The 144,179-nt window shown below is 40.1% G+C and overlaps 2 protein-coding genes and 2 long non-coding RNA genes across 10 annotated transcripts; 3 read left to right on the top strand and 1 right to left on the bottom strand.

Annotated features, from left to right (window-relative positions):
* Positions 1-44,895: 44,895 nt before the first annotated feature.
* On the top strand, positions 44,896-78,669 carry LOC110837686 (uncharacterized). Of its 7 annotated transcripts, none has more exons than XM_087344814.1 (10): positions 44,904-44,966; positions 45,897-46,036; positions 46,129-46,238; positions 46,957-47,071; positions 47,548-47,639; positions 48,335-48,476; positions 48,863-48,978; positions 60,476-60,530; positions 75,502-75,641; positions 76,616-78,669. In XM_087344814.1, the coding sequence occupies exons 3-7, from the start codon at positions 46,200-46,202 to the stop codon at positions 48,949-48,951; spliced, it is 477 nt and encodes a 158-aa protein (XP_087200940.1). In that variant the 5' UTR covers positions 44,904-44,966; positions 45,897-46,036; positions 46,129-46,199; the 3' UTR covers positions 48,952-48,978; positions 60,476-60,530; positions 75,502-75,641; positions 76,616-78,669. The 7 variants fall into 7 exon arrangements, with proteins under 7 accessions (XP_087200937.1, XP_087200940.1, XP_087200939.1 ...); XM_087344813.1 differs by having other exon boundaries at positions 45,897-46,041; XM_087344811.1 differs by having other exon boundaries at positions 44,896-44,949; positions 45,897-46,238.
* Positions 76,405-77,830, bottom strand: LOC147874444 (uncharacterized). The gene is made up of 2 exons (XR_015534092.1): positions 77,729-77,830; positions 76,405-76,739 (listed from the first exon to the last, which is right to left on the bottom strand). It is a non-coding gene; the product is annotated as an uncharacterized LOC147874444 (long non-coding RNA).
* Positions 78,670-85,322: 6,653 nt separating the features above from the next.
* Positions 85,323-91,215, top strand: LOC147874443 (uncharacterized). The gene is made up of 4 exons (XR_015534238.1): positions 85,323-85,340; positions 90,115-90,193; positions 90,627-90,751; positions 91,156-91,215. It is a non-coding gene; the product is annotated as an uncharacterized LOC147874443 (long non-coding RNA).
* A 463-nt stretch (positions 91,216-91,678) lies between these two features.
* LOC147874442 (uncharacterized) lies at positions 91,679-96,162 on the top strand. The gene is made up of 7 exons (XM_087345357.1): positions 91,679-91,742; positions 92,155-92,233; positions 92,667-92,791; positions 93,178-93,256; positions 93,685-93,809; positions 94,232-94,310; positions 96,077-96,162. Exons 3-7 carry the CDS (start codon positions 92,750-92,752, stop codon positions 96,160-96,162), a joined length of 411 nt encoding a protein of 136 aa, XP_087201483.1. The 5' UTR covers positions 91,679-91,742; positions 92,155-92,233; positions 92,667-92,749.
* The last annotated feature ends 48,017 nt before the right edge of the window (positions 96,163-144,179 follow it).

The raw sequence follows: 144,179 nt of genomic DNA, 5'->3' as shown, positions 1-144,179 counted from the left end.
TTAGGTTAGGTTGGGTTAGGTTGGGTTAGGTTAGGTTGGGTTAGGTTGGGTTAGGTTAGGTTAGGTTGGGTTAGGTTAGGTTAGGTTAGGTTACGTTACGTTACGTTGTCTCTTGTGAGAACAGCAGTGAACTTTCAGGTTTCGTGGGGGATGCTGAATTTCTTGAACATCTGACCGACTGCTGTCTTTTCAAACAATGAGTTAGGCACTTGGTTTATAGTGTCCTGAGACGACGTGTTTTATATGTGGTAAAGAATCAGAAAGACGATGATGTGTTTAGCATTGTAAAGAATGCCTTGCAAAGTGTGCACTGTAGTAAACACCTAACGGAATGTTGTTTTTCTTCTGAAAGGCACAGGAGGCAATGGAAGTGGAGTGAGCCTGCAGTGATGGGTTCTGCCCCCAGGCTACTCAGTCTGCATATTTTAAAGTACCGCTTTTATAAAATAGCGTAAATGTAGCTTGAGTAGTAGTTACAAGTGTCTGGTGTTTAAGGCAATTCTACGCTTTCATACAAACACTTTTTATTACATAATTGATGCGATTTAATATTCCTAAGTGTTCATTGGGTAAATATACTTCAACCGGATGAGAACGTTCTGACAGCCGAAAGCTTAAACTGTATCATTAATCCATGCAATTTTTGAACATATAGTAATACAGTAGGGCTTAGACCAGACTAGCGGTTCTTAAACTGCGTCACTGATGTAAATTTCTTGTAATATTGTGCCCTCTATATCAGTGGTATTCAACCTTTTTTTTGTTCGCGTACCCCCAGATATAATTTCTCTTCAACTTTGTACCCCCAAAGTTGTTGGTGTATAATTCAAGTTATGCATAGTATATAATCTACATCTAAAATAAATTAAATAAATTACATTACTTATTATTCAGTGTTTATCATAAAATAATGTTTTTTTTTAAATTTCACGTACCCCCTAAGATGTCTTCGCGTACTCCCAGATATAATTTCTCTTCAACTTTGTACCCCCAAAGTTATTGGTGTATAATTCAAGTTATACATAGTATATAATCTACATCTAAAATAAATTAAATAAATTACATTACTGATTATTCAGTGTTTATCATAAAATAATGTTTTGTTTTTTTTAAATTTCACGTACCCCCCCTAAGATGTCTTCGCGTACCCCAGGTTAAATACCACTGCTCTATATGATAGAAAACGGTTGCATGGTACCAAAAAACGATTTGTTAATGTCGCCAATATTTGGAATTTTTAGCATATATTATTTCTAGTCACCTTTTTTTAAATATGTCTGTGTCCTGGGTTGTTGAGCCGTAGTCTTATAGAAGTTTACAGACGTTTCCGAGGTGCTTGGAGCCTCCATGATCAGGACGAAAATGGCTTCTTTGATTTTAATGCTTGAGATTGTATGTAGTATTTTCGTTGTGACCCACCAGTCCGTCGCGCTCAATTTTTGTCACATGATACTGAATTATTGTTTCATCGTACATATTTACAACATTGCAATTTTCGATCTATATTTATTGTTAGGTACAGTTGAGTAAACTCTGTCTATGTATGCCTCTTGAACATTTTAATTTTTTTTAGGAAAACGAAACAAGTTGTGTATTTAACATATGTGTCTCTTTAAGTTCCACCGAGTAAGTCTTAAAAACTTCATCACTTGGGCATTAATGTAATATATGTATAATTAATTATAAACTCGTTCTCTTCAGACTGCCTCGCCTCGCTGCTTAGAATAATTAATGTGACATTCTTTATACTTTGTTCTGAAGCAGAATCGACTATCGTCCTTAAATATGCAAGAGCAAAGTCGCAAATTATTAAGCATATAAAAATTCCGTAAACTTTACTCTGTATTCTTTCTCAGGTACAAAGATAAATTGTTTAATAACGTTACACCAGGAAAATGTTGCTATGTAAAGTGGTCGTTAAAACATTCCGATATAGACTAACATTTAATTGGCTGAAAAATTTAAAAAGAATTCCCCGGTATTAAATATTTTGAAATTTCCTTTTGGTATTATATTATTATTACGTGCGGACGGACAAGGATTTTAATAGACGCTCTCCTGGGATGCGATCATGCCTGAAATTTGTTAAAAAATTTTCCAGTCACCTTCATATGGGAGTAGAGCCAAATTCGGAAGCAAGGCTGTGTATATCAAATACACCTCAGTCAATGGACAATGTCCAGCATTGTATTCTTATAATGAATCAACCTTTAGAGAATAAGTAAGAATAAGAATAATAGCCTAATAATCCCATTTATTATCTAAATGTCAGAAGCATGGAACTCACTCAGTGTTCTCTCGGCGGTTATGAAGACTGTACGCGTTTCGAAATACAGCCTTGCTCTAAATATATTTTCGATTGCAATTTGTCTTGGTTGTTGGCGGTTTTTATTTTTAATTCTGCCGGAGAACCTTGAGGCAGTGCGTTAGAGAGGCTGTCCTGTTGGTACGAGTACCTGCAACACACATTCTCTACTTGAAGTAATGGAGAATTTATTTAAGTAGGAGAAGCAAGTATCCGATTATCTACTGAAACCGTGTTGTTTCCCCGGGGAAACATTGACTTATATCTGTTGGCGAGGTTAAGAATATGTGGAGTTTTTCCGTCACCCCCTAACGCGCATGCGCGGTGTGGTAGTCAAGTACCAGGAAGGATATATTCACTTCATATATTTTACAGATGGGCTTCTGTAAATCTTGTGTCCGCGAACAAGTATTTCGGAAAACGGAGCGAAACATCTGGAAACTTCAAGAATTATGTGTTCACCGGATTATATTAGAAAGTACGACGTATTTGGAACACGTCAGAGGGCTTACAGCTTCATCCAGTCTGCCCTGTGTAATCTAATCATTTGAAGAAAGCGTAGTTAAGTAAAGTAACACTCACTTCCTGTTGTATTTGTACTTATATAAGATACAAACCCACACACAGTGGATTATATAAGATGTGTAATATTGAAGTACGGATATATGCAACCCTTAATTGAGAGAGACATTTTCACATCTAAAACTAGTCATTAACAAATGGGCGTAGGAAAATTATTCATCCAGATATGCATCGATACTGACGTACATTTGTTTGTTCCAGTCTTAACGATCTATCGATTACGAAAATCATGATGCTCGCTCAGTTATTTGATCGTTCTGTTCGCAAAGACACAGGATGTCGGGCTCGCGGACAACCAACACGAAGATACAGGAGCTTTATAAGATTTCTAAACCATTACTTGTATTAATATAGTTTTATTGTCAATGTTAATGCTGAAAACACTTGTACCTTTCAGTTAGAGTCTTGAAAGCTTTGTTTGATGGGACAGTGAACTCGTTGATTATTATTTGAGATAAAACTTAGTGTCTATTCAACAGGTGAGGAACACGAGGCTTAGGGTGCACAGCGCCGAAGGCAAATGCCTTCCTTCTGTTGCCATCAGGCTACTTACTGAATCCACTGGTAGCAGCTAGCCCTGTCAGACAGCTTGATACTGGATAGACAGTGGTACTGACGTTGCCCTTTGTCTGATACACACGAGTTCTCTCGTCTCCAAGAGACGTCTTGTCATTAGGCCCGTACTGACAGCACATGTTCTCTTTCGTTTTTTTTTTTGTGGCGTTGGCGAAGATGGAATCCGAAACCATTTTAATTACTTGTTTAGCTAGACATGTAACCGTTAATACTGCTGAATTTGGATAAATTATATTTTATTTTTATTTCCCCACGTTCATGAGCGAACTCCAAGACTGTAAATTTCCCTCCTGTTGCAGATATTTTTTGGGTTCACTCAAAAAAATTAATTCTTCTAGTAAACGAGAAGTTCTCAACTAAATTTGGCATATATTCCTCGCTCTTGCATGCCTCTCAAACTTCAGTCTTTGGTTTCATCATTAGGTGAAGAATATAAATTATGAAGTACCCATAATGTGAAGATGGCTGGGCGATTAGTGACTCATTGCGCTGTTGATGGAGACAGCAAGGACATCTGAAACGTCGATAAATTTCTACAGCTCTGAACTGCGCTATAACCCAGAAGACTTCAAACCCTACTCAGGACAGATGGATACAAGGCAATGATTTTTATGTGAGGGCAATAGCCCATCTTTTGCGACCGATGTCATAGTCTTTTCATGATCCTTTCTCGTTATTTGAAACATGTGGGAGTACTGTAGGAAGAAACCATGCCAACTGGGGAACGGAAGGTCTCTGTAGTTGCTGACATAATGAGGATGCCTTTTACTTTCTTTGATCAGGCTAATTACGTCTCGCTGATGATTTCGTAATCTTCATGAGTACAGTTGTACTTATGGTAGGGAAGGTATAATTGGTGGGTGCGGGGTGGGGTGGGGTGGGTGGGGGGAATCCTTCGCGTAACCGAGGCCCGGTTTTAGACTTTATGTAACAGTCGGTGTTAATATGAACACATGTACCGATCATTGGTTTTCATCTGTGTTAAAAAGTTGTGTCAAGGAATACATTCGAATTTTTGTTCCATTATCTGATACATGTTCCCAAATGCTTACATACATGGCGGAATATATATTTTGTTTTTGTTTTGAATTAACGTTCGTGTTCAATTTCCTCTGAGTTTGTAGACCTAGTTAAAGCTAGTGTTTCATTTCTTTTTCTTAGCTTAGCAGTTACAAGTACAGGATGACTACGAATTATCGTCTCAAATACGCCATATTTGAGGTTTGAGGCTCGAGGCTCACATACCCCGACTGCGAAGTGCACATACTCTATATGGTCAGAAGAGAGTTTTTGATAAGATTATTATTTTATCAGTGAAGGTAAAAATTTGTAACCAGCTTCAAATAATAAATGATGAGCACGTATGGGAATGATTATAATTTAAACTACCATTTATTATTATTTAGTGTTCTGTCTGACGACAGGTCCATATGAACAGGATCCTTCCATCCTTTTCTCGGACTGGGACCTGTTCATATACGTTCTTGGCAGATGATCCAGAAGTGGTTTGCCATTGCCTTCTTCTGTGTGTGAATGGAGTAATTGTTGGGATGCCACGGAGGAAAACTCCGTGTTGCCTAGACCACGGCCTTGCCCAACACAAGTTATAAATTCGAACCCGAGACCCCAGGATTACAAGGCCAGCGTTCTAACCGCTAGACCACCGTGGCCATGTAAACTACCATTAAAGGTACATAAATATAAGTGAGAAGATAATATTAAAATAGATCTTAAAGAAATGTTTGGTGAGAGTATGTAGATTGGATTCATCTGGCTCACAGCTCAGTGAAGGGGTTATTGTGGACATCGTATTAAATGCTGATGTTTTATAAGAGGAGGGGGAATTTCGTGACCAGCTAAGCGACTGTCAGCTCTTTATAAAGACTCTGTTTCATGGAAATAATTACGTGTTATTGTTAGTATTGTCACTGCTTTGCTTAGACCTGTCCGCTGTTCGTATCCGTGTTTGAAACCCCTTGCAAGTTACGCGGTAAACGAATTTCTGTAGGCTATTTCATTAAAAATACAAAACGTGGAAGAATGTGATTAAAACATCGCTCGCCTGTTTCTTATGTAGAGGACGACAATTGTCGTTTTTGCTCTGATCTAATGAGGTTTTAAATTGTCGGTTCACAGTTATCGCTTGCTAATGTGAGAGGAGCGTTCGGAAATTCTGACAATTTTTACGCGGATAGCGCGTAAGATTTGACCTGACTCGATTTTATAACTTATGATGCATCCCACGGATGCAGGGATGCAGGTATTTGTGATGAATAATCTTTTTTTTTCATTGTGGATCCTGCCGTTTATGTTGATATTCGTTTTTAGTTCATGGAGCTATGAATTATAGACACACACACACAATTAATAAAGTGATGAATTATATTAACAGAACTAATCAACAGTTGAGGTATTATACTTCAGGGAGGTTATGTTTTCCCTTTATAGACCGTCAAATGAATACCACAAAATAAATTATTTATTATTATCTAAATGTGAGTCGTTTTAAGACATTTAGCAAAGTTCCATTTCACGAAGTTTATCAGTCTGGGGTCCGCAATTTGTGAGTGACTTGTCCGAAAGTAGAGTAGATTCCACTGTCTTATTCGTGAAAACATTAAACTTTATCACATTTTTGTTTTTCCATATTAGAGTAAAAGTTTGAAGTTAGTGTATTTTCCATTAAATCGAAATGATTTACATTATTTTTTTTTTTTTTGGAGGAGGTACGTTGTACCCCCGAGAGGTTGAAAAGCACTAAAGTTTGATTTGCAGTGGATCGAAACAAACAGAAATTAATCGAATGACGTATGTATTTTCCGTACGGATGATCACAGATCACAGAAAACCGCAACAAAGTTTAGAGTTTAATTACGACTCGACGAGACATCGTCGCCTCTGTCTCTCCATCAGTACCGTAATTCTTAGGCACCGTGTAGCCTGTGGGCCGTACACGACAAGTTGCGACCAAACACTCACGGTCCTTATTCACGAATTAATTACACAGATCTGCAATCCGTATTTTCCTTTCTTTGTCGAACCTTTCATGAAAGGCGTAGTTGTTAACCTTTTTCTACGTTAGGGTTTTGCCCGTATAAATTCGCCACTGTGATGATCTTGACGACGGCTAGATTAATCGATGTTTCATCTTCGTAATATTACTCACCAACCTTGACACAGTCATGTTATAGCGCAGTGTAGACCGGGTGACAGGTATTTGGATTGCTTTCTTGTAATACAACCGAGTGTTTGTTTCTCCAGCGTAAACTTCTCTGTGGTCTGTCAGCATCTTATTTTTCTCGAGGTCTCAGGCGATATTAGGGATTGAGTCATACCGCGTGCTGCATCGGTGCATTACCGCGATTTTTTCAGTTTATTGCTTGTCAAATTAAAATGATTGTTAATTCTTGAGAAACATTTATTTAATCTGTTCTTTTAGAAAATTTAATAAAGTAACCTCTTAACATGTAGTTAATGATTTTGAGAACGATTGTCTCTCAAAATATCGAATGAATTTATATGATATGTCTATTGCCAGTCTGTAGTTAAATTTTTTTATTTTCTGTCTTTTAAGTGAAGACACTGTTATAAGAACAATATTGGTTGGTGATGTAGAACGCACATACTAAAATCTCCATCTTCACATCAAAGTTTTTCAAGCTTAAGGTGAAGACGCTGTGCTCTGTAAAAAGACGGACGGACGTGCATTAAGTTCAGCATGTGGACAGTAGCCAGGGCTACCACACAGAGTGGAACCATTACCAGGGGTCTTCATAGCAAGTCACGACAAGAGAATGAAGAGGGAACCGCTAACAAATCAAAACCAAACAGCGATTAATAAAAATCTTTAATAATAGACTGAATAAGCCGACAAACAGTTAACCTGACAATGTGTACTATAGCAGTATCGCTGTGTCATGGTGCCATAATATTACAAACAGCAAACTGGCTATGTGCATCCTTTATGCGCTGAAATAAGGACGGGCCTGACATTTGTTAACAGACACAGAATTTGCGCGGACAAACTCTGACATCGAATTACAAACTTCGTGTAATTGTCGAACTCATGATTATTGTTGCTAGCATGTGCAGTATGGGTGAATCCATTGAACATGTTTTACATAATTAACGTGGAAATGGTACTTAAAGTATGTCTTGTCTAAAAAAGGAACTTAAGAAATCCAATTTAAATCTACTACTCTATGATTCGAACATGATGGCGTTTGACAGTTGACGTTGTAGGAAATATGTCGTCACGTGGTGAGAGTCAAACCACCAGCGTCGATCAGTCATCTGACTGACTGACTAACACTGACTGACTGTCTGGCTGGCTGACTGAAGCTATTATGTTAATGGTTTACATAGGACCTGGCGTCTGTCTACGTGTCTGTTGTTTAAAATTAGAAATGTGCAACAGCTGGTTAATTAATCGGTATGAAGTAGACTGAACGACATTGGTTTTTCATGACAGTAAACAAATGAAAACAAATTGCACTCAGATTTAAAAAGTACACAAAACAGATGTTGTTCTGAGGTCATGTGAAAACACTAATGACTGCCACAAGATGGTAAGAAACGTAGTGTTGAAACAAACACGAGTTTAAAGTCACGTAACAGCCCATCGTTGTAATCTGCGTTTTATTGTACCAGAACCTAATTATGGGCATTAAGGGTAAATAAAATTGATTGTAAAGACGCAACAGAAAAAAGGATAACAGGAGAAAGCTTGAAAATAATGTATAGGAAAGAATGAAGAGGCAACAGGAGACTATCGATATGTCACATAATACACTCGTTCCTGGAATCAAAGTTCAAGAAACTGCTGCCTTAAATTAAAGTTGAGGATGGCAATATTCTCCTGCGACACGATTTCTTTCCTGTAAACCAAATATTTAGCTTTCTGTGTCGTGACATCTATCTGCCTACTTTTTCTAATCTCCGTGATCACGAGCTATTGATGAACTTGCCCAGGAGGTCACAATTCAAAATACCAACACAGCTGGTGTGGGTAATGAAGGGGTTTTGTGCGAATACCAAGTATTTGGGGGGGGGGGGGTGGCAGTTAGGTCTCCATCGCTGCATGACTCGAAGTTTGCTGAAAGCCTAGCGTCTCTGGATTCTCCGGCCGAAATTGCTATGGCATGAGCTGAGGAATTTACGCCAGCACTTGCTTTAATGGTGCTTCATTTGTGTGACTGAAACATTTGTTCGTTATATGGATTTATCTCCAGTCAGTTCATCAAAGACGCTTGATGACACGCGAAATACAGACAGTTCGCAATCATCACACAAGTTCTTAACAAACCAGAACACGTTTTATGTTGATGTAATTTTTGAGGTTGAATATGCGGCCACACAGAGAAGTGTTTAGCTTAGTTTAATTTAGGGATAAATCACCGTGCAGAGTAAGGTACTGTATTTTATAGATCCCAAAGTCTTAATCTATGTTTATAAGAGCATGGCATTGGATACTAAAGCCACCTAAAGCCGAATCACAACCGTAGTTCCTATTCCTTTAAAGTACATTTTTATTATTATACTCCTATCTAAACGCCGGTTTCAGGTTTCTTGAATATAATTGTATTTTCGTTATAATATCACACCCAAATTTTACTACGTACTCACTGGTATTTCGTAATTGTAGGCTGTTGGACATGCGGAAGGAGTGGAAAGGGTCCGTGCCAGTGGACTGACTGGTCTCAACATAAAAAAAGCTGCTCCAAATTAATTTCTACAGCAAGTCTATTAATGATGCAAAAAAGTCCAACCAAACCTTGAACCACATTAAAGTAATTTTGTTCAGCTACTTTGTGGTAGCGATGTTATAACACTCGTGCGACGTGAGATTTACCGCCACTGCATCTGGAAGGAACATCAGGAAGTGGATTTTAATGGTAATCGTTCCTTTCGTATTGAAAGCAGCTTGTTGTGTTACGTTGTCTTATTTTCTTTTTCATTGGAAAATTCAAAGGAAGTTATTTAATGCTTGTGGCTTTATCTTTTTTTATCTACAGGTAGATATTTGCACTAGATACCAAAAACAAGCTTTTATATCGTCCTGAAACCACGCATTACGTAACTAATCAGTTTTGAGTCACTTAAGGCGAATATCCGCTTTTAATGATCCATTCTTGTATCGAAACACGGAGATATCAGATAAAAAATGAAATATCGCTGGATTTTTAATCGACAAATCGCGATTAGGAACCCGCCAGCTGGAAGTATTTGCACCAGTTCTGGTTAGGAAACACTTACTTTTCTCATGACAGATAAGATTATGAAATGTCATATAATTTGTATTTTTTAACTTATACGTTCCAATTCTTAAATTATACTCTGCCAACAATTTTTAGTATGTACTGGTCTGTTATTCATCTTCTCGGCCCTGCCAACGGCTATCCTAAGTTTTTCGTGGTATTCCTCAGTCCCTCCAGGAAAATTCCGGGACAGTATCATTCTTTAGGCAACGACCGCTTCCTTCCACATCCTTTCCAGTTCATTATTCACCGTCATCCTCTCATTCGACACTATATAGTCTGAGTTACTGAAACGTCGTTAAATAAACTATAAATAAATACGATAATGTGGACTAGACGTCTGGCGTCTGATATCTACCGACGTTTCGACCCAATGATACGTGGGCCGGGGATAAAGAAGCCGGAGCTTCAGTCTGACTGCAGTATCTTTCTCTGTGCTTACAGCTCTGAGGATGGAAGTAGTTTTTCTCCGGGACGTTGGTATCTACCTACAAATCCGTACGGCGTCTCTGCCTAGAATACTAAGTTTTATTAATTTTACAGGGAAAAAAGAAAGAAATTGCATTGGACAGGCAAAGTGAAACATATGAGTGTTATTAGTGATTTTATAAAAGGTGTTTGGGAGGCTTAACCATTATCGGGACAAGTTGGATTGATTCCATATTATAATTCTGTTTGTTACGTACTTGTTAATTAACTCCTCCCCCCCCCCCCGGCCGTCCAAACTAAATATAAATGTTGGCAACTGACTCTTAACTAGGTAATACGACCGCAGGGCGTTAGTTGCACATCACCTTGATGGTGGAGGCAGCAAGGACCTCTGAAGCGTTAGTAAATTTGTACCAGACTACACATCGCTTCAACTCTAAAGACAGCCATATTTGTACTTGCAGCCCTGAGAAACTCAGATCCTAAATTTTCTTTAAAATCCAAGAAGTTTTTATTATGAATTTATGAATACATTTTTTGACTAACTAACTAACTAGATGGCTTACCGAACCCGAAGGTTCATTACCGAATTAACCAAAGCCCTCCACCGGACCCTGTCCTGGATCAACAAAATCCAGTCTCCTTCAACTCCTATCTCCCATAGATCCCGCCTGAGATTATCCTCCCATCTACGTCTAGGTCTCCCCAGAGGGCTCTTCCCCCCAGGCTTCCCAAATAGTGGACCCAACCAACCAGATGGCTTAGGGAACCCGAAGGTTCATCACCGAATTAACCAAAGCCCTCCACCGGACCCTGTCCTGGGCCAACAAAATCCAATCTCCTTCGACTCTTATCTCCCATAGATCCCGCCTGAGATTATCCTCCCATCTACGTCTAGGTCTCCCCAGAGGTCTCTTCCCCTCAGGCTTCCCAAATAGTGGACCCAACCAACCAGATGGCTTACGGAACCCGAAGGTTCATCACCGAATTAACCAAAGCCTTCCACCGGACCCTGTCCTGGGCCAACAAAATCCAGTCTCCTTCAACTCCTATCTCCCATAGATCCCGCCTGAGATTATCCTCCCATCTACGTCTAGGTTCAAAAACATGACGGTTTCCACTCCCCTCCCCTCCCCTTAAAAACGCAAAAACTGGGCTGATACTAAATAAATGTTGGGGGAATTGAATTAGGTCTTTCCACCAGGAACCACATTGATTCAGGATAGGAAAGTCCATGAGGAGTATTTTATATCAAGACCAGAACCTGACAAGTCATCCACCGACCTGGAATCTCGTCTGGAAAAATTCCAGCTCGGTACTGCGAATTCGTGACGTATGCCTTAAAGCAGTTTTTCAAGATTAAATAAATACAAAAAAAAAAAATAATAATACGGAAGCCATGAATATTTAGTTAGACGAACGTGTTTACATGTTTCTTACTTTTAACCGCGTCGCCGGAATAATTAATGGCAGTCTACTCGCAGCCAGCGGAGTTTGGCTATTCGAATTTCTTTCATGTATTCCGGACCGATTGTGGCGTTCGTTGCTTGCTACTTCAACTCTCCTAAGCTCGTCTTATTATGGCTTTTACAAATATTGTGTGATGTATTTGTAATAGCAACATGAACATAATAGACCACTACCTACTGGCAAGTCATTGATTTAGATTAACATAATTTCTTACTGTATTTTTATTGCGTACATTTTCTTCTGAACACGCCTTTAGTGACGTGGAGTAAACGTATAAGAAATTGTATGGTTTAAGCGAAAAAATTATTGATTTTTGGTTTGGTTCCAAAATATGTGTACGTGGCCCTATTTTATAAAGAATTTATTATTTTAATTTCTTCACAGTACGTAGACAAGTTTTAGGGCGGTAATTATTTTGAGTTAAATAATGATTGTGTAATAAAATGGCACAGTTATGTTTATGAAACGCTGATTATTCAAAAAAGAAATTTCTAAATTAAATATAACGGCGTTCATATAAAATTAGCAGACAGTACATGAAAGATACGCACAGTATCCTCTTATAAGACATAACCTAAAAAAAAATTTAACACAAATAATAAAGAATAAATAAATAATAATAAAAGTCGAGTTATTCAGATTAATAATTCCAAGAATAATTATAAACTTGTGATCCAATAGGAAGAGACCTAGCCCTGAGATTTGCCGTACAGTCTTGTGGATATAAGTGGCACATAGAATAGTTGAATTAGCAAGCAGAATTCCATATACACGGTTACCTAAGTCACCCGTGATAGCGCGGATGAAATTGGCGTCCGATTTCGCGGTAATATTTAAGGTTTTCTGTTTCCTTAACATGCATATTAATGTTATTATTCCATCTGTGATGATTTCTAGCAAGTGGCCGTTTGAAATTTTCTGACTATATTTGGTTTGCCTGCGCATTTATCGCATTCTCGACGGCCCTCCAAACTTATTTATTGCGATCGTCGTAATAGTATTTTATGACGACGTATAAATTATGAAGCTCCTCACTAAGAAAGTGTATTCATCGCCACATTACTTCCTGGCATTTGGGTTCAAATATTCTCCACAGTGACTATTATACTGTAGATGTGTGATCCTTTAGAACGCTGTCAGCGCAGTTTAATCAGGGCACTTAGCATCCAGGACGTTGAACAGACAACCTCAGTAACAAGATGTTAATATATACTAAATAACCATGTTTACTGAATGAAAAATTACGTGTAATTTCTATGGAAGGAAATCTGCGCAACTTTTTTTTTTTTACACTCATTTAATTCTAGGGCGAGACCCTCTTTAAGAACGCATACCAACGCGTTAGGCTATCAAGTCCGAAGCATGGATTTTTCGATGTGTTTAGTAGCTGAAGCTCTCGCGTCAGTGAACGCTCAGTAATGACGCGTCCAGAACTAATTGGTAGGAACGGTTAACGTCTTGTGGCGTTATCACATATTTTTCATGTCTGTTCATATTACGGTCCAACTTGATGGCAGCTTAATACTTCGAGTGACCAACCTTGAACTGCCAACAGTGTTATTCTTTTCTCTTTAAGTTGGTATCACTGCAAGTTTGTCTCTATAGAATGCTACTCGTGTGTTTTACATTTAACGCAGCAGAAGGAAGCCGATGACAGTGATTTATTTAATAATAACGTGTAATTAGATGGTATAGAATGTGGGAATTTAAAACGTCTTTAAATAAACCACGAATAAAACCAAATTTGATGGTGAAGAACTTTCAGATTTCTTAACTAATGCCATATGTGTTCCTTGAAGTACTGCAACCTGTCGTGAGCCAAATTAATCCAGACCAATTTCTACCATCCTGTTTCTTTCACAAGAGTTTTAGTGTCACTCTTATCTACACTTAGGTCTCGCAAGTGGTCTCTTTCTTTTTTTTAAAAAAATACTAAAATGTTATAAACATTTATCTGTCTTGCTACATGCCCGGCCCATCTATCCATCCGACCCACCTCATACTCCCTGATTTCGTCACCGCAAAATAATATTTGCTGAATAGATCAGATTATGAAATTGCGAGGGTTACAGAAAAAACTCGGTTCGCGGGCCGGGGGTTGAGAAATCCTGGGTTAGAAAGTAAACATGCCTTCTCGTTTAACTTTGCGTGAATCCGTTTGCTAAAACAAATGAGGGGAACTGAGGCGACAGAAATGAATTTTTTTTTATAGACGTCGCGGGGTACAGAATGGCTTTTGTGAAGATAGTGAAGATTCTCGATAAGATCTCGGAATGATAATCAAAAGATGTACGAGGCGCGTCCTCAAAGTAAGTTTCCCTGGGGCCGTTTACAGAAACAAAACACAATTTCATGGAAATATTTATTGCAACAGATACAGCAAGTGTCCAGCTATTTTTCAACATATTCGCCACCGGAATTGAGACATTTGTCATACCGTGGGACCAACTTTTGAATACCTGTGTCGTAGAAGTCTGCCGCCTGGGATTGGAACCACTGTGTGACAACCATCTCCGCCTCTCTGTCATTCTCAAAACGCTGACGCTGACCGGACAGGAATTTCTTGAGGTGTAGGAAAAGATGGAAATCACTGGGAGCGAGGTCCGGGCTGTAGGGTGAATGATTAAACACCTCCCAGCTGAACTCCTGCAGGAGACTTGCTGTCCGTCGAGCCGTGTGCGGCCTAGCGTTATCACTGACCGCACTTCACAGTCGGCGGGAGCTGGAATAAGAACCTCCATCTTCAACAGCTGCAACGATGCTACTGTGAGAACGCGGGAGGTGCCGTTAGTGCATGCGCCATGCTACGTCATTGCTCTATCACGTACGCACAGTCGCTTCGCGCAATATAAGGTTTGCTAGCTGTGGGACGAGTGGGAAACTTACTTTGAGGACGCGCCTCGTATAATCAAGTGGTTGGCGCTAGGAATGTATGGTTAAAACCCAAATGTCGAAAGGATTACATCATTAGTTGAGAGACGGGACAATTTTGTTCTAAATAAGAAGGCGTTTGAAATTCGGGCATGGGCGATAATTTGGTTTTCACGTCTGCACGTATTTCGTGGGTGACAATAGTAAAGAAGACAAATGACGCTCTGACATTACGGACTCACTGCACTGCATTATTATTTAGTGCCAGCCACCAGCCGGCCTCCTCCCCGCACCGCCTGACGGGGCACACATAAAGGCGTCAGTAGCTTCTTTACTCGTTTTTAATTGATGGCTTTGTTTGTATTTCTTATCTCTCTTAATAAATATCCAGATACATTTGCATTTAATTTCATTACGATGGTCCCTGCCCTAGAGCGGGTTTTCCCCCCCCCCCCCCCCAACTTTTCTGGTACAGCGTAACACGTCCCGAAAATTTATCTCCTACATTTTGATCAAAGTATAGACCTCATAGGTAAAACGTGCCGGTCTCCAGCTCAAAAACTCTGTCCTCTAGCACAGTGGTATTGAACCTTTTTTTGTTCGCGTACCCCCAGATATAATATCTCTTAAACTTTGTACCCCCAAAGGTGTATAATTCAAATTATACATATTATATAACCTACATGTAAAATAAATTAAATAAATTACATTATTGATTATTCAGTATTTATCATAATTTTTTTTTTAAATTTCACGTACCCACTTAGAAGTCTTCGCGTACCCCTGGGGGGTACGCGTACCCCAGGTTGAATACCACTGCTCTAGCATCTACGGTCCTGCTAATAATCAGAGATATGAACACCGAGTAGCGTTGAACTTCTGTCTCCCATGACCATGGACGCAACAGGGACCTCTGAAACGTCGGTAAACTTGTAGCAGACTACACGGTGGCGCAACGATCCAGAAGACAGCCATCTTAGGCCCTCGTATCAATCCAAACGGTAGTGCTTGAGTAGAAATATGTAGTAGAGGTTACGATAGTGTTCTGTCATGTACCTTTTGTGGGGATGTTGGTAAGGAAGTTTTCGCAGGTAAGGTTAGAACTTTGACGGAAGAGGAGACGACGTAGTTCACCCTACATTTTCTCTCAGAAAATTTTCCTTTATTTTTAGGTTTATATTGTCACAGACTGTCCCTCATGCAAAGTGTAAAACCAATGGACGGGTTTTAACCAAACTAGGTCTTGTGACACCTGAGGAATTTTAATTCCCTATTAATAATAAAGAAACATTGTAGTCGTATGAAGCTGTGATGTGGGAATGAATTTATAACTCAGCGAAAGAAAGAATTTTGCACGAAGGGGGTCCGAAAATGTCCGAAATGACAAAGTAGTCTCAATAGGACTGTATGGCGCTGAGTTGTATTCAGGCCCTGCGCGTTTTTTACGTGTTGCTGTATCGAAAGAAACGTGACTGGCCCTGTTTGATGTAGGATGCAGATACACGTGATTGGAATCCGAAATGCAATTTGCTGGCGATCTTGTGTCTCGAATAAAGAACTTCAGCGCAGGGTTTCGGCTGGACGGGGGAACTTTTAATGAAGCGGCCATATAAGGTTATATATTTCCTAACTTAACTGCTGCCGGGACTGGCGACATCAGTCCAGGGTGACGACAGCACGTGTTGCGTAAGGTGGGTGAAATCTGCAGCAATACCAACATGACAGCACAAGTTATATTTGAGATAGGTTGGAGAGATGTGAACCCGTGGCAAAAGGAAGTCTGTTCTTCGATACATTGGTCCAGCTAAGATTCCGCCTTGTCCGACCTCCTCCTTTCTATTAACCTACTTTTTCAAGAGCTGTTAATCGCCCTGATGATGGAGGCAGTAAGCAGCTGTGTACTAGACGACAGGTTCATTGCGAATTTTGGCTTCCTTGAAACTGAAGCTAAAACTTGTGAAGAGATGAGGGAAATTATTGTATGTAATTTTTGGTTTTTTTGGTATCGCACGAAGTGCACATTCTCGCACGCCCGGTAGGACCACTTTTGGGTCCACACGAGCGTCGGGTAGCGGAAATGAGTAGTTCTGATTACCCGGGCACACGGCTTTTGGAACATGATTCTTCACCGAGCTTGGGGCTAGTGGATGACCGGACAGAGTGGAACGAATGCGCAGACGCGTGCAAAACCGGCTACAGGGCGAGTCATAAAAACCTTACCGAATTCTGTTCTCTAAGTTATATTGCGCGTGCTTGTTGCCCCTGTCATCAGGGAGAAGATGGAGGCAGCAGGATTCCCTGAAATGCCAGTAAATTTATTCCAGAACACACGGAAGAGTGTCGTCTTTATAGACTGGTGGGTTTTTCGACCTTATTCATCGTCTGATGTTATAAAAAACACAACGTTTCAAGGACTGGATCTGCCCTCGTCTTCAGGTGTTGTGAAGGGGGCACTTACTCCGTGGGGTCCATTAGAATGATCTTGAAACCTTGCTTATTTTATAACACTGGGCGAAAAGACAAGGTTCAAAAGCCCAGCTGTCAGGGCCCTTCAGAATTGAGTCATCGTCATAGTAACCCGAAATCTCTTCTTCGTGAGGTTAGATGTAAAGAAATGTTGAATCTCAATTCATTTTAAAATCGAGCCCTCCAAAGTGGGGCGTATCTTTAAAATCTTGTTTCACTGCATTCGTGCTCCTCTAGGACGCATTTTGTGTGGGTAGGCGTTCGGATTGTTGATTCTTTCTATATTTGCTGGCCCATCCTTGAATTCGTAAGGTCGTCCCTCGCGCTGTCTGTGTGTTACGCCAAGCTGAAGGAACCAGATACTTTGCAGAATATGAACCTGATAAACTACGTGTCTCGTGACATCATGATAGACTAGACTTTGCTGCCTTAGGCGATTTTTTTTAAAAAATCTGTGCTGTAATCACGAACGCCCAAATGAATGGTCGTTGATCTTAATATTTCTGCCTTTTTCTGGCACTTAGATGCGTCGAGGCAGGTTTCTGCTGAAGTGAGCAAATGTTTTTCTAGCAGCTTCATCTCGATAACCTTGGATTGGTACCTAAATTAGCACAACTGAAAGTTGTCAGTTACCTCTTCCATAGGTACGCAAACACGTAGTAGTGCTGTGTTCCAGCGTTGAAGTCTCCTGCTCAATATAGCACAGAGCCAGTGGTTAACATACGGGAATGTGGGTTCACGTAGTTCTCTTGTCACAGGGCGTCGGAGGAGCCCGGATATTATCAGTGTTACTAGCGGACCTCAAATCTAATGTCCTTAAACTGAGAATGACGCCAATTGAACCGCTGTTAATAAAAAAATTAAATATCTTTCTTAGTCTTCTCGAAACAATTTTTTTAACCGTTCAATTAATTTATAACGGCTCTTGGAAAGTGAGACTACGTTATTTTAACAGTAAATCGAATAAGGTCGCATTGAGGCCCCTGATTTTGTTGTAGAGACATCCCGCATGAATCTGTCCCCCACAGACATTTCAGTGTGTTTGAGCGTGCCGTGTCCCTTGTATTACGCGACATTAAATCACGGCACATATTTATATTGGAGTAAGCTGGCGGCATTTCTTTGTAACATAATGGTCAAAGCATCGTTACTTTATATTAATACTGAATGTGCGAGCTTCCGTGTACCTCGAAGTCAGCGGTTGCTATAGCGACTCTGAACTCTGAACAACATTCGTGTCTTCTGGCATTGTTCCTGATGAATGAGTGAAAGTAAAAACTTATGTCATCAAAGATTTGATGATGTCATTGGTAACTCTGGTGTTTAGGTCGCTTAGCTGCCAGAGAAGACAGCGTGGAAATGGAGACATTTCATGATTTTGGTAGTTTCTTTCGGATCGATTATAAAATAAAATGTGGCTGGATGTTTCCTTCAGTACCGCCATGTTGCTCCTTCTTGTACGGCAACTCTTTATTCGTTATTGTCCACCGGGTGGTGTGTATAGTAGGCTGCATTAAGGGGGTTGGTTGCTAAGATACTGAGTAGCAACAGTTGCTGTACAGATCGTAAATGATTCATCACTATTTCTTTCATAGTCAGTTCGTCGGCTGTCCATAAGATGGCATTTGCGATGCAATCGCGTGTTCGAAAGCTTCTGCTTTCTCTGATACGTATTTATGTTCTTCTTTTGTGCATTATCTTGAATTAGCGCTCATGTGTGGAATGAATATTCATGCATTCCGCTGTCTGGCGGCGTCTGCTCCGAGAACCAACAACTGTCAATTGATTGCACTGTCTAGCGATGCAAGGCGACTGATTGCAGTTCACAAATTAGTCGTTCAATTATGAATTTAAATACAGAGTCCTGCGGCACGCCCGATAGCTTCAAAAATTGATCGCTCGTGGCGTTACTTACTGCTATATCAATAATAATAATAATTATAATATTATTAATAGCGGCCTAATTTTATGACTGTTCAACTTCTTGCTAAATTCCATAGAAGTGGCGTTATAATTAAACTTACAGGCCTTTCGTTTTACGGTTAAATCTGAGGAAATAACAGTTTAATTACTATCAAGACAGTCGATGTTTAGACATTAGAAACGGTGTTATTAGAATATACTTAATGTAATTCGCCACTACCTGGATGTAGCCTAGTTATTTTATTTAGTGTTCTGTCTGAGGACAGGTCCATATGAACAGGATCCTTCCATCCTTTTCTCGGACTGGGACCTGTTCATATACGTTCTTGGCAGATGATCCAGAAGTGGTTTGCCATTGCCCTCTTCTGTGTGTGAATGGAGTAATTGTTGGGATGCCACGGAGGAAAACTCCGTGTTGCCTAGACCGCGGCCTTGCCCAACACAAGTTATAAATTCGGGCACAGCCGGGAATCGAACCCGAGACCCCCCAGGATTACAAGGCCAGCGTTCTAACCGCTAGACCACCTCATCTTATTATTATTTAGTGTTCTGTCTGACGACAGGTCCATATGAACAGGATCCTTCCATCCTTTTCTCGGACTGGGACCTGTTCATATACGTTCTTGGCAGATGATCCAGAAGTGGTTTGCCATTGCCTTCTTCTGTGTGTGAATGGAGTAATTGTTGGGATGCCACGGAGGAAAACTCCGTGTTGCCTAGACCACGGCCTTGCCCGACACAAGTTATAAATTCGGGCACCGCCGGGAATCGAACCCGAGACCCCAGGCTTACAAGGCCAGCGTTCTAACCTCTAGATCACCGTGGCGGCAATGTTAGCCTAGTATTAATAGTTTTTAGAAACGATATTAACAATAATGACAACATCACATTATGATTTTCGTATGACATTTGAAGATCTGACAGCGATGAATGCGCCGATGTTGGTCTTCTGGGTATTAGCACTGTGTGTGGATTTTTACGCTGACGTTGGAGGCAGTATGTTCCTCAGAAAGGTTGGCATCCACCTACAAATCTACACGGTGTTAGATCCCAGATGAACAACGGAGAACACAGGTTTATTATTTATAATGTCTAGAAATACTAAGTGAACACTAAAAATTATGTAGCTTCTCGTTATTAACTTTTATAGGTCAACGTCTGTGTGTCACTTCTAACCTCTCACCATATTCTACTCTCAAACATAGACCTAGAATAGGGCCATGTATTTTTTTATTTTCGAAATTTCATACGAAGGCCTAATGTGCTTCATATTTATACGTAATGTTTGATAATTAGGGAATGTGATATGTACCACATGACATTCAAACAAATAAATAATACCTAAAGTTTGAGAAACTGAATTCTCATTCAGGACAGCAGTTCGCCACTGATGTGCCTTGTGTGTAACTTGAGAACAGTCCGTCACTGCGATGCATTGTATATGTACAGCCGACTCACCTCAGAATTAGAAAACTCTTGTCCTTTTAGGGAAGAAGTTTACCTACTTCAGCAGCCAGTTGAGAGATAAATGCTTTCAAAAAAGAAACAGCATCGATACGTTGCTTAACCCTTGATTTATTACGAAATTTTTGGTTTTCTGAATATACCTTTGTCATACTACACGTTCAGAATTCCATCGAGTGCGCAAGAGTGGCGTATGTTAATTTGATCTTTCAAAGGTTATGCCTCGTTAGCGAACGGAGACGATAGTCTATTAAGTGTTTTTGTACTCACTTGACGTTAATTTATTATACGAATTACGCTCCGTTAAGAATAATGCAGACGTATATTTTAAATGCCACCAAATTTGTTGATGTAGAAGGAAACGCGGATAAAGTGAAAAGCTTTGATAACGATATGATTGATTTGTATTTAAATCAACGAACACGTTACAAATCGTTTTAAAACGTTTCAATATTTAAATATCTCGTAACAACAATAAATAACACTTCATGGAATAGAGAAGTTGAAATACGACCAGCTTTTCAAGAACTTTCCGCCGTTTATCGAACCAGAATTTTATTTCTGTGTTCAGAGGACGTATTTATTGAATATCCGTGTTAAACCCCATCGACGCCTCGGTGTTCCGAGTGATCGATGCCCCGAAATTGTCCAAATTCTTGCTACTTTCAATGGAGTAGGTACCGACGAGACTTCAGATTAAGGATGGCGACATCACAAATTTGTTTTCTCGAGGACGCCGCCAGTTTTCGTCGGCATATTTGGTTTTATAAATGAAACTCCTGCTTAGGATTGTAGAATGTGAATTAACAGTAAATAGGCAGTGTGCTGTTTGGTGCTGCCATCTTTGAGGCAGCCGTCGGAGTTACTACTCTTGAACTCTGCTGGCATTTATAGTCTGGTACGCCGATCTCATGTGGGGGAATCGCTCGTTATAAGTTAACTGTGTAGACTTATATTAGGTACGAACTGTTCAATTTCCGGATTTGAATCATAATGCGTCATTTGTTCAAACAAAGGTTGATTGTTTAGACGGAGCGTATGGTTTCTAACAGTTTTATCGAAACATTGATTTCTTTTGGGTTATAGCTAAGCGTAATTTTGTAGAAATTTACGAACGTTTCGGAAGTACTTGTTGCCTCAATCATCAGGGCGTCGCTACGACCCAGAAGACAGTCATCTTCATGCGATGCCCATGTTCGCTGAGTGGTATAGTTGAATGTTCAAACTAAGTGGAGCGCCTTCTCCGGAAATGGGATTTTAATCAATTACAGCCCTGCACTTTGCAAGTTCATGCACCAGATGTCACAGGTGTGGGAACCACTCAGCACACATGCAGATTCCCACTGTTAATATCCCGTTGTTTTGAGATCCCTAGAAGTGCATTTTATCTGTGAAACAAAAACGCAGACAGGCCTTCATCCTCAGGAACAGGTGGTGTTGTGGTCATCGTCTGTGGGAGTGTTCGGAAGAGCTCGATTCTGGGAACGGGGTTACGGTCTACGCGGGCGGATCAACCGTGAGAATAAGGATGCCGCTTATCCGTTTCTGTGTGAGAAGTAGGATTCCTTCTGGCGCCTGTTCAAGAAGTTTTATGAACAACCTCTTTGTCGAAGAGAGATGGATGATGTATAGCGGTGCCCTTGAAATTTCCTGGCAAGATTTCATTATCTTTATCTGCGCGCGCGTTGTGCGAAGATAGACGACGCTGACCTCCATCTCGGGAACCGGTCAGTGAGATATTTGCTGCACAGTTCCGGTCCGTGGGAAAACTGTAAGGTGTGGGTGTGGTGTTGAGGTCTCTCCTCTCGACCTACTTATAGGTCCCTGGTCATGGCGCAGCAGGTACTCCTCAGGTGCAAAGAGGCGCTGATTGTCGGCAGGGCTTCGAATTATTCTTTACAGTAGCGAGGAACGTCTGATGAGCAGGTTATGTCTTTCCGCGTATTCAGTTCTGTGGTCCTCTAGCTTGGGGCTAATAGTTCTTCGATCATCTTTTGTACTGCATCACAGTGCCTTGTATCCGGGCAGAACTGGACCAGGACTCTTTTTTTTTTGTAAGGACGATGGATGATTTGACATGATAACGGGAAATCTCTTATTCGTTTGAACAGCAACTTGTTCGTTCAACGCTATGAAGCTTCTTTGAATATCATTTAAGAATTCAGTCCGTACCGCGAAGAAAACACTACATTTCACCATTACAAAGATCAACTGGTTAACGCTGTTTAAGGAAATAATACGACTAAAACGCTAATTAACCTTTGGAGCCGAAGCTCTTTCAAATGAAACTTAAGAATTCAGTCCGTACCGCGAAGAAAACACTACATTTCACCATTACAAAGATCAACTGGTTAACGCTGTTTAAGGAAATAATACGACTAAAACGCTAATTAACCTTTGGAGCCGAAGCTCTTTCAAATGAAACTTAAGAATTCAGTCCGTACCGCGAAGAAAACACTACATTTCACCATTACAAAGATCAACTGGTTAACGCTGTTTAAGGAAATAATACGACTAAAACGCTAATTAACCTTTGGAGCCGAAGCTCTTTCAAATGAAACTTAAGAATTCAGTCCGTACCGCGAAGAAAACACTACATTTCACCATTACAAAGATTAACTGGTTAACGCTGTTTAAGGAAATAATACGACTAAAACGCTAATTAACCTTTGGAGCCGAAGCTCTTTCAAATGAAACTTAAGAATTCAGTCCGTACCGCGAAGAAAACACTACACTTCACCATTACAAAGATCAACTGGTTAACGCTGTTTAAGGAAATAATCCCTGTTCATTGTGAGATCTATCAAAACAAATGAATACAAAATGAAGAGTTGCTGACTGTCTAAGAAGGTGGTACGTATCGTTACCACTGGGTTTTAGAGGTTTCAGGAAGGTACTTCGGTTGAATGTGGAGTTATCTGAGATTTGACAAGCGTAATTCCATCACGAATATGATTCCTGTGTCTTGCCGCTGCCTAAGCGGAACCAAGCACGTTTTGTAGTTATGTGTCTGTCTGTCTGTCGCCTGTGTGTGTGAGTCGTGGGAAATGCCAGCGCTGGCTCTCTCGTCCCCGTTCTGACAGTTGCCCTGTCTTGTCATTATATCTAATACCGTAAGTCGACTGATTGCCGTCATTGCCCCACGTTGAAAGTTCCGCTACTGCGGGTCAGCTGGCCGGTCAGTTGACACGTAGGACTGACCGACTTCGACGTGCGCGAAACTCACAAAATGTTCAGTCTTAAAATTTTTGATGTCTGTCACACGGAATATCGACGAAATTGTTATCGATGGGAAATGCGGAGGAACGTCGGTAAACTTCTGCGACGCGATGTCCCAAAAGGCTGTGGACAGTGGCGAGAGAGGCGCTGGATCTATGGGAGAAAGAAAGTTTGCGAAGGTTGGGTATGCAGCACGCACAGAGAAGACGATGTGGCGTTGATAAGAAGATAATATTAAAATTGTAGAATTAATTTCCGTGGCTTTCATAGCTACTGAAGCTTGTGAACACCGACTGTAATCAAATTTGAAGTTTTCATGGCAGTGAAGTCTTTAGTTTTAAAACTTTCGGCGAGTTTCTCTGCCTCCTTCAACAGGGATTGTTGCTTAGAATTCTTAATCGCTCCGCCCTTGATGTTCGGAGAGAGAGCGAGCCATCAGACACTGCGGCAAAACAAGTAATTGAGCGATTCAAAGAGTTCTCGTTCTGCTGTTGACTGTAATATTAAGTCTGGTCTCATTTGCTCCACTTTCAACTCAACGCATCGCCTGTCTTCACGAGATCATTGCGCTGGCCACTAAATAAACCCTGTCTTCGAATCCCGATTGTGGCATAGATGTTCCTACACATTTTTGTTTGCAGTCGATGTTTTGGTATTCTAGGTTGTAAAGCCGTGTGAACTTGTTTCGGAGGAACGTACTGCCTCCACATTCAGAGCTGAAGATTGAGTCACTATGCTCCTGCAAAACTATGGTATACACCCGCAAGTCCACAAGGTGTTACAACCCAGAAGCCCAACACCTTCTTCACCATGAGAATCCCAAATTTAATATTTTTCTCTCTTGTATATTCTTATACTGACAGGGGCCGCGCGGTGGGCTGATCCCCATATAAGGAGGTGTATCGGGTACCAAAATGCTTAGTTGTCTGAGTAAGCCTATTTATTTTAAATAATCTTAGACCAGGTGATCAAAGATTAATAGATTCTTGTACTTGACGAAGTTGTATCAACTGATTCGGTCTAAAACCATCGAGTACTATGGGGAATTCAAGATGGCCGATGGCGCAGCCAGGATTGTAACCAAGTACGCCTTAAATGTTTGCCCAGGACGTTGCTTCTGAAGCATCCTGCTACTTTAGGCAGAAGGAGAGCATCATCAGCTGTTTAACCAACTGTAGCCATGGCAACGTGTTATCATTTCATCATAATGTGTACTGTAGGAGGCAAGAACTCCCTCAGACTCGTCGTGTTTCAACACCGCAACACCTAATATTATCTGCTCATATTTAACAGTGCTGAGGTAGCATTTATGTGAGATAACATCCAATTATTCATTTAAGAGCCCAGTGTTTAATTGCGCGGAAAGTGCGTTCGCGTCATGACTTGTCGGAAGAATGGTATGTTTCCGAAGAAAAGGGCAGTCATCTGTAAAGCAAACACAGGAGTTTCAAGTGGTCATTATTCCAGCCTTTAAGAGATCCCATCTTCACAGCGCCACACTTCTTCCAATGCGAGATATAGTTTCAGGTGGTGAATGATTTTAATAGAGATCACGTGACGGCTATTACTGACAAAATTACTGGCCCAAGGATCTACGCAACATTTCATAAAACGTTAGATTCGTAAGGTAAGGAGTTGATGTCCTCCTCGCCCAACCCCAAAGTTCATTGAATAAAGGAAGCGGCTTTCTTGATCATCTTAGCAAACATTAGTTTCTAAATAAGGACTCTCTCTGCTCCGTGCTTGTTTAGCGAGCTGCCGAGGTATTCAGCATTGTCCGACGCACTGTTATGCGATTGATCGACCGTCCACATGAGAAGACTTACTAAACGTCAATCGGATTAAATTAAGTATCAACTAGGATGCGATGATATGAATATGAAAAACGTAATATTTTATGTGAGTTTTTGTGTGATAAGTTTTTCCTACACCACTCGAATACACTGATATTTAATGTAAGCAATACGTGTTGGTTTAGGATTTCCATGTTGCTTGTTAAAAATCTTAATATCTTTGCGCTGAGACAGAGCTTGAGGTCACTGAGGTCCAAATGTGGCCAATGCTGTGACAGTTTCTTGGCTGCTCGGTTCTCTTACACACCTCGGAGGTCGTCGGTCATAGATGAGTGTAGATCACCTATCGAATTATGATTGGTAGGGGACGATTCTATCCCAGTGACACTTTGTTTACCACAAAAACAGCGTAGACTTTTCAGGCATCGAACCTGTGTGCTTGTCGTAAGAAGCCAGCGTCTCATATCCTGTATTTCTGAAATGTGAAACAATTTTAGTTAAATCATGTGCTTCAGTGGCGCGTTGACCAGGAGATCAAAACATGTTACTGAAATTATTTACAAATGTAAGTAAACTATTTCCTTCGCGTGCCACGTATTTGTGATAAAAATGTTTTGTTTTTTTAAATTTATAAAGACAGCCCTGGTACTACTGTAGCTATAAACAGGGCCACATCTTGTAAACTTGTCTTATACTCTTTCAGCCATGATAATAATAGTAGCAACCTGTATTCAAATTATGAGTTCGCGCTGTTAATAAAGAATAATATAATGGACGTGCGCATTCTTCTGCGAGGTCATGTATCTGCAGCGTCAGCAGCTGTGTCAGGAGCTCACTGACGCAGAACAGAGCAGATTCACTGCTAGTACATCTTCAGGATTACAAGCTCATGGGTTATTGAAAAAAAATTAAAAGATTTGTACGAGACGAAGTACTGTGATTACTGAGAAGTATTTTATATAGATGTCGTGACCTATTTTAGTGATGGTTTTTAACCGACCAGACTGGCGTATCCTAAGCGTTGAATGACGTTTTCCTTCTAACAGCTTTTACACAGACTATAACCGCCACTGTACTAACTTTTTAATATCATACTAATTTCTTTTTCCTGATTTGTATAACGTCTTGAGATAGAATTAATTGTATTGGTTAATTTTTTTTGATTAGTGGATTATTGAGTGACTATCGTAGTATCACCCGTCACATTTGACGGGAATGAACATTGTTTGTGCCGAGCGGTAACATAATTTTATTCTGGGATTGTTTTCGTGAATCTCGTTGAAAGTATCTTCACGGCGACCGTAGGCACATTACTGCCAAATGACAAAAGACGGGGAGGCCTTTTGAATTAAAGGAGCACCTGAGAAAGAAAACGAAATGAGGGGTCGGAAGTGATAAAGAGATGAAAGATTAAGAAAGAACATATTGCCCATTAAAATTTGACTTGCCTTTTCTGCTAATTTCTGTAAATTATTATTTATTGTCCGTCATTTATAATGTACGTTGATATAAATGTTTATTTAATATTAAGTAGTTGCTTTATGTTGCTGTCAGTGTTTTTGTTAATCTGTTGAGCCTTATAATTAATGGCTTTCCGAACGTGATTTTATTTACAATGGCTTATTCCAATTCGATGTAAAATCCGTCGTTATAAATCGTGTGTTAATAAAAAGAGTCTCTCCTCCGGTTAGTAAGGAGGGTCGTGCCTGAGATGTGGTAGAATCGACCGGGTCCATTTGCATGTGATTACAGCACGACGCACTGTGTCTCAAAAGCGCGCCATTGTATCGGTGGGTTCGTTCCCCTATCAAGAAGGTAATGAACTGTCCAATCAGATTCCAGCAGTCTCATTTGTTTTGAATGGCGTTTCTTGATTCGTTGAATTTCGTCGTAGAAATCTGTTAACGGTGTCGTGGAACTGAGTCTTAAGCCACCCGGCAGCGTCCAGATTATGTCGGCCGAACCGCTGTCTAAATTGAGATAATTTCATTCTTTGTTACATAAGCTACAGATTTCAGGTTCTCACGCGATTATGAAGATGACCGTCTTCTGGGATGCTGCGCCATGTACTCTGGCAGCAGGGACCTCTGAAACGTCGATACAACAACCCAGAAGACATCCATCTTCAAATATAGACATTACATTGTCATGTTAAGTAACAAATTCTTGTATATATATATTAAATCTTGTCCGTCTAATCACAATAAATTCTTATTAATATTAAAATATTACAATAATTGACATTTAAAATATTTAAAATATCAAATTATGTTCTTTATCGAAATATTCGATGGTCTAATGTAAATCGAATATTTCGATAAAGAACATCATTTGATATTTTAAATCACAATAAATTCTTATTAATATTAAAATATTACAATAATTGACATTTAAAATATTTAAAATATCAAATGATGTTCTTTATCGAAATATTCGATTTACATTAGACCATCGAATATTTCGATAAAGAACATCATTTGATATTTTAAATATTTTAAATGTCAATTATTGTAATATTTTAATATTTAATAAGAATTTATTGTGATTAGACGGACAAGATTTAATATATATTTATTATATCACAATATGACGCAACTTTACCATCTAACAAATTCTTGGTTATGCCAGGGCGTTAATCTCGATATGTCAAAATCACGTATAATCCGGACGTGCTATGGCGCTCAGGAGACAGAACCAGTCCTAACGTCGTATTATGTGCTGACATTGGTTAATGTGTGTCATTATTCGGTGTAGACAGATATTTGGCACCGTGACCGGGGGTCGCCATCACGCCACCAAAGTTACTGTCCAACAATTAAAATGTCGCCTGTGTTATTTTGTATTTAAATTTATCGTTAGAGATTAACTGCTGGTGCTATGAGCGTGTTAACTCGTATGGGTCACTGGACATTCCGAAACCCGATCTTAGAAGGTGACGTGAGTTATGTTGGCAGTTATAATTTAACATTTATTAAATGTTACAGAAGTTTTATTTAGAATGATTTGTTAATGTAAATAGTAAATCATTGCTGGTAGAAGGCCCCCAGATTCACTTGGGTGGCCAGTTCTCAGCTTAAGTCCGAAAGATCCAACTGTACATTCTCTGTAATGCAATAGGGGTTGAGGAGGGGGGGGGGATTTCTTGTTGAAAGCGTATGATTAACATTGGTACCACGTTTACTACAGTGACGTTTGAATACTGGTATAAATCAATATAGAAGCAGAACATAGGGTGGGTAGACCAGAGTAGAGCAATGCGTGTTTGAGGATTCCTTAAGAGAACACGCTGTTAGACAGTGTGAACTTACTTCGGAACGCCATGATTAGTTGGTTCGTGTGCGAACGATAGATAACTCATCTAAATATCTATTCGTGAGTCTTGCCTGTCTATTATTTAATTATTAAATTATTTAGGGCTTCAAACCATAATTTAACACGTCACACGTCTCTTAAATGTGTTTTGCAAAGGACGTGGAAAATTGGCGAAAAAATTACGATTGATAATAAGATTCAGCTCTTATTAAATGCGAAATTATAGTGTTTATGCGGACGGAACAGCTCACCGTAAAACCAGGTGTCTTGAAATAACTTGCATTTGTAAATCAACTCAAATCAGATAAATTTAGAGGGACCACTTCGGTGTCGTAAGCGCGGATAAGGTAATAATATTAAAATGTGTCATATTTTGTCAAGGTATGTCGGAGGTTAGGATCGCTGGAATCAACATGTGAATCATGTGGATTCGTACCGCGAAACACTTCCTCGTGCATACCCCCCCAAGACTTGTAACTTCCATTAGTCTACTGTTTTGAATGATATTAATAATTTTGGGAATAATTAATATTTTACCCTTTAAAGCCCAGTGGTATGTAGCAATCAATTACTCGTATGACTCTCACTGTAAACAGCGATCATTTCCTTAAAGAGCATTAATCAGTTTTCTCTTCTAAATGGTAAAGTGTCTTGTTTACTTTGCGGTACGGGCTGGATTCTTAAATATTTTTTATATGAGTTTCGGCTTGAGATGGTTGAGCGCAAAATTATACAGGAATGACGTTGACTTATTCCCCTCTTGCACTGCTGTTATCACGTGACCATCACCGTGTTGTGTGGCTCGCAAGTCAGCAGCGATTTGATGAAGGGTCTTGTTTGCAGACACAGGGATTTGTGAGAAAGAAACCATCCAAAGCATCCAACATCACAGACTTCATATGTCTTTTGAAGTACTATTAAAAAGAAATCAATAATATATATTTATATAATGAAGGTTCTCGAGTTATAGTCGATAATGCATTACTGGGACTGGTACGCGGTTTAACATTCGAGCACTCTCGATTTTATCGGCCCCCGTGGTCTTACCTTTTTCCTTCTACCTTTCTGTCTCAATTACTGTTTCTGGTCTGTCGGACAAGCGATTGGCATGTGGCGTCTTCCTCCTTTACGCCGCTCCTAGTACCACTTCAGATGAACAGAATTCAATGTAAAAATGACATATCCGACCGGACTCTCCAACTTTCTTAGGGCACCTTCCGAAAATAGTTTTAAAAATCCCTGCTTCCACTGTGTGTTACTTTGTAGCTGAAATTTATTAAAACTTCTTTCCAGTGTTTCGTATTGTCATTGAAACGTTAATTCCTGTCTATAAGAACAGATGAGGGAAAAGCATGATCATACGGAATTTGTGATATTTGAGGTTCTGATCGCGTTCAAAATATTGGTCTTCTGTGTCGCAATGCCGTGTGAACTTTTAGGTGGATAGCAAATGTATGAAGGAACGTTCTCCTTCCAAGTCTGGAGTCCTGAAGATGGAGGCATTTGGGACTCCGAAACGCTTGAGAACAACTGATACATAATCTTTGTCTGATGTTTTGCTGATAATCGAAGAAGGGAGGCTGCGATTAATACGTGGATTCGGCGAAAGAAGGAATGGACACAAAATTTTGGTCGGGAATTCCGTTGGAAAATGACAATCTTAAAGACCCAGAAAAATATGATATTGTAAAGGCAATTTTTTAGTATGCTAACTGGGTTAAACAGAATCAAAAGGTTATTAATTGAAATAGTATCCATTTTTAAAACTCTGTGCCCTCGATAGTCGCAGAAGCTTCAGGGCAATGGTGTGTTAAAACTTTAAAATAATTGCAGCTGCGGTGGTAATTTCAGTCTGCCTTGTGTTCTGCTTACAACGCCCGGATTATCGCCATGGAAACGGATGTGCTAGATATTACAAGGGGAACAGATGTGTTTTTATCCTCACTGGTGACATACTTCGTTAACAGTGTTTCGTAATCGTACGATATAACTCTCACATTGGTTGCATGTTCAGCTGTTGACCTAAAATGGTGGGTAATTAAACAGGGATTAAGTTTAGGAAGGAGAGTGATATAATTAACCAGTTTGGTGTCTCCCCTGCATTAGAAGAATCTCTTTTGCCTTTCTTTTAATTTTTAACAGTGATTATGTTTCTGTTTTATTTATTTATTTAGATATTTCGTAAGAATTTTTAATGATAAACCACTCCTTTCGTTTTTAGGGCTCTAGAATTTACTGCAGGGTGACTGACAAGTATTCAGCGTTGAGAATGGAGGCGGTATGTTCCTTCATGTCTCTACCCATATATAAGTCCACGCAACGCTACAGTCTAGAAAACGTCATGTGCATTCCTTTGCATCACATTTATCTAAGTAGAATTTTCTAAGATAATGTGAAAACGCGTAATGTTTTGAAATATTTAAGTTCGCATGTTTGTGGTTTTATGTACGCATATATTCGTGCAGGTATATTTTTTGGCCGTATGTGTGTTTGAGATAGCAGATAAGCCTGTGTGTATGTGGGGGGTTCTTTGTTACGATGCTCAATAACGAAGGTTTAAGTGAAAAGTATTGTCAGTTTACGCCAATAGATACAGACCAAGAAAGGTTTATATATCGCTAACTTCCTTTGAAGTACGAAGTCTGAGTGATGGGACGAAACTAAGTTAGATAACGTTTGGTTACTTGGATGCTGCCTAGAAGTAAAAACACAGCAGAATCGATACAAATTTTGATATAATAATTACATTAAAAAAATGTATTTATTCCGGGAACCTTTTAACTAATTAGTTTCTACATAATTATGCATAATTATGCGCGTAAAATCAGTGCGGTGTACATAATTTATCAATTATGAATGACTTACAGACGGATTTAAGGTATTATTATGAATATTTTTATACAAGAAAATAAATTCATTTCTTACTCACGTTTTTAATAACTCTACCATTAAATAAATTTAGCCTTAAAACACAGTTTGTGTGGTATAAAAAAGATAAAGTTTCTTACTATAAATTCGCTGGCCAACTCGTTCACACCAAAGGTCGTTACATTCAACTTCCTGATTATGTAAAAATGGGCATTATAAATTTGCCAGGTTTATAAACAAAAAAAGTGATGCGTAAATAGATGTCTTTACGGCTTGTTGTTCAAACATTTTTTTTTTTGCAAGTGGCTTACAGGCCTGTTGTGTAAACATTCGGGATGGGCAAGTTTATAAGGTGATAATTTATTACCACAGCATGTCGCTGGAAATGTCTGCTTCGAAGAAATGACAAATAATGCTGAAAAATACAAGATACCTGTTGTGAAACTCTTTGAAATTCGCAACTCTCTCTGATGAATTAACTGTCCATTGAAAAGTTTTTATCACACACGCAAAGGTTCGCAAATTGAGGCACGGAAATGCCTATTGACCCCTTTGAAGCTGAATCTCGTGTAAATGATATTTAAGAATTCAGTCCGTACCGCAAAGAAAACACCACACTTCACCATTGCAAAGATCAATTGGTTAACGATGTTTAAAATGCACTAAGAACACGTGTACCCCGATTTACGCGAGATTTTGCACTGCTGGGACGCCCTGTAATATGAAAATTATGGAGCTGCGCAATGATTTAGCTTATAATAGGCCACGGTCGTTTCCTACTCGACGCCACGGTGGGCTAGCGGTTAGAACGCTGGCCTTGTAATCCTGGGGGGGGGGGGGGGGTCTCGGGTTCGATTGCCGGCGGTGCCCGAATTTATAACTTGTGTTGGGCAAGGCCGTGGTCTAGGCAACACGGAGTTTTCCTCCGTGGCATCCCAACAATTACTCCATTTACAGTCACACAGAAGAAGGCAATGGCAAACCACTTCTGGATCATCTGCCAAGAACGTATATGAACAGGTCCCAGTCCGAGAAAAGGATGGAAGGATCCTGTTCATATGGACCTGTCGTCAGACAGAACACTAAATAATAATAAGATGAGGTGGTCTAGCGGTTAGAACGCTGGCCTTGTAATCCTGGGGTCTCGGTTTCGATTCCCGGCGGTGCCCGAATTTATAACTTGTGTTGGGCAAGGCCGTGGTCTAGGCAACACGGAGTTTTCCTCCGTGGCATCCCAACAATTACTCCATTCACACACACAGAAGAAGGCAATGGCAAACCACTTCTGGATCATCTGCCAAGAACGTATATGAACAGGTCCCAGTCCGAGAAAAGGATGGAAGGATCCTGTTCATATGGACCTGTCGTCAGACAGAACACTAAATAATAATAAGATGAGGTGGTCTAGCGGTTAGAACGCTGGCCTTGTAATCCTGGGGTCTCGGTTTCGATTCCCGGCGGTGCCCGAATTTATAACTTGTGTTGGGCAAGGCCGTGGTCTAGGCAACACGGAGTTTTCCTCCGTGGCATCCCAACAATTACTCCATTCACACACACAGAAGAAGGCAATGGCAAACCACTTCTGGATCATCTGCCAAGAACGTATATGAACAGGTCCCAGTCCGAGAAAAGGATGGAAGGATCCTGTTCATATGGACCTGTCGTCAGACAGAACACTAAATAATAATAAGATGAGGTGGTCTAGCGGTTAGAACGCTGGCCTTGTAATCCTGGGATCTCGGGTTCGATTCCCGGCGGTGCCCGAATTTATAACTTGTGTTGGGCAAGGCCGTGGTCTAGGCAACACGGAGTTTTCCTCCGTGGCATCCCAACAATTACTCCATTCACACACACAGAAGAAGGCAATGGCAAACCACTTCTGGATCATCTGCCAAGAACGTATATGAACAGGTCCCAGTCCGAGAAAAGGATGGAAGGATCCTGTTCATATGGACCTGTCGTCAGACAGAACACTAAATAATAATAAGATGAGGTGGTCTAGCGGTTAGAACGCTGGCCTTGTAATCCTGGGGTCTCGGTTTCGATTCCCGGCGGTGCCCGAATTTATAACTTGTGTTGGGCAAGGCCGTGGTCTAGGCAACACGGAGTTTTCCTCCGTGGCATCCCAACAATTACTCCATTCACACACACAGAAGAAGGCAATGGCAAACCACTTCTGGATCATCTGCCAAGAACGTATATGAACAGGTCCCAGTCCGAGAAAAGGATGGAAGGATCCTGTTCATATGGACCTGTCGTCAGACAGAACACTAAATAATAATAAGATGAGGTGGTCTAGCGGTTAGAACGCTGGCCTTGTAATCCTGGGATCTCGGGTTCGATTCCCGGCGGTGCCCGAATTTATAACTTGTGTTGGGCAAGGCCGTGGTCTAGGCAACACGGAGTTTTCCTCCGTGGCATCCCAACAATTACTCCATTCACACACACAGAAGAAGGCAATGGCAAACCACTTCTGGATCATCTGCCAAGAACGTATATGAACAGGTCCCAGTCCGAGAAAAGGATGGAAGGATCCTGTTCATATGGACCTGTCGTCAGACAGAACACTAAATAATAATAAATAAAAAGATCGCCTGGGAGCCGATGCCAGTGGCCTAATTTGAGTTTCTTCTTAGTTTCTCCATCACGTCGAGGCCCATCGTCACTAAAGAATCGCTGGCAAATATTTGCTTGCAAGGGTTTCTATTAAAACCTTTGTTTTTATTGATTGTTTTTTAGACACTAAACATTTTATCAAAGCAGTTGCCTCGTACAACACGAAGAGAGGGAGCGAGGCTTTCAAATTAGTTATACGCTGTATGTGGGTTGAAAGGTCACGCGTCTGAAATCACAGCTACCTGTGGTAATCAAGGAACTACGCCCCTTTTTTGGCTAATCCTGACCCCGTGGTACCGTCCACAGTCGACCCTGTTCATCGCCCCGATGCATGATACAGACCCTGAAACAATGTCGGGCAGTCCCCGGGGTCATCAACCAGAGACGTCCGTCTCACTTAACAATGGGCACTGTGTGAAGGAATGTTTTTAATCCTGAAAACAAACAACTGGCGACCAGCCACGAAGTGCCAGATTACATCAAAGACATGGGAGTAGCGAATCACTAAGTTGAATAGTTTTCAAACTGTGATTCGCTTACATGTATCGCCCGTGACACATCCTCATGCAATCCACGGTGCTTTTGGGGATTCTCTGCAATTTTACAGCGAATCAGGAGTTTGTGTTATCTGTTTTACTCAATGCGTTTCCTTTCGGGACCCTACCCCTTCTTCTTTCACGTTTCTTAGTTCTTAGTCTTCAGATTTGTCGATAGTTTATCACGTTCCTTGAGACTTGCTTCCGACTTCCACAATTCAATTAATTTTTTGACGATTTCCGATTTCTCGGCTGATGTTAGGTCCTTGATTTCCTGTGTAAAGTATATAGCTAACGTTCTAGAGGTCCTTAGCCGCCTGTCTTTACCTTCGTGGTAACGTTATCAGCTCAGCTCAGCTTGGAGAATTATTTTAAGAAACGTAAGGGCGTTCTTCAATTTTTCAACCAAACGGCTGCTAGTTCGAAGATGATCGTATTCTCAGATTTTGAGCTCCGTGGTTTTACTCAGTGTACTTATGACGGATATTAACTTGTTTGTTCCTCACCGAAAATTAAAATGCCTAGTCGTTTCGCAATCCGATCTTCAAAAGTGAAATATCCTGCGAATGTAAGGTCCTATGCGTGTTATAAGAAATGTCGTGACTGACGTGTGGCGAAATGTATAACTTGAAGGGACAGAGCAGGGATATTTGTGTTGTACGAAGCAGACAAGACAGAAATAAAACTGACGCAAAGTAGTTTGAAGCCCAACAACATTCCCCGTCGTCGGTTCCTCCGACCGGGTCGTTGGTCCGCGCTGTTTCTCCGTCTTGTGTCCCTTCTACAGATTCTCCTCAGTTTCAAGCTCGGGGTTCCTGGAAATCCCGTGGCGCAGGCGACTCAGATGTTTGACGACGTCCGTTACACTGCGTTACCGCTTAAGAACGAAACAAAGTGTGTCACATCTGAAGTCGCTTCACAGACATCCTTCCCCCCTAGGCCAGTAGTAGGATAGTATTTTTATTTTGCAGTCAGATGGTGTTATTTTGAAGTGTCTCCAGGTCTGATAACCTGGACGTAAAAATTATGTACTTAAAAAAGGTTTTTAAATAGCTCTTAACTTCGGGGGAATTTCTTGAACGTCTGAATGGTCATCAGATTGTCACGCAAGGCTGTGTTTAGTCGAGTTAGCGTAGACAGTTCCTTAAGGTATATTTATACCACTGTATCTTGCTATCGTTAGTGGCTGTTCTATTACCGCTGAAGTGAGTGGAAAGTCACGGCGATACCGTGTCTGTGCATTGGCTCACAGACCAAAGACATCAGATCTGCAAGAAGAATTTTCTCTGTGCGGATGATTAAAAAAAAATCACACTTGCTGTTAAGAAGTATCGCTTGTGCCAGAGAAGAGCCAAGTCCTTCTTCTCGCTAAGATTTTATCCAAATTTGTAATAGCTCAGACAAGTCATTTTTTTTGTAAAGTTTAAATAAACATAACAGGATTCTAACCTTACCTTACCTGTATTTATGACCGCCTCGGCAATGTCTCCTTCCTCCTTCTTCTTAAAATATAGCAGCGTGGATGTCTCATTATTTTCAATTTTATCATAATGATCCTGTATTATACAGCCATCTGAGTACACACACTCTCTCTCTGTCTGAAGGGCAGATAAAGAATGGACACCCCCCCCCCCCTCCCGGGGTCAAGCTTGAAAGTATCTTCACTTGCTAAGAAAATCAAGGTCGGTAGGAAAGTGCGAGGATATAATGGCAATATTTTAAGCAGATTTTTTTGTATAAACCTCAGTTACGTTATTGTATGAATTTATTTGCATTCTGCTTGGCATTAGTCGGTCTGAATGGGTTTTGCCACGCTGTTCGGACATCTTTCCTAGAAAGCCGGTAGTCCGAACAGGGTTTTAGAGACGCCCTGCGGTGCGCCGCGTAAGACATGGCCGCAGTGACGATGTCTATTAAGTTATAGTACAAGAAATTCCAGTCACAACTTCGTCTCCTTGCCAACTCTATACGTAGACCACTGTCCTTCTTCTTGAGAAGTTAATAATAGTCTCTTAGGTAATACAAGAAATTCTCAGCATTTTATTTTAACTGTGTTCACAACAGCGTCTTCTTGTCGCTATACTGAGCCAGATGAATCCAATCTGCAGTATCGAACAATTTATTATTAATTTTAATAGTGATCTAGCGGTTAGAACGCTGGCCTTGTAATCCTGGGGTCTCGGGTTCGATTCCCGGCGGTGCCCGAATTTATAACTTGTGTTGGGCAAGGCCGTGGTCTAGGCAACACGGAGTTTTCCTCCGTGGCATCCCAACAATTACTCCATTCACACACAGAAGAAGGCAATGGCAAACCACTTCTGGATCATCTGCCAAGAACGTATATGAACAGGTCCCAGTCCGAGAAAAGGATGGAAGGATCCTGTTCATATGGACCTGTCGTCAGACAGAACACTAAATAATAATAAGATGAGGTGGTCTAGCGGTTAGAACGCTGGCCTTGTAATCCTGGGGTCTCGGGTTCGATTCCCGGCGGTGCCCGAATTTATAACTTGTGTTGGGCAAGGCCGTGGTCTCTTCAACACGGAGTTTTCCTCCGTGGCATCCCAACAATTACTCCATTCACACACAGAAGGAGGCAATGGCAAACCACTTCTGGATCATCTGCCAAGAACGTATATGAACAGGTCCCAGTCCGAGAAAAGGATGGAAGGATCCTGTTCATATGGACCTGTCGTCAGACAGAACACTAAATAATAATAAGATGAGGTGGTCTGGCGGTTAGAACGCTGGCCTTGTAATCCTGGGGTCTCGGGTTCGATTCCCGGCGGTGCCCGAATTTATAACTTGTGTTGGGCAAGGCCGTGGTCTCTTCAACACGGAGTTTTCCTCCGTGGCATCCCAACAATTACTCCATTCACACACAGAAGGAGGCAATGGCAAACCACTTCTGGATCATCTGCCAAGAACGTATATGAACAGGTCCCAGTCCGAGAAAAGGATGGAAGGATCCTGTTCATATGGACCTGTCGTCAGACAGAACACTAAATAAAGAATAAGTGTCCAATATCCGCGTAGGTGTACCATCTGGTCTCTTCCTTCATGTTTTAAAGCGAGTGATGCTGATTTCGAAACAGTGTTGGTAGGCGACGTATCTCCTAACTGCAAGTTAGAGATGAAAGTTCTTAAAGAAGAACGTTGTTCGTATTGGTGTCAGGGTTTTAAAATTTGCAGAAAAAGATCGAGAAATGATTCTGACTGCGGATTCATGTTCGTCGTGATGTCTAGAAAAGTAATGAAGTGAGGTTAAGAAGACAAGGCTTTAGAGTAGGACGTCCGAAGTGATCAGTTTGCTTAAGAGAACGTCATAGTTGCGTTCAAAGTCATTGTTTAATTTAAGAGTCTTCAGAAGTTAGAGTATCTTATCTTTTAAAAATCAATGGTAACTATATATTCCACCTACCTCAATACTCAATAGCTGTTCATCTTGAATGTATGTTTGTCACTGTAAACAGCGATTATATACTTAAACAACGTTAACCATTTGTAACGGAGAAGTGTTGTGCTTTCTTTGTGGTACGGAGTAAATATTTAAGTAATTATTTACACACGTTTTAATTATTTAATCCACGTAGAAAATTACTGGAAGTGTCTTTATTATTAATAGGTCTACATATGTAAAGTTAAACCGATTTGTTTTTAAAGCACCGAATGTTGTACCCCACTTTGGAGATCACGTAATTTCTAAATACTTTCTCTGATTATTCTGCAAAGTTTGACGACAATTGTAGATTTATTTAATGAATATTATCCTTTATATTTTTGTGTAGTCCCATCTAATTGTGAAGATCTGTCATTATAACTCAAACTAGTACCTGAAGATGGCAGTAGAATGAGTTCCCGAAACGTCGTATGGCTGTATCAGTATACCGGTGCCTCAGACAATGGACGGTATTCAACATTTTTTGTGGAAGGCTTTCTTTTGTATTTTATAACTGTACGTGGTATTCAGTGTGTCTTGTTTGCATCTACCTCCCTTGTCGGGTTTACCTCGATGACTGGGAGTTCGTTTCTCAGGAAACACAATAGGCAACAGATAGACCCAGTCATTACGTGTGCCGCCCCAGGAGGTCAACAAATGTTAAATTATGGGAGGGAGGTGAATGTGTGACCGCTCGGCCATTGTGGCGTGTGATGTATGTGTGGTAGCGAGGGTCGAGCTGCCTACCTTAATTGACTGAAGTGTTCTTAGTGCAGACTGGCAACATCTCATACACTAGCGTCTAAATAATATTTAAGAATTCAGTCCGTACCGCGAAGAAAACACGACACTTCACCATTAAAAAAATTAGCTGGTTAACTCTTTGAAGCCGAAGAGAGAGAGAGAGAGAGAGAGAGAGAAAGAGGAAATTGGTGAGGGAGAAGTGAGAGGCACTTCGATATGTGGGGGGGAGAAAGAGCATCTTATAGCTAGAAGGTCCCCAGGCAATGCCCGCTCGTCCTTCTGTTAAGGATAAAGTAAGAGTGAAGGCGTTAGTGTGATAATTGGCATAAAAGACGGAATTTTGAAATTTTGTATTAGCGAAAGCTGAGGCTATTAATTTGGAGGTTTAGTACATAATTTAGAAGTTCCTACTGAGGGGGGTTGGGGGTAAATTTTGACGGCTTTAAGGGGTGGTAAATTTTGATTAATATAAATCGGGAGGGCTGCATGAGAAGCTTGCAGTGGCGACTTGGAGCTTCGGAACCATCTCAGCATTTGCTTTCGTCTAAATAATATTTAAAGAATTCAGTCCGTACCGCGAAGAAAACACGACACTTCACCATTACAAAGATGAAAGGTTTATTGTTTTTTCAGGAAATAATCGTATTTTGTTATCAGAAATCATGCGGAACTCTTGAATACGTTCGGGAGCAAGACGCAGAGTTATTAAATTGTTAAAGCAGGTTATATACATTAGTTTTGACTGTGTTCTGAAAGATTAATATGTGCATCCACCGTGAAATACAACTTCTTTATTTGATGTCCTGAAACCTGACTTCGTCATCTCATAGCTTTCTTACCTGAACGTTTTTTTTTAAAAAAAAAAGCCACTCTGCTCGATAGTTATTGGTGTCATAATCTCGAAGAGACGATAATTATGATCTATATTTAAATATACATTTAAAGTTGAACGCTATACAATTTTTTTCTCTCACTGACTAAACCATTTGACTTTTTCCAATTCAAAATTCCTTTTGAGACAGCGAATATTTTAGACTTTGGACGGGAAATCATTACGTCGCATGACAAGCATTCGTGGTGAGGAATGGATTTGAACCCGCAACCCCTTACTTTGGGCCAATGTGACCCTGCAGCCTTTCTCCTGGTCACAGAGAACACCCTGTTGTTACCTCGTTGTGGGTGCATTCACACATACGCCGAGGTGGATCTTCAGGTGTCGCATTGGAGGTCAAGACGCGGGTGGCCCAGTCCGCGCTAACAAGCTGATTATCTCAGCTCGCTTTGTGGCCTTTCAACAACGCGACGTGGGACCCTGTATCAGGCAACACGACTGATCTTTACAAGCCCCCATGTTGATGGTCATCGTACTTTCGTGCGGAAGTTTGATTAAGTGTGACGCTAATTTTATTTGCACTGTGCTGGACCTGACTGCCAACCCAAATTATTTTACTTACGACTTGTACCTTTATCTGTCTGTTCATGGATAGCTGAGTTCCGTGAATGTAATTTGCATGCTGTTAACTAACTAGCAACATGTAGTTTATAGTTTGAATTTCACTAGAATGTCTTGAACCGGTTGATTACAGATTGTATCAAGTTTACGTAGATCCCTGTTAATACTATCCTGTTACATACGCTTCAATGCCCCGGTGGTCTGTTACCACCTGGTACATCGGTAAAGTATGGCTCGGATTTATAATCCTCGCCTTGTCTGTCTCATATCACCCTCTTGCTAAGATGAAGCCTTGGTTTGTGAAGTATACAAATTATGAATCCAAAATTTTTTACATTAAATACGTAGACATAAACAGCTGATGTCAAATTTTTCGAAACAAAGCGGAATTGTTCGGTATAAAGTACAACTTACGAAGCTCCTTGTTAAAATTCTTTTTCGTCTAATGTCCAACCATTTTTCACAGTTTCTGCCATTACGCTGAAGATGAAAGTACTATGTTACACCTTTATGTAAGAAAGTAGGTAAAATTATTTTTGTATGTTTTAATAATTATTATTGATATTCTGTTAAGAGATTTTTGCATATTATTATGTATAGAAACTGCGCGACATGGAAGTAGGTAACACGAGACTTTACAGTGTCGCTTGATGAGCGATCATCAGCTTCTTCACCGCACTGGGTGGCGTTGGGTTCAACGTTACGACGGGCAAGTCTCGGGGTCATTATAAAGCGATCCAATTACTGTCGTGTACGTCAGCACCTCGTGTGTTAAATACCACAGGGAATTTTATTCTAACGACGAATCTAGCAGTTAGCAATTCGTTCTGTGATTACACAAGCACTTCTCTTTCTAAATTAACAACCCATTTCATAAAATTTCGTATAATACACGTGGAAAGATATTTCTCAGATAAAATTGAACTCAGTTAGACATGCATTTTCTATCACGTACTGTTATCTGCGTGCCTGTGGAGGTTCGTAGTTCGAAGTTACGTTAGTTCAAAGTAAGGTTTCGCTGGACCGATTTGGACCAGAATAAAACATTTTATATAATAGAACTATATATTCCGGAAAGAAATAATGACATCTACCTTCCTTCACATGTTTAAATGTAAATAATGAAGCTAGCAGGGATAAGTTATTAATAAGGATAAAACTTTAATTATTTGAAGCATTTGTGAACATCGGAACTAAGTTATAAATTCTTCGCTAGACTTATGACGTTCAATAGATTTTATATATCGGAATTTAGAATATGTGGCGCGTGCTTGGACTTTTAAAACGTGGATATTATCATCTGACGAGACTGGAAGGCTCACCGACTCTTTAACCACATGGATTCTTGCGACAGTGTAATAGACATCACAATATTATCTCTGACAATCGCGTCTGTCTCTGATACGTAGCCTATTATTGAATCTATCCGGTCTTTGTCGCCTGTGACAACGCGGTCTTTTGAAATTCAGCCGCCATAATACAGACGGGCCGTGGAAAATTTCACAGGATAGATTACAGTTTACTTCGTAATGCTTTATAAAACAGCAGAGCTGTTAAGAAGGCTGCCATTATAGTAACGTTCGACAATCGTTGCTAAGACAAAGTCGTGTAATGTTACATAATTGCTTGGAAGACAAAAGAAGTTCCTTTTTCGACCACGGGCTGGCGAGGTTTTCCGCGCCTCTTGCATCCTACTCTGAAGTTTGCGTTGTGTAAAGATTATAATTTCGTTTCGTAAAATGACGGGGTACCGTCGTCTACTGTCAACCATTGCTTTGTTCAGGGGAGATGACGGAAGAAATTATATGCGGCACAGCTGTAAAGCAGTAACTCCTCAAGGAATTATCTCCTCTGTTTGTGGATGGGGAATTAGTAAAGGGCGCATTCCTTCTCGACGAAGAATTTTCTTCGGGAGTGGCTGACGTGTTTGTGCCAAGTTTTTGACACGAGAATCAAACCCAAGGGATTTAACTCAAGACTCTTTGAGTTGGTTGTGAAATCGTCACAGAGGTTGAGGTTTTGCTAGATGCTTGACGTCCACACACGAACAAAAAGTGAGGCTTATCTTTAGAAACTTGTTCAGAAACCTCGTATGTAGGCAGACAGGTCACTCGAGAGGCGAACTGGACAGATCTTAAGGAGTTGTATTTTGAATGTATGGTCTGACTCGGGATAAGATGCGGTCTTTTTGACCGTGGTGAATTTTCGTGAGTCTTGTGTTCATCTTTGGTCCGAACGTCAGCAGCCACGGATAGTCATTTATTCATTCGGCCAGTCACTGGTGCAAGGAAGTCATCCAGTCACTGACACCACCCAGTCATCGCTCTAAGTGCTAATTCACTCCGAAGTTGCTTATCGTAAGAGCGTCACAAGTCCGTAATTGTGCCTGCATACATTTTGTACTTGGCTGGTTACTTCTTTGAGGCACTAGATTACCCAGTCGCTTGTCGAGGAGCAAAACAATCCGCTATTGTCTTCGTTTTCCCACTGAGCAGGCCGATAGCAATGGCATACGCCCGTCTCGGAAGTATCACATTATAAGTCCATTATTTTTATTATTAAAGAAGGGCCCCAATGCGGCATGGGTGGTCTCTGGGGCCCATCCATCACCACTTTGTCCATCATTGTGCAGTAATTTGATAATGAGTCAGTCACATACAGATAATACGCGCAGGTTTAGTTACGGGTTGCATAACTGTCACTGAAGAGTTTTGCCTTCGGTTAGCAGCGAGGCCTCCGATTGAAATTTACGATCCCATGGCAAAATTACAAGTCTCGGACTGCGTTCACTGTTCTGTAAACGAGTTGTGTTGGCCGTATTTAATTTATGGTACACATGTGTAACGAATATGTATGGTCCGTCTAATATTTTATAAAATTATTTGTTGCTGATGGCAAATTTTCACGGATTATATCCCCTCTCTAACATGTTGAGTTTTAGAATTAATTTTGAAAGACAGAGTAATTTATGTGTTTGTACATCGGCAACGCATTAGAGTAAAGCATTAATTAGATTACGGTTTATTCAACAAAACACGAATAAATAGTCGGTATAAAGACGTACATATTAAATGTGACCGGCGAAGTTGCACAACTTGGACTGTTTTTAATAATCGAACAACAAAAATTAAATATAGTATTTTTCATTTCAAAATTTAAACGATTATAAAAGGCGGAGAAATGCGTACCTAATGAGCAACTATCAGATTCTCAAGAAGGACTGTCCTCCTCCATGGTATTAGTTACAACATTGAATTGGAATAGGATTCGGCAGGTTATCTGTGCGATCCAGGAATTTAATGGAGACCCTGAGGAAAAATTTGTGAGTTTCAAGAATCGATGCCCCCTCCAGGAATACGCCGCTGGAATGCTGACCACTCCATAAGAGGCACGTCCGACGTTGTGCTGTTTTTAAAGGCCGGGTCTTCTTACCTTGTTCGTCATTTATAACGGCAATTAACGACGCCTTAAAGCAACGCATCGTTAAGAGGAGTGACTGCAGCTCGTGCTGACGTCCGTCCGTACGTCCTCCTGGATGTCGCTTTGCTCTTCTCGCAGCGGGGCGCTTGATTTATCGGCTACTGTTTCCTGGAACAGACACGGACCGCCTTTTCGCATTCACCGCGCAGACGAGACCTGTCTCCGATAACACTCCTGATAGAACTGCCACAACATTTTCCGTCGAGCGATTTCTTTTCGAACCTTCTTGGTTCTGTCAGGGGCACCCAAGAGTCCTGAGTTAGGTTTATGGTTACGCGATAAAACGACAAATTGCTAGAACACGATTAACTGTAAATGGAACTGTTGTCTCGGAACATGTATCTGCGTTGTGAGGACGTCGCCGATAGGCCGGTATCGGAAGTCCTATGCCTTATTTCAGTCCTGACCAACAAGGTTATAAAGACGTTGACTTACACGGACCGTTTGCAGCCATGGACCATTTGAAACACGGACAAACGAGAGACAAATTGACGCAGTACATTGTGACAGGACTGCGTTGCTCAACATTTGGTCCGCAGGCCGCATCCTGCACAGTGTTCTGCCTCAGAGAACTTACGGAGCAACAGAATGGCACTTCAGCGTAGCCGGTACAAAATGCCGTGTAGTCTGATAGAAGTTTACTGACGTTTCTGAGGTCCTTGCTGCCTAAATCATTAGCCCTGAAGATGGACGCAGCACTGATGTCTTAAGCGGCGATAAACTTCTACCACACTACACGGCGCTGTACACCAGAGGACGGTCAATTCCGTATTTGTCGTCGTGGAAACTCAGATCGTATTTAAGAATTCGGTCCGTACCGCGAAGAAAACACTTCACTTCACCATTACGAAGATCGAATGGTTAACGCTGTTTAAGGAAATAATCGCTGTTTGAACTGAGAATCATACGAAACGCACGAAAGACGTTGTGTGAGTTAAATGGAAAGTTATTCATTATTAAAGAACGTGGTACATATAGTTACCACTGGCCCCGTAATGGTGTGGGAATTGGTGCTCCATAAATTTCTACTGTGTTTGATAGTCTAGTATCAGCAGAGATAACTGTGTCATGTTTGATTAGTGTTATCAGTTGTGTGCTGAGCCCTCTCTGGCTTGCCTCTGGCACAAATCGAACTGTCAGCTAAAGGTAAGGACGAATTGAAGGTAAGTCCTGGACCAATGTGTGAGGTTGTGTAATTTTATCGGAACGATTTGATGCTCATAAAGATGAGAGCGCTCTGGGCTCGTCTGTCCTTAGCCGTGTGTTACTACTCGTATGTTGTGGGGGTGAATTTTGTGACGGGTTTGTACGTTACTCTTTTAAAATCGGTAAACGTATTTTCACGAAATTTTATAATAGGAATTTACCCTGAATATCTGGAAATTGAATGCCAATTTGAAGGTACAACACAAATCATAAGTGTCTGAAAAGAATCTGTTCAAGACATTGGCTTGTTTTTGAACGTGAGATGGCTGAATTCAATGCATATTTTGGGATAATTTCAACGTCGAAGCCCATTGACTCTACAGGCCGGCCAGGTATTGTTAGGGAGCTGAGCTGAAAGAGGATGTGATGGGAGACAGGAAATGCAGGCAAAATTTTGGAATACGGGGTAAGATATTGGAGGGTAAGATTAATATGGATGCTTAGGGAGGAAAGATTATGAGGGCCGGCGGAAGTCGTAAGTGGTTCAGTGTATTGTCCAGCGGCAGTCTCGTCTTTCTGTTAGCGACGTCCAGATTTCTGCTTCAGATGCATCTCCGGGCACAGTAGAGAATCTAGTAGGATTAGTGGTAACGATGTAAGAGCTACATCCGTGAGACGTCGCCCGTATTCTGGTTCGGGTTTCTGACATTTTCAAGTGGGACTGAACCGAGCTTTCTATCTATTCGTCAACACTTTTCTGTCTCAGTTAAATGTTATGTAAACTTCTTTAGTTGGTAGAGCTTCGCTAAATAAGTAAGGAATTAGTCGATTAACCGCCGGGAAATATTTTCTAATAACCATTTGATACGAGACAGCGTTGGTCACAGAACGATTATCGATATGAAGTTGAGGAAGGATGTTGTCAATTGTGGTATTCTGACTCACAGCGCTGTGTCGCCACCGTCAACCCAGAAGCGGTACGTTCCTGAAGAAAACCTTTTGTAACTACCTACAACAAGTACAAGGCGTCACAACCCAAAAGGCCACTCTGACATTTCATCGCCGTGAGATTCTGACGTCTGATGAGGTTAGGTTCGTATTTTGACGTCGAAACCCTCGGAAGCTGGTTACAATATTGATGTTATAGATTTCAAATGTCTTCCGCTCGGCTCTTGGTAGATTTGGAGTGCGCTGATGGTTGTGTGCCAGTCTCAGGATGGTCGAAGGCCCTGGAAGGTCCAAAAGGGACAATGCTTTGGCTCGCCTTCAATCTCGGGGTGGTGTCGGCGGTGAGTACCTGCCTTTTGAATGAACCTCGACAGAAATTAGTAACTTGATATGACTACGCCGTAGTGCGTCATGTTTCGTTATGTTCAGAGTAATTAACTTTCTTTCGATTATTTTATCATAATTAAATGTGCAAGTTAGCTGATTAGTTTTCAATAGATATTTACTGAAAATAAAAACCGTTTGTGATAATGAACTGTCAATTAAACTCCATACTGTGCGTAGCAAGATGACGGGAAATTTAATCTTTAAGTGTGAGATAATTTACACTTAAAGATTGCCTTTTGAGCTGAAGGAGTAGTAGTTTGGATGAGGACAAAGTCGTACAACATTTTGCCATTCGGAGGACCGAGAAGTAATGGGATAATATTAAAATGTTTTTGAGGGAAATAGTGCTTTGTAAGTATATCCGAATTAAAGTGGTTCGTTACGAATTCCAATAGCGGGATTCAGTTATATCTAATTTATTCCTAGTTTATTTATTTAACGTTGGGTTATAGGATAATAATTTAGTTAAAGAGTACGTAAAGAACCTGTCATTGATTTATGTGTTGTCTGGCATTTGCCTGTAGACTTTGAGGATAATGACTGAAATCCTCAGTCAGGATAGCTGATTGTGGGTTAGCTGCCGAAAGCGGGTGTTGAATCTCGCGTTCTGTTTAAGGAGATGTGTGTGCGATGTATCAGCAGGGAAATTCATTTTGACGTTTCGTCACCCAGGTATTGGCGCTCCTCGACATGTCTCTCTGCTCCTTCTACTTACTAAGCTTTGAAGATTTTAATAAGCAGACTTTTCGATTACAGACACAAGTTTCCTATTCGGTCTTGAACGAAGGTGAGTCGTATATGAAGGAAAGGTGAAAGTTCTTTGAATTATTCTTAGTTACATAAAAAACTTACGCGAAATTAAAATGCTTTTTAAATCTTATCAGGAAAAGTGATTCGATTCTCCAAAAGCATGTAAACAAATGATTTTACCCATGTGGACACAGTCTTCTACGTAGAGAACTCAGGTTAATGGTCACAATGAGTCGAAACTCATCACTTACAATCTATGGCGTATTTGGAAAGACTAAACGCGTTGTTTACAATTTCTGCTCGATGTGATTTTCCGAACAATCCTCTTTAAGTATTTTACAAGAGCTTTGAATCACCCTGTATATACTTGGACTTAAAACGTAAAATCTTACAGAGATGCGAAGTCACAAATAACGATGAGGAAGTTCCGTGTTGTTATAGAAATATAGGAAGTTATAAATTGTTGTTAGATCGTAGGAAACTCTTAGCGGAAGTACCTTTCCATGTTTACAGCGGTACATCTGCTGTACGTTTCTCAGGGGATTGTGGGCTGCGTGCAGTCCGCGGTGTGCGCTCTGCTGTTCTACAAATCCGCTCGTACCTCGGTAAGTGTCCGCTGCACGAATTACGTCTAAGATCTTGTGCCGGGGCGTCCATTTCGGGGACGACAAGATTTCTCACGCAGCAGCCAACCTGGAATGGACCGTCTGATTAATTTTAATGTACCCCATTCAAACCTCCTCTTCGCGAGGGCCCACGCTTCAATCTCTACCGGAATATTGGACGTTTCGGTGGTTTTACTCAATCTTTCACATGATTGCTGGGTTACCTGCTTGTAATAGGCCACGACTGCTTCCCTTCACGTCATAAATTTGATTACTGTATGGTGTTTGAAGTCACATAACCTACACGTTTGAAAAATGCGTACACTCTTTTGGACGATTCCTCTTCGGAGACGCAGATGTGAATGAGAGGATAGTACTGACTTTGTCTCTGAAACGTCGGCAGACTTCTGCCAGTGCTCCTTCTCCCATCGGGCCTGTAGAATGATAACGAAGAAGTGGAATCCGAACCACGGTGAGATAAAAAAAATACATTCACAAAATTATTGCTTTGTGATACTCGAGGAAAGGTCGAAATTGAACGCTGGATCAGGTTGGTCTCGAAGACGAGGTTTTCTGGGAAAGGAAGGCAAATTTTTTTTTTTTTAAAATTATGAGAATTAAATTTTTCAAAATGTGTTCCGTTCTTAATGAAGAGAGAGTGGAGTCAGGGCTGAGGTGCGTGTTTGTGGTGGCAGGCGGACATTCGGTGGTTTGCGGCGTGGCTGTTTCTCTTCACTGTCGTCATCGTCTCGTATCTGCGAGTGCTGAACGCGGCCTCACTCTTCCAGGAACCCGTTCCAGTCGTTAATGTCCTGGCCAAGGGACTGCTCTCCAGTGGTAATTTTTTTTTTTTTTACATTACATTACAATCCTTCCAACTTCTCGTTTGCGAAACTCTGAGTGAGATTTCAGGTTCTCAGTATCAAGATGACTATCCTCTGGGTTGTTACGTCTGTGTAGTCTGGTGAAAGTCTACCGACGTTTCAGAGATGGTTACGTTCTGCCTCCATCATCATTACTAATGGCCTTTATGAAGGCAGCAAGCACCTCTGAAACGTCGGTCTCGCCGCCGACGTGAAAACCTCAAATCCTGCAAAGAATACATGGAGCTATACCTCCACTTCCCCATACGCCCCTGTAGGAGACTTCGCATTTATTTTGGTCCTCGTTGGCAAATGAAATTAGCAAGCCGTCATAATGGCGTTTGGTGTGTTGTGTTTCAGTTCTGAACGTGTATTTCTTGTTGGCGTCTCTGTGTATGTACCATCAACATAGCCACCAGGATATACAGCCAATTGGAATCATGTTGTGATACAGAGTCTTCCTCGTGCACTCTCCTGTGAGTTCTTGTGAGCAGATTCTTAATGCATTTGAATCGTCATTGAATAAATATGGCAAGACGTATTACTGTGGTGTTGGTAAGAAAATCTGTATGCAGGTAACTGGTTGCTTTACGAATTGTAAATATCTAACGCTTGAAGTATGGAGAAATAACTTAAAACAGAATAAAACTAGTCTGGAATTCATGACATATTTGTTGTTAACTCTGCTTTTATAAGCTGTTGATTGTCTTGGCTATGCAGTTTGTTGAGAGACAGCTGAGATAAATCGGGCAAGAAATACTTAGTGTTGTAAGAATTCAGCTGAATAACTGTACTTTCAATGTTATGATGTACTTGCTAACAGCTTGAAGTTACCAGTTCTTTCAAACCAAGTTACTGGCTTCTGGAACTCATTACGGGATTGCTTAATTGGATATGTTATAAACTAACGTAAAAAGCTTTGTCAATCCGTTTCTTTCTGCCTCAATCCCTAGTCGTTATTCGTTTCTACCCTAATTCTCATGATATTTCATTCCTCATACATCTCCATTCCTCTTGGCCTCACTAAGTCTTTGTTTCTAATGTAGCCCTTAAAAAAATTTAAATATTCTCTCCGTCTTAACGCTCACGGTTTTCGCATTTGAAAATTTCTGAACTCGGGGTAGATCTTTAATAATCGATACCGAAAAATTATGTTGTGTGGATAATGCTCAGTGAAAATCTTCATGTGTGTCGCATTAGTCGTGGAGCAGTAAACCAAAATATACCAAAAAATTTTTATGTCTGTTTTATATTTCTTTTGTAATGTACGCATTCTTTCGCTGGAAAAACTTTTACTAAATCAAGGTTCCGTCTTACAGTCTTTAGCGTCTTAAAATCGAGGAAATACTGCAATATTAATTAGCCTACTTTGCAATAAAAATCCAAATGGTTGATATGCAAATTGAATAGCTCTCATGAGATGCAATGAAAATTCTTTGTGTTGCTGTAACGTTTTTCCAGATGCTCCGCGTCTATTTGAATATTTAATCTATGAGCGCAAGCAAACACTAACAAACTGACACTCTTACAGATTCCTTCGTAACTTTTTTTGCAGGAAGGGACCAGAAGGGACGAAATTATAATTCTTGAGGGCAAATACTAGGCCTTGCAGTGTCTCTCCAATTTGAGTCACTTAGCAACGTCACGTTTTACAATTAGGTACAGATGTTTTTATCGTAGAATTATAGTTCCTGATAGTAAATCTTGTCTCTGGAGAATTAATGAGCGTTCGCTGGAGAATGTCAGCTATTTGCCTTTAGCAGTTCCGCATGTCGTATTTTGACGTAATCTGTCATATGACTGAAAACTTGAAGACAGCTTTGTGTCGGACGCTGTTAGTTCTCTTCACTTGGCTCACACTTCGCAGTCTGTGAAGATAGCAGATAACTGCAAATAAGTAATTCATCAAAAGAGCTCTTTACATTTCGCTGTTGGACTTGAGCGGAGTACAGATGCTGTTTTAGGGGACGAGCCACGTCGAAAGTTGAAAGTTATCCAACGTTTCGGTAAAACTTAAGAGCAAATTACTTTGTTTAAGACTATATTTGTTTAAATCTTGTCAGTCTAATCACAATAAAATTCCTATTAAATATTAAAATATTACTATAATTAACATTTAAATATTTAAAATATATTAAATGTTAATTATAGTAATATTTTAATATTTAATAGGAATTTTATTGTGATTAGACTGACAAGATTTAAACAAATATATATTTATCACAATATGACGCAACTTTATCATCTCTTTGTTTAAGACGTCAAGGCGTAGGAAAATAAATAATGAATTGAATTTTAAGGTCTGAATTAACTGTGATGTATAAAAAAGGGATATTTCAGAAATTATTTAGGTTTTTATCAAGGTCACTACAGATTAACGAGAACATGTCTCGTTATGTCGTATATAATATGTATTTGTGTTGAATGCGAGATTTTTCTCAAGGCATGTTAAGAAAGCAACACTTGCAGTGAATGACGGATGTCACACTACGTAAAAGTAGTTACCGTCTCGGGACTGGAGTGGAACTTGGGGGGAAAAAATACGTCACGCTCCTTTGATTTCGTTTCAATTAGTTTGAGCTGATGAACAAGCTGTTAATCCTACGGGCCGTGCTCAACAGCGCGGAAACTACAACCCACGTGCTGGTATCTCACCACGGCTTGCTGGATGTCTGACTTCGCTCGTGCTTTGCCTCCGCCCCTAGACATGCGTGTTATGTTCCTTTCGCTACTGTGCCTCATTAGGATCACTGAGGCGTGATACTGAGATTGCTCTATGCCACACATCGCGTTATCCGCTCTTTTTTATTTCTTTCTGAGTCAATAAAAAAAATCTTTAATTTATTAATTTATTTATCATATGGCTTTTTAACGACGCTGTCTTAGTGTCGAGTGATACGATGATTAACTAAAAATGATGATGGCTGTCTTAAGGGTTATAGCGCCTTGCAGTCTGGTATAAGTTTATCGACGTTTCGGGGCTACTTGCTGCTTCCATTATCAGGACGATTATGGAGGCAGATTACAAGCCGCTATAGCCCAGAAGACATCGCCGTGAAAATATAAAATCTTACGACAAGTAATGAATTTTAAAGGACGTAGAATGATGTGTTTATGGTCTGATTAAGGTATAATTTACCGTGTTTCGGGAGGGATTGAGGAAAATCACGATGTGTGTGTGTGTGTGGGGGGGGCCGAGACTTGATTCTGGGACTCCGTAGGATCTAATTACTGGCACGCAGATGCGTTCGGTCTGCCCTCTAATTAGAGTACGCAAGGACTTTCAAAATGATACTGTGGTCCGTGTTGAAAACGCGGTGATCATTGGTGTGACACAGTTAGCACATGTGAACCTAACCTTCGGTCTTCCCAGCAAGAGACATGAGGCATTTATAAGGACGTTTCGGTCTCAAGTAAAGTGTTATTGTTTGTAAAAAAGACATGTAATAACTAGTCAAGTCGTAACTCACACAGCTGAGAAGTACGGTACATAACAAGTGTCAGAAGTTTCTGTACCGAGTCTGTTCTGGAATTACAGACGCCGGTGTTCAGGCGCGTCGGGACGCGGGTTATAGAGTGCAAGACGCCTGTCTAAAGTTTAAAACGCGCTCGTATGTGTTGGCTCCTTTAAATTAGAACAGGAGTCTTCTTTATTTCTCAAAGTGCTAACGATGACATTTCCAATCAAGGCGGAAGTAAGAGGATGGATAAAATTACATACGAGTATCTGAATGTTTAACCAAATATTAATATGAACACGGAAAGTTCGATGGGTTTACCGCGATATCTAGCGCGTATAAAACTTAATTGAAATTATACGAAAGGATAACTTGGTAGACGTAGGCATGGATGACAGGTGATTTAAGAATCTTGATTGCTCTGGATTGGGTCCATCTTGAACACAACAGCGCTGAATCGGATTCATTGAAAGACTGTGGATATATTTTGACCAGGTCAACAACTGTCAGCTTTTTTTTTAGGTTTTATTATACGCAGTGAAGATAAACGGCTATTTGCCGTGGTTTAGTTAGCGATGTGGTTTGGAATGTGCACCTAGCGAAGGTTTATGTGCACAACGTCACTGCCCTCGTGTTCGTGCCTTCATAATCAGAAAGTGATTCGGATAACCGCGGTAGAATTCTTCATTTTATGTCCTGTGGAAGCAGAGTTTTACGTACATTTTGGGGCGCATTCATTTGTGTGTGTAAGAGACTTAAGCAGAAATCTTTTTCGATGTAACTTTGGCCAAATCCCGTTCCTTCTCCATCTGTCTGTAGTGTTTCAATTCGCGGCACTATTACGTCACGCGTTGTGATCAACATTTGACAAACACCCCCCCCCCCTCCGCGCTTGGGGCCTGCGTTTCGTCAGACAGTGCCTCCGGCCGTCTAGTACCAAACGTCGTGGCCTAATTTTGACTTGTGAACAAGTTTCTGTTCGTAAATTAAGAAAGTTGCAGACTGCTGCCGGTTATTGGAGTCATTAAAATGCTCTGATAAACTCAATACTTGTCGACTGAAATCACTCTGATGCATTTACCACGTGGTCCTTCAACTCCTCGGTTTGGCGCAAAAGTGACCTCCCTACTCTTTCATAACAACGTGTTCATATACTTCGTTCGGGTCAGCTGGCGTTCGGCCACTCATCTATAAAATAAAATCCTTTGCCCAAGATACATTCCTCGTCTTCTGGTTTGCAGAAAATGATAAGCGTTTCGGAGGGACATACTTCTTACATCTTCAGGACTGAAACAATAAAAAATTAAAGGAAGAAGAAAGGAAAGAACACAAAGAAGCTGTTGAAGTGAATGATGTGGAAAAGACAAACATGAGGAACATAAGAATGTAAGAAGGAACGATTAAGAAAAGGAAGGAGAAGAAGACAAAACAGGGGAAAGAAAAGATCCGCCACTGCAGTCTGTCATTCTGGAACGAGAGTTCAGTGCGAGTTGTTTTATTGTAATGGCTTTGGCTTCTCGCCATTTAACACAGCGTACTTTTTCTTACTGCAGAGATGGACATCTACATTGTTTATAAGTAAGCCCGGAGCACCGCGAATATTAAAAAAAATATTCCGGGCAGGATATCTTGAAGGGACGCCGTTCTTATTGGCCGCGAGATTCCCTCGTGTTGGGACTTCCATCAAAGTGTTAACTGAGTATTTATGATTTAGTGGTCCTCGTGGGTCTGTGGCCTCTGTCAGCCCGCCCTTGAACTAAATTCGCGTTAAATCTCGCAAATTTCTATGGATCCTTTACCCTTCTTTGATTAAATGTAATATCCGCACGGTTCTGGAACATGTTAGCAAAAAATTTCCTAATTATTCCGGAAAGTACGATCTGATTCTCACATCAGAGACTATGGAAGTGGTTGGATGTCTTCTGCGTTGTAGTTTTCGGACGTTTCAGAAGTACTTGCTGCTTCAATTATCAGGACGATGTCTCACGTGACTCATCGCGTAACAACACGGGCGCCAGTGTACTTGTTACACTAACAAGTGTTTGAGCGAAGAATATGGACATATATTTATGAAATCACCACAAGAAATGTCACATATTTAATTTCCGTGATTTGTCGGTTTCCGTCATCGGAGTCTAAACGGTGTTTACCCCACAGAAGAATATGCAAATGTTAATAAAGTTTTGTTTTAAAGATCTTTAATCACGTTATGTTACAAGAAAGGTTCAGTGGCAGTAATTTCACTGTTACCTCTAAAATTTGGACCAGTGTAATTGTTGGTATTACTGATATTTATTGATTGTAATAAGTGAAATTTACATAGGTGGGATATTCTTTAGGTTGCACACCAAGTTTCATGAAAATCCGTCGCATGCTCGTATTTTGTGGGTGATTCCATTAGTGCAGTACCTCAGACCCACAACTTGAAATTCTGTTGAGTGAAGAGGAAACTTGACATGATAATTGGTGCTCTCAAGTTGGGCTAACCATATTCCATATTTCACACGTGAGTTTGGGCGTTGATTGTTTCAGAACTGCTTATTTTATCTTTAAGTTTTCATATCAAATTCTTGAGTGTCAGTCGTACTGAACAGGAGGTTTGACGTCTCGTCGTGAGAGGTGTTGTTAATCTGTTCTTCACGCCCCCCCCCCTCCTCCTCAGAATTTTCGAACTACGTACAGTCCTCCTAGCTCATGATTCCCTCTGGCCATAGTGTGAGGTTCGCAAACATCGACCTGTGTATGCACGTAGCTCGATGTTTTCAGACGAGGTTGTATGTACCTTATCTGAAAAAGCAGAAATTGTCAGTCAGGCTCTGAAAAAAATGCGCTTTTCATCGTAAAAGCTGTGTTACAATTGCTGTTCTAAGCAGAAGATTAAATTTAAGAACTTTGAAATGCTAAATAACGCTGTTTGGAGACGGTATTCCAAAATGGCGTTCAAATCTCCACGGTGACTTATTTGTAGTAACGAAACTTGGGGATCGTAATTTATTTGCGGGACGAAATTGAGGTTGGGAAAGAGTCTTGCTGGCTCAGACTGTCTGTTGGTAATGCCACGTGATACGTTTAGATGCCCGCCAGGCGCCGTGTCCCAGTTTCCTTATTTGTCAATGCCCAGACCTCAGCGTCCTTCACAAGGCAAGCCAGGGTACAGGATACTACACCCCTTCACTTCGGGGGGGACATGTGTCGTTAGTACGACCACAGCAATTACTGACGTCGCTTTCAAAATGCACGTGACTGCTTGGTTTTTGAGTCCATGTGGGACAAACCGACTGCTTTGAGTCCAATGAGTGGCTCTAAGCCGGAATAAGATTTTCTTATGCAAACCTGTGCAGTGTTACCACTAGCCAACTAAAGATAACGGATTCACGTGGATCACGAATGTGTTTTAATTATCGGAACTTCGACTTGTATTTTCTTGTCACAGGGACGAGGTATGCGATTCTTATGGTAAGAATTTGCGGTGTATCTTGAAGAAATAAGGTGTAAGGATGGGGATTGGATTTATCTGGCTGAAAACAGTAACCAGTAGTTACAATTTGGGTAAAATATTATATATTGTTCATATAAACGTCATTCTTTGATTTCATCATGGTGTATCAGCTTCTGAACGACTCGGTTCCATGGATTAAAAAATTAAGATTTATCTCGAATTTATAAAAAGGGGAAGACAGATCGACTTCAGTTTTCGTTTTGCAATGAAATTAGCATTATCTTGGTTTCTAAAGCAGTTTGTATTAGAAGCAGGACGTGCTGGACTTAACAATTGTCACGCGAAAGTCGAGCGCCTGATGGTATCAAACATGTGGTGGTAAGTCCTTGAGATTGTAATAGTCGTTCACGTAGTAAAAACTTCCCCGTCTTCCAAGGAACTTCTAGGTACATTTCTGTGTTTAGAAGATCCAGCCATCGGTCCACGTCCTCAACCGGATGAATTCACAGCCCATTTCTTTAAATCACCCATTTTAATATTATTTCTAGTCTACTCCTGAGTATTCCGAGTCGATGCTATTAAGTTTGACCACTGATTTCACGAAATGCATGACGCACTGTGGCATTTTGTATATTTTATGGGACTGGATACCTTGTACAGCAATGAATGAAGTGTAATGTCATCAGATACCCTCGTGTTTCACAAGACTTGTCTTGTAAGACGATTCTCTAAGTCGTGACTGGGCTGATGAGATCGCTAATGGGTCACTCCTCCAATAGGATAAAGTGTGTGTATAATTCGTTATGGTGGCATTAGCTAAATGGTAGGTACCACGACTACGCCACATGGGAACAGCGTCTGTAAATGCGGAACCCAGTCTGAGCAGTGATTGTAGCTGATAACATTCAGTCTCTCGGATAAGGAGCGCCTGGGTACAACGAGAAATAGTCAACTTGCATCATCCTTCATCTTCCACATCTGAATGTTTTCCTGCGCGCTTTGAAAATTCTCTTTTGTACGTCACCTCACGACTTACAATCACCGTTTCTTGTACATGTCCGTACAGTCGGCACCAAAACCCGAATACCTCTGTTTACATATTGCATTGAAGAAAATATAATTTTTGTAAATCCGGAAGTTTATATCCGTCTGTAGACGCTGACAAAGTGTCACCCTAATTAATATTATCCTCTCATCTATCTCTAGGTCGACCAAGTAGTCTTCTTCCTCCAGATTTTCCAACAAAATCTGTAGACCTATCCATATATCTTATATCCCTTGCGTGTTACATGCTCCACCCATCTCACAATGCTTTATTCCTACGTTATAATTATTACTGTGGTCCTGAGTTCCAGCCCCTCCCCCCCCCAGTTGCACGTGTGGCGTCTCCACTGTCAGATGGAAGGAAATCTGTTACGGACAGACATTAAGGTCTTGAGTTGACCCGGTGGAGGAGTGTCCATGAAGAAGCCACCGCCCTCATGTGCATCGCGTAGCTTACTTTGTTGCTGAAGGAGATTCAAAACAAGGAGAGAAGTTTCGTTGTAACATTCCTGTGACACTGGCCCCGCGCTAACCTAATTCCGGGCACAGTTGCAAAAGTCTTTCCGGAGGACCAGAAATCGGGGCCCACTCTTATTATTATTTTGCATTTCGTAAATGACGACGAAGCAATTGCATTACCAGGAGACAGATTTTTTTTAAAAAAATGCACTGTTTGCCATGTTACAGCATGTTGCTTTTAAAACCAGTCCTTATACATCACGTATGTGTGTGTGTGTGTGTCATTATCAGCGAAAAGAATCCTGTCCTGCCATCTCTTTTGACACTCTAATCTAACAATCTGCAGCATCCCGCAAACTGAAATACGAAACAAAACAAAATGCTCTTCTAAAACTTCCGACACGGAACAGATTAATAAGATTTGACCGGAGACGCCACCCGGTGTTTCCGCGTGTGTTCACTGTGCCTTGGTTTTCTGAATGCCCCCCCCCCCCCCCCTGCTGTGTGAATCGTGTACGTATCGAGATGGCGTTCCACTAAAAGATTTAAAAGATTCTGAAGACTCTCAGTCATTGCTCTGTTAAAACCTTCCCTAAATTAAATTTTGTGCACAATTTTAGGTAAAAATGCAGTTTTGTATCAAGTGCTGGAAATGTCAAATGATCTAAAATTTGAAGGCAAACTTTTACATCTTCTGCACAAGACCGGTTGTATTCACTTATATTACGCCTACGCTGTAGAGAGTTAAGTGCCCAGTATGAGACGTATTGGTGCTCATTCATTTTGTAACACTTGAAGGTTTCGTCACGTGACTTAAGAGCAGTGATATACGAATGAATATGCCCTGCCTTGACACGTGACAGTTTAAAACTTTAAGATTCAAGAGGATGTAAAACGAACGTAAGGTCCAGAATGTGAGTTCACACGAGTCTCTGAGATTTCACGTATCGTTCGGATACCGAAATTGAGGACGTGCGTTTTGCTAGGATACGAGTGTGTAATCTGTATAATTTTGTCCGAAAACTTCTTGGGACATTCCCACTTGGAAGACAAAGGAGAAATACGAGGGTAACATTAAGTTGGATGTCAGTAGTTTGTGAGGTTATGTTCGTGTGTGTGTGTCGTATCTGATGGCCGGACTTGGTTCCAACGCTGAGTCTTCAGGTTGTTAAAGTACAGCCCAAACAGTAATTATTGTCATTTGGATTTCGGGGGATGAGTCTAGTCGATTGTGCAGAATTATCAAACGTTTCGACAAACATTGCAGTTGCTATCTTCAGGGTGAGTGGGTACTGGTTGGGCGTATTTGAAGGTTTTATACAGACACAGGTAGTAGGTGGCGGGTTTGACTTTCAGTGGTGTGTTATGGTTATGGTAAAAATGATTTCGTTCAGAGGAACACTTTCCGTTTAGGACGGGTTTCGGACGCCGTAATAGTACGTGGTGGTCGGTAACTCGTGTGAAGCCGCCTCGGGAGTCCTTCAGCGTCAGAGCAGAGGCGTGAGTTGACAGTTCAGGAGCTCTGGCGCTATGACAAGGGCTTTAGAAAAACCAAAGTAACAAGAGAGAGAGACAGTCCGAGAAATGGGCAACTTCTCGCGTCTCAGTAGGAGAAGAAATACTGAAATAGGAATTAAAGCATCAACTGTACTTTTTGAGTGACGCAAACCATAAAATAGGGGAGATCCTGAGGTTTGTCCGGTAGCCATCGTCTTGTTGAGAGTCGGAGTTATGTGTAATGGTGACTTGAATGCACGGTTTTACAGGAAACAGCTCGGATTGTAAAACGTTTTTGTCTATGAATCAACGAATCAGTGTCAAAGTCTGGCAGAGTTTTGTGTAATCGCCCTCAGAGGCATCTGTCGCGCACCCCAGTCGGTTCTGCCATCTCCTTTTTCCCTTCATCTTCTTCTGTGCACTGTTGCATTCGTTAGCTTTCATCTTGTCTCCTCGTTTTTGTTCGTCATGTCTTTTTATGTATCACCAATTCTCGCGGGAGTTTATAACTGCCTCTTTGTAGCTCGAACTTTTTTAAAAGGTGTAGCGCCTGCCACATATAAAGATTGCAAACTTTTGCAGAATACTAATTTGAAAGAGCTTTGTTCTTAAAAGGTTATTACACCGCGTGACTTGAGAGAGACGCTGAGCTAACGAGCGATTCTGCAGACAATCTCACTAAATACTGTCTTAAGACTTTCCCATTGCGAACGATTGATTCCATTCGTTATTTTTATTACTGATTCAGTTCATGGGTACAAATTTTTCTAGTTTCCTTACGACGATTAAAATAGACAAAATGCTCATGCCATTTATGGATCTGAAAACACGTTGCGAAGAAAGGAAAGAAAGAAAGAAGGAAAGAAAGATGGATGAAAAAGCGCTTGGAGAGAGGAGATACAGGGTGATCACAAATGATGTGAGGATCTGAAAATATTTAAGAAAATCTAAACGATATACAGAAATGATATTAACAGAATTGAAAGGAAAATTAATTTTTTTTATTTGTAGTGTGCAGGAGAATTGATGTAACTCCATCCATGACCACTAGGAGCGAAGCTGTTGATGACAGTAAAATGGTAACTTATCCCCAGAAAATGTATTTGACTTAATATAGACGAATTTTATTCAACTCCAGGCATAAATCCCATTAAACAGTGGTTACTCCGGAACACAAAGAGCTATCTCGGATTGAGTTGCCATTTTATTGTCATGTTAACATTTTCGCCCCTAGAGGTCACCGTTGGAGCAAGGTAACTTTTCCCGTAAGCTACAGAATTTCTTTAAAGTTCTTAATATTGTTCAAGTTTCTTTATCTGTTTGCCCCTAAGTTTTTGTTACATAAATATTTTATATCGGTCGTATAGTGAGAACGTATAAACGCATTACGTTACTTAGAACGGTCCAAAACATTAATTAAGACACGATTTGAAGTTCTTAAGATCTCAGATGTGACTTACACAGCTCCTCAATCCTTAATACGTAAATTAACTTGTCTGTCACATGGTAGGCTCGTCTGCAAAGAGTACATTACATTCTGAAAAGTCGAAGTTTGAATTAACGGCGAGATACGAAGCTTGTGAACCACCCTATAACGCCTTCTTCCTACCAGCTTCTCGTTGCATTTCCAAGACTTAATATCGAATGAGGGGAAACGTTCTTTTTTATCGACCATCCATCATTATGTCAGTAGGTTAATTCTGTGCGTCTAATATTGCTTGATTTTATATTACATAGTCGGCCTGAACATAGCAAAAACGTAGCTCGAATATAAATTACGCAAGACAATGTCAATATGGATAGAACTGAGAGACGTAATTAAACTTACAGAGATTCTCTATTGTCTTTCCTCCGGAATTGTTATTCTATTTTTTTATTTTGTGATAGTACGCACTAGCAGTGGCGGAACAAGGGTAAAATATAATTTTGACTGCAATAAATAGCTTCTTACAGACGATTGTACTGCAATGTCTTCAGTGTTCGTATCTTATAGATTCGTCACTTTGTAGTGTTCAGTCGAAGGATCTGTTTTACCGTGAAATAAAAATGTGGCTTACCGAATAATCTATGTTTCAGAAATTCTACGTATGACGAACTCCCCAATGTATCCACTTCACCGGAAATCAGTAAGGTATTTGGCTTTCAATATTTCATAATTTATATGTTTTGTAGCTTAATAAGTTAATCAGAATCATCATAAACGGTGGATCAAACTTCATCTTCAGGTGTTATTTGGGGTTGGAGGCAACTCTACCGTTGCATTCTATGGAGTGAGCCACCCTCGGTCTGTGGTCCACAGATGTGTCTCGTGCGCTTTGAAAGGTATATGCGGTCCACTGAACATAAAGTTATAATTGTGATTCTGTCAGATTATAATGCATATCATTTCTTAGTCTCAGAATTTAGAGTCTCAGAGGAAACATGTTCTCTACTGTTGCGGATATGATACTTTTAATCGAATTTCAACCTTATGTCCGTGAGGTGACGTATTATGTTCATATATTACCTGGTAGCTGTATTATTAGCATTAGAATTTAGAAAATCGAAATCTGTGGGTTCGTAAAATACACCTATGCAACTACTGGGCTTGTAAGCGTAACTTTGGTTGAGAGTTGTCGTTTATTAAGCGACCTCTTCGTCGTACAATGCTAATAGCAAGTCACTGCCAAATAACGTCTTCATTCTACCTCACATAATGTACTCTTCGTATGAAGTACAGTGCCATTCAGACACAACCTGAATGCGTCTTCTAATTCCTCGGCGGTCTACTAATCCCACAGGTAATTTAACGTGGTCTGAAGCAACAGGTGATTGCCAGAAGTTTCTAGACGAGACACACGCAGACAGATTTAAGGAGTTGTTTCCAACTGAAAAGTGCTTTTTGTATTCAGGAAAATAGGATGGTAAATTCACTAGTGACAGGAGATTTGCTTTACTGACGTGTTCCTACCATTCGTCGGAAACGACTGAGACAAACCGCGAAAAATCCAAGATGTCTGATTCTCAGACCTTGATCTCAAACATATTGCTTCTGAATGCAAAGATTTTATGATTGTAATTGAAGGTAATCCCTTGAAGGCGAAGATCGTCTGAATAATATTTAAGAATTCAGTCCTTACCGCAAAGAAAACACTACACTCCACCATTACAAAGATTAAATGGTTAACGCTGTTTAAGGAAAAACAATCCTTGCTTATTATGAGAATAAAAGTGAATTTTAAAATAGGCTCAGGAAAATTAACCGTACGTCTGGAAGTAGATAACGCGAAAGTTGGTGCGTATTTAAATCTTGCATCAAAGTTGACAAATGCGTGTACTTTGAAAGGATGATACGCCACTGTAAGGCAAGAATACAAACAAAAAAGAGCAGAAACTGATGATCTATTGGAAAACAAAGAAACGATTAAGTGGGTTTGTGAATGTTGGCATAGCAGCGTCTTGATTTGTTTGTTGGCGTGGCGACGGGAGGCGAGCAGCGTGGAATCGACCGATGGGCTTGTCAAACAAAGGCTCTTCATCATTATCACGTCAAAGTCAAAGAGCTCATGTGCTGCTGATAGCTCCCCAAGTGTTTCGCGTCATAATAAAACACGCAATTACAAGATGTGATAAAACATCGTCAGATGTCAAGGAACGAGTTGTGATGGGAGACCATCAAGAACGCTGCTTCAAGTATATTCAGAGACAAGGGCGAAAATTTTTACAAGCCAGACAGGTGGTTGCAAGGGTAAACGGTAGATTATAAGTGCTAAAATTTTGCGAAAACGAAATACGATTTTCGAAAATATCTCACAAATTTCATTACAAGAGATTGAACACGGTTTTATGAAAGCTGAATTTTTTTTTCTGTATCAAACGAGATTTAATTTTGGATATTAGTTTATCACGTGTCTTAGTTAGTATCTTTGTATGGAGGTTAAACAAACGGAGAATCAAAGTTGAAAGAATGAGACACGTTGAAATGCCTAGAAAAAGATGGTTAAGCCACGACCTTCCGCGCATTCGCGTCGCAAACCTAACCTAACCTAACCTAACCTAATCTAACATAACCTAACCTAACCTAACCTAGCCTAATCTAACCTAACCTAACCTAACCTAGCCTAACCTAACCTAACCTAGCCTAACCTAACCTAGCCTAACCTAGCCTAATCTAACCTAGCCTAATCTAATCTAACCTAACCTAGCCTAATCTAATCTAACCTAACCTAGCCTAATCTAACCTAACCTAACCTAACCTAATCTAACTTAACCTAACCTAGCCTAATCTAATCTAACCTAACCTAACCTAGCCTAACCTAACCTAGCCTAACCTAACCTAACCTAGCCTAACCTAACCTAACCTAGCCTAGCCTAATCTAACCTAGCCTAATCTAACCTAACCTAACCTAGCCTAATCTAACCTAGCCTAATCTAACCTACCCTAATCTAACCTAACCTAACCTAATCTAACCTAACCTAACCTAACCTAATCTAACCTAACCTAACCTAACCTAACCTAACCTAACGTATCCTATCCACAAACTTATGAAAGAGTGAACTACAGCCATCTTGTAGCAGCTTTAAAACCACACTACTCAGATCTTTTACAATTCTCGTCTTTTTAAATTTGTCACTTTGCTTAAGCACGACGTCGTGAAGACGTGTGAGGGTAGTCGAAATGAAACTCCACACATTTTTGAGCCCGACAGTAGATTTAGTTAAAGCTCCTGCCTCCGCCTCGATTTGAAGCCCGGCTTCCAGAAACAATTCGGAGTTTCTTAATAAGATGGCCGACTTTAATTTTCAAGAAGGATTTGTTTGCAAATGCTGCAGTCATGTTATAACCAGGCATTAGCTCAGACTATCTTGCGTTTGTCGTCAGAAAACGAAACACGTCAGTCTTTCTGCACCTCTTAGCTTAGCCTTTTCGACCATTACAAACAAATCAGACAGCTTTCTCCGTGGGTGGCGATGGTTGGAAAATATTTCAGTTTAAAGAGTCTGGCTTTAATCTTTCGACTCCGGGCCCCGCTGGTCAGTTCTGTGTATGTAATCATGAATGTTTCATTTTGAGAGGCCTGGCATTATTTCAGCTGACGGGCGACAAATGAGCACCGTGGTGTCGTGCGTTAGAATACTCGAAGGCGCATGCATAATGCTGAAGTGTCCCTGGGGGATCTCTTCAGGATTTCACTGGAGCCAAACTCTTATGCTCAGTGTTTGGGATACAAAAGAAACTGGCAGGTATAACTCGTTTGTTGGCTTCTTCAATGTCTATTTATACAACTCCATGCAGTAGATTCCTTGTTGATAAGCTGGTAGTCGCTCAGCTAGTCAATACATTTATCGCATATAATGGAATCTGAAATTTAATGATTTTCGCTTGGTGCCTGTAGTAAGCCACATGAATCCAATCCACACCCTCAACCCAATTATATTACGATTAATTTTAGTATTATCATCAGCGTATACCCAGGGTCTAGGGGATGGCTCTTGTGAATGCGGTTCTGAAACTTTTGGCTTTAAATAAAGCGGAGAATTTCTTAGCTTCTCAAGAACATCGAGTTAGTTAACTCAGACAAAACAAAAATGTAATTGTACCGAGTAATAAATGCAGTAGCTTACGTTATAGATTTCAATTGTCTTGAGATTTTTCTTTAAAATCACATCGGAAACAATTTTTTACAGATGAAAAATTCATCTCTTAATGCGTTTGAGTATTATGACTGTAGAATTCTGCGTTCAAGAAGTACCGATGATAATCATTGAAGCAAAGTGTGCAAACCAGTTCCCAATTAGCTGGAAACACGAAGGCTACATCTTATGTGACCCCACCTTCAGAGCCTATCAAGATACATAATATCATTACCATTAACGTCATAGTCTGCCTTCTAGGTTTGTTTCTTGTTACTTTTGTGGTTTGAAACATTTCAATTCGTTTTTCCGATGAGAATGGCGCGTCCAGAGAATAAGGAGTAAACACGTCTGTATATCCTGGTCACGGGTTCGAACCGAGCGGAGTTGACGGGGAACAAGATGTATTAGAGCGGGTTTCATCAACTTCCACTGCCCTTTTAAGTCTGATTCGATTATTTTATAAGAAAATATTGGATTACAGTATATTAATGAGTTTACATCGACGGGTCTCCACAAGAATAACTTTCAATTAACAGACGGATTATAACCAAACCTGATACTATCATGAAACCAACTTATTATTTTCTCGCAGTTCAGAATGCCAAAATGGTGGTCCGTGCGAACGTCTGAAGTGAGAACTCGATTGATTCCAGTTGATATGGGATCATGAAACGTGTGTGGTAATAAAAACAGAGTTCTCCTGCCTGTCACCATGGACACCCTCCCCCCATCTCAGGAGCCAGGCGGTCTTTTTAGTGTTATTAAACTGTCGGAGACAGGAGATGAGAGCCCAAAAGTGAACCATCTTCAAGGTGACACGATGATTCCATCCAATGTAGAGAATTGGAATCCATGAATGTATACCTTCACATTCGTGAAGCTTCGGCACGGGGAAGTGTAGTTATTATATGTAGCTTATTAAGGTCCAGGTACCTTGACTTGGTTATGAGGGAGGTGTGACTCCACGCAGACTTCATCTTGGCAGCTACGTAGTCTAGCCGCCTTTACTCCAGTGAATTTTGGACAGCAGGTTGTGAGGCCGTCATCTCCACTTTGAGCATGAAGACGAACATTTCTGAACGCCCCACCCTGAACTGACCCCCGCCCCTACATCTGCTGGACGGTTGGCTGGGTGGGCCTCAGTGCCAAGTCCTGACGGAATCAGGAAGAGATAAATCGCTGTCCAGGCCGGTACTCAAAATTTGACCCCTATCATTGTACTGGCCGATGCATCTCGGGTGTTTCCTGTCCAGATGTTAAAAGGATGTGAGTAGGCAGATGACGATGATAATATCGTGTGGGCATCCAGTACCAACATTTTAAACTCTCGATAATTTACGCGACAACGCAATTTGCCCTGCAGATGTTTCGGCCGCGGTGATACCACGATGGAACAAGACACGAACATTCTGCTTCTTCATGATAATGTGCCCTGGCGTATGACGTAGTGACTTATTTATGAGTTTCTGAGCGTAGGGGGAATATGAGAATCTGACTACATTCACACACCAGATTTGAAACCTCGCTGTTAATACTTTCTCTGGACGTTAAAGGAATTTCAAGGTCAAAGTATTTTCATAGACGGGCGAGGCTGAGGTTGTGGGGGCGGATTTACAGCTGACTGGAAACGGTCTTTACCACGTGCTCCAGTCATGGACCAAGTGAAGGAATTGAATATAGGCCAATTACTCTATAAAGCGGATGCTTTGTAAACGAACGTGTTGAATATAGGCAAGTATATCATAGTGCTTTACGTACGGTTGTGTCATTTCTTTTAGAACTGCCTCCTAATGTGGGATTGTCGTACTTACAAGAATTCACGTGCACAATTTATGCATTCGCACGTCTCGAAACTGACGTCGCCGTGTTACAGAGGCTGCGGTAGACACGTGGGAAAACAAGACCCAGTTAATTTTCAGTTCGTCTTATAAAGATGTACGTGATTCTACTACAGAAGTAGCAGGCGGTTTGTCTCGATTCTAAACGTGAACGAGACCCGTCATTCTCTCGAGGAATTCTTAGAATATTGAGTTCATACATCTTTAAAGTCTGTGTGGGAAAACTCCGTTTAGATGGAACCACGAGCATTCCGTGTCATCTGTAGTTCAAAAACGTATACACTCTAACAACGTGACTGCGACTTATCGGAGGAAAAAAAAAGACTTTCTGCTAATCGATATTTTTAATGAGTAGGCTTAGACGTTTATCCGAGCTCATTTGCCAAGCTTAGGGGAAATGAGGGTAATAGAAGCACTGTTTCTATGTAACATAGTATTCACAAAGAACTCAGTTTGAACTATTTCAGTTTGCATACGTTAGTTACTGCCCTGTTGACACCTCTGAAAAGTCGGTCGATTTCTACCATATTTTATTTATTTATTTAGTGTTCTGTCTGACGACAGGTCCATATGAACAGGATCCTTCGATCCTTTTCTCGGACTGGGACCTGTTCATATACGTTCTTGGCAGATGATCCAGAAGTGGTTTGCCATTGCCTTCTTCTGTGTGTGAATGGAGTAATTGTTGGGATGCCACGGAGGAAAACTCCGTGTTGCCTAGACCACGGCCTTGCCCAACACAAGTTATAAATTCGGGCACCGCCGGGAATCGAACCCGCTGTAATTTTCGTGACCGTGAGAACCTGAAATATCACCGTAACTTGTGTCGTTCACGTTCTTCCCTGTCACGTGTTCCAACGACGGGTAGAGAACTCGGATAATTCTCTTAGGTTCTACGTAATTTTTTTTCGTGGGTGTGGGTTGCCGAAAGGGTGTACAGTCGAGCTGTTGTAAGCACGGAAATGAACCTGTGGACTCTGGACTCCATCATTCAGAATACCGCTTCTTTCAGACAAAGTAAGTTACATCCATAGATCATAATCAACCCTCCATCTCGAAATCGTAATTGTGACCTGTGTGATTGATAGAGCGGCATATGAAGGTGATATACTTGGCCACAGTAAGGTTAATTTGTCAAAAAAGTGTAACAAAATGGCGTGTTGTCTTGCGAATGAGCGTGTTTGGAGTGGCGTGTTGCCACGGTCGAGTGGTGACTCACAGTGGCCACTATTAGAGGGCGCGCGTGCGTGACGATCCGTCATGCGCGCGCCGTCACGCAGGTGCTGCCACCTATTAGAGTTATACACAAGTGTTCGAGAGACAATTAACGTGAATGGAACTACGTATTCCATTTCTGGACATTTTTTTTATGAGCAGGGCGGGAAGAGGGCCTGTGTTAGGAAAGTGATAGTTTCTGAGCTGGTGAAGAAGATCCCTGTCTTTGTGCAAACCGAACATTTGGAACATGTGCACGTGATTTCGCCACGTGTACCTATCGTGCTTGTCAGAATATCCAATCTCGTCCACGCGTGCTACATACATCATCTGTTCCACCCTTATTTGTTTGATAACCGTAGTTGATTTTATGAATAGTACAACTTACGAAGCACCCCATTATATATTTCTCTTAATCTTTCTGTTACCTATTCCCTCCAGATCCCAATTATCATTCTCAGAACGCTTCATTATCATTATTAACGTCATGAACTTTCCTAAAACGTGTTCTTATTAAAGATTTAGCAAAGCAATAATGCAGAATTCTTTTGAATATACGAAAGGCCATATTAAAGACTCACATGTGTTATTTTTTTAGTATTTGTCGTGAATACTTATGTAGGACTGAATAAAGACATAAAGTATTTTTATTTAAATACACAGTCTAGACATATATAAGATTATTTATAAAATTTAATGTTTACTGTAATATAACTTCTCTGATGCAGTGTTCAAATTCGAAATAAAATAAGTAATAATTCCGGAAAAGTTTCTGACTTATATCCAAAACATTCTGTAATTATTTCTAGAAGTTGTTTAAGTATATCGTTGCAACTAGGACTATTCAGAGTTAATAACGGCTTCAGTACGGCCGAGATTCAATGAGGTTATTATCGCATGAAGCAGGACTCGGTTACAAAGTAGTAAAACGTTTTTATTTTTTGTTGGTTAGTTTAGAAAACGTCTGTGGGAAAGATCTGACAAGTGATGCTCGTCTACGTGGGAACGAGTAATTATTATACTCCATCAGCAATGCCGTTTCAATCAAATGTACGCAAATCAACGCGTTATTCTGATTAAGGGCATTAATTACCTAATAACCTGGCACCCCATCGAACTATCACATTTGTGAACCTAAAAGCTACGAGAACTGTAAACATTAATTAAGACGAAGTTAATAATTTGTTTAATTTTCCTGACAAAGTAAACTAGCCAAATACTTAGGGCAGAATGATTTTCTTGGGAAAGTTTCGTATTGGCTTTTGAGGAACTGATTCTACAATATATATAGGCGTAGATGGGAGGATAATATTAAAATGGATATAACGACAATAGGGTTTGGGTGAGGATTGGATTAATCTGACTGAGGATAGGGGGATTTGTGGTGTGTTGTTGAGAGCACGGTAGTGAACATAAAGTTCCATAAGAGGCGATATATCTTTTAAATTAGTCTCTTAGACATACAGGTGTACGTCGTTATTACAGAAACCTTCGTACATGAGAACAGGAAATTAACGATGGAATATAGCTCATAGGTAAAGAAACTATTAAGATGGAATCTGTAACCTCGAGACTATTCCGGTAGCAGATAGATGTCACTGCTGTCTCACAGAACGAGATCTCGGTTTTCCCAGGCACGTTAATAACGTTAATAAAAAAGAGGACCCAAATCGTGTGGGAGTCTCAACGAGACGGCAGCTCTGCCTTCCTGATCCGCAGACAAGTTTTTAGCCGCCTACTCCAGTTTAAATCACATCTGAGTCAGTCGCTTGTCTGTGTACTCAGGTGTGTAATTCAGTAATTGTATGGCGGAGTTTGGAAGCTGATATTTGATTTATTTGTAGCCCACGGGGGTTTTGCGGATTATGGTGGGAACTTCGTCACCGAAGCGACCCAAAATAGTCCACAGCGGAAGACGTTCACAAACCAGAAGGCCGTGTTCTCGATTTGTTGAACGATGAAAGTAGTTCACACTGCGCATTCCGATGTGTAGTATGTAGTAGTCTACACAGCAGAGGGTGTAGCGTTGCCTTCTGAGCGCTACTCGAAAGTTGCGTCAACCACAGATTACACACGCACGCACAAATTATGTTGACTTATCCTGTGATTTATCTTTTACTTTTCTGTTGGCTACGAGAATTTCAATCTTGCTCCTGGTTTGTGGTGGAAAAAATATTTTAAAAAGGAGATTATTTCTACTGATTCTATCATTACTATTAATATTAGGTATGTGTTAGAATGGACGCGTGGTCGTACAGCGTTTATGAGGTATGTAACATGAACTTGGAGAGTTTCTTAGTGTGTCAGGGAATTACGAATAACCCTGTATAATATTAATAATAATTAGAAACTAAGAAACTCGCTCCATAGACGTATGTCCTTTGTCAAAAGCTGATAGTTGCTTAACAGGTCTACAAGTTTTGCGTCGTTTATGGTACTAAAATGTTCATTATCGTGTTCACAAGAGCCCGCCACCAGTTTCTCTTATAGACGAGATGAGTCGAGATCGCATCGTCATATTTCTTTAATTCTCACTTTTGTATTCTTCGCTCGAGTGGAGTATACACATTAGGTATTTTGTAATAAAATATTTTTGTTTAGGAGACATTTTGAGAAATGATTTATTACGTCAGGCCAAGTAGAATACGGGTATTTATGAGACCGCTCAGCTGTGCCTGCGTTGTAGTTGCCAGAATTAGTCTCCGGTGCGGAGAGAACGCGGATGCCCTTAAGAGCCGAAGAATTTCAAAAAAAAAAAAAAAAAAAAGTAAAAGTAAAAGAACTCGTCCTTTGTTTTGTGGTTTATTTTAAGAGCAGGATAATTTTCTTCGAATCAGGCTGTGAACAAGATCCGCTCCTGCACACTTGCCAGGTTTTCACATATCGCGACGTGCGAACTGTTACCGGACTGAAGCCAATTACCATCATAACCATGCTCAATTCGAATAAAGGTTTCCTACATCAGCGGTACCCAGCTCCGTCTTGATTACTCGTTTTGTAAGCAAAATTATTTTTTTTAGAAACACTACGTTCATCTGAACAGCATTTAAGAAGCCGGTCCGTACCGCAAAGAAAACATAACACTTTACCATTACAAAGATCAATTGGTTGACGCTGGTTACATGGAAAAAAAACATTCGAAAATCATTTATTCCTGGGATAAAATGCAGAGAGTTATTAAATGGGTTAATACAGTACTACAGAATGCAATGTATGCCTGTGTCTAAGCCCCACTCAATGGAAACTTGTGCAAATATGGAAGGAAAGTTCGTCTTATTTGTTACCTCCATTCTAGACGGAGGTAAGAGATGTTAATAATGATTCGCTCTTCTAGAGAAATAAAGAAAGAAAATCTCGGTAAGGTTACGTAGAGTAATGGCCACGCTTATGATTTAAATACGGGCCGAAACAATGAAGTTCCTGTTGATATTACCTCAGGGTCGTCTTTGCTGCCTTGCAATGGGACCAGACAGCCTTTGTCCATCTTCAGATGACCACTCCGTCTGTAATTGCAACCTGTTGGACGAGGATTACTTTTCTTTTGACGTGGGCAGTGGCGGGATATTACGAGCGTGGTAATAAACCTTAGGATTTTCATAAAATGAGAGATATTTCTATGATGAAATGAGCGACTGTTAGCTTCTCAATATGAAATCCGAAAGTCAATCATTGCGTTGGTTTATTTCCTGGGCCGTGCTGAGCTAACCCACTCCCCACATACAATATTTCCATGTGGTATGTACACACATCGCCAAAAGTGACCCTTCAGATGTTTCGATTCAAAATGTTGTAAACATTTATTATGTCAGCCTTTGAACATGTCTCGTTCTTTGGTCACGGAGTATATGTGGGTCCTGTCGGCGTTCATGAAAATATTTGTCTCGAAGATAAGTCATAAAATTCATAATAGAGCACGTGTTTGACACAATTAATCTACAGAGAACGTTTAGCTTTAATGGTATAATTACTTTTAGAGAGAAAGGACGATCCAGACACAGATTATGACGTATTATGTTTGCTTTATGTTAATATTTTTATTTTTTTTATTTTAACATTTTAATATTTTCCGTCAAATCACAATTTTAATAAGATAATAAAATATGAAATATCATTTCACGTTCCGCATCGAATGATATTTTAAATATTTTATATTTTATTATCTTATTAAAATTGTGATTTGACGGAAAATATTAAAATATTAACCTAATTCACAATATGACGTAAATATACTACCTTTGCTTTATGTGTTTTTGCGAGCGGTAGGACATGTCATTCTTCAAGAGGACGGTCTCCGTTGCAGGAGGAAACATTTTGTGTCGGGCTTCGTGAAGCATCTAGCACGTAACGGAGTGATTGTCAAGAACCTATATTTATAGATGGTATTGTAAAACGATATTGAGTGAAAATAATTGAAAAATAAAGAAATAAGTCCAGAGGGCCATTAAATTAGCTGGAAAATACATTGATATCAAGATAGAATAAGTGAGTAGGTTGCTGGCCAGAGAGAAAGAATGTTATTATTACCGGCAGTGTTGTAAGGTTCTGCACAGGAATTACTTTCGAATCGTTTTCGTCGGTACCTGATTATACCTGTTGCACTGAATTGAAAGCATCAATCCGGTGTTGCACACGAAGCTGGTAGTTCACTACTCCAGGGTTTTTATATTTGATTTGTTCCACCGCGAACGTAATTTGAAGAATAGTCATCAGTGCGGATTGAAATATTCACCGTTGGTTAGCTTTCTGTAAGCAGCTACGTAGTGGTCGATCAGAAGACCGCATTATATCTTGCTGTTCGTGCAGATACTTCACAGAAACCTCGTAGTCTTGTAATTAGAAGCTACTTTAAGCCGGTCAAATACAGTGTCTTATGTTCTTTTTAATATTATCTTCTCATCAATGTGTAACTTTTCCAAGTGGTTTTATCCGCAATAGTGTTTGAAGCAAAATTTACCGAATGTCGCGGTAGAACGATTGGTACCACTGTGTATTTTCAGCCAACACCCGAATTTGAGACCCGGTCAGACGCAAATTATCCTGATTGGCATTTCCCGTGATTTTTCTCAGTCAGACGAGGGATGTTGTTGGATAGTATTTATGTAGCACTACTAATATTAATAATAATATATGCGTCTCTTTAGTTACGTTCAAAATAAAATATTTTTTGGTCGTATTCTCAGTTTATCAAAAGTATGTGGTTTTGACTATGTAGAACTCAGTAATGAAGTCATAAAAGCAGAGTGCGTCATTATATTGGAGCAGACTTATTCAACAAAATTATGTAAATCCAGGAACAGAGCTAGCCTCAGTGAGAGGTTAAAATGTCTAATAAATATAGATAATATCTTTTTAATTATACAGGCATTCTTAAGCAGGTATAGGTACCCGTGTTGCTTATGAGAGTTTATATACTTAATCCGGTTATACGTCTGTGATATCAGAATATTTTTCTTTCTGTTTAAACACAGAACAAAAGTGGCGAAAATACAAGGTGTGTCTGAAACTTTGTGTTTTTTCCTTCTGGCAAACTTAATCTGTATATAAATCAGCGTTTTAGGAAAATATTGTTTCTTTCAAGAGAGCAAGAAGCAATCTTTAGATACTCTCGCAAAGACCATTTTACCACCAGGATGGTTCACGAGTGCTGTAACGGATGTGTACGAAACTTGGTCTCTAGGAAATTTACTAAAATTTATTAATACATTCCAATTTCGGCAAAGATCACGCAACAATAAAAGCTGGATAAGACATTATTTCTGCCATATCTTAAATACCCGATTGACCATACTCGTGTCAAAATGAGGTCACGTATGGGTTAACGTCTTGTGGAAGTCACGACAAAATCGGTCCACTAGTTTCCCAGAAAGAGGTCTTTAAAATTTTCAAGGTCATATTTCTCACGATTACGTTAATTTGGGTTAGATTATGTTAGGTTAGGTTGAATTAGGTAAAGTTAGGCTGTGTTATGTTAGGTTAGATTAGTTTAGGTTGAGTCTAACTAGGTTATGTTGCTTTGGGATAATTAAGGTTAGTTTAGGGCAGGTGTAGGATTAGGTTAGATTACGTGATACCAGTTTCGCTGAAATTTCGAAATTATATTTTATACATCAGTGGTCCCAACCTTTTTGTGCCTGTAGGCACCCCCCCCCCCGGCCTAGGGTGCCAACCGTAGGCACCCTACCCTCCCGCCCCGGGGTGCCTACCGTAGGCACCCTACCCTACCCTACCCTCCCGGGGTGCCTACCGTAGGCACCATACCCTCCCGCCCCGGGTGCCTACCGTAGGCACCATACCCTCCCGCCCCGGGTGCCTACCGTAGGCACCATACCCTCCCGCCCCGGGTGCCTACCGTAGGCACCATACCCTCCCGCCCCGGGTGCCTACCGTAGGCACCATACCCTCCCGCCCCGGGTGCCTACCGTAGGCACCATACCCTCCCGCCCCGGGTGCCTACCGTAGGCACCATACCCTCCCGCCCCGGGTGCCTACCGTAGGCACCATACCCTCCCGCCCCGGGTGCCTACCGTAGGCACCATACCCTCCCGCCCCGGGTGCCTACCGTAGGCACCATACCCTCCCGCCCCGGGTGCCTACCGTAGGCACCATACCCTCCCGCCCCGGGTGCCTACCGTAGGCACCATACCCTCCCGCCCCGGGTGCCTACCGTAGGCACCATACCCTCCCGCCCCGGGTGCCTACCGTAGGCACCATACCCTCCCGCCCCGGGTGCCTACCGTAGGCACCATACCCTCCCGCCCCGGGTGCCTACCGTAGGCACCATACCCTCCCGCCCCGGGTGCCTACCGTAGGCACCATACCCTCCCGCCCCGGGTGCCTACCGTAGGCACCATACCCTCCCGCCCCGGGTGCCTACCGTAGGCACCATACCCTCCCGCCCCGGGTGCCTACCGTAGGCACCATACCCTCCCGCCCCGGGTGCCTACCGTAGGCACCATACCCTCCCGCCCCGGGTGCCTACCGTAGGCACCATACCCTCCCGCCCCGGGTGCCAACCGTAGGCACCCCCAGGGGCACCCTTAATAGGGCACCCCAAAAAAACCCTCCCCTCGAAGGGAGGTGGAGGCCCAGGCCGTTCCTTGAGCGAGCAGAGGCGCGGACCCGGCTCCGGACAATGGCCCAGGCGCCGGGCGCCTGATGGCGGGTTCCAACGAACCGCCCGAGTCCTGCTCGTTGGCTTTGCACTTGCACGCTACGGAAAACAGGCCCTTGTAGGCGAGACTAGTTGTCCAACTCTTTCGACTAACCGACCTGGCAACAGATCTTGTCTGCAGGATATAGCAAGAGCTTAATAAGAGTAGGTATGATAAAAGGACCATCAAAATTCGAAAATAGTACCAGCAACGGAAGCACGGTCATTGATATCGAATAATTCCGAAGGGGGGCTCAACCCCAGCGGCCGAGTGGTCTTAGGAAATTAAAACAAATCTCTTAAAACAGATAATAACCTCTTGCGCCCTCTTTGCGGGATGGCGCTTGTTGTGGGTTCCTTTGTTCTCGCACAGAGGACGCTGCTATTCATTGTATGTTTTTGAGCTTTTTTTAATTCTCCGTCCCTTAGTTATCTCTGCCGACAAGCGTTTCACGAGTTTTTCATCTTTGGTTTTCCCTGCGTGCTCCGCGAAACTTGTCAGGTCACCGGATCCGAGGTTTCTTCCGGACCAGTCGACTTTCCCTTTGCGGTTGTATGTCTCCTGCCCCGGTACAGCGCGTATGTGTTCAGTCTTTACGTAAGTCGGCCATTTTGTTAATTACGTCTCAGCTTGTGTTTGTGTGGTCGATGGTAATTTGAATTCGCGTAAAGAATCAGCCGTTTGGTGGTTTTTGTAAAAATTTGGCTGCGAATATTTTTATGGCATTTTCTGGTCGACCAGTAATCGCGGCGTTAAAAGCAATTGTCCAGTTTCTGATTTTTATTCTGACAGTTTGCACGTTTAATTAAGTACTCAGTGCTCTTTTGACCCAGTCTGAGGTTGATACGAGGGCTTCAGATGTGTTCAATTGGGCTTGTTATGGGGACGGTTTGATATTACGCGTGAGTTAGTGCTGTTTTGGTGGATGTTAATTTGAACTCTCGTAAAGAATCAGCCGTTTGGTGTATTTGTTAAAATTTGGTAGTTTTGTTGGCTTTGGGGTTTAGGACGGTGGCTGTAATGCAAATGTTCCATAATTCTGTAGATCGTCATTTTCACTGTCTGTTTCTGCGTTAATGTACGGTTGATATCGAGGCTTCAGATGTGTTCAATTGGGCTTGTTATGGGACGGTTTGATACTACGCGTCAGTGTTTGTTAGTGTCGAAGGTAATTAGAACGCTGGTTAAGTGAGGCTTTTAGGATTTCTCCATATGCTAAATATTTTATTGCAAATTAATGATGTTGTTATATGGAAACTGTTTGTTAGTTGTTTTTTTTAAGAGTTTCCGACATCCGGACCATCACCACAACCCCCCGAACCTGTGGGGCGGAGTTACCTAATCTCGTCTTAATTGGCGAGATTTGTTGTAAAGTTTCAGTGTTGTGAGGTGGTTGTGAAATCGGTACCTTGGTCTGGAACAGTGAGTAAACAAAATTATTTTGCAAATATGAAATTTATTTATTCTTTAAATAAACTGTAAATATGACAAAGTAAGATATGCAGGAAGTATTGTATTATGAAATAAGTTCTTAATTGGACTGCGTCTGTTACATTTTAACTTGTTTTAAAATTACTACGTCTGGGAAGTTTTTCTGTACGGTAGTATGAAGATGATATCTCAACCCACAGACCCTGTGCCACGTGTGGCCCACATACATGTTTTAATACTTTTCATTCTGTTTTTGATGAAAATTGTTAGCAGCGATCAGAAAACAAGATTTGTGATTTTTGTCAGTATTTGACAGTAACTGTTACTGTAAACAAGACATCTACGCATTAGGCTTTGCAGTTTTGTTCTCTGCGTGAGTCTTACGTAATTTTCCATCTTCCTCCAGGGGCATTGATTTATGGATATCACCGATGCAGGGACTTGTATTAAAAACCTTTTATTATGTTAAATGATTGCATCGCCATTTACCAAGACACACGGTGTTTCTCATTACTTGTGCAGTTTTGCTGAAACATGCAGACAGAAACCATTGTCTTTACATAGATTTCAGATAGATACCTGCTGTTAACACATGCAGTTTCATGTTACATGTCTTCAGAGAACCGAAATTAATTTCAAGTTTATCATTTTCTACTCAAATGTGCAATTTCTTGCTTGAGGTAAGTCGCATACCTAACACGTGTGTTATGTATACAGGGTGTTTAAAAAAATAGATATATAATGCATCCAGATAAACGCGTAAGTGTATTTTTATTTCGAGGTTCATTCGCTGTCAGTACATTGAAATAAATTATATGTGTATTCAGTACTTTGATGACATGTTTGTGATATGAGCACTGTTTTATATTTTATCTTTGTTTCTATGTTATCCAATTTTATATGAAATGATCCAAATAATATTAGTATATGATACACATTGCAATTAGATCTTATCGACATTTCAGAGGTGCTTTCTACCATCACGTGAAGACGCAGGCAGTAAGATTCAATGGAATATCATCAGATTGCACGGTACAACATCCCAGAAGACAGCCATCTTCGGATTTGTGTGTGGTACTCATGTTCATACTTAAAAAAAATTATATCATATGAAATTCATATCTCATGTTTGAAAAAAATTTCAGTCTGTAGTGCACATTAGTCCATCCTTACTCCATCTGACTTTGTTGTTATTATAAATACGTCTCCTAACATTTGGTCTCTCATTTGCTTCTTCAGGAGATTTTATAATGAATTCGTAAGACTTGGCTCCTGTTTATCGATGTACTATTTAGCAAATGCCAGATTTAGTGAGTTTGTCTCAATGGGATTGACGTAAATTGAAATTTGATTTTTAAGTTAGGTGTTTGTTTCAGATACGAAATAGGATACAACACATAATCACGTAGACATTTGTGAATTGAAGATATGTTAATGTCTGAATGTTTTATTATTTTACTTGGATTGTTTTGTGTTCAGTTAAAGAAAGGAGAGTGTCCTCATTTCTACGAGCATTACTGTAATTTTATTTTATTCTTAATAACTGATGTGGTTATTTAGTGATGCTCTCTGAACTGGAGTTGTTGCGTGACTGATTGTCAAGAGAAGATGACCATAAGTTGTGAGGAGGTAATCATAACCTGTGTGAAATGAATATGTGAGAAATGCCTTGAAAGCAGAGGAAAACTTTGACATTGTTTGGTATTCTAGCCAAGCTTAGAAACTCCTGACCACTTGTCGGTCATCTTGGAATGAGTGTTACAGAGCAACTAGTACCTAGAATAAACTATTTGTCATCTAGATTAATATTGTAGAACACATTTCTACTAGATGGAGCACTGTTGTAAATCGATGAACTTGTATACTTTGGACTGAAACAGAAATTATTTTTGAGTCTTCTTAATTTCGATTGTAAAATTTTCAAGTATGTGTGAAGTATTTAAATGATTTTAAGTATTATACAAGGACAATTGAAGTTTCATAGTCTCAAGTTCCGTGAAAAGGTGGAACATCATTACAGATGGTATTTTTTTGAACGGGGTAGCTGAGTAAAATATATGACCTTTTGAAATATGTACCTCCATGTAAGTTGAGTTTATATATTGAAGTTAAATATAAATATTACGCCGTGAAGTCAAAGTCGGACTTGTTTCTTAGCGTCAGATGACCATCGAGTCTCCAGTACCTAACAGCTATTGAAGTAGAAACGTAAAAGTCTTTTCTCTTCGTCGTGTTGCAGAAAAAGAAGTGTGAGATCAGACGAACCGAATTCTTGCAGTCAATTTAGCACCTCGTTTTGTTATGGGAAACAGATCTGAGTACGTGGTAGGCCAGCGTCTGTCTGTACGGCATACGTCAAGCAAATTGCATTTGGAACGCGTGGGGTCAGCGAGGGTCGCCATTGTTCTCCACCTGGTTTACGTGATAATCACATTACCACACAGGAGTGACGACGAGGCACTCGGTTCTGTTCTTTTACGATGACCTGTCGGCGGTAAACATAAAAAGTGATGAGTTGCGATATTAAGTTACTCTATTTTCAAGCAGCTGGGTTAGACTTATTTAATGACCGTTCACCTACTACAGAAGCTGATGGTAGGAGGAGAAAACTGCGAAAAAGTGTAACAAGTGTACCTGGGGAACGTCGTGTTTACTCGGCATTGTTGTTACCTAGGGAACGTCGTGTTTACTCGGCATTGTTGTTACCTAGGGAACGTCGTGTATACTCGGCATTGTTGTTACCTAGGGAACGTCGTGTATACTCGGCATTGTTGTTACCTAGGGAACGTCGTGTATACTCGGCATTGTTGTTACCTAGGGAACGTCGTGTATACTCGGCATTGTTGTTACCTAGGGAACGTTACATTACATTACCTTACCTTACATTACATTCATCTACCACAGGCCCATCTTAAGCGTAAGTAATTCAAGTTGATTAAGCAAAGTCTTAATCAAACTTATCTCAATTGTAAAGCATGTATAAAGGAAATATTTAGAATAAAGCCAATATATAAACTTCCTTTCCTTATAGACGTATTTACGTCTAATTCTCCGGAACCGTGGTTCCACTGACAACTTTTTGAAGAATGTATCCCTGAATTAAAATGAAGAAATAAAAATGAATATAATGACTATGCTGGCTTAGGTCTTTGTCCTACAGAGAGAAAAATGTAAAGCTCCAGACTCTGGTCTACTTTACCCCCTAATAAGGGCTGTGTTGGCGTGTGATTACGTTTGGACTCTGAAATGTTTTGAGCGGTTTGTACTCATTCTGGGTCGTAGGATTAAAAACATAGCCGTGGGTTTTAAAGTACGACAAAGTTATCACTGGCCACAAAAAAATACACTTTAACTTCGTATAATATAGGGTTACCATTTAAGACGTAATAATTTTGTGATTCAGTGGTACTCCATTTTGTGTCCGTTATTTGTGAAATTAGCCACAGAGGCGTACCTTAAGCCGAGTATGTAGTTGTTCTCGGTGGCTCACTTAAGACACGATATACGCTTAGACTTGCGATCTGATGACTTTACAGAGTAAGATGTTATCCAGACCTTGAGTGCTTATACGCTATTTGTTTAAATTTCTAATGTATTTGTTTGGCAAACCGCTGTATTACATATGTAGTGTGACAATATACTCGTCACCATGAGAACGTGAAATGTAACTTTATCTGTGATCCATAGCGTGGGTAGTTGTCTGATAAAAAGTATCTGTGCTTAATATTTATCTTTGCCTTTCCCATAATGCACCTCGAAACTTGACAAGTTGGCAGATCAGAGGTTTCCTTCGAGAAGTTTATATTCACCAAGGGAGTTTCATTGTACCTCTGGTTGAGGACGGACTTCCGGAATCCTGAGGTAAGTCGGGCACATTTTGTGCCCTTTCGTTATTGCATATTGGTTACTATTGTGGTTGGTTGTGGTTATTTCAAAGCCTTGAAGCTTTGTTTATCTGTTTTTAGGCTTTTAGGCCTAATTTCAAACAAGTCGCCATTTAATTTGGCCAATGCTTTGCGTCAGTTCGTCCATCTGCTTCAGTTACTGTTGAAGATTTAATATTTTTTTTTGAATACTTCGTAGTAATATGGTGGCCTTTATGCGATTTTCCACCATTTTTGATGGTCGAACAAAATACACGGTGCCTTACCATCCGCCTCCGACTTCAGAAACGTTTATTATTGTTGACTTTGTTGAATTATTATTTTTAAAATTTCTGCGTTAATGAATTTATATTCTTTAGTTGTCGGTGGTATTTATATTTTACCATTACTTGAGGTACACAATTTATTAATAGTAAAGGCTGATTTAAAGACTACGATATGTATTTTCTGAAGCTTTAACTACGACTGAGTTAAATTTTATCCTACTAGGGCTACTAGTCGTGTTTTGTGGTTTAATGAACATTTAGCTATATGATACGGCACATAACCCAATAACAAATCATTTGATTTGAGTTTGTCATATTGGGTATCTAATGGGTCTCCTTTATTTTGCGTGTTATGTTTTTTTAAATTTTTATCTGTCGTTGATTTTATGAATGTTGGTTTTCTCTTAAAGTCCCCATTAAGTATAATTTATGATTTGAAATGCAATGGAATTTGAATTTTATAGAGCGGTGAAAATCTGGATCATGATTTTGTAGGATGACTTCTTGTGGTCATTTTTGGGAGAAAACTATGGCTTCTATCTGCGTGGTAGAGAATGTCGTATGTGTAAAATATGTTTGACTTTCACGTAAATACAGTTATAATTTGACCGGTATGAAATTACGTAAAATTTTGTTTATACGCAAGTGGACCTTCGGGTTACGAACAGTTGTGTTCATTCATAGACAGGGTGGTCAAATAGTTGCTTATGAAAAACGGGTTTACTAAATTTAAAAAAAAATAATAACTTTTCTATGGTAATTACATGAGTTTGGAATTTTGTCAGAAGTTTATTTCTCCAGATTGTAGATTATGAATTTTAAGTTAACTCGGTGTGGGGGAGGGGATACAGGGTATCCCAAAGTGCCTGCATTTAATGCTCATTACATTGTTCTGAAAAATTTCTCATGACTTTGGAATCTTGGCCATTGGTCACGAACATAGATGCGTGATTCAAGAGCATCACACGATCTGCATAAATACAGATCCGTTGAGCAAGGCGATTTGTTTTAATAAGCTGAGGCAAATCTCCCCATCCAAACAGCTCACGGGAATGTAGAATGTCCACAGGGGGTTACTGAGTTCGGAACACTGCACTACTGTGCAATTGGACTGACGAGCCGGATACTGGTCCATGCAGCATACTTGGTATACAAATTATGGAAATAAATGTGGAGTATTCTGTTTCACACAGCGCTGGCTGACCGGAGATCACAAGGGTCATGGGGGTCGAAATTAGAAATGCACACAGAATTTGGTGAATAATTGGTCTGAAGACGCCAGACATTATAGCAGATTGTTACCACTATTTTCCTCGTTTTTGCCGAGTCCCGTGTTCGTTTCTTGGCCCGAAAATTGTCTGTGTTAAAGTAATCTCGAGGTAAATGCTGCAGAAATTGTCTGGAAGTATGCGATAGAATTTTGAATTTAAATTTTTTTGTTGGCATCATCTGTTTTACAGAGTGTTAAGCAACGTACATGGTTTAAAGAAAGCTATTTAAATTAAAATTAAGAACAACGAAATCTTGTTTCGAGAGATGAAACAATAACAAGGATCGATGTCAAAGTAAACCTGTCAAATGCTGGCCAAAATTTGTTTGTAAATATCAGTTGATTTATGTACAATTTTTACGTAATTTCATTTTGTAACTGCTTTGCAAATTATATCCGTGCTCTGATAATAAGTTGAGATTGAAAATTAAGAGTGAAGGACAGTTTTACAGTTCCTGTGTGAAATGAAGTAATTAGTGAGGAAATTAACTAGACTTCGGAGCTGCTATGGAGATGATAATTAAGTCTCGGTTCATATTTACACACACACATACACACGCGTGTAAACAAAAGATTTCTTCCGCTGCATTGTAAACGTGTGAAAGGCGTGTTTATATTATGTTCATCACGTATAGTCACTCATTCAATGTTTTTATGCCTAAATTCCTCGTTCTTTATTACTGTTAATGAAGTCCTAACAATCGAGGCATCAAATTAATAGCTCGTCAATATTGTGCGAGACGTCCGGGCATGTCGTTAGTGTTGTAACGATCTCAATCCTGAAGTTGATGTTCGCTAATTTACACTTAAAAAAAGGAAAGAGGACTTTGTTGTGATGTTCAATGGTCTGAGCGAGTGTTAACGAATTTTATTACATAAATACTCAGAATTAAGTCTCACCGACATGATTACACAGCACACAAGAATAATTTTACTAATTTTTGTCTTATTGACACAATTTATTTTGAGATTTGTATCAAAGTAGGCACAGTTTGATATTATTGTTGTAATTTATAAATATGCAAAGTAGATCGTAAGTATTTGAATTTACAGAATTATTTATTTACTATTAAATTATTAAGTTAGACTCGAATTTTGAATTTAATTAACATTTTCTTCTTATGATAACTATCTTTTGTCACACTTCAGTTTCGACGTTTACTAAGATTTAGAACGATCACAAGACTAAAACATATTTTTGTGTAGACGGAACAGTATTTAATATAATTATGACATTGAGCAAGGGGGTTAGGCTAGTATGATGTATTGTGAAAGGATTAAGGAGTTACGTAAAAGGTACTGATGGTCCGTGTTCCTTTATGACGCCTCCTAGGTGCGGTGATTTGCGTATTCATACGTAGTAAATAATGAAGTGTCATGAACTGTACAATTCACGTACGATTTATAGCGTAGAGAATGTGTGAAGTCGTAATATTACGTCGTTGCTTAAGAGTTTTATGTGAAGCTTAACCGTTGTTTTGTAGGAAAGGTTTATTTGAAAATTGATCACGTTTTGTCACTTATGGGACCGGATGTTAAATCTTTATTGGTCGCGAAGTACGTGGTAGTGGCTGTTAGTTTAAAAGATTACAATTGTTTATTTGTATGTGTGAGGGTTACGATCGATAAAAGGGGCTGCTTCAGTGGGAATATCATATTCAGAAATTGTTTCGAATATAAAAGTTTGAAACAATATCGAATGTCTGAGGGGGACAGATTAATTCAAGGTAGACTACTTTTTCGATGATGTTTTTTTTTTAATAAACTTTTACTGAAAACTTTTCGTCGAACATTGCTTGAATCTAAGAAAAGGTTCTGATTTTACGTACGTAAATTTGGGGTGTTTTGTCAACATTTGCAGCCAAAATTTTAGCATATGACGCGAACTTTTTTGCAGTTGGATAAACTACCGGAATATTGAAATACATAATTGTCGATGTTTAGTCCTGGTTTCAAGATAAAATTCTGTTGAATTTTTTTTTTTCGCTGCTGTTGTGGTCGGAAAGACTTAGGACTAATTAAATTTTACCCATGAAGGTAGAAATGCATGAAACAGCTTATCTTAGGACTCGCAATAGAAATCCTCACTCTTTGTTTTAAATGCCTGTCCCCTGCGTTTTACGTTGTTAGGCAACCATAGGTTTTTTTATTGGGTAAGTCGATCGGTTTTACCATATGCCGTTCGACGAGTATAAATAATATTTTCTTTAATAGATCTTCGTTTTAATAAAGATAGAAATAATTCACTTTGTTTCGGAGTCTGACTGATTCTCCCAACATTCTGCACTTTACCAACGTAACAAATTCAAATTAGCTTAGCAGACGTGACTTTTATCTGATTTGTATTAAGAAAGGCATCCTTTGGGCTGTTGGGGGTTCATTTTATAGAAATATTGGCACCAAATGTAATTACTTTTCACCAGCCAAGGCGCAACGAGATAGCGGCCCACCGTTATCTGCACAGTAATTGCTTTGTTCATGACGTCATCATATGCCTGCAGATCTCGTACTCTTGATAGTGAGTAATTGGTCACGAAACGAGGAAGAAGGCGAAACAATGCGCTGTTTCACTGCACCAAGATGCTCCTTGCAGACGATCTGGCGAGGACGTCCTAGAGAGTTAAGCCAATTTAGGAGTTAACCAAATCTGACTGTAGACTGCAGTTTATTAAACAATTATCGCTTTGTTCATGACGTCTTTTAACTCCAGTGTTTTGTTAAAATTGTCAAAATTGATTCCTTTGTGGACACTGATCACTTCTCGTTGGGTGTAACAGAGATTTTGGTATGCAGTTGGTACATTGCCTTGATGAGGTTCGAACACTGGATCGTCTATCGTGACAAAAGTATTTCGTGATTTTCCTCAGCGTCCTTTGTTTTACATGCAATTTGAAATTATCGCTGCAGTAAAGGCGTTGGTGGCGATATTCCGAGTGGTAACGGAGATTGGACGTTTAGGTAGACACCAACATTGCAATGCTTACATTTTCAGTTGCGTGAGGTAGTATCCGTTTCGTGAGAGCTTCAAATGTTCTAATGTGATAAGGCAATCTTGTATCGTGTGTAGGGGTGTGTGCGATATAACTGGACGTATGAATCTTTGAAACAAGTTGAAAGAAATGACAGGTTCTCTTTCGAAACGTCAGCTGGGATGATTGATGGTAAAGTGTTAGCATGTAAGTGAAGACGTCTGCCCCGCTCTGAGTCCTGTCCCAAGAAATGGCTCTAGTTCAAAAGGTTTACTTAATTTACATTACAAACCAATACGTTTTCGAAACCGGGATTCTGCAAATAACCGACTTGTTTTGTTGCATTCAATCACTACTTGAAATGCTTTCGAAGAATCAAGGTGTGGGAGGTGATGTATCGCCTATTACGTAATGGTGCAGGACACAGTGTTAAGTTTCTGCGTACGAAATGTGTAGCATCTCCATTCGGAATTTCGAGATTAGAATCGGAGATGGGGTACTTAACTTTGGGATTAAGTGCGTGGAGCTGATTGTGCTGCACGTAGCAATTAGACGTCATCACGCGAGAATCGAAGAATCATCGCCACGAAATTCAGTTCAACGAAACGTTTATATTACAATTAAGCTCATGAATGGTTTGGATTGCATTCGTCAATATGTATGTAGTAATTTTATACCGAATGCAAGATTGTGAATATTTTGACGTTAGAGAGAGGAAAAAAAATTGAGGGTGACAGTCTGGGTCGTATTTATGTTCGATCTGACGTCATTGTAGACAATGCATCTACTCTTTGGTCTAACGAGGTATCTTCCTGCTTCTGAACTTTGAGACGAGATAGAATAATGAAACTGACATCTCCACATACAAATTGGTCTATTTTTAAATATATTTTGTTCTCAAAATTGTTGTTTCATTAAGTGTGGCGTCATATTTGAAAGTTTAAACAGAACTAATAAGGTTTACTCGAAAAGACGTCATAGTATATTTGGGTTGAATGTTGATATTTTATTGTTTTTTGGAACTTAACAACTGTACGAGATGTTTATCGAAAATGCCAAGTAATTGAACATGTTTTACTGTTCCACATTACGATGTTGATCTCTACCTGTTATTTTTTCCAAACGTATAAAACTGATTTTATTTGGTCCTGTCACGGAATTGAGGTTTCCAACGCGGTGAACGTGTCAGCGTTGAGTATATTTAAAACGGATGCAAACCGATTTATACTCGCTGCTAAATAAATTTTTCCGTAGAAGGTCAAGGGAGATTTTAATGTTGAACGATGGAGAAGCTAATTTCTGTGAGTAGAGGAGGGGGTCTCATACAGCATCCCGTCTTCTGGAACAAGAACTGTTATGCCCGAGGTTAGATGGTTATTAATTGAGGGCTCAGATATAAGATACACAAAGGGAGCCGCGTATGGTGAATTTAATTAGCCTACTCGTCATTGTGTTGGATGTATAAAAATAGGAATATGTTTTGCCTCCTTTTCGCTTCCAGATCTGTGTAGGCGGTTGAGGGACTTTGTTCCAGTGGCTACCGTCCACTTTAGGTTTTATCCACGATTCGTTGTGGGTTTTAGTATACAATTAAATTGTGCAGTTAACGTCCATGGCTTACTTAAACCATTCATAGTCGTTGCCTGTTCTGAGTATAATTTTCTATGGAGGACTTAATTTAGGAAAGGAGTAATATTATCGTGAATGAGTTTCTTCTTGGTTTTCTTCAGTTTTTCCTAGGCAAATTTTATGGTACTGCCTTTATTCGGGCCACCACGTCTACTGGTATTGTAACAAAATAATATAAATAAGGAAAAGTTGGAACACGAAAGAAGCCAATCTGTTCCTCTGTCTTACTGTCCGTTGTGTGTTCTCATAACACGACGTTTCGGGAGTAGATCTGTCACCGTCATCAGGTACAATAAGAGGGACATTTAGAAGGAGATAGGTTCCGTTATTGGACGATAGACGATGGAATTCTTTGTCAAATCTATTACGATACGCACTGGTTTAAATAATGTTAGTACGATGCATTCGATGAAAAGTAGCTTAAAATTGTAGACTTGTGTGATCCTAAACTGTGAATAAAGTAACACAGCAGGTCTATAAATGTGTATAATGAGAGGATATTGTTTAATTTGATTAAACTTAAAATCCATAATAATTATGTCGTGATGCAAAGTATACTTGGGAAATATTTACAATGGATTTGCGATTGTTTTGAAGTTCGGACAGAAAAATAGTTTCACGGCAAAGGTCACAACACGAGGGTGACAAAATATAGTCTGATTTGAGTATTAACCTTTATCTAAAGTACTTGGAAAACTTATGTGAAGCAGGTTATTGGTCCCATAAGAAACTTGCTTGAAGAATTGGGTTTTCATTAAAAATTGTTACAATGAGGGTGAAATTGATTAATTTGAAAATATGCGTTACACAAATATTTTGTGATTAGTAAAAATTTTACTACGCAAATTAAATTTCGTGTTACTGTTCAGATGTTGTGTTATATAAACCAAAATAACAGATTAAAAATATAAAATGCAACTTTGAATTGTCTTTCTAGATTCTAAGAACAGATAAACATACGGTCTTCAAGGATCATTTGTAGTACATGTAATATCAATAATGTGGAGTAAATGACGTACTCTCAATGATCTAACTTATCAGAGCTAATAATATTTCCTGACGACTATTGTAAAATTTTGCATAATTTTTAATGCTTTAAATGTTGATTTCCTTATTTATTATTTGGTATGTTGTATTTTAAATTATTATGAAAAATACGATGAAGTTAATTGGAACTGTCTCTTTGTTTGCTTTCCAGGATTTCCAACAAATGGATAGCCACAAACACAGAAACTAGGAGTGGGGGTGGGGCGTGGAGTAAGATCATCTAGTCTTAACAGTGAGAATCAACTTCAAATTATGACGAAAACTGCAATGAAGATTTTATTAATTGGGACTCGCTCTCTACTTTCAGCATTCTTAAAAGGTGACCACCACTTCCACCGAAATCGCTGTACCAAGAGGACTTGGTGTCGGAGATAAATCATCTTATCTTACTTAATAGGTGAGAATCAACTTCAAATTATGACGAAAACTGCAGTGAAGTTTTTATTAATTGGGACTCGCTTTCTCCTTTCAGCAATCTTCCAAGGTGACCACCAGTACCACCGAAATTGCTGTACCAAATGGACTTGGGGTCGGAGATGAATCATCTTATGTTACTTAATAGGTGAGAATCAACTTCAAATTATCACGAAAACTGCAATGAAGTTTTTATTAATTGGGACTCGCTTTCTCCTTTCAGCATTCTTCCAAGGTGACCACCACTACCACCGAAATTGCTGTACCAAATGGACCTGGGGTCGGAGATAAATCATCTTATCTTACATAATAGGTGAGAATGAACTTGAAATTATCTCTAAAACTGCAATGAAGTTTTTATTAATTGGGACTCGCTTTCTCCTTTCAGCATTCTTCCAAGGTGACCACCAGTACTACCATCTTGTCTTTGTTATTTGTATGGATGGAACTTTAAATTATGAAACTGCATTAATATTGTTTTAATTGGAACTCATTTGTTTTAAGAGGTGTCGACAGGCTTTCGACCACTGTCGTACCTGGGGGGCTGAGTGTTTCATTTTCCTGTATTCTTATGATTTGTGTTATTTTGTGTGTTTTGTTGTGTTTCATTGTTTTGATGTGTCTTATTGTAGGTCTTCAGATTATCATGAAAACTGCAGTGAAGTTTTTATTAATTGGGACTCGCTTTCTCCTTTCAGCAATCTTCCAAGGTGACCACCAGTACCACCGAAATTGCTGTACCAAATGGACTTGGGGTCGGAGATGAATCATCTTATGTTACTTAATAGGTGAGAATCAACTTCAAATTATCACGAAAACTGCAATGAAGTTTTTATTAATTGGGACTCGCTTTCTCCTTTCAGCATTCTTCCAAGGTGACCACCACTACCACCGAAATTGCTGTACCAAATGGACCTGGGGTCGGAGATAAATCATCTTATCTTACATAATAGGTGAGAATGAACTTGAAATTATCTCTAAAACTGCAATGAAGTTTTTATTAATTGGGACTCGCTTTCTCCTTTCAGCATTCTTCCAAGGTGACCACCAGTACTACCATCTTGTCTTTGTTATTTGTATGGATGGAACTTTAAATTATGAAACTGCATTAATATTGTTTTAATTGGAACTCATTTGTTTTAAGAGGTGTCGACAGGCTTTCGACCACTGTCGTACCTGGGGGGCTGAGTGTTTCATTTTCCTGTATTCTTATGATTTGTGTTATTTTGTGTGTTTTGTTGTGTTTCATTGTTTTGATGTGTCTTATTGTAGGTCTTCAGATTATCATGAAAACTGCAGTGAAGTTTTTATTAATTGGGACTCGCTTTCTCCTTTCAGCATTCTTCCAAGGTGACCACCACTACCATCGAAATTGTTGTACCAAATGGACCTGGGGTCGGAGATGAATCATCTTATCTTACATAATAGGTGAGAATCAACTTCAAATTATCTCTAAAACTGCAATGAAGTTTTTATTAATTGGGACTCGCTTTCTCCTTTCAGCATTCTTCCAAGGTGACCACCACTACTGCCGAAATTGCTGTACCAAATGGACCTGGGGTCGGAGATAAATCATCTTATCTTACATAATAGGTGAGAATCAACTTCAAATTATCTCTAAAACTGCAATGAAGTTTTTATTAATTGGGACTCGCTTTCTCCTTTCAGCATTCTTCCAAGGTGACCACCACTATCACCGAAATTGCTGTACCAAATGGACCTGGGGTCGGAGATAAATCATCTTATCTTACATAATAGGTGAGAATCAACTTCAAATTATCTCTAAAACTGCTATGAAGTTTTTATTAATTGGGACTCGCTTTCTCCTTTCAGCATTCTTCCAAGGTGACCACCAGTACCACCATCTTGTCTTTGTTATTTGTATGGATGGAACTTTAAATTATGAAACCGCATTAATATTGTTTTAATTGGAACTCATTTGTTTTAAGAGGTGTCGACAGGCTTTCGACCACTGTCGTACCTGGGGGGCTGAGTGTTTCATTTTCATGTATTCTTATGATTTGTGTTATTTTGTGTGTTTTGTTGTGTCTCATTGTTTTGATGTGTCTTATTGTAGATCTTCAGATTATCATGAAAACTGCAGTGAAGTTTTTATTAATTGGGACTCGCTTTCTCCTTTCAGCATTCTTCCAAGGTGACCACCACTTCCACCGAAATTGCTGTACCAAATGGACCTGGGGTCGGAGATAAATCATCTTATCTTACATAATAGGTGAGAATCAACTTCAAATTATCTCTAAAACTGCAATGAAGTTTTTATTAATTGGGACTCGCTTTCTCCTTTCAGCATTCTTCCAAGGTGACCACCACTATCACCGAAATTGCTGTACCAAATGGACCTGGGGTCGGAGATAAATCATCTTATCTTACATAATAGGTGAGAATAAACTTCAAATTATCTCTAAAACTGCAATGAAGTTTTTATTAATTGGGACTCGCTTTCTCCTTTCAGCATTCTTCCAAGGTGACCACCAGTACCACCATCACCGCCGCACCAAGGGGGCAGAGTTAATTCATGTCGCTTTAAATGGTGAGTTTTCTTGAGTTTGTGGCAACTTTTTCCTTCTTATTGAGCGTCAAAGGCCTTTGACGTGTACGTAGTAGCAGCACGTAATCTTATGTTCTTTATATTTTTGTATTTGGCAAGTAGTATTTTAAATTATCAACACTAAAATGCAACTAACTAACTAACTTACTAACTAACTAACTAACTACCTAACTAACTAGATGGCTTAACGAACCTGAATGTTCATCACCTAATGAACCAAAGCCCTCACTAGAATGTAACTGTTAACTGTAACTTGCATTTAGTTTTTCAGTGTTTCCGACAATTTGATCACAGCCTTCACTGAAACTTGGTGACGCAGATACGTCGTTTCGTCTGAATAAGAGAGGCTCTAATTCAGATTACTTTAAGAACTGCAATGAAGTTTTTATTAATTGGGACTCGCTTTCTCCTTTCAGGATTCTTCCAATGTGACCACCAGTACCACCAAAACCGCTGTACCTAGGGCGACGGTGTCTGATCGTCTCCTCTGTAAAAGTGAGTTACTTGAGTTTGGGGCAACTTTTTCCTTCTTATTAAGCGTCAAAGGCCTTTGACGTGTACGTAGTAGCAGCACGTAATCTTATGTTCTTTATATTTTTGTATTTGGCAAGTAGTATTTTAAATTATCAACACTAAAATGCAACTAACTAACTAACTTACTAACTAACTAACTAACTACCTAACTAACTAGATGGCTTAACGAACCTGAATGTTCATCACCTAATGAACCAAAGCCCTCACTAGAATGTAACTGTTAACTGTAACTTGCATTTAGTTTTTCAGTGTTTCCGACAATTTGATCACAGCCTTCACTGAAACTTGGTGACGCAGATACGTCGTTTCGTCTGAATAAGAGAGGCTCTAATTCAGATTACTTTAAGAACTGCAATGAAGTTTTTATTAATTGGGACTCGCTTTCTCCTTTCAGGATTCTTCCAAGGTGAAATTTTTATTAACTGGACCTCGTTCACTTCTGTCAGCATTATTCCAACCTGTCCACTTCTGCCGCAAATGAACCTAGGGGGACGGTGTCTGGTCGTCTCCTCTGTAAAGGTGAGTTTTTGATGTTTATTGATTTCTGTTGATGCATACTTGCTGGTAGTGAGAGACCTTGTATGTTTTATTTATGTCTTTGTTATTTGTATGGATGGAACTTTAAATTATGAAACTGCATTAATATTGTTTTAATTGGAACTCATTTGTTTTAAGAGGTGTCGACAGGCTTTCGACCACTGTCGTACCTGGGGGGCTGAGTGTTTCATTTTCCTGTATTCTTATGATTTGTGTTATTTTGTGTGTTTTATTCTGTCTCATTGTTTTGTTGTGTCTCATTGTTTTGATGTGACTCATTGTTTTGTTGTGTCTCATTGTTTTGATGTGTCTTATTGTAGGTCTTCAGATTATCATGAAAACTGCAATGAAGTTTTTATTAATTGGGACTCGCTTTCTCCTTTCAGCATTCTTCCAAGGTGACCACCAGTACCACCATCACCGCTGCACCAAGGGGGCAGAGTTAAGTCATGTCGCTTTAAATGGTGAGTTTTCTTGAGTTTGGGGCAACTTTTTCCTTCTTATTGTGCGTCAAAGGCCTTTGACGTGTACGTAGTAGCAGCACGTAATCTTATGTTCTTTATATTTTTGTATTTGGCAGGTAGTATTTTAAATTATTATCAATACTAGAATGCAACTAACTAACTAACTAACTAACTAACTAACTAACTAACTAACTAACTAACTAGATGGCTTAACGAACTTGAAGGTTCATCACCGAATCAACCAAAGCCCTCACTAGAATGCAACTGTTAACTGTAACTTGCATTTAATTTTCAGGGTTTCCGACAATTTGATCACAGCCTTCACCGAAACTTGGAGTCGCAGATACGTCATTTCCTCTTATTAAGAGAGGCTCTAATTCAGATTACCTTAAAAACTGCAATGAAATTTTATTAATTGGGACTCGCTTTCTCCTTTCAGGATTCTTCCAACCTGTAGACCAAAACCGCTGTACCTAGGGGGACGGTGTCTGGTCGTCTCCTCTGTTAAGGTGAGTTTACTAGAGTTTTTGATGTTTCTTGATTTCTGTTGATGCATACTTGCTGGTAGTGAGAGACCTTGTATGTTTTATTTACGTCTTTGTTATTTGTATGGATGGAACTTTAAATTATGAAACTGCATTAATATTGTTTTAATTGGAACTCATTTGTTTTCAGAGGTGTTGACAGGCTTTCGACCACTGTCGTACCTGGGGGGCTGAGTGTTTCATTTTCTTGTATTCTTATGATTTGTGTTATTTTGTGTGTTTTGTTGTGTCTCATTGTTTTGATGTGTCTCATTGTTTTGATGTGTCTCATTGTTTTGATGTCTCATTGTTTTGATGTGTCTTATTGTAGGTCTTCAGATTATCGTGAAAACTGCAGTGAAGTTTTTATTAATTGGGACTCGCTTTCTCCTTTCAGGATTCTTCCAATGTGACCACCAGTACCACCAAAACCGCTGTACCTAGGGCGACGGTGTCTGATCGTCTCCTCTGTAAAAGTGAGTTACTTGAGTTTGGGGCAACTTTTTCCTTCTTATTAAGCGTCAAAGGCCTTTGACGTGTACGTAGTAGCAGCATGTAATCTTATGTTGTTTATATTTTTGTATTTGGCAAGTAGTATTTTAAATTATCAACACTAAAATGCAACTAACTAACTAACTTACTAACTAACTAACTAACTACCTAACTAACTAGATGGCTTAACGAACCTGAATGTTCATCACCTAATGAACCAAAGCCCTCACTAGAATGTAACTGTTAACTGTAACTTGCATTTAGTTTTTCAGTGTTTCCGACAATTTGATCACAGCCTTCACTGAAACTTGGTGACGCAGATACGTCGTTTCGTCTGAATAAGAGAGGCTCTAATTCAGATTACTTTAAGAACTGCAATGAAGTTTTTATTAATTGGGACTCGCTTTCTCCTTTCAGGATTCTTCCAAGGTGAAATTTTTATTAACTGGACCTCGTTCACTTCTGTCAGCATTATTCCAACCTGTCCACTTCTGCCGCAAATGAACCTAGGGGGACGGTGTCTGGTCGTCTCCTCTGTAAAGGTGAGTTTTTGATGTTTCTTGATTTCTGTTGATGCATACCTGCTGGTAGTGAGAGACCTTGTATGTTTTATTTATGTCTTTGTTATTTGTATGGATGGAACTTTAAATTATGAAACTGCATTAACATTGTTTTAATTGGAACTCATTTGTTCTAAGAGGTGTCGACAGGCTTTCGACCACTGTCGTACCTGGGGGGCTGAGTGTTTCATTTTCCTGTATTCTTATGATTTGTGTTATTTTGTGTGTTTTGTTGTGTCTCATTGTTTTGATGTGTCTCATTGTTTTGATGTGTCTCATTGTTTTGATGTGTCTTATTGTAGGTCTTCAGATTATCATGAAAACTGCAGTGAAGTTTTTATTAATTGGGACTCGCTTTCTCCTTTCAGGATTCTTCCAATGTGACCACCAGTACCACCAAAACCGCTGTACCTAGGGCGACGGTGTCTGATCGTCTCCTCTGTAAAAGTGAGTTTACTTGAGTTTGGGGCAACTTTTTCCTTCTTATTAAGCGTCAAAGGCCTTTGACGTGTACGTAGTAGCAGCATGTAATCTTATGTTGTTTATATTTTTGTATTTGGCAAGTAGTATTTTAAATTATCAACTCTAAAATGCAACTAACTAACTAACTTACTAACTAACTAACTACCTAACTAACTAGATGGCTTAACGAACTTGAAGGTTCATCACCTAATCAACCAAAGCCCTCACCAGAATGCAACTGTTAAATGTATCTTGCATTTAGTTTTTCAGAGTTTCTGTCAATTTGATCAGAACCTTCACCGGAACTTGGAGTCGCAGATACGTCATTTCCTCTTATTAAGAGAGGCTCTTCTTCAGATTACCTTAAAAACTGCAATGAAATTTTATTAATTGGGACTCGCTTTCTCTTTCAGGATTCTTCCAAGGTGAAATTTTTATTAACTGGACCTCGTTCACTTCTGTCAGCATTATTCCAACCTGTTCACTTCTGCCGCAAATGAACCTAGGGGGACGGTGTCTGGTCGTCTCCTCTGTAAAGGTGAGTTTTTGATGTTTCTTGATTTCTGTTGATGCATACCTGCTGGTAGTGAGAGACCTTGTATCTTTTATTTATGTCTTTGTTATTTGTATGGATGGAACTTTAAATTATGAAACTGCATTAACATTGTTTTAATTGGAACTCATTTCTTTTCAGAGGTGTCGACAGGCTTTCGACCACTGTCGTACCTGGGGGGCTGAGTGTTTCATTTTCCCGTATTCTTATGATTTGTGTTATTTTGTGTGTTTTGTTGTGTCTCATTGTTTTGTTGTGTCTCATTGTTTTGTTGTGTCTCATTGTTTTGTTGTGTCTCATTGTTTTGTTCTGTCTCATTGTTTTGATGTGTCTTGTTGTAGGTCTTCAAATTACCATGAAAACTGCAATGAAGTTTTTATTAATTGGGACTCGCTTTCTCCTTTCAGGATTCTTCCAATGTGACCACCAGTACCACCAAAACCGCTGTACCTAGGGCGACGGTGTCTGATCGTCTCCTCTGTAAAAGTGAGTTTACTTGAGTTTGGGGCAACTTTTTCCTTCTTATTAAGCGTCAAAGGCCTTTGACGTGTACGTAGTAGCAGCATGTAATCTTATGTTGTTTATATTTTTGTATTTGGCAAGTAGTATTTTAAATTATCAACTCTAAAATGCAACTAACTAACTAACTTACTAACTAACTAACTACCTAACTAACTAGATGGCTTAACGAACTTGAAGGTTCATCACCTAATCAACCAAAGCCCTCACCAGAATGCAACTGTTAAATGTATCTTGCATTTAGTTTTTCAGAGTTTCTGTCAATTTGATCAGAACCTTCACCGGAACTTGGAGTCGCAGATACGTCATTTCCTCTTATTAAGAGAGGCTCTTCTTCAGATTACCTTAAAAACTGCAATGAAATTTTATTAATTGGGACTCGCTTTCTCTTTCAGGATTCTTCCAAGGTGAAATTTTTATTAACTGGACCTCGTTCACTTCTGTCAGCATTATTCCAACCTGTTCACTTCTGCCGCAAATGAACCTAGGGGGACGGTGTCTGGTCGTCTCCTCTGTAAAGGTGAGTTTTTGATGTTTCTTGATTTCTGTTGATGCATACCTGCTGGTAGTGAGAGACCTTGTATCTTTTATTTATGTCTTTGTTATTTGTATGGATGGAACTTTAAATTATGAAACTGCATTAACATTGTTTTAATTGGAACTCATTTCTTTTCAGAGGTGTCGACAGGCTTTCGACCACTGTCGTACCTGGGGGGCTGAGTGTTTCATTTTCCCGTATTCTTATGATTTGTGTTATTTTGTGTGTTTTGTTGTGTCTCATTGTTTTGTTGTGTCTCATTGTTTTGTTGTGTCTCATTGTTTTGTTGTGTCTCATTGTTTTGTTCTGTCTCATTGTTTTGATGTGTCTTGTTGTAGGTCTTCAAATTACCATGAAAACTGCAATGAAGTTTTTATTAATTGGGACTCGCTTTCTCCTTTCAGGATTCTACCAAGGTGAAATTATTATTAACTGGACCTCGTTCACTTCTGTCAGCATTATTCCAACCTGTCCACTTCTGCTGCAAATGAACCCTGGGGACCGCGTCTGGTTGTTTTCTCTCTAAAGGTGATACAAGTGATATTCCAAGGGGGCAGAGTTAAGTCATGTGGCTTAAAATGGAGAGTTTTCTTGAATTTGCAGCCAATTTTCCCTTCTTTTTGAGCGTGAAAAGCCTTTGAAGGATACGTGCTAGCAGCATGTAACCTTATGTCCTTCTTCAGTTTTCTTCGTAATTGGCAGGTTGTATTTTAAATTATTATCAACACTAGATTGCAACTAACTAACTAACTAGGTGGCTTACTGAACCCGAAGTTTCATCACCGAATCAACCAAAGCCCTCACCAGAATGCAACTATTAACTGTAACTTGCATTTAGTTTTTCAGTGTTTTCGACAATTTGATCACAGCCTTCACCGAAACTTGGTGTCGCAGATATGTCATTTCGTCTGAATAAGAGAGGCTCTACTTCAGATTACCTTAAGAACTGCAATGAAGTTTTTATTATTTGGGACTCGCTCTCTCTGTTCAGCACCCTTCCAAGGTGACCACCACTACTGCTGTACCTAGGGGTCGGAGCGTTGTCTGGTTGCTTCCTCTATAAAGATGAGTTTACTTGACTTTTGAATATTTCTCTATTTTTGGTGATGAATAATTTCTGGTGGTATCGGACCTTGTATTTTAAATAATGAAAGTGCATTAATATTGTTTTAATTGAAAGTGTTTTTTTTTCCAGAGGTATCGAGAGGCTCTTCACTGCAGTCAGACCTAGGGGGCGGAGCGTTGTCTGGTCGCTTCCTCTATAAAGATGAGTTTACTTGACTTTTGAATATTTCTCTATTTTTGGTGATGAATAATTTCTGCTGGTATCGGACCTTGTATTTTAAATAATGAAAGTGCATTAATATTGTTTTAATTGAAAGTGTTTTTTTTTCCAGAGGTATCGAGAGGCTCTTCACTGCAGTGAGACCTAGGGGGCGGAGCGTTGTTTGGTCGCTTGCTCTATAAAGATGAGTTTACTTGACTTTTAAATATTTCTCTATTTTTGGTGATGAATAATTTCTGCTGGTATCGGACCTTGTATTTTAAATAATGAAAGTGCATTAATATTGTTTTAATTGAAAGTTTTTTTTTCTTTCCAGAGGTATCGAGAGGCTCTTCACCGCAGTGGGACCTGGGGGGGCGGAGCGTTGTCTGGTCGCTTCCTCTATAAAGATGAGTTTACTTGACTTTTGAATATTTTTATATTTTTGGTGATGAATACTTTCTGGTGGTATCGGATCTTCTATTTTAAATAATGAAAGTGCATTAACATTGTTTTAATTGAAAGTGGTTTTTTTCCAGAGGTATCGAGAGGCTCTTCACCGCAGTGGGACCTAGGGGGCGGAGCGTTGTGTGGTCGCTTGCTCTATAAAGATGAGTTTACTTGACTTTTGAATATTTCTCTAATTTTGGGTGATGGGTAGTTTGTGGTGGTATGGTACCTTGTATTTTAAATAATGAAAGTGCATTAACATTGTTTTAATTGAAAGTGTCTTTTCTTTCCAGAGGTATCGAGAGGCTCTTCACCGCAGTGGGACCTAGGGGGCGGAGCGTTGTCTGGTCGCTTGATCTATAAAGATGAGTTTACTTGACTTTTGAATATTTCTCTATTTTTGGTGATGAGTACTTTCTGGTGGTATGGGACCTAGTATTTTAAATAATGAAAGTGCATTAATATTGTTTTAATTGAAAGTGTTTTTTCTCTCCAGAGGTATCGAGAGGCTCTTCACCGCAGTGGGCGGAGCATTGTCTGATCGATTGCTCTATAAAGATGAGTTTACTTGACTTTTGAATATTTCTTTATTTTCGGTGATGGGTACTTTCTGGTGGTATGGGACCTTGTATTTTAAATAATGAAAGTGCATTAATATTGTTTTTATTGAAAGCGTCTTTTCTTTCCAGAGGTATCGAGAGGCTCTTCACAGCAGTCGGACCTATGGGGCGGAGCGTTGTCTGGTCGTTTGCACTATAAAGATGAGTTTACTTGACTTTTGAATATTTCTCTATTTTTGGTGATGAGTACTTTCTGGTGGTATGGGACCTAGTATTTTGAATAATGAAAGTGTTTTTTCTTTCCAGAGGTGTCGACAGGCTCTTCACCACGGTCTAACCTAGGGGGCGGAGTGTTTTGTGTTCCTTTAATTGGTGAGTTTTCTTGATTTTGGGGCATCACTTTTTGCTTTTTGAATGACAAAGTCCTTATTAAATCTGAAATGATGTTGACTAGAACTGTTTTTTTTTTTTTTCATGATTTCCAACCCCGTGGACCACCAACATTGCTGAAACTTGATGTCGCAGGTGAGAATCAAATTCAAATTATCATGAAAACTGCAATGAACATTTTATTAATTGAGACTCGCTCTCTCCTTTCAGCACCCTTCCAAGGTGACCACCCAAGGGGGACGGTGTCTGGTGATGTCATCTGTAATGGCGCAGTTCCTTTCTTCTCTTCATAATCCGGGAATCCGTTCAGAGGGTCCTTGGCTACCGCCCCCAACCATGGGGGTTGTACTCCGTCCAGTGTGCAGTGGTGAGTTTTGTCTTGTTTGGGGCACTCTCTTTTGTATTTTTGAGCTCGAAAGGGCTCTTGATGCATACGTAGTATCAGCAATGAACTTTATACTTTCCTTTATTTTATCTTATTTGGCAGATTGCACATAAAATTGATATGTAAACTGCGATGATGTAGTTGTTAATTGGTACCCCCTTCTTAATGTTTCAGGAGTTCCGACCAGGGGAGGATGACCGTTGCCTCCGCCACCAGCTGTAGTGGGTGCAGTTCCTTTCTTCTCTTCATAATCCGGGAATCCGTTCAGAGGGTCCTTGGCTACCGCCCCCAACCATGGGGGTTGTACTCCGTCCAATGTGCAGTGGTGAGTTTTGTCTTGTTTGGGGCACTCTCTTTTGTATTTTTGAGCTCGAAAGGGCTCTTGATGCATACGTAGTATCAGCAATGAACTTTATACTTTCCTTTATTTTATCTTATTTAGCAGATTGCACACAAAATTGATATGTAAACTGCGATGACGTAGTTGTTAATTGGTACCCCCTTCTTAATTCTTCAGGAGTTCCGACAACCGGAGGAGGACCATGACCGCTCTTCATAATTTGAGATTTCTGCCAGAGGACCTCGGCTACCGCCCCCAACCCCAGGGTTGCATGTATCTGCGTCATGATTGGTGAGTTCTCTCGAATTCTTTGCAATATTTATTTCTTCGAATGTTAAAAGTCTTACGTAGTTGAAAAGTTGATACATGAAGTAAAATTAAAGAGTAACAAAGTATTTCGTTTTGAGATATATGAAACGAGGCTAAGGATAGACGTGGAAAAAAAAGTTCCTTCGAGAAGTGAGCGGCTTCAGCTCAAAATTTTTGTGGACTTTGGTAGATTTATGCAGGATTTTCGCCGAATCACATTTTGGAATCTACCACCATAATTAAATGCACTTTGCGATAGTAAATACGAGGTGCGATCGGAAAGTTTCAAGACTGTGTCAATAGAGGGCGAACCAGATGTAGTACGAGCTTCTGCCTTTAGTGGGTGCGGCCTACATTCACAGTGAATCAGTGTGCCAGCCGGCATCATCGAATTAGCATTTGTTTCTTAGTTACGTGCGTTTTGGTAGTGCATTACACCGACCCTCCTGCGATTTCGGATTTTCATGAAGAAAGAGTGTGCATCAAATTTTGCCAAAGACTCGCCAAAACGGCTACGGAAACCTATGAAATGCTAAAGCAAGCATTTGGGGAGTCCGCAATGGGTCGTGCACAAACTTTTGTGTGGCATTCACGTTTTAAAAATGGCCGAACCTCTGTCGATGATGACGAGCGTTCTGGACGACCATCTTCGAGCACAACGCCCGAAAATGTTACGAAGATTCGGCAGGCCATTCACGAAGATCGACGTCGTACCATCAACGACTTGTGCGACATTGTTGGGATAGGCTATGGGACCTGTCAGCTGGTTCTAAAGGAAGAACTCCACATGCGACGCATCCTGTCTGAGCACCAGAAGCAGAATCGACTTTTCGTTTGTCAGGAGCTGAAAGATCTTGGCGGATCGCCGGATTTAGCTCCGTATGACTTCTTCCTCTTCCCAAAGATGAAAATTCAGCTAAAGGGAAGGAGATTTGAGACGATAGAAGAGATTCAGGCAGAATCGCAGATGGTGCTTGACAGGCTGACAAAGAAAGATTTCCAGGGATGCTTCCAGGCTTGGCAGCGGCGCTGGGATCGTTGTGTTCACTCCCAGGAGAACTACTTCGAGGGTGATGGATGAATTTAATACCTGAGAGAAGTGTACGGGTTTTTATAGGCGCAGTCTTGAAACTTTCCGATCGCACCTCGTAAAGACGGAATATTTAAAAGTGAATGACATAGTTTTACTGACTTTACACTGTGTTTCTGAATCAAGTGGTCTAATTAGCCTGAGTACCTGCAATTTCGTGAGGACAGGAAAAGTCTTCTACTCTTGTACTCGAAGAATGTGAAAGACAGGTTTGTATTATCTTCAGCGTGTGTCGGAAGTCATTCAATGCTTCTTGGCCGAAATTCCTTTGCTCTCTTGTTAATGAGGCAGTAACAATTGATGCCCGAAATGGAGGCATGTCTTGAAGTTTGCTTGTTGACACTTAAAAAATAAGAAATGTTATTTACAATGATTTATAAATTCTATTAAGGTGATGGTTTATAACCACACTCAGTATTCTGTGATAAAAGAATTTTTTAACTCGTTTCTTGACTTCTTAAATTTATTTTGTTCTTGAAAATGTCTCCGCTTGTAAGGGCCTCTTGCCGTAGTGCAATTGCTTAGACATTTATAAATTTAAAATTAATTCACTTAGAGGTATAAAAAGAATTTTGTATTCAAATTGTATGAACAATGTGACTGATAATTATTGGGTTTTTTTAGCGCTGCGCTGTGCTGAGCTCAAGAGATGCTTCCTGGCTCCACACTGAGATCCTGGAGTCTTCCGATCTGCGGCGCCGAGCTCAAGAGATGCTTCCTGGCTCCACGCCGAGATCCTCGAGTCTTCCGATCTGCGGCGCCGAGCTCAAGAGATGCTTCCTGGCTCCACGCCGAGATCCTCGAGTCTTCCGATCTGTCATCGATCATCAACTATAAAGGTGGTGAGTGTCATATGACAACTCGAAAGGGTGGTGAGTGTTGACAAGTTTCATTATTCGCTAGTGCTACATACGCAATTGATAACTTGCAGATATTGTTTCTCCCGTCGTAAATCTTTTATCAGCGCTGTAATGACAACAAACACGACAATAATTTTACTAATTTATGCCTTATTACTTGAAACCAAATATCAGATTTGAATCAAGAATAATATATGCAGTAGTCATTGTCGAACAACCATCATCATCAACAACAACAACAACAACAACAACTCTACGGATTAGGCCATTGGGTCTGATCCATGTCGTGGATCTAATCACAGCTGGTCCTTGCAACGTTTTCTCTGTTCGCTGACGTCGCCCTAAGTATTTGAATAGGTTCAGATTCTAGAATTGGAAGTTTTGTTTTACAGGAGGAGGATTCACATCAGTAGTCGTCGTTGAATGATATTGGGCCCTGCGATGGGCTAATCACTTGTCGAAGGAGTCGTACCAAATGTCTTAAGTAGATCACCCAACCTCTGAAAAGAGAGGAAAAAAAGCACGACCTCGCTAAAGCGAGGCAAATGATAAGAAGATAGAAGAGGAGTTGTTCAATGACACTGCTGCAATTTATAAATTTTGAAAACCACTCCCTAAGTATTTGAGTAGGTGCAGATTCTAGAATTTGAAGTTTTATTTCACAGGAGAATTCACTATTATTCATATTATTAACAATTAAAGGAGTCTTATTCAGTATTTGAAACCAAGTACCAGATTTGAATCAAGAATAATATTTACAGTAGTCGTTGAATGTTATCTCCACAATTTATAAATTTGGAAACGACTCAAATTCTAGAATTTGAAGTTTTATTTCACAGGAGAATTCATTATTATTCATATTATTAACAGTTACATGAGAATTATTTAGTATTCAAGACGTGATTAGACTTGAATTTCATAATTGATTTAATTATTTTAATGATATGATAAATATTATGTCACAAAGTTCAGTTTAGACTTTTGATAGGATTGAGGATGATCAGAATTTTGACCAAACAACGTAAAGTTAGGAATAAGGCATAAATTACTGGAAGAAGTTGTCGTGTAAACTGAATAATATTTAACGTAAGTGTGGATCACATTGTGCGATGGGATGAATGTAATTAAAGTAATTAATATTCTAGCCATTGATCAAGTCTAATGTATTGTGTAATGATTGTAAAGGAGTTCCTAAAGGAGTTTGTAAAACGTGTTACAGAGATAGGCTCGTCATTATTCATACGTACTAAATCGTGAACTATAAAATTCATATACGTCATCGTTGAAGAGAGATTGAATTTAACCGGTTTTTTTGTAGGGAGAGTTTATTTAAAATACTGATTATTTGTCAACGATGTCTAAATTGACAGATTATATAGCACTTTATCGTCAAAAATCCGATGGTTTGTCGCCAGAAAATTTTTAAAAATTGTACGTATATACTTGTAAAAATTTCATTCTTCGTGCTCGTTTGAAGGTTATGTTCGATGAACTTTTGAAGCTAAATTGAATTTGTCTGGAAACTCGTCCACTCCGATTGTTCGGAACTACGTAGGCGGTAGAAACCTGCATATCGCGGGTCTGTAGGGTCACGTTAATTTAAGAGAGACCGTTTTCTGAAGATGGTGGTTATAAATACGTAGTCAGAAATTCGTGGAACAAGCATATTTATGAAAAGTTTTTGAATTTCGGTGGGTAAACTCGAGGCGTCTCGCTGACATTTGGAGCCAACTTGTTAGTGGATGACGGGGGTCGTATTCCACGGGAGAAACAGTCGATGTAAACTGCTAATTCGCAGTGGAATCATAGTTTGAAGATACAATCTAGTTGCATTTCTGTCATTACTCTTTGGGTCACATTAGCATCCATGTTAGATGGGTTTATGTCGCGTCGTCAGGTTGCTCATTGAAGGACAGTCTCCGGTTATGGAGGTTAGCTGTGAATATATTGAATAAGCAGTCGCGGATAGACGATAAGGGGTGGTCCTAAGGCTTGTGGGTTGTGCGTAGGACTAAGAACGCTTTATCGTAAAAATGTTTTGTGTTACGAAAACAATACGAAAGCCTCGGAATAGGATGGATCGTATGGATATACGACCCAGGCGATGTTTAAAGGACCTGAGATTGGAACTTTGCATGTGAGGAGCTCATATGGAACAGGGGCGTTAGCTATGGAGGTAGGGATATATAGTTTGGATATTGCAGGAATACAGGAGGTTAGGCGACCTGATGACGGAAGACTATTGTATAGGAGAACTCATATTAGACTATATAAAACGGAATTAGCAGCACGGCGGGCAGTTAAAAGAGTAGAATTTGTTAATAATAGGCTGTCATGTTTGATTATTCGTGGCCGATGGTGTGATATTATTATTATTTTAAAATGTGCACACAGCAAGTTAAGATAAGGATGATTAGGTAGAAGATAGTTTTGTGGAGAATTAGAGTTTTTATTTAGTAAATTCTGCGTGAAAATTGTGGTAGTAGAATTGAATGCTAAAATTGGTCTGTAACCAAGTATAGGGATTGAGAGTTTTTACATGAAGTTAGTAATAAGAGGGTGAGACTAGTGAACTTTGCCACATTCGAAAATGTTATCGTGAGAAGCACAACATTCCGATATCGTGATATCCATATGCACACTTTGACTTTCCTGATGGGATGTCTCGTAGTCGAATTGACGACGTTCTAATCGATCGGAGGACGTAGACGTGCGATCTTGAAGGGGAGGTGACTGTGTTATTGACCGTTATGTAGTGATTGCCAAATTGAGGGCAAGATTCTCGGTCAGATGTGCCGAGCGATGTAGAAACTAGGCGAGAGTGCCAGGAGAAAATTTTGAATAAGTTCGTAGTCCTAGAAAACGTTGAAGAGAATGCATAGGATATGGAAGTAGACGTCGATAATGTCTGGGGGGAAAATACGGGATATCATGAAATTTTTCAGCTGAGGAGAGCGTAGGATACCATAAAATTTAGCATGTAATTTTATCTGCGGAGGTTGAAATTCATGAAAGTATGTACTTTAACTAACTAGATGGCTTACCGAACTCGAAGGTTCATCACCTCAAACACCGTATTTTAAATATTTCGCCAAGTTTATAGCGCAGACATAGGCAGTTTAATAAGGAAATCGATATATTTCCAATTCAGAAATGTTGAACTGTTTTCCGTTCGACGTACCTAAATAATTGAAAGGCTCTACGCTGCCCGATATTTTCCATGTAGAGCTTTGTTTTTATAATAATGAGGTGCGATGTTTTAAGATTTTTGTCGTGCGTCATATGTGAACTCTACAGAGATTGATCGACAGTGTGTAAGAAGTTTCACGAGTGTCTTGTCAAATGCTCTCAATGCTTCGGTTCGGATGTAATCTTTGTAGAATATTAATCTTGCTTATTTTACTTACACTTTATAGTGTCCTTTTATTTATAGAAATTTTTTTTACGTGGGTGGTCGGTAATTTCATTTTATTAGGTACATTCCGTCCCCTGTATCATGCACGAATTGTCACGTAAGGATTTAATTTTTTAATGTTTTCCGCAAAATGAGGGAGTTCATTGTGAAGGCTTGTAGTCAGTGACAGTGAATGCTCCTTTTTTCGAGTCTAGTAGTCACTTATGCAACGCGAACATTTCTAGATTTTTAAGTGAATCAGTCGATCTTTTATCAGTTCGTTTGTCACCGTAGACGATCGTGGTCCATAGTTCCAGTAAAGTGGAATAAGATGTTTGAAATCTTGAAGAAAGTGCTGAAGATTAAAGATAGACGAGTTATTTACAGTATTTATAAACATCAGGTGGCTATAATAAAAGTGGAGAATCGAGAATGACGCATTTATTAAAAAGGGAGTAAGACAAGGTTGCAGCCTATCGCCCCTGCTGTTTAATTTGTATGTTGAGGAAGGAACGAAGAAAGTGGAAGAAAGTTTTTGGGACAGGAATAAAGTTCGAAGGGGAGAGGACAGCAATTGCCCTTTTGGCTGAGAGGAATGAAGATGTAGAGGAATTATTGAATGGTATGAATAGACGACTTAGTAGTATTGGCGAAGGAAGAGGAGGAATTACAGAACATGATGGACAAGTTAGTGGAAACAGGTAGAGAGTATGGAATGGAAATCAACATTGAAAAATCGAAGGTAATGAGGATAGCACCGAGAGCAGAACCATTGAACGTTGTAATTGGAAACCAACAGCTGGAGAATGTGGAGCATTTCAAGTACTTGGGAAGCATAGTCACGACGGACGCCCTATGCACCAAGGAAGTAAAAGCAAGGATAGCCATGGCCAAGGCAGCTTTCGTCACGAAGAGGATACTTCTCACTAGCAAGTTGGGCTTGGAGATCAAGAAGAAACTAGTGAAGTGTTACGTATGGAGCGGAGACTTGGACACTCAGGAAGAAGGAACAGAAATACCTGGAGAGTTTTGAAATGTGGTGTTGGAGAAGAATAGGGAAGATCAGGTGGACGGATCGAGTGACCAACGAAGAAGTATTGAGGAGAGTCAACGAGCAAAGAAACATTCTGCAGGCGATTACACGAAGGAACGCTAACTGGCTGGGACATATTATGAGAAGGAATGGATTACTGAGTGATGTCACCGAAGGCCAGGTTGAAGGAAAGCGAGGACTAGGAAGAAGATTGATACAGCTAACCGACGACCTTAAACAAGGAAAGAAGATGACGTTCCAGGAATTAAAGCGAGAAGCCGAGAATAGGGACAACTGGAGAGCTCTTTTTGGGCAGAGCAATGGACCTGTCGTAAGACAGAACACTTAATAATAATAAATAATAATAATGAATAGATTACTCAGTGAGGAATTCGGCTTAAGGATAGAGAAAAGTTACGAGGAGCGGCAGAAATGAGAATAATGATCCGTTAAGTATGAAAATTGGGAAACACACAGTAGAAGACGTGAAGGAATTCTGTTATTTAAGAAGGAAAATCCCAAAAGATGGACGAAGCAACGAAGACATTGAAAGCAGATTTAGCGCAAGCGAGAAGAGAAGTCTACGAGTGTGAAACATTGAAGTGGAATTAAGAAAGATTTTTCTGAAGTTGTATGTTTGGAGGACGGCGATATACGGAAGCGAAACATAGTCAGTGAGAAAGGCAGAAAGAATGAGGGTAGAAGCATTTGAAATGTTGAAGATTAAGTGGACTGATGAAGTATGAAATGAGGACAGGCGAAGGAAGGAGTCTATGGAAAAATCTTACGAGAAGACGAGATAGGATGGCGGGACACATTCTGAGGCACTCGGGATTGGTTAATTTGGTAACGGAAGGAACAGTTGAAGGGAAGACAAAGATTGGAATATGTGACGGAGATTTTTGAGGATTTGGGCTGTAAAACGTACGTGGAAATGAAGAGATTGGCGCAAGATAGACGAAAATGGAGGACCGCATTAAACCAGTCGAAAGAATGATTAGAAAGAAAGTTGCAGTAAATCTTTATTAGTGTCTCTCTGTTACATTCAGTATTGATGTTTGTTATTATACGTAATTTTCGCTCCCCATTTAAAGTCAAAAACTCTTGAATACGTGCTGTTTCTTACATTTACTTGTATAGAGGTCATTTAAGACACTCGTGTTACTTGGTTCACTTGCGTTCACGCGCCCTCAGATTTAGGATGGAGGATTAGGCCCCTCGGACGTGAAGGGTAGACGCGAATGTGTTGAATAATCAGTCTCGGACAGCCGTAAAGGGGTGGTCCACGAGCTTAGGGGGTTGTGCGTGGGGCTGATTTTGTTACGTTGTGTCTAAAAACGCCTGGGACCTGGATTGATTTCTTGGCATTACCCAATTGAGGATAAAGATTATGATGCGAGGGATAATTTTCACGAAGAAATTGAACAGCTGTGTGACACTTTCCTAGGCACCGAATGAGAATTTGGTAGGAGATTTCAGTGCGAAGGTACGCAGGGGGACAAGGAAAGAGTATATGAAGTAGGTAATTATAATCGGGGTCTGAGAAGTAAATTTTGCTGCTTGTAATTGTGAGAAGGGCAACATTCCGTCATCGTGACATTCAGAAACATACTTGGAGCTCTCCTGATGGCGTTACACATAATGACATAGGGCATGCTTTCGTTGACGAAAGACGACACTCGAGTTTGTGAGATCGTTCAGAGGAGCTGACTGTTATGCGGAACATTATCTAGCAATGAAAAAAATTAAGGGAGACACTTCCATTCCAGTAAGGGAACAAATAAGACAAAAATTGTGTTTAGAAAGGTTCTTATGAAGTTAAGGGAAAAAGGTGGTAGAAATCTCGAATATATTTGTGGGTTTAGAGAACTTTGATGACAGTTTAGTTATTAATTTATGTTGGGCAAGTATTAAGGGGAATATCAAGACCTCAGCCAACAAAAGTATAGAATTTCGCGAACTGGAAGAGTTACAAACCGCAATCGAAAGTAATAGAAGTGGGAAGTTATGGAGAAGTTTTAGAAGTATAGTGAGTTTAATAAGCACGTGCTTAAACGAAAGCTATGTTTTTCATCAAGAACGGTCTGAGAAAGGAGATGTTTCGTCTCATTCGTCTTACACTTTATACTAGAATACGCCATGAGGAGAGTCCAAGATAGGCAGGAGGGTTTGCAATCGAATGGGACACATCAGCTGTTGGCATATGACGATGATGATAATTTATTGGGTGACGATATAGATACATTAAAGAGGAACGAGGATTTACTAGAAGCTAGTAGACAGGTGGGGGCTAGAGGTAAATTAAGAAAGCACTAATTACATGTTAGTAGCGGGCAAAATTATATTAGGGTAACTAATTAATCCTTTGAAAGTGTTACAAAGCAAAATTATTTCGGAGTAAGAATAACAAATGAAAATTATGTTCGCGAGGAAGTTAGGAAATGCTTGCTACTTTTTCGTTTAAAAATATTTTGTTTTTGGGTCTGATTTCTAAGAACGTAAAGATGAAAGTATACAAAAGAATAATTTTACATGTTGTCTTGTGTGGGTGCGAAACATGGTCTCTCACTCAGAGGGAGGAACACAGATTGCAGGTGTTTGAGAATCGGGTGTTGAGGAGGATATTTGGGCCTAGGAGAGAAGACGATGGGGCGTGGAGAAAACTGCATAGTGATGAGCTTAAAAATCTGTACTCCTCCCCCAATATTGTCAGGGTGATTAAGTCGAGAAGAATGAGATGGGCCGGACATGTAGCGCGCATGGATGGGACAAGACGTGTGCACCGGGTATTGATTGGGAATCCTGAGGGGAAGAGACCACTGGGGAGACCTAGACGTAGATGGGAGGATAATCTCAGGCGGGATCTATGGGAGATAGGAGTTGAAGGAGACTGGACTTTGTTGGCCCAGGACAGGGTTCGGTGGAGGGCTTTGGTTAATTCGGTGATGAACTTTCGCGTTTCCTAAGCCAGTTGAGAAGGGATTATCTGAAAAAATTAATGAACTTAAAACTAATTACAGAAACAGAAATATAAATCTATACAGAGGCATAAATGATCTTGAAAAAAAGTTACGAACGTAAATGTAATATTTTGAAAAACGAGAATGGTTGTCTGCCGTTATTGCCAGAAATTAGTCTTATCGAAGTGGATTTTTAGAACTATAAATCCCCGGGTACTGAAGTTAGTGCCACAGCAGTGGAAGGAATCTGTTATTGAATCAGTTCATGAGAACTGTGATCAGACTGATTGCGATGATTGTGGAGGAATCTGTCTGTTATCATCCACGTAGGAAACTTTATCCAACTTTCGTCTGGCGAGGCTGATTCCATATGGAAATGAAATTATTCGGGATCAGTGTGTGAAATTTTGTACATTTGTCAGATTGTAGAGGAAAAAGGTGGGAGTAAAATTGGGCAGTCTAACTATTATAGGCTTCAGGAGAGACTATGACTCGTTTAAAGAGAAGCTCTTTACAATATTTTGATGTACCTAAAATGCTAGTCAGGGTAATTAAAAGGTGTTGAAGTGAAACCGCTGGCAAACTTGGTTTAGGTAAAGATTTGTCCGATGCGTTTGGTATTGAGAATTTTCTGATGCTTTTTAATTTCGCCTCGGAATATGAAATGAGGAAAGTTTATGCCGGTAATATTAATCTGTTTGGCGAAATCGTAAATACGATGAAAGGGAACGCAGGAGCACTGTTAGGTCTAGCATGGATATCGGTCTAGAAGTAAATGCGGGAAAGACAAGGTACATGATCGTGTCTCGACATCGGAATTGAGGACAAAACGTTCGAAAATGTGGCAAAGTTGAAGTACTTGGGGAACACACTATAAAGTGAGAATCGTATTCATTACGAAATGACGAGGGATGCTTCGTCTGTTTCCATGGAAAACCTTTTGACCTCGTATAAAGACAGGGTAATAAAATATTGACCTTATAAGGACGTTGCTGGAAGAGAGGAATTTGCGATAAAATGTTAAATTGAAGGTAACGCACCGTAGTGAAATTTATTAATGTGAAAATGTACACGTGTGATATTGAAGGAAGAGTCACTAACTGAATTTTTGTAGACGCTGTCTCGTAGGTATAAAATCAGAATACCGAAACAGAATTATGGAATGCAAATTGGTATTGTATCTTGAGACTGTGAGATGAGGAAATCGTTGAGTTCGAGATCGTTTGTAGTATTAGCGGTTTTTATTATGACACATAAATGTACTCGGAACGATGCACCTATCAGAAGTCGTAATATTTTCCGGTGACTAGAGCGAAATGTTGCAACACAATTTTAATGTCTATGACGTGAGAAAATTTCATTACAGCTTACGAGTTGGCCGTAAATGTGGGCAAAAGAAATTACGAAAGTGTAACAAATTCGTCATTAATACACGTTCTTACGATGAGAATATAATTTGAATTTCTCAATTTTGAAATTACTTAAATGTTTGCTTGAGTCGAGCCTGTTATGCATTTCGACTAATGTGTTACTTAATTAAATAGGGAGAAGATTTTCTGGAAATATTTTGTAGGAGTGGAAAATATAACTTAAGAAAGGCAGTTTCGAAGCCTACGTTTTCGTGTATGTTTTTCGAAGACATTTATGTTTTGGAAAGATACGTATTTTGTGACGTCCTAATTTTTAACGGCGTACCATCAAGTATGAAAATCTTGAGTATAAGAAGACACAATTTATAATATTATGCAATTCGTATTTATTTACAAACTCCTCTTCTGTGACAAGGATCTTCGTAATGATTAAGAATGATGAATCATAATTGCGTTATATAACGCAACGAAGTGTATGTAGCACTAGTGTTAATTATCTTTTACAAAGTCTACGTTAATAAAACGATTTAGCCTTATTAAAGGGCATATTTTTACAAAGTTTGTTTGATTGCATATGAGTGTATAAACATGTGTTTTCCTTTCCTTGATCATTGCTCCATTTTCAGGTTTTTGTGGATTTTATTTGTGTTTTCAGAGTTGAGTGTTTTCAAAAATGTTTTGTGGTTTAGAGTTGTCGAATAGTTTCAGAGTTTTCGAATGCTTTCAGAGTTGTCGAATAGTTTCAGAGTTTTCGAATTCTTTCAGAGTTGTCGAGTGCTTTTAGGATTCTTAGGTAGTTTAAGGGTCCGTGGATGCTTTCAGCCTTCAGGGCTATTGGGTGCAATCAGATTTGTTGGGTAGTCTGAATTTTGGGTATATTGAGACTTGCAAGATTTGAGGTTTTCAGAGCAGCGGGTATGAAGATTCCTGTCTTGTGGGTTGTTGCGGTGTGTAATCTGGTCGATGTTAGTCATACTGGCTCTGTCATCAGGGCCCTGACAGAGTCAGTATGACTAACATCGACCAGACTACACAGCGCAACAACCGAGAAAAGGAATCTTCTTCATATTCAGACTTGTTTGATACTTTCAGAGATGGAAGGTATTTTCAGGGTTTTAGAGTCTTTCCCGGTTTTGGGACTTTTCAGGACTTTGGGAGCTCGTGCCCTTAAGTCCTTGGATCATTTCATGAGATTGAGTGACTTTAAAGAGTGGTTCAAAGCCTTCAGAGGTGTCGAGTATGTTCGTGGCCGTCTGAAGTTTTCAGAACAGCCGCGTAACTCCAATGGGATTACATAACTTGAGAGGAGTTTTCAGAGGGGCTAGGTGCCTTGACAGGAGTTGATTATTTAAGGGTGATACAGTGCCTTGAGAAGGGTCGGCTGCCTTGAGAGGTGGTGGATAATTTCAGAGGCGATATGTATGAGATGTATTTTATAATTTCAAGGTTGTAGGGAATTGATTAAGAATTTTATGTATATTGAAATGTGACGTATGATTTAAAATTTTTTAAAATATATAATATAATTCAGGTCTATACACAAACTTTATTTACAGATGTTAAAATTTAAAATTTGCGCTATTCATCGTTACTACGATGTTACAATACTGCGCCTTCATTTTACTACATGTTTCGATGCGTAGCATCATCTTCAGGTTTTTCCTTTAAAACTACTTGTCCTTGTTACGAATTTGTTGGGTTCAGTTATGATGACTTGTTGGGTATTTTATTGGATCTTTTCAAAATTGTAATTGGTTTATAGTGATTCTGATTCCCTCTATAGTTGATGGTTATAGTTGTATAGTTTAAGTTTAATCGGTTCTTAGACTTGTCGGACGTGATGTAATGTATGACGAAATTACGAATCTGTATTATTTTTGTTGAGAGAATTTGGTTGACGGTTCTTGATGGAAATTTCTGATGTTGAAAAATCTATTGGTCATTTATATTTTTGTGGAGTTGTTGTTAATTGTTGGAAATTATCTTATGAATTTAAGGTCTTATAAGGGTTTTTGAGGCCTCCTGAAGGATCGTTATGATCCTTTCTTATATAAATTCAGTCCCTTGTTCAGAATGTGTTTGACTTTATCCTGTGAGAAAAAGAAATTCTTTTGAGTTTTTATGTTTGATGACTGTTAGTTCCAGCCAGAGTTTCAAGGGTGTTTCGTGTTTCCCGAGTCTCTATAGGCTTGCTGAGTATCTTATTGTTTAATTTGAGTCTGAGGTCCTTCTGAGAGTTGATCGATCATTTCAAAATTGTAATTGGTTTAGGTATAGAATTTTGCAGTGATTATGCTTAGGGTGAAGTGCAAAGTTTCTGAGGGGATGTGTCGTGTTCAGGGTAATGTTGTCTTTTAAAAAGGGTTCAATGTATTTTGGTCACATGAGAGGGGTGGAGAGACTTGAGAAAATTTGGAGGCCTTTCAGTTTGTGTGATTTTATTTTAACCTAATATATTACGAAATTACAAATATTTAGTAAGTGTTGAGGAATTTTGATTCTCCTGTGATTCGTGGAGATATTGAGGATTGCCGATAGAATTGTTTGACGTGCGAAAGTCTGGGAGTCGTAAAGTTTGCAAAGTTTTCCGTGGCTGTAAGGGCCTTGTTAGGGTATTTGAGGCAAATTTATTTTTTTTTATCTTGGTTTCATTTCCCTGTTAAGAATGTGTCGGAATTTATGTCTGAGGGTATATTAGGTATGATGACTTGTAGTCTAGGCAGAGTAATAGGGACGTTTCGTGTTTCGGGTATTTTATTATTACGATTGGGTTTGAGGTCCTTCTGATAGTAGGTTGTTCCTTTTGTATTTGTAAGTGTGTAAGGCACTAATGAGATTTTTCATGCTTGTAGGAATTTTATAGTACTGGTTCTGATTCCCCCTGTAGTTGTTTGAGGCCTTACAGTGGAGTGCGAGATTTGTCATGTCCAGAATTCAGATGTCTTTCACTTGATAGGGGAGTAGAGCCATGAGAAATTTTAGTTTAATGGGTTATCACGAATCAGTATTAATTTTTCCGAAAATTTGATTCCCGTTGTTGATAGATTTTTCCGATGTTTTTGTGGTGTTAATTGTAATTTTGCGTTATCATCTTTACACTTGCTTGTTGAGAAATTTGTGAATTTTATTTATTGAAAAATTATTTCCTTGAAATTTTAGGTATGATGACTATTAGGTGGAACGAAAATTTTAGGGACGTATCATGTTTCCTGTGTCCCTTGAGGGTTATTGGGTATTCTATTTTTTAATTTTGGGTTATTATAGGTCGTTCTGAAGGTTGGTGGCTCCTTTGAAAAGCTTGTAGGGATTTTATATAGTGTATTCAATTGGGTTGGATGCTTTTACTCGATAGGGGTGGAGAACCTTATGAATTTTTGGGATGCTTTTAGTTTAACGCTTTATTAGATTTTGAGGCACTAATGTAATATGAAATTACGAAGCTGTCGTGCATCACTTCAGAGTACTTTGGGTTTTCGTTTTAATTTTGAAGGTTTCGAAATTTATAAGTGTGTTAAATTACTTCAGAGTATGTAAGACTTGAGGTTCTCACAGCGGTGAGTATGAAGATTTCTGTCTTCTGGGTTGTTACGTTGTGTAGTCTGGTCGATCTGATGACGGAGGCAGTATGACCTCTGAAACGTTGGTTAACATCGACCAGACTACACAGCGCAATAACCCAGAAGACAGAAATCTTCATACTTGAGAGTACTTTGGCTTTTTAAAAGTCTTAAAACTTTTGAAGACGTCATGCTAGGTTTTATCTTATCGTTTTCATCTTAAGGTTAAGTTACATCGAGAGTTATTGGGTCTAGGAATTTGCGAAATTTGAATTACTTGACAGTACCGAGGTTTCGTTATGATGATCCTTTTGATATGTGAAGAATTTTTAGGTATTTTATGCTATCCTTTACGAAGTGTATGTTAAAATTCTCTGTTTATTGGGCTCTTTGAAATTTTAGGTTTTCTCAGGGCTCTTGATAAAAGCTGATTTGGGTTATAATTGGTTTATGAGGGTCTGAGATAGTTGCTAGTTGTGTGTGGAATATATATAAGGGGGTGGTTATTTTCTTGAGAAATGATGGGTTTTTCATAATTCCTGTTTTGTAGTGGTAGTGACCTTTATTTTAAAGAGCGGATGGGTGATTAATGGGATATTGGTTATTGTTGATCCTTCTCAAGGCTGTAGGTTTTCTACATAGGAATTTTGAAAGTTATAATTTTTCATACTTTGTTGGTAACCAGAAGACGTGGATACTTTTAGGGCTATGAGGGTCTGGGATTCCTTGTAGATTTTCATTGTTTACAGATTTTAAGGGGTGGCTTTATTTGTTTTGTGATTCGAAATTTATAGGGTTTCTTCTGAAGTGCTTTATGTCGTAAGATATAGTTATTTATTGCTCTGAGAGTTTTGGAGACTCTCGAGTTTCGAGGTTGTTATGACTGCAAGTTTGAAGCCACTTTGAGTGTTATTCGAAACTTGTGTGTTTCTTTAACCAGCTGCGATGATTACCGAAGTACGTCTTAGGGTTATCATGCTAGGCTCTACCTCATCGTTTGAAATTGTTAGGTTTTTTTTGAAATTCCTGCCACAGGTGTTTCCGCTGGACTCTCGATTCTTTTGAGATTTTTTGGGGACCTTGGAGTTTCGAATATAGGGAAGGTGGATTAGTAGTTTTTTATTTATTTTTTCGGTTTGGTTATTTGAACGTGTTTTGGAGACTCGTTCCTTCTGAAGGCAGTAGGTTTTTTTTTTGACGTCAGAGGGGTATTTAATCCCTCGATATTTTTCGAAAATTTTGACGGTTTTGTGACTGCAGGTGTGAAGCGATTTTCAGAGTTATTGGGACTGTATAGGAATTTGGTTCGTTAACCACCTGTGATTGCGTTGCATTGTCATGGTAGGCTCTACCTCATGGTTTTAATTTCTTAGGTGTATTGTCAAAATTTTGTGGTACAGGTGTTTTCACTACTTTAGTTTTCCACTGGGTTCTAGGTTTTTGAGATTTTAAGGGGACCTTTGAGAGTTTTGAATATAAGTAAGGTGGATGCTCTTGGAGGGGAGGAAATAATGGGTTTCCCGTGAAGTGCTTTAAGCTTTATTTGGGATTTTGTCCCACGAAATAGTTATTTAATTTCAGTGTGATTATTATTGCCTTGAGAAGGGTTGATTTATTTATGTGATATTTATTAACCTTTTGTAATTTGTAGTAGTGTTGTTTGGTTATTTAAAGAGGTGTTGGTTTATTAGTAGAATTTTTGGTACGTTATGTGGTGTTGGTATTTTTTTTTATTGTATTTTGGAGAGACTCGATCCTTCTCAAGGCAGTAGGGTTAAATTTTTTTGAGACCTCAGGGGGGTATCTAGTCCCTTGATAATTTTTTAAAATTTTTTGAGGTAATTGTGATTGCAGGTTTGAGAGTTATTGGGAATGTGATTTCATGCATTGTTGGTTACCCAAGTACATGTTAGGTTTATCGTGCTAGGCTCTACCTGATGATTTTAAATTCTTAGGTGTTTTGACTATTTTAGGTTTCCACCCTTATTTATGACTAGGTATTTGATTTGATTCCTTGTACGTTTTCATTCTTTTGAGATTTTAGGGGATCTTTGAAAGTTTGGATTATACGTAAGTTGCATTGCAAACTTATGGGGTTTTAATTGGCTTTATGTCCAACGAAATACTTATTTAAGTTGAGTGTGGTAATTGAGACTTTATATATTTTTCAAAATTTTTGAGGTTATTGTGACTGCAGGTTTGAAGCTTCTTTCAGAGTTACTTTTGTGGTTCGTTAATGCATTCTTGGTTACCGACGTCATCGTTTTAATCTCTTGGTTTTTTTTTTTTAAAAATTTCTGCCACAGTGGTTTTGACAATTAAGTTTCCACTGGGCTGTTGACCGTTTTAAGAGTAGGTTTTCGATTATAGGTTTTGAGAATTTGGAACATAATGATGTGGTTGCCCATGGAGGGGTGGGTTGTCTCCTGGGCTTTATTCGTATTTGAAAGGAAGTTTGTGATGGCAAATTGATAGGGTTTCCTCTGAAGTGCTTTGGGCCTAATTGGGATTATGTCCGAAGAGATAGTTATTTAACGTCTGTGTTGTTATTGATTTGAGACTGTTTGAAGACTCTCGATCATTCTGAAGGCAGTAAGGTTAAAGTTGTTTTGAGTTGCTTGATAATTTTGATAATTTTTGAGGTTATTATGGTTGCAGGTTTGAAGCAACTTGAGTATAGGAATTGGCATATTTTTGTGATTCCTGCATTGTTGGTTGCCCTATAGGTGTTTTGACTATTTTATGGTTCCGCTGGGCTCCTGACCCTTTTTAAGACTAGGTATTATATTGGATTCCCTGTAAGATTTCATTGTATAGAGATTTTACGGGTACCTTTGAGAGTTTGGAATATAAGTCTGGACTTTATTTTAATTTGATATGAATTTTGTGATTGAAAATTTATACGGTGTGCTGTGAAGTGCACCGAGCTTTAATTGGGTTTACGTGCCACGAGGTTATTGCCTTGAGAAGGGTTGGCTTTTCATAGTTTCTGTTTAGTAGTGGTTGTGGTGTGTATTACAAGTTTTGTAATTAGTAGTAGTAGTTATTTGGTTTGTGTGGTTTATTAGTTTGATTTTGTTATGTTATGTGGTGTTGGTAATACTTAATAATAATATTTATTGGGTTTTCGGTGACTCGATCCTTCTCAAGGCAGTAGGGTTGAGAGTTGAGCATAGACTCGTGATGTTGGCTTTAAGATTGTTTTGAAGTTGCAAGCTACGTGTGGAGTTCTAGGGTCTAGGACTTTACATAGTTCTAGAAGTCTTGAATGAGTTGAGACTTTGATACTGACCGCTGTGAAAACCTCAAATCTTGATTTTAAGGGCTGCAGTTATTTATTTATAGGTTGTAAATTTTCGCAAGTCATTTGACAGATGTTATTGGTTTTCTGGAGGTTGGTGGGGTTTAAATTTCATCGGTATAGTCTCGTGTCTGCATAGGTTAGATTGATTTTTAATGTTGCTAGGGTTGTCTGATGCATTCATTATTGTTGGGAGCATCGTCATTTTGATTTCATGATTTTTTAATGTAAGGTGAGTGATGTAAGATGAGTGATGTAAGGTAAGATGAGTGCTCCTGGCTGCGGTAAGTGCTGCTGGATGCGGTGAGTGCTGCTGGCGTCGGTGAGTGCTGTTGGCGTCGGTGAGTTCTGTTGGCGGGGGTGAGTTGCGATGTCTGTGGCGTCTCTATTGACTGTGTCGTGTTTGCCGTGTGTGGCTTTGGAATGATGTGTGTGTGTGTGTTCCTTGTGGCGTCTTGTATGTGGTGTGCATTGTTTGGCGTGTTGTGAATTGTCATGTGTGTCTTTGGAATGATGTTGGTTGTGTGTGTGTGTGTGTGTTCCTTGTGGCGTCTTGTATGAGGTGTGCATTGTTTGGCGTGTTGTGAATTGTCATGTGTGTCTTTGGAATGATGTTGGTTGTGTGTGTGTGTGTGTGTTCCTTGTGGCGTCTTGTATGAGGTGTGCATTGTTTGGCGTGTTGTGAATTGTCATGTGTGTCTTTGGAATGATGTGGGTTGTGTGTGTGTGTGTGTTCCTTGTGGCGTCTTGTATGAGGTGTGCATTGTTTGGCGTGTTGTGAATTGTCATGTGTGTCTTTGGAGTGATGTGGGTTGTGTGTGTGTGTGTTCCTTGTGGCGTCTTGTATGAGGTGTGCATTGTTTGGCGTGTTGTGAATTGTCATGTGTGTCTTTGGAGTGATGTGGGTTGTGTGTGTGTGTGTGTTCCTTGTGGCGTCTTGTATGAGGTGTGCATTGTTTGGCGTGTTGTGAATTGTCATGTGTGTCTTTGGAATGATGTGGGTTGTGTGTGTGTGTGTGTGTTCCTTGTGGCGTCTTGTTGTATGAGGTGTGCATTGTTTGGCGTGTTGTGAATTGTCATGTGTGTCTTTGGAATGATGTTGGTTGTGTGTGTGTGTGTGTTCGTTGTGGCGTCTTGTGTGAGGTGTGCATTGTTTGGCGTGTTGTGAATTGTCATGTGTGTCTTTGGAGTGATGTTGGTTGTGTGTGTTCCTTGTGGCGTCTTGTATGAGGTGTGCATTGTTTGGCGTGTTGTGAATTGTCATGTGTGTCTTTGGAGTGATGTGGGTTGTGTGTGTGTGTGTGTTCCTTGTGGCGTCTTGTATGAGGTGTGCATTGTTTGGCGTGTTGTGAATTGTCATGTGTGTCTTTGGAGTGATGTGGGTTGTGTGGGTGTGTGTTCCTTGTGGCGTCTTGTATGAGGTGTGCATTGTTTGGCGTGTTGTGAATTGTCATGTGTGTCATTGGAATGATGTTGGTTGTGTGTGTGTGTTCCTTGTGGCGTCTTGTATGAGGTGTGCATTGTTTGGCGTGTTGTGAATTGTCATATGTGTCTTTGGAGTGATGTGGGTTGTGTGTGTGTGTGTTCCTTGTGGCGTCTTGTATGAGGTGTGCATTGTTTGGCGTGTTGTGAATTGTCATGTGTGTCTTTGGAGTGATGTGGGTTGTGTGTGTGTGTGTGTGTGTTCCTTGTGGCGTCTTGTGTGAGATGTGCATTTTTGGCGTGTTGTGAATTGTCATGTGTGTCTTTGGAGTGATGTGGGTTGTGTGTGTGTGTGTTCCTTGTGGCGTCTTGTATGAGGTGTGCATTGTTTGGCGTGTTGTGAATTGTCATGTGTGTCTTTGGAATGATGTGGGTTGTGTGTGTGTGTTCCTTGTGGCGTCTTGTATGAGATGTGCATTGTTTGGCGTGTTGTGAATTGTCATGTGTGTCTTTGGAATGATGTGGGTTGTGTGTGTGTGTTCCTTGTGGCGTCTTGTATGAGATGTGCATTGTTTGGCGTGTTGTGAATTGTCATGTGTGTCTTTGGAATGATGTGGGTTGTGTGTGTATGTTCCTTGTGGCGTCTTGTATGAGATGTGCATTGTTTGGCGTGTTGTGAATTGTCATGTGTGTCTTTGGAATGATGTGGGTTGTGTGTGTATGTTCCTTGTGGCGTCTTGTATGAGATGTGCATTGTTTGGCGTGTTGTGAATTGTCATGTGTGTCTTTGGAATGACGTGGGTTGTGTGTGTGTGTGTTCCTTGTGGCGTCTTGTATGAGATGTGCATTGTTTGGCGTGTTGTGAATTGTCATGTGTGTCTTTGGAATGATGTTGGTTGTGTGTGTGTGTGTGTTCCTTGTGGCGTCTTGTATGTGGTGTGCATTGTTTGGCGTGTTGTGAATTGTCATGTGTGTCTTTGGAATGATGTGGGTTGTGTGTGTGTGTGTGTGTGTTCCTTGTGGCGTCTTGTGTGATATGTGCATTGTTTGGCGTGTTGTGAATTGTCATGTGTGTCTTTGGAATGATGTGGGTTGTGTGTGTGTGTTCCTTGTGGCGTCTTGTATGATATGTGCATTGTTTGGCGTGTTGTGAATTGTCATGTGTGTCTTTGGAATGATGTGGGTTGTGTGTGTATGTTCCTTGTGGCGTCTTGTATGAGATGTGCATTGTTTGGCGTGTTGTGAATTGTCATGTGTGTCTTTGGAATGATGTGGGTTGTGTGTGTGTGTTCCTTGTGGCGTCTTGTATGATATGTGCATTGTTTGGCGTGTTGTGAATTGTCATGTGTGTCTTTGGAATGATGTGGGTTGTGTGTGTATGTTCCTTGTGGCGTCTTGTATGAGATGTGCATTGTTTGGCGTGTTGTGAATTGTCATGTGTGTCTTTGGAATGATGTGGGTTGTGTGTGTGTGTTCCTTGTGGCGTCTTGTATGAGATGTGCATTGTTTGGCGTGTTGTGAATTGTCATGTGTGTCTTTGGAATGATGTGGGTTGTGTGTGTGTGTTGCGTGTGGCGTCTTGTTGTATGAGGTGTGGAATGTTTGGCGTGTTGTGAATTGTCATGTGTGTCTTTGGAATGATGTGGGTTGTGTGTGTATGTTCCTTGTGGCGTCTTGTATGAGATGTGCATTGTTTGGCGTGTTGTGAATTGTCATGTGTGTCTTTGGAATGATGTGAGTTGTGTGTGTGTGTGTGTTCCTTGTGGCGTCTTGTATGATATGTGCATTGTTTGGCGTGTTGTGAATTGTCATGTGTGCGTTTGGAATGATGTGGGTTGTGTGTGTGTGTGTGTGTTCCTTGTGGCGTCTTGTATGATATGTGCATTGTTTGGCGTGTTGTGAATTGTCATGTGTGTCTTTGGAATGATGTGGGTTGTGTGTGTGTGTTCCTTGTGGCGTCTTGTATGATATGTGCATTGTTTGGCGTGTTGTGAATTGTCATGTGTGTCTTTGGAATGATGTGGGTTGTGTGTGTGTATGTTCCTTGTGGCGTCTTGTATGAGATGTGCATTGTTTGGCGTGTTGTGAATTGTCATGTGTGTCTTTGGAATGATGTGGGTTGTGTGTGTGTGTTCCTTGTGGCGTCTTGTATGATATGTGCATTGTTTGGCGTGTTGTGAATTGTCATGTGTGTCTTTGGAATGATGTGGGTTGTGTGTGTATGTTCCTTGTGGCGTCTTGTATGAGATGTGCATTGTTTGGCGTGTTGTGAATTGTCATGTGTGTCTTTGGAGTGATGTGGGTTGTGTGTGTGTGTGTGTTGTGGCGTCTTGTATGAGGTGTGCATTGTTTGGCGTGTTGTGAATTGTCATGTGTGTCTTTGGAGTGATGTGGGTTGTGTGTGTGTGTTCCTTGTGGCGTCTTGTATGAGGTGTGCATTGTTTGGCGTGTTGTGAATTGTCATGTGTGTCTTTGGAATGATGTGGGTTGTGTGTGTGTGTTCCTTGTGGCGTCTTGTATGAGGTGTGCATTGTTTGGCGTGTTGTGAATTGTCATGTGTGTCTTTGGAATGATGTGGGTTGTGTGTGTGTGTGTGTTCCTTGTGGCGTCTTGTATGAGGTGTGCATTGTTTGGCGTGTTGTGAATTGTCATGTGTGTCTTTGGAGTGGTGTGGGTTGTGTGTGTGTGTGTTCCTTGTGGCGTCTTGTTGTATGAGGTGTGCAATGTTTGGCGTGTTGTGAATTGTCATGTGTGGCTTTGGAATGATGTGGGTTGTGTGTGTGTTGCGTGTGGCGTCTTGTTGTATGAGGTGTGCAATGTTTGGCGTGTTGTGAAATGTCGTGTGTGGCTTTGGAATGATGTGGGTTGTGTGTGTGTGTGTGTATTTTAAATGTCGTGTGTATCTTATATGTTGTATGCTATTTGTTGTGTGTAGGTTATATGTTGTGTGCATGTATGAGAGTGCTATTAGATTGGATTGAAGTGGCTATGAGAGTGATTTTGGAGTGATTGTGTATGACTTTGAGGATGCTATTGGATTGGATTGAAGTGGCTAAGTGATTGCTTTGAGTGTGATTGTGTATGACTTTGAGGATGATATTAGATTGGATTGATGTGGCTGAGTGATTGCTTTGAGTGTGGTTGTGTATGACTTTGAAAATGCTATTAGATTGGATTAATGTGGGTACGAGACTGGTGCCAACTCAGCACCGTGAGGAAAGTGGGGAGCTACAATTGGTAGTGTAATCTGGTGATGGGAACTAGCAATGGCTGGGGGTTCGATGTGGTGATTAACGTCACCCTACATCTGGTTGTATGATCGTTCGCCTCTGCTTAGGCATGTGAACGTGAGGCCAGCAGTCAAGCTAGTAGGCTGAAGCTCTTTGGAGCTGTGAAACCAAGGATGAGAATGGTTTGAGGATGCTATTACATTGGATTGAGGTTGCTATGATAGTTGTTTGAGAGTGCTTGTGTATGGCTTTGTAGATGGTGTTAGATTGGATTGAAGTGGCTGAGTGTATGCTTTGAGTGTGATTGTATATGATTCAGGATGCTATTAGATTGGATTGATGTTGCTGAGTGATTGGTTTGAGTGTGATTGTGTATGAGTTTGTGGATGCTATTAGATTGGATTGAAGTGGCTAAGTGTATGCTTTGAGTGTGATTGTATATGATTGAGGATGCTATTAGATTGGATTGATGTTGCTGAGTGATTGGTTTGAGTGTGATTGTGTATGACTTTGAGGATGCTGTTAGATTGCATTGAAGTGGCTAAGTGTATGCTTTGAGTGTGATTGTATATGATTGAGGATGCTATTAGATTGGATTGATGTTGCTGAGTGATTGGTTTGAGTGTGATTGTGTATGACTTTGAGGATGCTGTTAGATTGGATTGAAGTGGCTAAGTGTATGCTTTGAGTGTGATTGTATATGATTCAGGATGCTATTAGATTGGATTGTTGTTGATATGTGAATGGTTTTTAGAGTGTTTGAAGTAGTTGTGTGTTTTGTTTGTAAGTTACTTGTGGTGTGTATGTTAAATGTTGGTGTGTTTGTTACAAGTTGAGCGTATGTGATATGTTGTGTGCATGTATGAGAGTGCTATTAGATTGGATTGTTGTGGATATGTGATTGTTTGAGTGTGATTGTGTATGACTTTGAGGATGATATTAGATTGGATTGATGTGGCTGAGTGATTGCTTTGAGTGTGGTTGTGTATGACTTTGAAAATGCTATTAGATTGGATTAATGTGGGTACGAGACTGGTGCCAACTCAGCACCGTGAGGAAAGTGGGGAGCTACAATTGGTAGTGTAATCTGGTGATGGGAACTAGCAATGGCTGGGGGTTCGATGTGCTGATTAACGTCACCCTACATCTGGTTGTATGATCGTTCGCCTCTGCTTAGGCATGTGAACGTGAGGCCAGCAGTCAAGCTAGTAGGCTGAAGCTCTTTGGAGCTGTGAAACCAAGGATGAGAATGGTTTGAGGATGCTATTACATTGGATTGAGGTTGCTATGATAGTTGTTTGAGAGTGTTTGTGTATGGCTTTGTAGATGGTATTAGATTGGATTGAAGTGGCTAAGTGTATGCTTTGAGTGTGATTGTATATGATTCAGGATGCTATTAGATTGGATTGATGTTGCTGAGTGATTGGTTTGAGTGTGATTGTGTATGACTTTGAGGATGCTGTTAGATTGGATTGAAGTGGCTAAGTGTATGCTTTGAGTGTGATTGTATATGATACAGGATGCTATTAGATTGGATTGATGTTGCTGAGTGATTGGTTTGAGTGTGATTGTGTATGAGTTTGTGGATGCTATTAGATTGGATTGAAGTGGCTATGAGAGTGATTTTGGAGTGATTGTGTATGACTTTGAGGATGCTATTAGATTGGATTGATGTGGCTTTGAGTGTGGTTGTGTATGACTTTGAAAATGCTAATAGATTGGATTAATGTGGGTACGAGACTGGTGCCAACTCAGCACCGTGAGGAAAGTGGGGAGCTACAATTGGTAGTGTAATCTGGTGATGGGAACTAGCAATGGCTGGGGGTTCGATGTGCTGATTAACGTCACCCTACATCTGGTTGTATGATCGTTCGCCTCTGCTTAGGCATGTGAACGTGAGGCCAGCAGTCAAGCTAGTAGGCTGAAGCTCTTTGGAGCTGTGAAACCAAGGATGAGAATGGTTTGAGGATGCTATTAGATTGGATTGAGGTTGCTATGATAGTTGTTTGAGAGTGTTTGTGTATGGCTTTGTAGATGGTATTAGATTGCATTGAAGTGGCTAAGTGTATGCTTTGAGTGTGATTGTGTATGACTTGAGGCTGCTATTAGATTGGATTGATGTTGCTGAGTGATTGGTTTGAGTGTGATTGTGTATGAGTTTGTGGATGCTATTAGATTGGATTGAAGTGGCTAAGTGTATGCTTTGAGTGTGATTGTATATGATTCAGGATGCTATTAGATTGGATTGATGTTGCTGAGTGATTGGTTTGAGTGTGGTTGTGTATGACTTTGAAAATGCTATTAGATTGGATTGAAGTGGCTATGAGAGTGATTTTGGAGTGATTGTGTATGACTTTGAGGATGCTGTTAGATTGGATTTATGTGTCTATGATAATGATTTTATGTTGTTTATATATGACTTTGAATTAGTTGTGTGTTTTGTTTGTAAGTTACTTGTGGTGTGTATGTTAAATGTTGGTGTGTTTGTTACAAGTTGAGCGTATGTCATATGTTGTGTGCATGTGTGAGAGTGCTATTAGATTGGATTGTTGTTGATATGTGAATGGTTTGAGAGATTTTGAAGTAGTTGTGTGTTTTGTTTGTAAGTTACTTGTGGTGTGTATGTTAAATGTTGGTGTGTTTGTTACAAGTTGAGCGTATGTGATATGTTGTGTGCATGTGTGAGAGTGCTATTAGATTGGATTGAGGTGGCTGAGTAATTGCTTTGAGTCTGATTATGTATGACTTGAGGCTGCTATTAGATTGGATTGATGTGGCTGAGTATTTGCTTTGAGTGTGATTATGTATGACTTGAGGCTGCTATTAGATTGGATTGATGTGGCTGAGTAATTGCTTTGAGTGTGACTGTGTATGACTTTGAGGAAGCTATTAGATTGGATTGATGTGGCTGAGTAATTGCTTTGAGTGTGATTGTGTATGACTTGAGGCTGCTATTAGATTGGATTGATGTGGCTGAGTGATTGCTTTGAGTGTGATTATGTATGACTTTGAGGCTGCTATTAGATTGAATTGAGGTGGCTATGAAAACGATTTTATGTTGTTTATATATGACTGCGGCTGCTATTAGATTGGATTGAGGTGGCTGAGTAATTGCTTTGAGTCTGATTATGTATGACTTGAGGCTGCTATTAGATTGGATTGATGTGGCTGAGTAATTGCTTTGAGTCTGATTATGTATGACTTGAGGTTGCTATTAGATTGGATTGAGGTGGCTGTGAGAATGATTTTATGTTGTTTATATATGACTTTGAGCTAGTTGTGTTTATGCTATGTGTTGTATGTTCTTTGTCGTGTGAATGCTATATGTTGGTGTGTTTGTTACAAGTTGAGCGTATGTCATATGTTGTGTGCATGTGTGAGAGTGTTATTAGATTGGATTGTTGTGGATATGTGAATGGTTTGAGAGTGTTTGAGTGAGTTGTGTGTTTTGTTTGTAAGTTACTTGTGGTGTGTATGTTAAATGTTGGTGTGTTTGTTACAAGTTGAGAGTATGTGATATGTTGTGTGCATGTGTGAGAGTGCTATTAGATTGGATTGTTGTGGATATGTGAATGTTTTGAGAGTATTTGAGTTAGTTGTGTGTTTTGTTTGTAAGTTACTTGTGGTGTGTATGTTAAGTGTTGGTGTGTTTGTTAGAAGTTGAGCGTATGTGATATGTTGTGTGCATGTGTGAGAGTGCTATTAGATTGGATTGTTGTGGATATGTGACTGCATTTATGTTGTTTTTGTATGGGTTTGAGTTAGTTGTGTGTATGCTGTATGTAGTGTTTATTTATTTATTTATTGACAATTTCCAGAAATGCAATAGTGGATATAGAACACGTCAGAAAGTCAAGTTAGAAGCATAAAAGATATACGTTAAAGAATTACATGCAGAGAAGGAGCATACTAAATACAAAGAATATAAGTATTATTTTTTATTGGAATAGTTATGCAGTTAATTTATGTGGCTAAGTTATTGCTTTGAGTCTGATTGTGTATGACTTGAGGCTGGTATTAGATTGGATTGAGGTGACTAAGTTATTGCTTTGAGTCTGATTGTGTATGACTTGAGGCTGCTATTAGATTGGATTGATGTGGCTAAGTTCTTGCTTTGAGTCTGATTGTGTATGACTTGAGGCTGCTATTAGATTGGATTGAGGTGGCTGAGTAATTGCTTTGAGTGTGATTGTGTATGACTTGAGGCTGCTATTAGATTGGATTGATGTGGCTAAGTTATTGCTTTGAGTCTGATTGTGTATGACTTGAGGCTGCTATTAGATTGGATTGAGGTGGCTGAGTAATTGCTTTGAGTGTGATTGTGTATGACTTGAGGCTGCTGTTAGATTGGATTGATGTGGCTGAGTAATTGCTTTGAGTGTGATTGTGTATGAGTTTGAGGCTGCTATTAGATTGAATTGAGGTGGCTATGAAAACGATTTTATGTTGTTTATATATGACTTTGCGGCTGCTATTAGATTGGATTGAGGTGGCTGAGTAATTGCTTTGAGTCTGATTATGTATGACTTGAGGCTGCTATTAGATTGGATTGATGTGGCTGAGTAATTGCTTTGAGTCTGATTATGTATGACTTGAGGTTGCTATTAGATTGGATTGAGGTGGCTGTGAGAATGATTTTATGTTGTTTATATATGACTTTGAGCTAGTTGTGTTTATGCTATGTGTTTTATGTTCTTTGTCGTGTGAATGCTATATGTTGGTGTGTTTGTTACAAGTTGAGCGTATGTCATATGTTGTGTGCATGTATGAGAGTGCTATTAGATTGGATTGTTGTGGATATGTGAATGGTTTGAGAGTGTTTGAGTGAGTTGTGTGTTTTGTTTGTAAGTTACTTGTGGTGTGTATGTTAAATGTTGGTGTGTTTGTTACAAGTTGAGTGTATGTCATATGTTGTGTGCATGTATGAGAGTGCTATTAGATTGGATTGTTGTTGATATGTGAATGGTTTGAGAGTGTTTGAGTGAGTTGTGTGTTTTGTTTGTCAGTTACTTGTGGTGTGTATGTTAAATGTTGGTGTGTTTGTTACAAGTTGAGTGTATGTCATATGTTGTGTGCATGTATGAGAGTGCTATTAGATTGGATTGTTGTTGATATGTGAATGGTTTGAGAGTGTTTGAGTGAGTTGTGTGTTTTGTTTGTCAGTTACTTGTGGTGTGTATGTTAAATGTTGGTGTGTTTGTTACAAGTTGAGTGTATGTCATATGTTGTGTGCATGTATGAGAGTGCTATTAGATTGGATTGTTGTTGATATGTGAATAGTTTGAGAGTGTTTGAGTGAGTTGTGTGTTTTGTTTGTAAGTTACTTGTGGTGTATATGTTAAATGTTGGTGTGTTTGTTACAAGTTGAGCGTATGTTATCTGTTGTGTGGATGTATGAGAGTTGTATTAGATTGGATTTATGTGGCTAAGTGATTGGTTTGAGTGTGATTGTGTATAAGTTTGAGGCTGCTATTAGATTGGATTTATGTGGCTAGGTGATTGCTTTGAGTCTGATTATGTATGACTTGAGGCTGCTATTAGATTGGATTGAGGTGGCTGAGTAATTGCTTTGAGTGTGATTATGTATGACTTGAGGCTGCTATTAGATTGGATTGATGTGGCTGAGTAATTGCTTTGAGTCTGATTATGTATGACTTGAGGTTGCTATTAGATTGGATTGAGGTGGCTGTGAGAATGATTTTATGTTGTTTATGTATGACTTTGAGCTAGTTGTGTTTATGCTATGTGTTTTATGTTCTTTGTCGTGTGAATGCTATATGTTGGTGTGTTTGTTACAAGTTGAGCGTATGTCATATGTTGTGTGCATGTATGAGAGTGCTATTAGATTGGATTGTTGTTGATATGTGAATGGTTTGAGAGTGTTTGAGTGAGTTGTGTGTTTTGTTTGTAAGTTACTTGTGGTGTGTATGTTAAATGTTGGTGTGTTTGTTACAAGTTGAGTGTATGTCATATGTTGTGTGCATGTATGAGAGTGCTATTAGATTGGATTGTTGTTGATATGTGAATAGTTTGAGAGTGTTTGAGTGAGTTGTGTGTTTTGTTTGTAAGTTACTTGTGGTGTGTATGTTAAATGTTGGTGTGTTTGTTACAAGTTGAGCGTATGTTATGTGTTGTGTGGATGTATGAGAGTTGTATTAGATTGGATTTATGTGGCTAAGTGATTGGTTTGAGTGTGATTGTGTATAAGTTTGAGGCTGCTATTAGATTGGATTTATGTGGCTAGGTGATTGCTTTGAGTCTGATTATGTATGACTTGAGGCTGCTATTAGATTGGATTGAGGTGGCTGAGTATTTGCTTTGAGTCTGATTATGTATGACTTGAGGCTGCTATTAGATTGGATTGTTGTTGATATGTGAATGTTTTGAGAGTATTTGAGTTAGTTGTGTGTTTTGTTTGTAAGTTACTTGTGGTGTGTATGTTAAATGTTGGTGTGTTTGTTACAAGTTGAGAGTATGTGATATGTTGTGTGCATGTATGAGAGTGCTATTGGATTGGATTGATGTGGCTAAGTTATTGCTTTGAGTCTGATTGTGTATGACTTGAGGCTGCTATTAGATTGGATTGTTGTTGATATGTGAATGGTTTGAGAGTGTTTGAGTGAGTTGTGTGTTTTGTTTGTAAGTTACTTGTGGTGTGTATGTTAAATGTTGGTGTGTTTGTTACAAGTTGAGTGTATGTGATATGTTGTGTGCATGTGTGAGAGTGCTATTAGATTGGATTGTTGTGGATATGTGAATGATTTGAGAGTGTTTGAGTTTAGTTGTGTGTTTTGTTTGTAAGTTACTTGTGGTGTGTATGTTAAATGTTTGTGTGTTTGTTAGAAGTTGAGCGTATGTGATATGTTGTGTGCATGTGTGAGAGTGCTATTAGATTGGATTGTTGTGGATATGTGACTGCATTTATGTTGTTTTTGTATGGGTTTGAGTTAGTTGTGTGTATGCTGTATGTAGTGTTTATTTATTTATTTATTGACAATTTCCAGAAATGCAATAGTGGATATAGAACACGTCAGAAAGTGTAGTATAAAAGCATAGAAGATATACGTTAAAGAATTACATCCAAAGAAGCAGTGTAGTAAATACAAAACAATATAAGTAATATTTTTTATTGGAATAGTATGCAACGAGTGGGTAATTAAAAAATGCCTTAATGGAACGTTGAACTTTTTAAGATTATTTGAGGTATTGTTAGTCTGTATGGGTAATTTATTGAATATCTTTATACCCGTATAATGAACTCGTTTGTGATAAATAGTTTGATTAGCTTGAGGTAGATAGAAATTTTGTCTCTGGCTAGTATCAATGTTTGATGGAAGAAGAGTTTTGTTTTGTAAGACAATATTAAACATATATTGCGATGCCAACGGTGAAATATGTAATTGTTTGAATATATTTCTACACGAGTCTCTATTGCCAGGTGCCATCATTGTTCTAATTGCCTTTTTCTGAAGGAGAAAAATAGTGTAACTATGAGATGAATTTTGCCAGATGATGATGCCATAGCTCATTGAGGAATGAAAAGATGCATAATAAATTGAGTTTAGTACTAAAGTAGACATTTATGCTTTGATATTTCTAATTACATAGCAAGCGTTGCTGAATTTTTTAATGAGTAGATGAATATGATTGTTACAAGTTAATGCACCATGAATCATAATTGCCAATAATTTAGTACAGAAGATATTATTAATGAATTTATTATTATAACTTATTGTGAGACTTTCTGACATTTTTCTTTTAGTTTTAAAATGAATATGAATGCTATATGTTGTCTGAATGTTATATGTTGTCTGAATGCTATATGTTGTTTGAATGTTATTTGTTGATTGAATGTTATTTGTTGATTGAATGTTATTTGTTGATTGAATGTTATATGTTGTTTGAATGTTATTTGTTGATTGAATGCTATTTGTTGATTGAATGCTATTTGTTGATTGAATGTTATTTGTTGATTGAATGTTATTTGTTGATTGAATGTTATATGTTGTTTGAATGTTATTTGTTGATTGAATGTTATTTGTTGATTGAATGTTATATGTTGTTTGAATGTTATTTGTTGATTGAATGCTATTTGTTGATTGAATGTTATATGTTGTCTGAATGTTATATGTTGTCTGAATGTTATATGTTGTCTGAATGTTATATGTGTAGTATATAGGGTGAGTCGAAAATATGTTTACAAACTTGGCGTTCCAGGATGAGAAATAAGGAAGAATGTGCCTATGAACATGCGTTTGGCAATGTTTATTTTTGAAAATAATGGCCAAGAATAATTATCAGTGTTTGCGTTTGCTGCCAAGTATAAAGACAAATTGTCAAAGTTTGCTGCTCCATTCTCCACACATGCCCGATCACTAGATATAGAGTACAGACTGATGTGTTTGTATGTCATGCATTGTGCCTAGGTTTTGCATAGGTGTCTTGATCGTTTCTGGAAGGAGTTTGAGTGTGTTCATACTTGAGAGTCGAGCGGAGTTAGGCCTGATGATTTGTCGCTGAGGTTGTTTGTGAAGTGATGCTGGAAGTGTCCTGGGGCTTCGTTGTGGATGAACCTATGTATTCGGCAGGTGTCTCGTTAAGAATCGGCGATAGGAAGGTTGTGGAAGGCATGTGCGGAGCAATAAGGAAGCAGCTTTTAAATATAATGATATAAATGGAAGACGTTAGCCACTCTTAGTGGATCTTTGACTTTTTCATCGTCTGATTGTGGTATAAGTCTAATGTAATTTGTCTGTTTTATAAGCGGCACGAATACGAAGTTTGTAAACATACGGCTGACTCACCCTGTATTTTATGTGTAGATGGTATGTATGTGAGTGTGGATGCGCGTACCTAGGGCGGAAAACTAAGTCCCTGGGCGCGGAAAGGTGAAAGAATGCAAGTGTTTGCAGCGAAATGACGGAGAACTCGGAGTCTCGCAAGCGAAAGACGTGATTTCTACGCACTTATCACGCAAATTCGGCCATACGACGCGCAATACTTGGAAAATATACGAGAAATGAAGCAGGAGACACGCTGAACGTAGCGCAAGTCGTCCCCGCAGAAAGAGACGGTGTTCTGACGCGAATCGCACACTGATTCACGCAAAGAGAAGAAGACTTGCGGCAAATCGGCTGATAGACTATCTGCAGAGCGGTAGCAGTTGACGCGCGCAGATTACGAGGAGACGGGGCGCAGCACGCGAGTACATCATCTGACGGGGTGCAGTGCGAATGCAGAAGTTTGCGCGTGTTAGAGTACGCGTGTGCAGCTCGCGCACATCGCTTATTTACTTTGGCGTCGCATTCGATCGTCACGTCTCGTCTTGCGATTAATTTCTTCATTTAGCTCGTTTAATCTGTCGTAAAGTAAAAAGAAAATTAAAGATCGCAACGAAAATAAAACAGAGTTAAAGAACACGAAGCAAGTAGTTAGGAGGATTAAATTAGCGACGATAAATAGAGAGAAGCTAGCGCAAAATAGAAGCAAACAGTGAAAAGATAGAAATAAAGTAGGAAATGCAAAAGAAATTAGAGAGAATAGTGGAAGATTAAAGTAAATTGAGAATGAGGAGGGAAATAAAGTGAAATAAAGTAAATATATGCCAAAGTTAACAAAGAAATAAAACTTTCTTTGTTAATTTCAGCATATATTTACTTATTTCACTTTATTTCCCTCCTCATCCTCAGTTTCCTTTAATCTTCCACTATTCTCTCTAATTTCTTTTGCATTTTCTACTTTATTTTTGTTTCTTACTGTTTGTTTTTATTTTGTGGTAGTTATTATCTGTTTTTTTTGTGAATTTATTTCTTGTAAAGGAATCGATTAGAAGAATTAAATTAACGACAACAGACAGAGAGCGACTACTACAAAATAAGAGGAAATAGCGAAAAGACAAAGATAATGTAGGAGATGCAAAAGAAATTAGAGGGAATAGTGGAAGATTGAAGGAAATTAAGAATGAGGAGGGAAATAAAGTGAAATAACTAAATATATGCTGAAATTAACAAAGTGACTTTTCGTTTCTTTGTTGATTTTGGTGTATATTTACTTTGTTTCGCTTTATTTCTTTCTTTGTTGTTAGTTTTCTTGAATTTTCCACTTGTTCCTCTAATTTCTTTTGCATCTTCTACCTTATCTTTGTCTTTTCGCTATTTCCTTTTATTTTGTGGTAGTCGCTCTCTGTCTGTTGTCGTTAATTTAATTTTTCTAATCAATTACTTTACAAGAATTAAATTAAGAAAGAGAAACAGATAGTAACTACCACAAAATAGAAACAAACAGTGAATAGATAGAAATAATGTAGGAAATGCAAAAGAAATTAGAGGGAATAGTGGAAGATTAAAGTAAATTGAGGATGAGGAGGGAAATAAAGTGAAATAAGTAAATATATGCTGAAATTAACAAAGAAACTTTTATTTCTTTGTTAACTTTAGCATATATTTACTTTATTTCACTTTATTTCCATCCTCATCCTCAATTTACTTTAATCTTCCACTATTCCCTCTAATTTCTTTTGCATTTCCTACATTATTTCTATCTATTCACTGTTTGTTTCTATTTTGTGGTAGTATCGTCGCTAATTTAATCCTCCTAACTACTTGCTTCGTGTTCTTTAACTCTGTTTTATTTTCGTTGCGATCTTTAATTTTCTTTTTACTTTACGACAGATTAAACGAGCTAAATGAAGAAATTAATCGCAAGACGAGACGTGACGATCGAATACGACGCCAAAGTAAATAAGCGATGTGCGCGAGCTGCACACGCGTACTCTAACACGCGCAAACTTCTGCATTCGCTCTGCACCCCGTCAGATGATGTACTCGCGTGCTGTGCCCCGTCTCCTCGTACTCTGCGCGCGTCAACTGCTACCGCTCTGCAGATAGTCTATCAGCCGATTTGCCGCAAGTCTTCTTCTCTTTGCGTGAATCAGTGTGCGATTCGCGTCAGAACACCGTCTCTTTCTGCGGGGAGGACTTGCGCTACGTTCAGCGTGTCTCCTGCTCCATTTCTCGTATATTTTCCAAGTATTGCGCGTCGTATGGCCGAATTTGCGTGCTAAGTGCGTAGAAATCACGTCTTTCGCTTGCGAGACTCCGATTTTCCGTCGTTTCGCCGCAAAACTTGCATTTTTTCGCCTTTCTGCGCTCGGGGACTTAGTTTTTCGCCGTAGGAACGCTCGTCGCTCACAGACTAAGTCCTAGCAAAGGAAAAAGTCGAAAAAATTCCGAGTTTCCGGCGTTTCCAGAGATTTCTCTCTGGAAACGTCTCTGACTCGGATTTTTTTTCGATTTTTTCCTTTGCTAGGACTCTTTAAGTGTTGGCAAATAAAATCGATGCAATTTAACCTAACGCTCTGTTAGTTATCCTGTAACCTAAGCTAAGCCCATACAGAAAGACTTGAACCCAACGCTCTGCGACTTAACTTTAACCTCACCTAGACCAATGAGAAAGAGACTTGTCCCGGACGCTCTTCGACTCACCCTTTAACCTAACCTTCGCCTCATAGGAAGAGACTTGACCCGGCCGCTCTGTTTCTTATACTTTAACCTAACCTACGCCTATAAAGAAGAGACTTGAACCCCGCGCTCTGCGACTTACCCACAAACCTATCCTTAGCCTCATAGGAAGACGCTTGGCCCGCACCCTCTGCGACTCATCCTCTAACCTAAGCTTCGCCTCTAAGGAAAGGACTTCAACCCCACGCTCTGCGAGTCATCCTCTTACCTATGCTTCGCCTCTAAGGAAAGGACGTGAACCCCACGCTCTGCTACTCATCCTCTTAACCAAGCTTCGCCTCTAAGGAAAGGACTTGAACCCCACGCTCTGCGAGTCACCCGACAAACCTAAGTCAGCGCTACCTCCAGTAACCTGACGCACGCTCTTTCATTCACCGACGTATACCTAGCGCAGCGCGAGCGCCCACCTAACCCTGGCAGCTGTTGTTCTTAATAACTTCTTCTAATTCCTGCGCACACAGTGTTGGCATTGCACCGCACGCTCTTCGAATCAACTTACAACTCGTACATAGAGAACGCTCGGCACTAACACTGGCAGCGGTTGCGAAGAAACTCTTGCAAGTTCTATAGCCGGCACAGCCGACGGTAAACCTGGCAGCTGTTGTCTTTATATATATATATATATATATATATATATATATATATATATACAACTGTATATCTATCTGCCTGCCTGCCTGCCTGCCTGCCTCTATATATATATGAGAGAGACTGTCAGTCCGCTAACCCTGCAACCTGTTGCTAACAAACTTTTCTGTCATCATGCACACACAGCTTGGCAATGAACCCGACGTTGTACGAATCGTCTTCTTACCACTTCTACCAGATGATGATGATGACAAACTCTCTTGTTCTTCTTGTGTATACATGTTGCTTTTATATATATAAGTATATATATACATATATATACATATATATATGCATACACACACACACACACACACACACATATATATAACTAATACTATGCTTACATTATCTTTAAAAAGTTTACTTAACGAGGATTCGAACCACCGAACCCTGTATCCGAAGGCAGGCACTCTAACCACTACGCTACTCACTTTCTTGACATACAATAATTTAAATCTTCATCCTATCTGACAACCAAATACCTAACGAATTTAAATTAATACTAAACACTCATCCACGTTTATTAACTTTAAAAAACTCTACCCGGCCAGGTTTCGAACCACCGACCCCTGGATCCACAAGCAAGCACACTAACCACTGCGCTACCAAGGCTCTTGAAATACTGAAATTTAGAACTTCCTCATATCTGAAAATCAGATAACTAATGACTTTAAATTAATACTAAACTCTCATCTATGTATATTAACTTTAAAAACTTTACCTGGCCGGGTTTCGAACCACCGACCCCTTTATCCACAGGCAAGCACACTAACCACTGCGCTACCAAGGCTCTTGAAATACTGAAATTTAGAACTTCCTGATATCTGAAAATACGATAACTAACGACTTTAAATTAATACTAAACTCTCTTCTATGTATATTAACTTTAAAAAACTCTACCTGGCCGGGTTTCGAACCACGGACCCTTCCATCCACAGGCAAGCACGCTAACCACTGCGCTATCAAGGCTCTTGACATACTGAAATTTAGAACTTCCTGATATCTGAAAATACGATAACTAACGACTTTAAATTAATACTAAACTCTCTTCTATGTATATTAACTTTAAAAAATTCTACCTCACCAGGTTTCGAACCACCGACCCTTGCATCCACAGGCAAGCACGCTAACCACTGCGCTACGAAGGTTCTTAACAAAGGGTAATTTAAAACTTTCTCATACGCACGCTGAGAAAAACAACTTTTTATTTCACATTACAATTTACAAAACAAATACACTTTCTTCAAAACATTATCTATAAAACGCAACAACACACACCCCCTCCATTTATATATATTATCTTTACACTAGTACGTGTGCCTATGCCATGTCTAGGAAATCGTAGTCTTACGTAAATCATGTACATGATTAATAACAATAACTAGTCCATATGTCAACAAACCTGTACTGTCTAGTGTCTTCCCTCAATCTTGTACGTCATTGGTAACTGTACCGAGTGAAATACCTCGGAATTTTTAGATCCTTGCGGCAGTCACCTATATCTTATGTAAGGGTACGTATGTCATAAAGCAAGTCCCTTCCTTGTCCATCAATTGCCTACACTTCTCTATGTTCTCAGGTGAATTTAGTCTTCGTCACGCCAATTACTGTACTTTTTTTAAACATTACAGACACATGTGCTTTAGTCGCGAATATTATTTCTATGTCTGCATTATATATATTTCACGTGTCAGTTCCTTGCGTGGGCTAGGCATATACAAACACTCTCACGGAGTAACATACACAACGATATCTTGACCGACAACACACACTAAATAGCACATACAGACAATTTCATAGCCATCAGCATACAAATTCACACCCCTCCCAAAATTCTACAAATACGAATGCCAGAGATAAGGTAAACAGTCACTCGTGTTCACCGTTGGCAACGGTACCTAAGTCAAATGCCTGCAAAATAGTAGTCTGTTGGGTGAGTCATGTACATTACCGATAACAGTAGGTAAGTCAAATCATTATCAAGTAGCAGTGTCTTCGTTCAATCACGTACACCGCCGATAACTCTGCCACACAAAATACTACAACAGTGGTACTTTGTCCATCGTCGCATGTGCATCATTGGTAAATGTAACTAACTCAAATGCAAGGAAGCTTGTAATCTCCTCAGTAAATCATATATTTCGTGTTCAGTCAATCGTCTTTTCTAAACGAGTTTGACTTCACTGACTCATCTCCATCGCGTATAACTACGACCATGTTATGTGTTTCCTAAAGGCTTTGTGTCTTCACTGAGTCATGTACGTCGTCAGTGACTGCCCCCATGCTATACGTTTCCTAAAGGCTTTGTGTCTTCACCGAGTCATGTACGTCGTGTGTGACTGCCACCATGCTATACGTTTCCTAAAGGCTTTGTGTCTTCACCGAGTCATGTACGTCGTGTGTGACTGAGACCATGCTATACGTTTCCTAAAGGCTTTGTGTCTTCACCGAGTCATGTACGTCGTGTGTGACTGAGACCATGCTATACGTTTCCTAAAGGCTTTGTGTCTTCACCGAGTCATGTACGTCGTGTATGACTGAGACCATGCTATACGTTTCCTAAGGGCTTTGTGTCTTCACCGAGTCATGTACGTCGTGTGTGACTGCCACCATGCTATACGTTTCCTAAAGGCTTTGTGTCTTCACCGAGTCATGTACGTCGTGTGTGACTGAGACCATGCTATACGTTTCCTAAAGGCTTTGTGTCTTCACCGAGTCATGTACGTCGTGTGTGACTGCCACCATGCTATACGTTTCCTAAAGGCTTTGTGTCTTCACCGAGTCATGTACGTCGTGTGTGACTGAGACCATGCTATACGTTTCCTAAAGGCTTTGTGTCTTCACCGAGTCATGTACGTCGTGTGTGACTGAGACCATGCTATACGTTTCCTAAACGCTTTGTGTCTTCACTGAGTCATGTACGTCGTGTGTGACTGCCACCATGCTATACGTTTCCTAAAGGCTTTGTGTCTTCACCGAGTCATGTACGTCGTGTGTGACTGAGACCATGCTATACGTTTCCTAAAGGCTTTCTGTCTTCACCGAGTCATGTACGTCGTGTGTGACTGCCACCATGCTATACGTTTCCTAAAGGCTTTGTGTCTTCACCGAGTCATGTACGTCGTGTGTGACTGAGACCATGCTATACGTTTCCTAAAGGCTTTGTGTCTTCACCGAGTCATGTACGTCGTGTGTGACTGCCACCATGCTATACGTTTCCTAAAGGCTTTGTGTCTTCACCGAGTCATGTACGTCGTGTGTGACTGCGACCATGCTATACGTTTCCTAAAGGCTTTGTGTCTTCAATGAGTCATGTACGTCGTCAGTGACTGCCCCCATGCTATACGTTTCCTAAAGGCTTTGTGTCTTCACTGAGTCATGTACGTCGTCAGTGACTGCCCCCATGCTATACGTTTCCTAAAGGCTTTGTGTCTTCACTGAGTCATGTACGTCGTCAGTGACTGCCACCATGCTATACGTTTCCTAAAGGCTTTGTGTCTTCACCGAGTCATGTACGTCGTCAGTGACTGCCACCATGCTATACGTTTCCTAAAGGCTTTGTGTCTTCACCGAGTCATGTACGTCGTGTGTGACTGAGACCATGCTATACGTTTCCTAAAGGCTTTCTGTCTTCACCGAGTCATGTACGTCGTGTGTGACTGAGACCATGCTATACGTTTCCTAAAGGCTTTGTGTCTTCACCGAGTCATGTACGTCGTGTGTGACTGAGACCATGCTATACGTTTCCTAAAGGCTTTGTGTCTTCACCGAGTCATGTACGTCGTGTGTGACTGAGACCATGCTATACGTTTCCTAAAGGCTTTCTGTCTTCACCGAGTCATGTACGTCGTGTGTGACTGCCACCATGCTATACGTTTCCTAAAGGCTTTGTGTCTTCACCGAGTCATGTACGTCGTGTGTGACTGAGACCATGCTATACGTTTCCTAAAGGCTTTGTGTCTTCACCGAGTCATGTACGTCGTGTGTGACTGCCACCATGCTATACGTTTCCTAAAGGCTTTGTGTCTTCACCGAGTCATGTACGTCGTGTGTGACTGCGACCATGCTATACGTTTCCTAAAGGCTTTGTGTCTTCAATGAGTCATGTACGTCGTCAGTGACTGCCCCCATGCTATACGTTTCCTAAAGGCTTTGTGTCTTCACTGAGTCATGTACGTCGTCAGTGACTGCCCCCATGCTATACGTTTCCTAAAGGCTTTGTGTCTTCACTGAGTCATGTACGTCGTCAGTGACTGCCACCATGCTATACGTTTCCTAAAGGCTTTGTGTCTTCACCGAGTCATGTACGTCGTCAGTGACTGCCACCATGCTATACGTTTCCTAAAGGCTTTGTGTCTTCACCGAGTCATGTACGTCGTGTGTGACTGAGACCATGCTATACGTTTCCTAAAGGCTTTCTGTCTTCACCGAGTCATGTACGTCGTGTGTGACTGAGACCATGCTATACGTTTCCTAAAGGCTTTGTGTCTTCACCGAGTCATGTACGTCGTGTGTGACTGAGACCATGCTATACGTTTCCTAAAGGCTTTGTGTCTTCACTGAGTCATGTACGTCGTGTGTACCTGCGATCATGCTATGCGTTTTCTAAAGTGGTAGTGCCTTCCGTCAATCTCTTACGTCATTACTAGACGCACGCTTCCGTTCTCTGGGAACTGGTACTGCCGTTTATCAATCTCATACCTCATCGCTAAATGTCCCTCTGCCTTGCCTTGACTATAATACTGTCTTCTGTGAATCTCGCACGTTATGCCTATATGTATCCCTGCCTTGCCTTCGAAGAGGCAATGTCTTGTCTCAACCTCGTAAGGCCTAAGAAAAATGTACTCTTGCCGTGACTTCAAACTGATCATGTTTTATCTCTATCATGCATATCATTGCTAAATCTACCCGTGCCTTGTCTTCAAAGTGAAACTTTACCCGGTGGATGAATCTGGGAAGCTGTAGTGTCTTACGTGAATCACGTACATCATTCCAAACTCTACCTAGTGCATGTGTCTCGGTCGTGGTACTGTCTTAGGTGAATCATGTTTATCTTACGAAACTCTACCTAGTGCATGTGTCTGGCTACTGGTACTGTCTTAAGTGAATCGTCTACATCATTCGAAACTCTACCTAGTGCATGTGTCTAGCTACTGGTACTGTCTTAGGTGAATCGTCTACATCATTTCAAAGTCTACCTACTGCATCTGTCTGGCTACTGGTACTGCCCCAAGTGAATCATGTACATCTTACGAAAGTGTACCTAGTGCATATGTCTGGGTAGTGGTACTGCCCCAAGTGAATCATGTACATCATTCGAAAGTGTACCTATGGAATACGTCTGGGTTGTGGTACTGCCTAGCCTGAATCTCGTACGTCATTGTCAACTGCACCCATACGTAAATGTACTCTTGCCGTATCTTGACAGTGGTCGTGGCTTGTGTCAATCTAGTAAGTCATCGCTACATGTATGCCTGCGTTGTCTTCGAAGTGTACTGTCTTATGTGAATCTCGTATGTCATGCCTGTATGTATCCATGCGTCTCCTTCCAAGTGGTAGTGTCTTCTGTGAATCTCGTACCATATTACTAAATGTACCCATGCCTTCACTTCACAACTGTACTGCATTGTGTGAACCTCGTACGTCATTGCTGTATGTGCCCTTCACTTGTCTTGGAAGTTGTACTGTCTCCGGTAAACCTCCTACGTTAACGCTAAATGTATCCCTGCCTTGTCTTATAAGCCGTAGTGTCTTATGCCAATCACGCACGTCATTGCTAAATATACCTATGCCTTGTCTTGCATGTGGTTCTACCTTCTGTGAATCTCTTACGTCATATGTAAATATACTCTTGCCGTGTCTTGAGAGTGGTATTGTCTAACTCCGACCATGCTATATTTCTTCTAAACGAGTTCTGTCTTCACTCAGCCATGTACGTATTGTCTAACTCCGACCATGCTATATGTCTTCTAAAGGAGATCTGTCTTCACTCAGTCATGTACGTATTGTCTAACTCCGACCATGCTATGTCTTCTAAAGGAGTTCTGTCTTCACTCAGTCACGTACATATTGTCTAACTCCGACCATGCTATATGTCTTCTCAAGAGGTCGTGTCTTCACTAAGTCATTTGCATCGTGTGTAACTCCGACCATGCTATGTCTTCTCAAGAGGTCGTGTCTTCACTAAGTCATTTGCATCGTGTGTAACTCCGACCATGCTATGTCTTCTCAAGAGGTCGTGTCTTCACTCAGTCATGTGCATCGTGTGTAACTCCGACCATGCTATGTCTTCTCAAGAGGTCGTGTCTTCACTCAGTCATGTGCATCGTGTGTAACTGCGACCATGCTATGTCTTCTCAAGAGGTCGTGTCTTCACTGTGTCATGTGCATCGTGTGTAACTCCGACCATGCTATGTCTTCTCAAGAGGTCGTGTCTTCACTAAGTCATTTGCATCGTGTGTAACTCCGACCATGCTATATGTCTTCTCAAGAGGTCGTGTCTTCACTGTGTCATTTGCATCGTGTGTAACTCCGACCATGCTATATGTCTTCTCAAGAGGTCGTGTCTTCACTCAGTCATGTGCATCGTCTGTAACTGCGACCATGCTATATGTCTTCTCAAGAGGTCGTGTCTTCACTCAGTCATTTGCATCGTGTGTAACTGCGACCATGCTATATGTCTTCTCAAGAGGTCGTGTCTTCACTAAGTCATTTGCATCGTGTGTAACTCCGACCATGCTATGTCTTCTCAAGAGGTCGTGTCTTCACTATGTTATGTGCATCGTGTGTAACTCCGACCATGCTAAATATTTTCTAAACTGCTTGTCTCTTGCGTGAATCTCGTACGTCATTACTAAATACACCCCTTCCTTTTCTCGGAACTGGTACTGCCTTGTGTGAATATCGTACCTCATCACTAAATGTACCTGTGTTTTGTCTTCCAAGTGGTAGTATCACGGGTGAATCTCGTACGTCATCGCTAAATATATCCCTGACTTGTCTTCAAAGTGGTAGTGTCTTCTGTTACTCGCGCACGTCATTGCTAAACGTACCCGTTACTTCTCTTCGAAGTAGTAGTGTCCTGTGTCAATCACGTACGTCACCGGTAAAAATGCGCCTGCCTTGTCTACGAACTGATAGGGTCTCCGATGAATCTCGTACGTCATAGGCAAACTTACGGCTGCCTTGTCTTGGAAGAGGTAATGTTTCGAGTGAACCTCGTGCGTCATTGCTAAATGAACCCCTGCCTTCTTTTCGAAGTGGTAGTCTCTTGTGTGAACATCGTACGTCGTTACTAAACGAACCCCTGCCTTGTCTTCCAAGTGGTACTGCCTTGTGTGAATCTCGTTCGTCATCGCTAAGTGTACCTCGCACTTGCCATGGAAAAAGTAGTCTTCTGTCAATCACATACGTCACCCAAATATATACGCCTGCCTTGTCTTCGAAGTGAAACTTTACCTGCTGCATATATCTGTGAAGCGATACTGTCTTACGTGAATCATGTACTTCATTCGAAACTCTACCTAGTGCATGTGTCCGGCTACTGGTGCTGTCTTACGTCAATCGTCCACATCATTCCAAAATATACCTAGTGCATATGTCTCGGTAGTGGTACTGTCTTACGTCAATCGTCCACATCATTCCAAACTCTACCTACTGCATGTGTCTGGCTTCTGGTGCTGTCTTACGTCAATCGTAAACTCTACCTACTGCATGTGTCTGGCTTCTGGTGCTGTCGTACGTCAATCGTCCACATCATTCCAAACTCTACCTACTGCATGTGTCTGGCTTCTGGTGCTGTCGTACGTCAATCGTCCACATCATTCCAAACTCTACCTACTGCATGTGTCTGGCTTCTGGTGCTGTCTTACGTCAATCGTCCACATCGTTCCAAAATATACCTAGTCCATATGTCTCGGTAGTGGTACTGTCTTAGGTGAATCGTCCACATCATTCCAAACTCTACCTACTGCATGTGTCTGGCTTCTAGTGCTGTCTTACGTCAATCGTCCACATCATTCCAAACTCTACCTACTGCATGTGTCTGGCTTCTGGTGCTGTCGTACGTCAATCGTCCACATCATTCCAAACTCTACCTACTGCATGTGTCTGGCTTCTGGTGCTGTCTTACGTCAATCGTCCACATCGTTCCAAAATATACCTAGTCCATATGTCTCGGTAGTGGTACTGTCTTAGGTGAATCGTCCACATCATTCCAAACTCTACCTACTGCATGTGTCTGGCTTCTAGTGCTGTCTTACGTCAATCGTCCACATCATTCCAAACTCTACCTACTGCATGTGTCTGGCTTCTGGTGCTGTCGTACGTCAATCGTCCACATCATTCGAAACTCTGCCTACTGCATGTGTCTGGCTTCTGGTGCTGTCTTACGTCAATCGTCCACATCGTTCCAAAATATACCTAGTCCATATGTCTCGGTAGTGGTACTGTCTTAGGTGAATCGTCCACATCATTCCAAACTCTACCTACTGCATGTGTCTGGCTTCTGGTGCTGTCTTACGTCAATCGTCCACATCATTCCAAACTCTACCTACTGCATGTGTCTGGCTTCTGGTGCTGTCTTACGTCAATCGTCCACATCGTTCCAAACTCTACCTACTGCATGTGTCTGGCTTCTAGTGCTGTCTTACGTCAATCGTCCACATCATTCGAAACTCTACCTACTGCATGTGTCTGGCTTCTGGTGCTGTCTTACGTCAATCGTCCACATCATTCCAAACTCTACCTACTGCATGTGTCTGGCTTCTGGTGCTGTCTTACGTCAATCGTCCACATCGTTCCAAACTCTACCTACTGCATGTGTCTGGCTTCTAGTGCTGTCTTACGTCAATCGTCCACATCATTCGAAACTCTACCTACTGCATGTGTCTGGCTTCTGGTGCTGTCTTACGTCAATCGTCCACATCATTCCAAACTCTACCTACTGCATGTGTCTGGCTTCTGGTGCTGTCTTACGTCAATCGTCCACATCATTCCAAACTCTACCTACTGCATGTGTCTGGCTTCTGGTGCTGTCGTACGTCAATCGTCCACATCATTCGAAACTCTACCTACTGCATGTGTCTGGCTTCTGGTGCTGTCGTACGTCAATCGTCCACATCATTCGAAACTCTACCTACTGCATGTGTCTGGCTTCTAGTGCTGTCTTACGTCAATCGTCCACATCATTCCAAACTCTACCTACTGCATGTGTCTGGCTTCTGGTGCTGTCTTACGTCAATCGTCCACATCGTTCCAAAATATACCTAGTCCATATGTCTCGGTAGTGGTACTGTCTTAGGTGAATCGTCCACGTCATTCCAAACTCTACCTACTGCATGTGTCTGGCTTCTAGTGCTGTCTTACATCAATCGTCCACATCATTCGAAACTCTACCTACTGCATGTGTCTGGCTTCTGGTGCTGTCTTACGTCAATCGTCCACATCGTTCCAAAATATACCTAGTCCATATGTCTCGGTAGTGGTACTGTCTTAGGTGAATCGTCCACATCATTCCAAACTCTACCTACTGCATGTGTCTGGCTTCTGGTGCTGTCTTACGTCAATCGTCCACATCGTTCCAAACTCTACCTACTGCATGTGTCTGGCTTCTAGTGCTGTCTTACGTCAATCGTCCACATCATTCCAAACTCTACCTACTGCATGTGTCTGGCTTCTGGTGCTGTCTTACGTCAATCGTCCACATCATTCCAAACTCTACCTACTGCATGTGTCTGGCTTCTGGTGCTGTCGTACGTCAATCGTCCACATCATTCCAAACTCTACCTACTGCATGTGTCTGGCTTCTGGTGCTGTCGTACGTCAATCGTCCACATCATTCCAAACTCTACCTACTGCATGTGTCTGGCTTCTGGTGCTGTCTTACGTCAATCGTCCACATCATTCGAAACTCTACCTACTGCATGTGTCTGGCTTCTGGTGCTGTCTTACGTCAATCGTCCACATCATTCCAAACTCTACCTACTGCATGTGTCTGGCTTCTGGTGCTGTCGTACGTCAATCGTCCACATCATTCCAAACTCTACCTACTGCATGTGTCTGGCTTCTGGTGCTGTCGTACGTCAATCGTCCACATCATTCGAAACTCTACCTACTGCATGTGTCTGGCTTCTAGTGCTGTCTTACGTCAATCGTCCACATCATTCGAAACTCTACCTACTGCATGTGTCTGGCTTCTAGTGCTGTCTTACGTCAATCGTCCACATCATTCCAAACTCTACCTACTGCATGTGTCTGGCTTCTGGTGCTGTCTTACGTCAATCGTCCACATCATTCGAAACTCTACCTACTGCATGTGTCTGGCTTCTGGTGCTGTCTTACGTCAATCGTCCACATCATTCCAAACTCTACCTACTGCATGTGTCTGGCTTCTGGTGCTGTCGTACGTCAATCGTCCACATCATTCCAAACTCTACCTACTGCATGTGTCTGGCTTCTGGTGCTGTCGTACGTCAATCGTCCACATCATTCGAAACTCTACCTACTGCATGTGTCTGGCTTCTAGTGCTGTCTTACGTCAATCGTCCACATCATTCGAAACTCTACCTACTGCATGTGTCTGGCTTCTAGTGCTGTCTTACGTCAATCGTCCACATCGTTCCAAAATATACCTAGTCCATATGTCTCGGTAGTGGTACTGTCTTAGGTGAATCGTCCACATCATTCCAAACTCTACCTACTGCATGTGTCTGGCTTCTGGTGCTGTCTTACGCCAATCGTCCACATCATTCGAAACTCTACCTACTGCATGTGTCTGGCTTCTGGTGCTGTCTTACGTCAATCGTCCACATCGTTCCAAAATATACCTAGTCCATATGTCTCGGTAGTGGTACTGTCTTAGGTGAATCGTCCACATCATTCCAAACTCTACCTACTGCATGTGTCTGGCTTCTGGTGCTGTCTTACGCCAATCGTCCACATCATTCGAAACTCTACCTACTGCATGTGTCTGGCTTCTGGTGCTGTCTTACGTCAATCGTCCACATCGTTCCAAAATATACCTAGTGCATATGTCTCGGTAGTGGTACTGTCTTACGCCAATCGTCCACATCATTCGAAACTCTACCTACTGCATGTGTCTGGCTTCTGGTGCTGTCTTACGTCAATCGTCCACATCATTCCAAAATATACCTAGTGCATATGTCTTGGTAGTTGTACTGTCTTTGGTGAATCATATACATCATTCGAAACTCTACCTACTGCATGTGTCTAGC

The sequence above is a fragment of the Zootermopsis nevadensis genome, unplaced genomic scaffold, assembly GCF_977971745.1.
Source record: "Zootermopsis nevadensis isolate Lab colony 2312 unplaced genomic scaffold, Znev_1.0 Znev_ptg000008l, whole genome shotgun sequence".
Taxonomy (NCBI): Eukaryota; Metazoa; Arthropoda; class Insecta; order Blattodea; family Termopsidae; genus Zootermopsis; species Zootermopsis nevadensis.
This window is presented reverse-complemented; position numbering and strand designations above follow the sequence as displayed.

Bases quoted from the DNA above. Each gene is read 5' to 3' on its own strand.
- LOC110837686 (XM_087344811.1), top strand. From the start codon at position 46,104: ATGTCTTCCGCTCGGCTCTTGGTAGATTTGGAGTGCGCTGATGGTTGT. The intron at 46,239-46,956 runs GTGAGTACCTGC...TTCGTCACCCAG, and splicing joins ATCTCGGGGTGGTGTCGGCG to GTATTGGCGCTCCTCGACAT. The intron at 48,477-48,862 runs GTAATTTTTTTT...GTTGTGTTTCAG, and splicing joins CAAGGGACTGCTCTCCAGTG to TTCTGAACGTGTATTTCTTG.
- LOC147874442 (XM_087345357.1), top strand. From the start codon at position 92,750: ATGAACCTAGGGGGACGGTGTCTGGTCGTCTCCTCTGTAAAG. The intron at 92,792-93,177 runs GTGAGTTTTTGA...TTCTCCTTTCAG, and splicing joins TGGTCGTCTCCTCTGTAAAG to GATTCTTCCAATGTGACCAC. The intron at 93,257-93,684 runs GTGAGTTTACTT...TTTCTCTTTCAG, and splicing joins TGATCGTCTCCTCTGTAAAA to GATTCTTCCAAGGTGAAATT.